This window comes from Hermetia illucens, chromosome 1 (assembly GCF_905115235.1).
Source record: "Hermetia illucens chromosome 1, iHerIll2.2.curated.20191125, whole genome shotgun sequence".
NCBI lineage: Eukaryota > Metazoa > Arthropoda > Insecta > Diptera > Stratiomyidae > Hermetia > Hermetia illucens.
Genome location: NC_051849.1, coordinates 149,161,296 through 149,286,802, shown reverse-complemented (window position 1 = coordinate 149,286,802; position 125,507 = coordinate 149,161,296). Strand labels below are relative to the sequence as shown.

The 125,507-nt window shown below is 39.9% G+C and overlaps 2 protein-coding genes across 5 annotated transcripts; one reads left to right on the top strand and one right to left on the bottom strand.

The window, feature by feature from the left end:
- Window positions 1-8,588: 8,588 nt before the first annotated feature.
- Window positions 8,589-10,606, bottom strand: LOC119661516 (EF-hand domain-containing family member B-like). Its single transcript, XM_038070892.1, has 4 exons — window positions 10,415-10,606; window positions 9,894-10,363; window positions 9,646-9,831; window positions 8,589-9,547 (listed from the first exon to the last, which is right to left on the bottom strand). Exons 1-4 carry the CDS (start codon window positions 10,460-10,462, stop codon window positions 8,695-8,697), a joined length of 1,557 nt encoding a protein of 518 aa, XP_037926820.1. The 5' UTR covers window positions 10,463-10,606; the 3' UTR covers window positions 8,589-8,694.
- Window positions 10,607-19,212: 8,606 nt separating this feature from the next.
- Window positions 19,213-115,633, top strand: LOC119652983 (E3 ubiquitin-protein ligase Ufd4). 4 transcript variants are annotated; one of them, XM_038057415.1, is made up of 12 exons: window positions 19,213-19,522; window positions 34,375-34,451; window positions 76,898-77,037; window positions 83,895-84,991; window positions 85,072-85,622; window positions 87,183-87,429; window positions 94,627-94,851; window positions 100,459-100,494; window positions 103,587-106,802; window positions 106,890-107,128; window positions 107,330-109,413; window positions 114,055-115,633. In XM_038057415.1, exons 3-12 carry the CDS (start codon window positions 76,898-76,900, stop codon window positions 114,335-114,337), a joined length of 8,118 nt encoding a protein of 2,705 aa, XP_037913343.1. In that variant the 5' UTR covers window positions 19,213-19,522; window positions 34,375-34,451; the 3' UTR covers window positions 114,338-115,633. The 4 variants fall into 4 exon arrangements, with proteins under 4 accessions (XP_037913343.1, XP_037913335.1, XP_037913356.1 ...); XM_038057421.1 differs by lacking the exons at window positions 19,213-19,522; window positions 34,375-34,451 and adding exons at window positions 55,976-55,981; window positions 58,938-58,939; XM_038057407.1 differs by lacking the exons at window positions 19,213-19,522; window positions 34,375-34,451 and adding an exon at window positions 48,823-49,224.
- Window positions 115,634-125,507: the final 9,874 nt, after the last annotated feature.

The following is a 125,507-nucleotide window of genomic DNA, read 5'->3' as shown; positions in this document are numbered from 1 at the left end:
ACGTCGTTGTCATGTTATGGCTGCAGTGCAGTATTTTCGGGATGCTATGGAGTTGCAAGTGATCAAAGTTCTTGCAGCATTCTGAGATATGTTTTCAGCATGTGTCTTTAGTATATGTGCGTTTTAAGTAACGGCGGAATGAAGACCGCTTTTGGCCGTCTCCATGCCTTTGGTATATGCCAAGGCTATACTGCACCTTACCATCCTTATTAACGATACTAAGATGATTTCTAGGCCTTTCTGAAGTAGTAATGAGAAACTCTCATCTACTCCGATTCCAAGGTATCCCACTGAACATCTTATTGTAGGTTCCGAACATACCTCTTTTGCTAGTTTCAGGTTAGTCTCGAGTATGAGGTAATGCCGATTCAAGAACGCTTAGGTCTCTAGGATGTGAAGTTTTTGGGTTTCACACTGAGTTTGCTCGACATGAAAAAAATTTACAAATTCCATGAAACTGTACTGAATGCAACTTTTTTATTTTAACAACCACTTTTTTCTGCCACACTTTGTTGAAGGCTTGCACCACGTCGAAAAACCTGGCTGAGCAATTCGTTCTATCCTCCAGTGCACTCCTTATCTTAGAGACGATCCTATGAGCTTTTATTGTATTTCTCTCAAAAGCCAACCTAGCCATTTTATTCACACTAAATTAATGTTATTGTTTGAAGCTAATAGCTATTCGAACACCTTTGAAAGGATGGATAGCAGACCTATGAACGTATAAGATGCAACCTGCGTTTAATTTTTCCCAGATTTAGGAATCATTGTCATTTCTGAAATCGTCCAAGCCGAGGCGAGACGTAGAATTACGTTAAATACGTAGGCTACTTAGGTGATTGCGATTCCCGGAAGTTCCTTCAACATTTTCCCTGTGATGAGGTGATGCTCTGGAGTTTTCTTTTGATCCGTTTAATCTTTAAGGACTCGTGCAACTTGTTTGGCTCAAAATGAGTAGCTTGGCGTAACAATAGATACGTTTGGAATCTGCAGTAAATGAGGGAGGAATACCTCTTTTTAAGGTTTCTGCTTTCTAACATCACTTCTTGTCCAGTTTCCGTCTTCTGATCTCAGTGGTGATTTGCATTGAACAAGTCTATTTATCTTTTTAATAGTTTTCCACTAGAAAAGGGCAACTATATCTGTGTAATTCATTTTTTAATTTGGAGATCTGTACGCCTAGCGTTATCCTCTCAACTTACTTTTTATTTGGACCAGCTTCTATGCGGTGTATTATTTTTTGGGTGATTGGTGAGACTTGTTCCGGAGGTAGAATACTGAGTAGTCACGTCATTATTCGGCTGAATTTCAGCAGAACTTGGTCAATTTTATCTTTGATTTGTAGATTTCCTTTGGAAATTCAGCCGGTTCGTTGATTTGGCTATTAAGTTCCCAAGTTCCATAATGACAGACGAGTAGTCTAAAAATTGTTCATAACACGGTAGCTGCTAGCCAGTAATCTAGAAGAATCAAAGTCTAATGTAGTGTTTTACCCTAGCGCGCCTCACAACTGGCTTCGTTTGGAAGTGATCAGTATGGATTCCCAATAAAAGTACCTAGCATGAAAGCCCCAGCAACAAGAAATCTGATCCGGCGTTAAAAAATTCTTAGAATGTTTGAGAGGTCAACTTAAGCTTGAAAGAAGCAGAAACAGTAGAGTAAGTGGTCAGCTCTACTAATCGAATAAAAGGTGCCTGGTCTCTCACTACTCTGCTAAAGGATAATGCTTAATGCGGAATCTGGCAAGTATTCCAGACACAACATGTGTTTCTCCTTCTGTTACTTGGTGTTGTAGAGCAATACCCGTAAATTTGAAAATTATTATTAGGACCCGTAAAATTTGCATCCTGTTTTGCTTTGAGACCAAATGCTGGTTCATTAATTGAGATTATGGGATTACCATAACTCATGCCTTGCCAGCTATATCTTTGGAGCCTTACAGCGCAATCAACTTGCTGGAAGTGGTATTTTTCTGGGCGCAATGATGCCGTTTCTGATGCGGTTTTGCTTAATTTCAATATAGAGGCACCTTCTGCAGTTAACCGTGTGTGATCCGCCGCAATTGCTACAGTGTTTATCATCAGTGTCTACTCTATACTTCTTAGAATTAGCTGTTGCATGCTAGTCCCCACAAATAGCCTAAACACTTATTAAATTGCAAAATGATTTTTTATCTGAGTGAAATTATGCGGTGTTTCCAACGATTAATTAATTTAAATAATAAAAACTTTTTGTTTCTTTTTCGTTGGTGTGGATCATGGTGGTCAAATATTTCACGCGACTGGAGGGTCGAACATTATGGATTCCCGGTAAAGAGCAAAATAATTATATTTCACTAGAAACTGGGTTGGTGATTGGCTCAAGTTCGAAAGGCATGATGAGCCTGTAGCGTGGGGCATGAATCCGCCGGCTCAGACTGGAATCAGGAATTCCTCACGATTATCCAGGGTTGAAAGGACAAAAAGCCGAACTTGAAGTGAAATTCATGCTTGCTTTCCCCAAAATTCAATAATTGATCTAACTTTGTTAAAGTACCTCTATTCCAGACCACCGATAGAACTCCAAGCCTACAAAAACCCAAAGGGGAAATGCTATTAGCAGACTTGGATAGGATTTTTATCAAATAGGTCTGGCAGGTGATTGAACACTACATCCACAGTGACCAGCAGGTCATCATTCTCGACATTAGAAACGAAGAGGGCGACGGTGGAATGCGCGCCAAATGTAAGGGGGTCGCTTGCAACTTCCGAGGAGAAGACGCTCCCGGCCGCTTTAGAAGCAGGTCTCGACCCGGAGAGAAGAGCGCTGGAAAAGGTAAGTTAAATATATCAACGGTTAACTGAAGCATGCGAATATAGAATGCCGCGACATTTCCACCACAACTGAAAACCAAACTACTGGTAAAACCAGAAAATCTCGCTGTTGAGATCGTGTCTGCAAGCGAGGCGAAGTAGCCTTAAGAAGCTCATATAGAAAAATAAGCGGAATTGCTACAGGCAGCTATACCTTGAAGCAAATAGAAACCCGTGGGGCGCAGCCTACAAGGCTGTAGATAAAAAAATTCGTAGGCAGAAACCCCAGGCAACGTGCCCGCAATTCTTGTTCAAAAGAATTGCAATTCTTTTCCCACGGCAGGAGGAAAGTGGACCCAACCAATGGTTCAACAGGACGTCCTCTTGGCCCCAGGGATGACGGAGTAGGAACGATCAGAGATCTATGGACAAACTGGAGATATTTGAACAACACTACGAATGGAATGTTTTCGGGCCAGTGGGAAAGGGAGAGGTTGTTTGGATTTCGGCGAGCGTTCCACTGTCAGTGCAAAGCAATATTCATGGACAATTTTGCCGCAAGCGGACAGATTATAGAATTAAACAAGTCGGGAAACTGCAAGCTAGACGCTTCAGGTACGAAAGGTTATTTGTATTTCTTTTATAAAGAGATTTCAGTGTGCATTTGTCTCATCAGCATGTAGCACGTAAAATATGCATATAATATGTGAAAATAGCCACTTTCGAGTGATATTGACATTCGTAGTCTTGAATTTGCAGAGGGGCGACAATTTTGACCTAGTATAACTTTGTTAGTAATAGTGCGATTTTCACCAAATTTTGCAGGATCATGCTCTATGCTCTAACCTACATTTCTGCAAAATTTTGTAATTCTAGGGTGAACTTAAGGGGGGTCTTCTTTTCAATTACTAAAAATTATAGTAATGTACTATTATTAACTTTATTTGAACAGATATCGGTATGGGGGGTATTTCGAAGCCTAAGCACCATATAGTGGCAGCCCTCTGATTTTTTTTCAGATTTTTCGGTTGGGTAGTTTCTGAGAATGGTTTCGTTAAAAAAATGATCACTTTCAGCCTCCCATACTCCGCATCTTTTCAACAAAAGTCAAAACTAAGACTGGCTTCGAGAAGTACTAACCGAGACCTTTAATTTGATACCCCACATGACTATATTTGATGAAAAAAAAATTTACACCCCCCTTTTGCATGTATGGGGATCCCCCCTTAAATTCATCGTAAAAGGATGTAGCCCACTATATGCGTGGGCGTTCATAGTTCCCACCTTTCTACCAAATTTGGTGTCAATCGCTGTAACCGTCTCCGAGAAAAATGCGTGTGACGGACAGACAGACAGACAGAGAGACAGACAGACAGACAGACAGACGGACAGACAGACAGACAGTAAACCGATTTTAATAAGGTTTTGTTTTACAAACAAAACCTTAAAAAGATGTTCACCTCTGCTGCTATTGTATTTTGTGTCATGCCCCTGTATTTCGCGTAATGTGACTGCCAATATTGTAAATACATTGCAAAAAATCGTTTTAGAAGAAGGGAAGTTGAAGAGCGCGCATCTAAACACGTAGAAGACGATATAATGAAAAGAACAAAACATTTGTTCCCACGTAATACAAACAATACCAGGAAGACAAAGAAAATGAACTTAACCGAGTGCATGAATCACATGCGAAGGAAGTGTAATAGGAGTTGTTGTCTTACTGGAAAACCGAAGGTGGAATTTTGCAACAAATTATAGGACAGCACATTGAAGTCTACTTCGGTTTCATCTGCTAGTCAATAAATACCAAGCTATTCACCCTGGTCGTTTTGGAACCTAAATTTAACTGATTCCCGCCACCAAGCTCGACCGTGGCATGTATAGTATGTGGCGAATTTTAAGCTCCACATTGGATTACCGATAAAACCCAAACAAGTATATTTACTTTTTCCAAACCACAGAACTGAATACTAAAAGTCTAAGTTTTTTTCAGCACGTCATCTTCTCGGTTATTTTCTGCGTATCCTCTAACAGTGAACCTGTCCGCCCGTGCATGTGAGAACATGTTCTTCCAATGTTGTGACGCTTTTCAACACGCTTTTCTGTGAATTGCGGATGACGTCGCGTTGTTTTCGAGCTGCCAACTTCCACAGCGGGTGGTCCCACTTTATGTCCAACTTAGTATGTTACCATAATATGGTGGACTGCATTCACTTTGCTCTTGCGATTTTACGGGAATTTTGACCTATTTCACAAAGTGACGATAGGGAGCGTAACGTTACCAGTTCAACTCTTCGGTCATTTTGCCATTCATCAAAAGGTGATATTGGCAAACATTAACTTCCTCATGGTGTCTGTTGAATAATACTTAAAAATACCTATTTAACTAAAAAATACAGCTAAAATACAGATACTTATCGCAGGGTTGGTAAAATCCATGCCGCTATACCGAATACGCCGCTACACCCGTGATTCACGCCCGGATTCGCGAGGGTTAAACGAAGCCCTCAAGGTAGTTATCGGAACCCATAATCTCATGGAGGATATGCTGAGGTCAGAAGCTATCATAATTGAAGCGTGGTGAACGGAACTATATCTGCAATAAATGAAAAACTCCAGGAACTAGATCGAGCCAAAAAAAAAACGACGTAGCGTGATTTAATTGTGCTGTTGTAGACAAGAGCTCTTTTCGCGAAATAATATTTTACGGCGGTCCCGCGATGTGGATGGAGAAGTCGGGGTAGTTTCAATGGGTGAGAATCCCACGCACTAAAGCCTGGCGCAGCAGCGTCTTTTTAAGATTTCCAACTCCAATCAAGAAAACAAGAGAGGGTATCTATAACGAAGTTTTCCCTAACGTAGTTGCATAGGTGACCTATAGGAGCGGCAACTTAATTTTCGCTAAACCCATTTTATGATTGGCACCAGCTGGAAATGAATGAAAACATCAATGCCTAGAACGGGTATCCCTAGTTGCATAACTAGCCTAATCGAAAATTATCTCTCCAAAATTATAAGTGGCACCCGTCGGAGACGAGTAAATATGAGTTATTGCTTGTTAACGCTCATAGTATGCAGTACCGATGAATCTCTTTGTAAGTGAAGCGTATTGTCCATATAAAAAATGACGGCTATGTCCACCAGAATACCAGAGAGTGTCGGCGGGCCCTCACACTGATTCCTCGCATTTAGCAGTGGATTCAGCAATAATATGGCGAAATGAACTATCACCTGACAATTCCTGGCAGGGCATTTTAGTTGGAGGAAGTATCTATACCGGGGCAGGTTTGATGATTCTCCCTTCCGTCCTGACTGTGGTTATGCGCCTAAAGACCCGGAGGTCCTTATGTTTTACTGTTACTTCTACTGATTTTACTTGTCAAAGGAAAACTGACGTGCAATGAACTCCGCAGTTATAATGAAATCTCAGGCGGATCTTGGTAGGGCGGAGGGTGCAAGGAAAGTGCCGGGTAATGCTTTGCAGCTGTTTCGCCTGAAAGGAAGGTAGAGTGAGTAGGATTCATTTTTATGAAGGAAAGTTCCATACTTTACTGCAGAGAAAAAAATACAAAAACTGACTTTCATAAGGCTTTGCTTCCGCAAAACCCTTAAAATCCATTGCTCTTAAATTTTCCCCTAAAGAGAAAGGACAGAATGAGGTTCCCGAGACTATCTTTCTCACCTCCAACTCAACAGTTTTATAAATCCTTCCTCTAGTTGGTAATAAATGAATATAGTATATGTATATCTCATCAGCCTCAATATCGACCGTTTATATGAACTAGCTGTCTCTCGACGGTGGAAGAGATATCCTGCTGATCGGACAGTAAAAGAGGTTGATGACAGCCATCAAAATTGCTCTTTGGCTGGCTGCTACACAGATGCGTCGGCTGGGTCCTGAAGAGGCATCACAAGACCTAGCTGAATGCGAAATCGTGAAAGTGGATCGATTAGTAGAAGGAATTAAGGTTCTATTCTTCGTTGCGAGTGATGCCGTGCGTGATACCGATAATGTGCAGTACCGACGAATCTCTTGGCAAGTGAAGCGTATTGTCCATATAAGAAATGACGGCTATGTCCACCAGAATACCAGAGAGTGTCGGCGGACCCTCACACTGATTCCTCGCATTTAGCAGTAGATTCAGCAATAATATAGCGAAATGAACTATTCCCTGACAATTACCGTAACAAAGAGGGAATTTGTGATTGCGGTGGTAAGGGAAGCAAACGCTCCTGCTGATAACCATAATGAACTGCGTACCGCATCACCAAAGGAGTCGCCTGTGATCGCAAGTCTCTCAAAAGCCCTGTGAGGAACGTAAACAGTCCACTTCTCTTATCAATGACGGGCAGCTGAGGAAGAGAATAGAACACTTCACCACAGTTCTTAACCATATCATATTCAGTGAGGTTCCACCTCTGGTGGATGAAGTGGTTAGTTATCATGACATACTAATCTGGACTAACAGAGGGAAAATCATTTCGGCCATTAATGCACTCAAACAAATAAAAAGCCGCCGGGCTTGATGTTCTCCTCGCAAAGCTGCTTCTGCAGATCTACTACTTCCACCCGTACAGAAATTTTGGAAATCAGAGACCTTTCCCAGAGACCGGAGGAAATTGATGATCGTTAAGATTCGATAGAAGAACACCCATTTTGAGTGCAACAATTAGAGGGGTATCTACATGCTCCCTGGCCTCACAACGATAATAGATAAAATAATTCCGGAACAGATCAAGGAATATCTCGAACTCTTGATGGACAAAGAACATTTTGGAACAGTGTGCATACTTGGTTCTTTGGATTTTGACTGCGCCAACTGGCGATGTATCTGGTGTGCTCCAAGCAGGAGGGGCGTTCAGGAGAAACTAATAGCTATTATCAGAATGACTTATGATAATGCGAACTGTCACGTACTACACCGAAGTAAAATTTCAGACGAATTTAAGATCCAAAACGAAGTCCGACAAAGTAGTCTTCTCAAAGAAATCATTTCTTCTTGCTATCGGTTCTTCATGGAGCCTTGTTCCAAGGGACTACGACATCTTTTCTCAAAGACCTCAATTACAGTGATGATATCTTGCTCTCTCTCTCTCACCAAGCCATGGACCTGAACCAAATGGTTCTGGATTAGAAAAGGAAGCAAGTAGAATTGGGCTGTAGATAAATGCCGACAAAACCGAGGTTCTCAATTTGACGGTGCTTCACACTCGCCCTATCTGCATTAATTTGTTTATCTAGAAAGAGATGTTTCTGCCGTTGGTCTCTGGTTGCCGTTCGACGCAATAACAGATCCGTCGTTACTGCCTTGTCTAAAATCTAAAAATGCATTTATCTCAGATCAAGTTAAGACTGCTCTGTGCTATTGTTCTTTCTATGTTGCTATGTTACTACATGAGAGTGGAACATAGAAAGTGACTCAGAAGCTTCAAACCTTCGTGAACACCTGTCTGCGGCCTGTTTTCGGGGTACGCTGGCATGATGTTATTTCGAACGAAGAACTTGGTCGGCGAACAAACCAGTTACTCACGAACGAGTTGATCAGAAGGGGGAAGTGGCAATGGATAGATTATACATTAAGGAGGGGTGACAATTCGAATTGTACGATAGCGCAATGATTGAAGCACTATGCCCCACTAAGGGATGAATGGTAGCCATTAGATCTTATCAGAGAGTTGCATCAGTTACCCTTTTAATCACTACTGCACGCTCTAAACTCCATCGCTTTTAAGCTTCCTCCTACTTCTAGGGATATTTTCTTGAAGACTGCTTATGAATTCGTTATTGTTGCTAAACTAAGTATTTTACCGTATTTCACTATCAGTAAAAAATATACAATCATAATTTTACAAATAGAGTGTCCCAAAAGGAAAGCATACTCCATTGAACTTCCAAACAGCTTTACCTTGTTTCCATCCCCCTACGTTTTAGCACAGAACGAAAAGCATCGACTGATACCATTTCGTCTTTACTTGTCCAATTATTCCTCGCCTCCAACCATAATTCTTCGAAGTTGCTTTCCTCTTGCAGATCATATCCAATATTGGAAAATATTCTCCTAATTTCTTCTTTGGTTCTGGGCAAAAAATACTCACGATGGCTCACTCCAAAGGCAGTGGGCGTACTTTGCCACAACATAGTCCGGACACTCGTCTCTTCAGTTAAGCTGTCCATATCGGCCCGGATAGTCCCTAGACCAACTTTTGGTAAAGTTCTTTCCACAGATTGTGATGGCATTCCAGCCGGTTCAACTTTACAAGCTGGGTCATCGAAGTACACGTCCCGTGAAAAATTCCGATAGGTCGTGAGAGTAGGAGCATCTGCCACAAACACATCATCCAACCTGCCAATATCCGGGACTGAATGCCGACAGTCCAAGAGGTTCATAAACTGCTTGAACTGAACTTTGTCATTTTCGTGGAGCATTTTAAAATGATGCAGGAGAAGTCTGATCTTGTCCTCTTCAACTTCGAGGAAATGGTCTTTCATGATACATAGACAGGCTTTCAGGTCCAGCAGTCCTGTGAACTGAGAATCCATTTCTTCGGCTTCCAAACGCATATCTTCCATGTCATATCCCATTCGCTTCTTCAGGCAATGACGAACGCGGTTCAAATAGGCTATGCTTTCGTGAATTCTGGTTTTTGTATCGTAGGGATCACGGTTGTAAATCAACTCCTCGCCGGAGTAACGGTCGGATTTAGTGGACACCCCAAAGATGTAATCTGCTGGAAGCTTCTTGAGTATTTGATGCCTGGATAAAGAAAATCAAAGGTAAAACTTTAAGAACTAAGGAAGTATCTACTATTGTTATAACATCCCTGCAGGCATAGAATTTTCATGCATACTTACGGCTGTAACGGTTTTCCTAGTTTGCTTCTAACTCTATCCAAAAATTCACGTTGTCGAATGTTGGAAATGCACAAGTAGTCTGGAAACAAAGGGTCATTCAGGGCCCTTTTCACAAGTTTTCCCCCAGCTTCCACTTTCGTTTTATTGCCAAAAGTAAGTTTGGGATCAAAGGATGGTGACTGATATCTAAGACAGAAACATTAATAATTAAAGATTGATCTCATATTTAACCACCATTGTTTCATCACTTCCTGTTAATCCTTTCAGCCGGGAAATAATGCTTGTGTGAGAGGAGGTATTTATCGTGACCCTCTTCATGTTCATAGATGACTTGAAATGATGTCTTATTCGGCAAAACAAGATCATAGAGGGGTACGCCAACCTCAGTGGTGCGCCCAAATGTCGTAGTCTCATTACTGATGTCCTCTGGCTTCGAAGAACAGTCGCGACTTTTCCCCAAAGGACGCTCCTTCAGGGATTTGTATTTTGCTTCGTAGACTTTATCATAGAACTCCTGAAATTTGGTTTTCTCTGGTGGGCAGATGCAATCCTCGATTCCTTCGTAAGTCGAAGGCTTTCGTGGCAGATCCCTGGCATGTATTTCAGCTTCTTTGAATTGATTCTTATTTTTTTGAAACAGATTTTCTACATAATCCTCCACCAAGTATTGATGGGATAAGTCCGAAACAGTTTCTCCCAACTGATTGGCAGCTCCCGCCTATGATAGGATTTATTAAAAAATATTGCAAATCTCAAAAATACAAGTTACCGAGCAGATCAACGGATTCCTATCTACAAATTTGCCTTTATTGGCCATTTGAAACGTGGTTTGAACATGAAATGAAGTTTCCCAATTTCGTTGGCAGTTTTTGATGGCTCCTGAAAATACAAAATTATTTGCCAAAAATTTGACTGCGGGGAAGTAGCCAATTCAAACCCAAAAGATTCATTGGATTTCTTTTAAAAAGCCAATGGATCGACTTTCTCAAATCATTTACAAAGGTATATTATCGTACTTGCGTGCAAATAGGGACTTGGGGGTCACCACGCCGGAAACAAGAAGGTTTTCGAAATATCAAAGAGCAATTTGAATTCCAAACTGAATTATTGAGAGACAGACACCGATGCTCGCGAAAGGGCCCAGATACAATTTTTATCCCACAAACACTCAGTTATTGCCCTGTGAGATTATACTTACCATAAGAATACACACAAGATAAAAATTTGTGGGCTATAGCAACTGGAAAATTTCGGAACTTTACTGCTACAGAAAAGCCAACAACGCCTCGGGTAGGGACTGATCTTACATTGAAGATCTTTGTCTATCGAAAACCGACTATGATTTGTTTCTGGATTGTGCGTACACTCCTCGACAACGGTAGCGATGGCCCTCAGAATCCTCAATTTCTCCAACAAAAGCGGAAATTCCAACGATATAAGCTAGACATTCTGAGTCTAGGCGAAGTGTGATGCTGGGAATTTGGAGGGCTCTCCTCTCCCTTTTGCTGCAAAGGTGACATTGTGATCGTGATGGATGATCTAAATGACAAGTTGAGGTATGACAAAGCCTTGCCCGGATATGTGATGGGGAACGTTCTTGGCGACCATAATGATAATTGTTGAAGGTTTATGGATTTCTCCAACTTCCACCGACTCGACATTTGTAGCGCACAGAGCCTGTTATAAGGTCAGTTAGGTTTCAATTGACCGACACCGTACGAGCAAGATTGACCACATTGCATTCTCCAAAGCTTAATGAACATAGAGCAGGGTGGTTTTCGCAATGAGTCGTCCTGCATTCATCATATCAACACCCTACGGATCATTTTGGAGCAGTGCGTGAAGTTTTGACCTTCGTTTCACCTGCTCGAACGATTTCAAGTCAGCTTTCGATAGCATCTACAGGGAATTTATATGGAATGCTCTAGGTAGGATGGACAATTCGAAGAATTTCTGTTATCAGAGCGGCAAATGATGGCGCAGAATCTCATATACTATAACGAGATAAAATCTCAGAGGAACTTGAGGTCTAAGGCGGAGAGTTCACCAAAGTTGCATCTTATTACCGATATTATTCTTCTTATTATCGGTGACGCTCTTAATGTTGCTTTGTCCGGGGAACCTGAAGGAGTTTGGTTGACGATGACATCTTTCCTCAAACGCTTCGACTAAGTTCATTACATCTGAAGTGGCTGTCGATAGGTCAGACACTAAAGAAGGGAAATAAATACATCACCGGCTATGCCATGCAATAGAACCCACTCTCCCAAGATTGTCGAAGAGTTGGTCGTAGGTAGAGGAAAACCGCAAACAATGACGCGTAGGTGTCGTTAACGTGCTATACCCCACCAACGGCTGAATGACAAACGATATTTATTTCCGTCATTCTGTTTTTCGTCGTTCCGTTCTGGCAAAGCCAAAAAAAAAGTATCTTTTAATTTTTTATTTATTTTTTTTTTCTTCAATTTGTCGCCATCTGCGTAGCGAATCCTAAATATGCAACGTAACAAAGATTCACAGTCATAATGTTCAGAGAAACAGGTGATTTCCATACTCCATCAGTAAAGTCCTTTAACCATAGGAAGAAAATCAATTTGCTGGTAGTAAAGAAGGATATAACCCAGACTGCCATACTCAAAGGACTTAATGAAAGAGCGAATTGTAAATTCAGAGTCCAGGATCCCTTAATATCACAGGGAGCATCTGGCAGGTCATCAGTACATATATTACCACAGAAGACCCCAACAACGATATAATAATAATAATCGTTGGCGCAACAATCCACATTGGATCAGGGCCTTGAAGTGTGTTAGAGCACTTTATTCAAGACCGTAACGGTACACTACAGTACATTGTAGGAGACAATGTGGTCAGCATTGCGCTCGCCCGAGATTATTACCCTGATTTGACTCAGGTACTCATTCACAGCTGAGGCGACTGGTATCCGACGTCAAATCACGATACAAATCCCACTGCCACCAGCGATATTTGAACCGCGACCAAGCGACTATCCGGACAACAACGATATAATAACTCGAAAAATGGAAAGCTCCAGTTGCATCGTTCAAGATAATCATTAAGGTCCTTCTAGCCCTGATGAGCTCTACCGAACATTGCACACATAGCAGTTAACAGCTCAGCCAATAGAATGTTCCTAAAATTTATTTCTTGCCTTACAATCGAATCAGTCAACATCGACACTGAGCCTGACAATGAAATAGAGAATTCCTGAAAAGGAAAATGTCCTGGCTGCCACTTTCCACCAAGTCCAATTCTCAGCGTTCAAGGGAATCAATTCACACTGATCATCTGCTGCAAGACCAACTAGTTTAGTTTAATTTGGTAGTTTTCCAATAAAAGCCCAAGCACCTCGAAAAGCGTCTACCAACTCTATAATTCAACAATCTCTCGAATTTCTCAACAAGTTAGGTTGAATGAGGATCTTTACCCACAGTCGATAAGAGCATCGAGAAATCAAGCATAGGGCAAAGGCAAACTACTCACGGTCGAAGTAGATGCACGATCTAAAGCCATAAATTTCATATCAATAATAGATTCGGTGACATCCCGGTGGGGACATGTGCACAAGAAGAAATCGAGAAAAGATACCTCGGAGGACATTTCGAATGGAAAACCAACCAAGATTCCTGAATGAATCTTAGATATGATGGAGAACAAAAGCTGCCGCCTATTGAGGAGGAAAAGCTGGGCGACCTTGACCCGGATCTCGTAAGGCTGAAGGCGAACATCAATCATACGAGAGGGCTACATTGGAAGAAGGCGACGATACCCTGACATTGGGGAAGAGCTCCCAATATTAATGGATACGGAACATCTATATTTATTGCAAGACCAACAATGACAACATTGGTACAGTTCTGGACCTAAAACCCTGAGTCTTCCGAGTATATTCATGGTTTGCAAGGAAAAAGTGTGTCTGTAATTTGAGATTCCTCTGGAAAGAAAACCAAAAGTTTGCATCATTCTTAACCATGAATTAAAATATATACATATATATTTCAGAGTTCCAGGCCAGAAGTCTCGTAATTATCCAAAATCCATTGAAATCCGGCGGGAGAATTCAAGAGGCAGTCTCGGCATAAAGCTACCTCCCAGGAGTCACCCAGAGCCCACGGGAACTAATCTTTAGACTGGTGAAATACTGCGGGAAGAGGGCGCTACAATTCCTTCTCAGCTGCGATACCAACACATATCGTCTAGAGGTGACAATGATATCCGGAACAAACTAGAACTGAAGATATTGATGGAAGGACTCAACAGAGTCGTCATTGGTGCATATGAGGCTACAAAAGTATTCTGACGACGTACAGCAACTTTCAAGAAATTCTGTGAAAGGACTGAAAAGGCCAAGTAGCATCCAGACTATACAAGCCTAGGGCCAACGATGAGATCCTTTGAAAAAAGGAAGTTGCAACATACACCTAGAATAAAATGAACAGGGTACATCTGCTTCTCAAAACTCCATTCCCGTGGTCTTATCTAACGGCGAAGATAATAACATTCGATTTGACACCTTAATAAGAGCCAGAAGAAGAAAAAATGGAAACTGGAAATCAGCAAAAGAGGTATCTACGGAAACTAGAGCAAGATGAGCATTGGGAACTTATAAACCACTGAAATCACTCGAAGAACCCAAGGTTGACCACACTCATCGCTTATATAATATATACACTCCGAGTAGAGCTAACAAATGCTGAAATATGGGTCCGGCGTTACCCTTTTCGCGCGAACTCGATGCCTCGAGTTCGAACGTTTCACTGCAATGAAGTAGGATTTTTCTCTTCTTCTAACAGTGGGCAAACTCTCTATACATCGTGCCCAAGACTGGTAGCAGTTGGCTCCGGAACGGTACTCGCTACGGATAATAGAGTGCAAATCTCGGTCGCTCCCAAGGACGTCTGCAAAACGGGCGTCATCACGCCCTTGGGCCAGTTAATGTTTATGGGTATGCCAATGAGCATGAAGAATGCAGCTCAAACACTGCGGCGGCCTTTAAATCATCTCCTCAGGAAACTGGACTTCGTCCACGGGTGCCAAGATCACATCCTGGATTGCACCGGAAATTGCGACCAACGTTGACGTCACCTCGAGGAGGTCCTCGCACTCCTACAAGCAGCCCGGCTTCTGGAACTAATACCAAATCTGCTACTCAGAAGTCATATTCGCTGAATACCACATCAACAGGAAACGTTCCCGTCCACCTAAGCCCAAAATCCAGAGAATCTCGGACTTTCCGAAACCCATAGACTCTTCGCAGCTAAGACGTTTTCTTGGCATCACGAATTACTAATGTCGCTGGTTTTTTCTCCACGAAGCTGTCGGAGGCTGAACAACGATATTCCACCTTCAACCGTGAGCTTCCCGTCGTTTTTACTGCAGCTAAGTTACAAAAGGCAACTCGACATTCTCGACCAACTTAACTTGGGAGCCATAAGGTTGTGGCAGATGCTATATCCACGACTTTCAGTTTCCGAGTTGCCAACCAGCCACAAACGAGCGACAAGCAACTGCCGCCAGCTCTCGTTTAAAGCCTCGCCAGTTCGAGCTAGAGCCGTTCTCGAAGGCTCAATCACCTCAGCACCCACTGTCTGATAATCCGTAGTCTTCGAATCTACAGCAGGATCCGTCCGCTCTTCGGCACCACCAACCCAACATCAAGGCCTCTAAGAAGAGTGTCGTCTTTTCAGTATGGACTTGGGAATGTATTTTTTTTTTTTTTTTTTGTGCAGTATGGTAGGTGAATGCATTTACGCATAGCGTGTTTGACCCCCGCTAGGGTACGCCGTCTTACCACCAACTAAATACCTTCCTGTCATTAGGGGGCTAGTCTCGAACCGTTTAAAACGTTAGTTCATGCTAGCCCTCCCGCTCTTCCGCTTTGGCATCCTTCAAGTCAGAGAATCCCTTTCATCAATCAATCTTCTTCGCAACAAGAAGAACTCGAACATAATGCGCAACACGACTCCATTTTTCTGTGCTAGCCAACATCCCTCTGACAAGGATGTCTAAGGAAAATCCCCTTGTGTCTGCATAAAGTTGCTGACAACACCCATCCCACCTTTCACAAGAAAAAAATGTGTATTTGGGGTCCATTGCAGAACACGTGCCTTCCGAATCTTGTGCAGGTAAGACTTGAAACCTCCTTGCCCACTTAGAAGTTGGGTAAGGAAATAGTCAATCTCACCATGGTGTCGGGTCAGCCATCTGCCACTTGGCTCATTGTGCCAATATAGTTGCCACTCGGTAAGTTTCAGCTTATCTTTGAGTCGAACATCAAACCAAGCTACTTAATCGTTAGCTCGGACTCGATTATTGTGTTACCAATCGATATGGGAGGCAGGTCGAGATCTTCTTTTTAATCAAGATGACAACTTCAGTTTTCTCCCGCGTAAGGCTGAAATCATGAGCAGTTACCCATTTGCTTACCTAACGCATCATATTGCCAAGTCTGCGTTGCACCTGTTCAACAGTACGTTCGGCAACAAGTGCCACAAGGCCGCTTGCATAATCGACCAGGCGCGACTCTTCTGACATATCGACTCTTAACAGGCTATCGTGGGAAGAGGTCCGGCGCTAGGATGGATCCGTCTGCTACTCCCGACGGGGTTTTCATCCTCCTCTGGCCCTCTAGCGTCTCATAGAACAGGGAGCGATCTCTCAGATAATCTCTCAATATCCGTAAGAGATAGCTCGGTACATGGAATGAGTTTTCTAATGTGCCTAGGATATTTGTCCATCTTACGGAATTGAAGGCATTTCTGGAATTGATCGTTACGACAAGCACTATCCGTCGAGATCGACGACTATGTACCTCGGCTCGACAAACCGCATCTACGACCTCCATGACAGCATCCACCGTGGATCTCCCTGCTCTGACCTCGAACTGCCTTGGAGATAAGACCTCTACAGCGCCGAGTTTTCGAGCACTTTTCGGACCGTGTCAAGCATACGGCAGCTCAGGGTTTCCTTTGCCTTTGCTGATTAGCGCAAGCCTCGCCACCTTCCTGCCACAAGGAAAACTGCGCTGGCGGAACACCAGCTTGTAAACTTCGGCAGGGATATCATCAGGACCTAGCAACTTCTTATTTTTTCATGGTAAGAACTGCTTCTTCAAGCTCTTCCGTCCGGGGCTAGTCCGGTGTTTAAAACTACAAGCCCGGTTCTCGTCGCCATTTCCAGGATCTTTTCCCCCTGGAATCTGGATCATGTGTACCCAATTCAAGGACCCTAACATTGAAGTCACCTCCTATCAGGTTTCGCTCCTCCTCCTCCGGCGTCTTAAAGGGGGTCGAGCCTGTGTCAAAAGTCCGACATTGTCTCGTTTGGTGTTAGGTAAACGCCAAAAAACATTATCCCCACATACCAAATCCAGATAAAGCCATTCGCTCCACCCTGGGCAAGAAAGCGAAGTCAAATACCATCCCAAACCCAGATAGCAGCGGTACTCGTTGAGTCGAAATGCCATGAGACCGGATCCTTCTCCCGTTATTGCCTGCTGATTGGCGCTAGATCATCTTTTACCTCCGCAGCGAATTGTGCTAGCAACTGGTAACCGGTTCCACTCAGATGCATGTTAATTTGTAGGATGCGGATCATGCTAATCGCATCTTAGCCCTTTCCAGACTCGCCCCGAAATGTATGCAATGCTTTTACCGAAACTATCCTTGCAGAGGAAGCAATTCTCGCTTTCGTTGAAGGTCTTGGTGACCTAAGTGACCGCATTAATGGTATGCTGTCCTCCTGCCAGGTCCCTGGCAAGTTACAGACGTATATCCATAGTCCAGACACCTGTACTACTTGGCGGGGGTTACCCGCATTCGTACCCTGCATACTACCCATCCAATTTTCGATTTTCCCGCTGTCAAGAAGTTTCCTCGCGTGTTCCTCGGCGACTTCCACCAGAGTGAGTTTTTAGCCTGGAGCATTCACAGAAGTGATACCTATCCGCACATTGGTTACCACTGGACATTCACCCTTTATGGCCTCCTCCAATTCGACCACTTCTATGAGGCAGTCAAAAGCTCGAATTTCTAGAGAGCACATAGACTCTTGGCTAGAAACGTAAGCCTTCTCCCCCAGTAGCCCCTTGACCGCGCAAAACGTACATTTGCTAATGGGTTCGTTTACTCATCTTTTCTGTTAGTGGTTTTCTATTCGTTGCCTCCTTTTCTTTGGACAGACGAGTTTCTGATAATAATAATTGTTGGCGCAACAATCCAATTGGATCAGGGCCTTGAAGTTTATTAGACCACTTCATTCAAGACCGTAACGGTACACAAGAGGATTAAAGGATTATAGCAAACAGTGTGGTCAGTATTGTGCTCGCCCGAGATTGTTACCCTGATTTGACTCAGATACTTATTCACAGCGTTGTTTCCTTTTGTCCTTCTTTGCCTTCTTGTTTGGGTCCTGCAAACTAATTGAGTAAAGTCTCCTTCAGTGGCGTCATCCTTTTTTCCGCTTTTTCTGTCTGCGATCTGTTTAGCGCGGGAAAGTGCGGCGGATTCTGCTTTTCGCGCATCTTCCCTTGCCTGCAGCAGGAAATGCGGTGCAGTATTTCCTCCAGTTCCATCAAACCGTACTTGACCCTTTTAATGACGTCCTTCTAAAGAAACGTTATCGACAAAATACATTTCAGCACTGTCCCGTATTTCCCGATGAAGCTACTTGACAAGGACGGTCGACTGCACTTCCACTCGGTCCGTGTTCGAATCCACCTGCTCAGCTCTAGCAATTTCGACGGAGCTTTTTTCCGGAACAGGAACACCGCAGAATACTGGAGTTGCCTGATCCTGAAGCCTAACCTACGTTTAGTTGTTCCCGGAACTCAAAAACGGATCAGCGCTTTGCGAAAGAGCTCAACCGGTTGACGCGTAAATGCTTATACCTAAAAATAAGACTTTTCGTTCTGCATGTTAATATAAAGTGTCCGGATGGCTCAAGTGATCAGACCGCTAGACTGTCGTAGCGGAAGATCGTGGTTCAAATCTAACTGATGCCAGAGGGATTTGTTATCGTAATCAGATATCGAATACTCGACTCGACTCAGCTGCGAATGAGTGCCTGAGTCCAATCAGGGTAATAATCTCGGGCGAGCGCAATGCTACCCACATCCCATACCTAAAACTCTTTGGGAACTCACCCCATTAATAAGGGTTTAGAATTCACCTGCGTGGACCTCTTGATATTGTTCTGGCGGTTCAATCAGACCTATGGCGTATATTTTCTTCGGAAATATAACATTGCATCGCATTCTTATTTGAATCCAACAGAAAGTAATCATTATGTATTCTATTTTCTGCTATCCCTCCTTTTGTTTATTTAGAATTAAAGTAGCAATATTAAAATCAAATTTCATTCATGATTCGAATGGTTTCAAATGATTTCCACAATCGTAATAAAATTCAAAGAGTTCATATTAGGAATTAAACGTATTCATTTGAATTTTCGCTTTACACCACTCCATTGCCATCTTCTGTCCGGAGTCGTCAACGACAAACGTCAAGCGTGAATTCGCCCGGCGAATCCAATTCCAGTTCAGTGACCGTGTGAACGTATGGTGTGGAAAATACGTGAATTTTCAGTCGATTCGTGGTCCGTGGTTGATTTCGTTTGTGTCTTCGTTTCTCTTAGTGGATAAAACAGTTAAAACCCTACAAAAGCAGAAGTTTCATGCAAGTGAAAACCCTGAATGCCCGGGCGCCATAATCTCGCTGGAAATTGTGCAAGATTCCGTGGAACCTGTCCGAGAAAATTGTTTTCGCGGCGTGAGGAAAAGTTTCGTGTCGACTGTGTGCCTCGTTCGGGCGAGAAAAAGTGCAGCAAGTTCTCATGTGGATATGTAACTAAATAAAAGGTAAACGAGTCGCAGTTTCAGCTGGGAGGCCCACGGGCCGCAAATTAGTGTTTTCAGTGTGGAGGCCCAGCAATGGCCCATTCAGTTGCGCACCAAGTGGAATTGGAAGAAACAAAGTGCAATGAATTGAGCCACGATCCGGTTTTGAGAGCCCCTTCGCGCCTCGAGCGCTGCTCTATTTTGCATTTTCTCGTTGTCATCGCCCGTCGCCGTGATGTCGGACAACAGTTAGTTCGCATTTGGGCCATTTGCGCGGAGCCGCGGCAACTTGTCTGCCGTTCGAGCGCTGTCGCGTTGCGAGCTCAAGGCTCGAATAGTAAATCAATAATGGCCGCACGACAAGTTCGCTGGCTTAACGGCGCCCCCGACCCGTACGGACTTGGCAAACGGTTCGGTTCGGGAAGTCACCACCTGACCGCTAGCTGGACATCCTGTTCCTGGCAAAGGTGGAGGCTTGCCCTGCCTGCCAGCCAGTTCGTGTGAGATCGCTGCCTCCAAGATGGAAGCGCTGCCTCGATTCCATTGCTCTTTGTGAGTGGCTCCGTGCACCATGTGATCCGTCAGTTTTCACAAGTTTCTCTTCCGTTCCCGTGGATTTAGTTTTAGTTTCGCAATGAACAGTTTTTCTTTGCTTAATTGATTTTTCGCTGCTTCCTCCCTTAGCCACCCACTCGGGTGCGAGGGAGGCGCTCAATCGATGAGGTATCTACGGAACGAAGTTGTGGGACAGGTTCGAAACGCTCCCAACTTCCAAGGCCAAAGTGGAGGTGAAGGTCCTTTGCGGTGAGTGCATCGTCGACTGGCTGGTTGCCCCCGTTCAAGGGTTAGGCGTCAAAGTTGTGTCAGCCCCACACACGTCGTTCGGATGTTTTCCATTTGCGAGTGCTGGCGAAATGCTCTGCGGTGAATCATTGGCGAAATTGTTTATGTTTTGTTTCGGGTCGACTTTATCGTGTGTGTTTTCAGCGAGCAAATGGACCAATCCGACAAAGAACGCCTATCACTGCCGTGCATGTCTGGCGTAGAGGAAAATTTCGCAAGAGACCGACCAGTGAAGCGAGATTCGGACGAAGATAACGAAATCATGGAACGGATGAATGGGAATTCGCAAAACAGATGAAATTGCTGTGGAAAAACGTATGAATCAAAAGATTTTAGGTTGGCTGCCATCATGCGATTAGGCGGCTATGAATGTCGTTTCGATAGCAATAGATGTCGTTTGGAAAATTCAATACCACTGGGACAAAGCAGTCTCTTCACACGCGAAGGGCATCAGCATGCCCAACGCTAGCAAACCGAAAAGGCACACAACTATCGAACAAACATTTCAAGTCATTAGTAATGAATGCAACGAAAGTTGCCCAGTCTCCATGCCAGCTAAGTGCGGCAACGATATCAGTTGAGGCCGTCATGCATTTTTCCTGTCGATTGACAATTACTTGAGAAGTTGTTAAATACCACGGAAACCCCTAAAGGAGTCGCTTTATTCGAAAGGTTTCTGTTGAAATGATACTACAAAGCAGGTCGGAATTATGGCTCACCTGTTGCTCTCAAAGTTAGTCAAATTGGAAGAGAAGAACCATTTCATCGCTCGATATTACTCGCTGCTAACGAACTGTTCTTTGTGCCTCCAAAGGTGACGGCAACGACACCCAGCTCAGCGAAACAGCATCAAATCGCTCCGTGACTATGCCTGGACCTTTCGAAAATTGAGCTGTTGTTGACATATTATCAAACAAGCAGTTTCTGTTCTTTTAATTTGGGAGAAATTGACTACAAATACCAACAAGGGTCGAGTGCCCCTGCCCTGCTGTATCTGAATATAAAAATTTTTTACATAAAATGATGCTCGTTCTTAACAAACTATGAGAGCCACAAACACCTAAGAATTTCAGATGAGATGCAGGACATCAGAGCTATGGAAGAAAAGTTGAACAACTCCAGCGACGTGCTATCTTGCAACATAACGTGCAAAGCATCATCATCATCAACGGCGCAACAACCGGTATCCGGACTAGGCCTACCTTAATTAGGAACTCTAGACATCCCGGTTTTGCGCCGAGGTCCACCAATTCGATATCCCTAAAAGCTGTCTAGCGTCCTGGCCTACGCCACCGCTCCATCTTATCCAGGGTTTGCCTCGTCTTCTTTTTCTACCATAGATATTGCCTTTATAGACTTTCCGAGCTGGATTATCCTCATCCATACGGATTAAGTGACCCGCCCACCGTAACCAATTGAGCCGGGTTTCATCCACAACCATCATCATGGTAACACTCATAGATTTCGTCGTTAAGTAGACTACGGAATCGTCCATCCTCATGTAGGGGGCCAAAAATTCTTCGGAGGATTCTTCTCGTACGCGGCCAAGAGTTCGCAATTTTTCTTGCTAAGAACCCCAGTTTCCGAGGAATACATGAGGACTGGCAAGATCATAGTCTTGTACAGTAAAAGCTTTGACCCTATGGTGCGACGTTTCGAGCGGAACAGTCTTTGTAAGCTGAAATAGGCTCTGTTGACTGACAACAGCCGTGCGTGGATTTCATCATCGTAGCTGTTATCGGTTGTGATTTTCGACCCTAGATAGGAGAAATTGTCAACGGTCTCAAAGTTGTATTCTCCTATCCTTATTCTTCCCGTTTGACCCGTGCGGTTTGATGTTGTTGGTTGCTTGGTTTTTGGTGCTGACGTTGCCACCATATACTTTGTCTTGCCTTCATTGATGTGCAGCCCAAGATCTCGCGCCGCCTGTTCGATCTGGATGAAGGCAGTTTGTACATCTCGGGTGGTTCTTCCCTTGATGTCGATATCGTCAGCATAGGCCAGTAGTTGGGTGGACTTAAAAAGGATCGTACCTCTTTCATTTACCTTAGTATCACGGATCACTTTCTCGAGGGCCAGGTTAAAGAAGGCTCATGATAGGGCATCCCCTTGTCGTAGACCGTTGTTATCTGGCCTCGCACATTGGTCAGGGTCAGCCTAGTCAGTCTTATTAGTTTCGTCGGGATACCGAATTCTCTCATGGCCGTGTACAGTTTTACCCTGGCTATGCTATCATAGGCGACTTTAAAGTCGATGAATAGATGGTGCAACTGTTCCATATTCTAATCTGTTGCTGATTTGCCTGGCGTGAAGCCTCTTTGGTATGGGCCAATGATGTTGTGGGCGTATGGGGCTATCCGGCCTAGCAAGATAGCGGAGAATATCTTATAGATGGTACTCGGCAACGTGATTGCTCTATAATTGCTGCACCGTGTGTTATCTCCCTTTTTATGTATGAGACAGATAATGCTTCGTTGCCAATCGTCAGACATTGATTCGCTCTCCCACACCTTGAGCCCAAATTGATGAACCACTTGGTGAAATTGGTTGCCTCCATTTTTAACCAATTCAGCTGTAATTCCGTCGGCTCCTGGCGACTTATGATTTTTTAGCCGATGATTTGCACTGGACGGCTGTTTCTCCTATACTTGGTGGTTGCAGTATTTGCCCGTCGTCTTCAGTTGGCGGGACCTCCAGCTCGCCGATGTTCTGGTAGTTCAGTAGCTCATCAAAGTACTCAACCCATCACTCCAATATGCACATTCTGTCGGAAATCAGATTTCCCTCTTTGTCTCGGCAGGATGAGCATCGAGGTGTATAAGGCTTCATTCTGCTGACTTGTTGGTACAACTTCCGCGCATGTTGCGGTTGCTCCCTGTACGTTTCGAGTTCGCAGACCTGTTGGTTCTCCCAGGCTTCCTTTTCCGTCTGTGAAGTCGCTTCTCCGCTCGACGGAGTTCGTGATAAGCCTTTGCGCGTGCCCGCGTTCTTTGAGAACATTACTCGATATGCGGCATTCTTCCGGTCCGTTGCTGCAAAGCATAGTTAGCTATAATTTGAGGCCACCAAATTTACAATTTAAACAACTTCGACATAGTGTCCCTGCAAGAAACCTACGACATTCACTTTCCAAGGTTATAACAGGATCTATTTAGTGTGCAGATTGAGAGATAATAGATATGGCGGCCTTTCGCAACGTAATAACCTTTAGAAAACTCAATTTTGACACTGAACATGAAAAACTAATTACAGAAACACTAAATATTAAACCCAACATCATTGTACCGTCGATTTATTTCAAATTTCACAGAAATAGAAGGTAACTATGGCAAAAGATCTGTACCCCTAGATACAGCACCATATGCCACCTATTGTCATGCGGACTTCAACAGCACAAGCGACCATCCGCTCCATGGAATGATAAGATACTTTGCTCTTGCTTTGTAAACTGGCTGTTCGAAGAAATCAATTCACACTTTCTACGCGCACTTAATTGGACTTGGAGGGCCCTCCAACCACCACAAGAATTGAGGACGGTCAAGATGATTCCAATACCTAGAAACCTCATTGACCTGAACAACACCATAAACTTCAGATCTATCTCCCTAATAAACACTTTCACCAAAATGATTAACGGTATAGTATCCGGATACCTGAGTGGCCAGAGCACAAGGCTATCATACGGAAGGTCGCGGTTCAAATCTCACTCGTGGTAATAGGATTTGTATCGTGATTTGACGTTGGATACCAGTCGACTCAGTTGTGAATCAGGGTAATAATTTTGGGCGAACGCAATGCTGACCACATTGCCTGGTCCGAAATGAAGTGCACTAACACACTTCAAGGCATTATTATAATATTATCCGAGTTATCACAATCTCGGCGCATGTCGGATTTTACCTAGCACTAAGTACCAAGCGTTTAGGCTCGGACGATCCTACTTACTTAAAAACTAAAGGGGCGCTTGTCGTGGTGGCCGGGGGTAGGTTAATGGGAGAATCCGTCGAGAACTCCCCGCAACATCGAGCACGTATGCAGAATGATGTACTTCTGCATGGTTTGAACCAGACTGTGCGAAAGTCCCAGGACACCAAGGGAAGCCGTGAGGGATTTAAGTACAGTAACTGTAGCTGACAATATTATGGGAATTACAACCACCCGCTCGAGACACCAAATTTCTTTGATTTCCCGAGCCAATGGCTCATAGTTCACCTTCTTCTCCACGTATTTCCGTTCAATGTTGCTATTATGGGGGATAGCACCAAGTGCCGATCAGGTATGTGGAACGCTATCAAAAGCCTTGGCATAATCGATATAGCAACTAAAGAGGTTTCTTTGGCCTCTAGTTGCTTGTCCTACAACTACCGAGTGGATAATGAGTTGCTCTTTGCAACCCCTTGACCCAACTCGGCAGCCCTTCTGCTCCTCGGACAGAATGTTGGTCTCGACGTGCGCATTGATCCTTCCACTAATAATGGACGTGATGAATTTGTAGAGGGTTTGTAAGCAAGTAATCGGTCTTGTGTCCGTTTTAGAGATAAGGTCGGTAATCCCCGCAGTGAGGAAGGGTGGAAATTCCTCCGGCCGACTCATGACCTCATTTATACCGCGTGCCAACCGACTGTGTACGCTGATAAATTTCTTATACCAGAAATTCTGCATCCGATCCAAACCTGGGCCCCTCCAGTTCTTCGAGCTGTTTATGGCTCGCCGAACTTCCTCTTCGGTAACATTAGCAAAATTCATGCCAGGCGTATTGGCATGGCGGGTGTCTTCGGCGGTGATCTACTCAGCATGCTCTTTCGCTTCCGTCACCGAGAACTGTATTGTATGGGCGCTCTGTTGGGATTCGTTGAGAGATCTGAAAAAGCTCCGCTGCTTCCTCACGTATGTTGCATTCTTGACACGCCTGGAATGACTTTCGCCATACCGTCGTAACCGACTGCATATGATAGAAAGTTTCTGCTTTAGTATGTCCAGAATTTCAACTACGGGCGTCTCACTGGGGATGGCATAGTTCCAGTAAACCTTCTGCACTTTATTTCTCACCCGTCTGCTGGCATTGCCAGTGCTGATCTGAATCAGTCTAGCAATGTTCTGTCTTAGTGAGTCCTGCCAACGTTCCAGACGAATTTTCCATGGTGGATCTCTTTGGTCACTCAAACCAATAACACGAAAGCGAATCTTCTGACCGTGCAATCTGATAGCTGTAACTGCGCCACAATACACAAGTGATTGTAGTTGCAGCAGCGACATATCAGCACTCAGCCGAGATGCAATCTCATCATTGATTTGAGATAGAATTCCCGGAGTTGCTGGGGATAGCTTCCTCAGTGAGTAATCTGCAAGACTGCAAAGTTCCTGCACTTTCCTCACCTACCCCCTGAGACGCTGCGGTGTACAGTCATTCAGACTGAAGCTATCCATCCTCCCTCCTTTCACAACCGGGCTTAGGACCGGCTACGGTGGAGTTATTATTATTATTATGGTAAAGGAAACACTGTCCTTTTTCCAGGAAACAAAAAACGTTGCGGAGCATTGCTATGCGGACAGAAAAGGAAATCGACCATGACGTGCTTAAACGATTTGCTGCTGAAAATATCTGTAGCAAAGAGTAAGGCAAAGTCTTGAAAATGGTGTCTTTTGATATCAGCAAAGGGTAAGAAAAAGTAAACATACTCCTTGCCGAAACTATGAGAGAAAACAACGTACTCGAGGACTCTTCGCTTTCTGGAATACAGGGAACTGGCTTACCCAAAGGAAGTGTTTTAAGCCCGATACCTTTCAATCTGTACACAAACTCGCTTCACTCATCTACCAATACGCAGATGACTTTATCATCCTAGCCTACTACAAAACAGGTTGGCCTTTCTGTGAACAAATGTAACACCCTGAAACTTCCAGTTAACAGAGATAAGTCTAGCGTTATTGCATTTAGGAGAAATAATAGCAAACCATGTAAAATGTTGGTACATCATCCCCACTAAAACAGGTACCGGAGATAACATTTCTGAGCAGGACAATTACGGATTCCCTATTTCTGAGAGATCACATCAATAATACAATCATGAAGGCGAAATTGGCTTTGAGGATAGTAAACTTTGCCATAAGTTTCTCATGGGGATTAAAGCCTGATAGAGCCGTAAAACTTTTTAGGACCATTGTGAGACCAATGCTTGATTATGCTGCTGCCTCCAACCTCTTGACGTCCAAATACATGGACAACAGAACAGCCACGATTGTGGCGTCTCAGTTGAAAATATGCTTAGGTTGAAAAAAGTCTTCATCGCATCATGGGGAGCGAACGTCCTCATAAATTCATTGATTGGCCATTAGTTATTGGAACAGTTATTTGTTTTCCCATATTTTTCAGTTTGCTCATAAATTTTCACGTTATACTTTCTTTCTCTCAAAGTAGATGGTTGGCGTTAGTAATTTGACATCATCCTATTCACTGACATCCACTTAAATGTGCTTATTAAATAAATTTCCGCTGATCAATCAATAGTTTTGAAGAGAGCATTAGTTCTCCTATCATCACCTTTAAATTATGCTCCCAATTTAATACAAATAAATTACGTGTCTTCCAACTTATGAGGATCCTCCCACGTTCCATGTCAGGCATTCAAATATTTATCAAAAAAATATGTCGTCTCTAGGTCGCCAAGAATGGCTTATCCCACTTTTTCTAATCTCTTCAACTAATTAAAAATGTAGTTAATTAGCATGAGCGCAATCCACATCGCCTGCCGCCAATTAACGTTCCTTGCGGTTACACCGAAACACTATCTTATCATTGTCCCAGTACTAATGGAAGCCATGAGTTTGTCCGTTATCTCTGTAGTATAATAAAATGAGTAAGCAGAGAAATTGGCATGCAAACTAATCAAGCTCACAGAATAATGATTGGCATGATGAACTCATGCATGCTATATATCAAATAATCATCCTACCTAATCGGTAACAGGAGCAATTGACAAATATCGATTTTCAATATCCAAATAAAAAGGTCAGTCATTGAATATATTAGAGATATCTTTGTTATCGCGTCTACTCATATTACATTGGGTTTTGAGGAAAACACATAAAACGTGGGCTAATGCGCCACAAGGATGCCATTTTTTGACAACGTAAAGTATCTGGTGAGTAAACGTTACTGGCCACTTCATATCGTGCATTGCCCTCCTTACGCATTAAGGTCCCTAACTAGGCCAAGTCATGGGGATAGCTTTTTGTCTTTGGGTCATGTGTCTGCTTTTCGACTTATTGACCCTAAATCCTACTTCACCTGGTGCTGGCTCCTTGGTATACCTCCTTTGTTCGGAATATCGATCGGGGCACAATATGCACGTCGGTTGCTTACACGGCCAATTTTGTAAATTATATAAATATACTTCTGATGTGTCCTTCCTGATGACCTACTCGCCATTACATTGAAAAACAGTCGTAGGTGGTTCAAATGATGATCCGATGCCGCATTGATTTAGCATTTAGACTTTCGGTGTTGTTGCCTCGGGTTCGAATTCCCCTTTGTGCTTGTCCCGTTGCTGTAAGCTTGTAGGCTCCTCACTTGCATAACATTCATGGAGCTGACGTACAGTTTCAATGAAATGATTCCCACTGCAATCATATTATATCTCATTTGAACGCATAGAGGTTTCCGATATTGAGATATCTACTAAAAGATTTGAATCCCGACTAGAGTGCAAGCTGACCGAGAAGAGGAGGTAGTAAGGGATCGAACAAGGATGTGATACTGGAATCGGATAAATCTAGCGAAAAGGTGTCCGGCGACTTTCGCGGAGTAGATGCTGAATTAACAGCTCTGGAGCAAATAATCGAAAATGTTAATTCTGTGCAATACAAGGTAACCTCTGCCTCTTGAAAGCAGGTCAGTCTGTTCGTATCGATGATACAAACCAAAGTGTACAATGTATAGAAAATTTTCTGTTGAACACACAATGTCACGGACATCAAACAATAATTAACAAAATAAATTGGTGGGCCGGGAGACGGAGCCACACTGAGTGTCATATGCCCGACTCGTTCATGAATCTGTACTAACCTTATAGAGCAGATTGGAAGAAGCAATTTAGGAGATCCACTTGGATGCTTGTCTGAGCCATCTCATCCAGTTCTTCATGAGGGAGTTTAATATGAAACTGATGCATAAATGTGGTAAAACATTGATATAAACAGATTTGTTGAAGCCCAAACTCACTTCATGAATAAAGCGGCTATGTCCAAGTGGACGCTGAATATATGAGTGCCTCTCAACAGAATTTTTAAATTAGGGGAATGCGACTAAAAGGGATAGATATCGGTGAATTAGCAACATGCAAATTTGGAAAATTTACTGCTACCGAGACGTCAACAACGACTCGGAATGGGACTGATCCCACGACGAACTTTGGATATCGAAAAAGGATCATGATCGGCTTCTGAAATGTGCGCAAACTCCTCCCTTTCTCCGACTTAAGTGAAAATTTCAACGATATATAGTAAGGTGGACATTCTGGGGTTAAGCGGAGTAAGATGGTTCTGAAAAGTGCTCTTCTCTTTCTTGTGGCAATATGCTTTTGTACTCTGGAAAGCCAAGTAGTGACAGACGCGAATCCGGTGTCAGATTGTTTCTGTCAGCTACCGCAAGGCGAGCTCTCTTGGCTTGGGAGCTTCTTACTCTGTCTATCACAGTGTGTAGTGCTATGCACCGCCGGCGACTTCCGATGTAATGAGCAATGATGCTTTTAATTCAGATGTTCCCGCCTGATAATATCGACGAGCATTGTGTCGACTATTTTCTAGGATTTTGCCAGCCACGTCCCGAATGTAGGCCGTGGGATCGTTAAAGCGGATTGATGAACGGAAGGGATTGAAGACTATTTACCACTGGCAGCGAACACAATCGTGGTACACTGAACTTCCGATATCATGCGATATCTCGCAAAAGTGTCAAAAGGAAATTTGTTATTGTGCTGGTCAGGGAAGCGAGTTATAAAAATTTATACTGCATTACGAAAGAACTTGCGTGTGTTCGCAAATCTTTCAATAGTCCTGTGAGTTAACGGACAACTCCTCATCCGGGATGACGAGTAGCTGAAGGAATAGATTTGAGGAGCGTTTCTGATGAATTTCTGTCTCGTGTGTATGAAATGACTAGTGACACGCGGATACGAACTGTTCCTCCAAACAAAAAAGAAATCATCTCGGTCATCAATGCATTCAAGCATATAGTTGCTAGGCAGAAATGTCAATGGATAGGTCACATATTGTACATGCACATTGCATTGCTCCCTATGCCATACAGTAGAATTCCCAAGGTGGCCGACGTGTGGGTCGCTTCACGAACAGTTGGCGCAGAAGAGTAAAGAAGGAGTGCTGGTCTCGGGAAGTCCTGGGGAAGTGAAAGCGCATTTCAGGCGGCTGTGTACGATGACGTGTAGGTGTGATTGACGCGCTATATCCCACCAAGAGGTGAATAGTAACCATATTATTCAAAGGTGTAGTCTCCTACCTTTATGGTTTCCGTTTGACTAGGTCTATTTGGTGTTGTTACTTTCAATTTTGGTGCTTAATATCGCTAGCATAGGCCTCAGTTGGGTGGGCTTGAATAGGATAGTACCTCTGGTATTTAAATCTACATCGCGGATCACTTTTTTCGAGACCACATTAAAAAAGTAGACAAGTCGGGAAACCGAAAGCTAGACGCTTCAGATATGAAAGGTTTTGTGTATTTCTTTTATAAAGGGATTTGAGTGTGCATTTGTCCCATTAGCATGTAGCACGTAAAATATGCATATATTATGTTAAAATATCCACTTTCAAATGATATTGACATTGATAGTCTTGAATTTGCAGAAGAGCGACAGTTTTGACCTAGTATAACTTTGTTATTAATAGTGCGATTTTCACCAAATTTGGCAGGATCATACTCTATGTTGTAGCCTAAATTGCTGCAAAATTTTGTGATTCTAGGGTGAACTTAAGGGGGATTTTCCTGTCAATTACTGAAAATTATAGTAATGTACTATTATTAACTTTATTTGAACAGGTATCGGTATCGAGGGAATCTCGGAGCCTAGGCACCAATAATGTCAAGTCCCCTGACTTTTTTTTCAGATTTTTCGGTTGAGTAATTTCTGAGAATATGTTCGTTAAAAAAATGATCAATTTCAACCCCCCGCACTCCCCACCTTTTTAACAAATGTTAAAAAATAGTTATCGTTCCGATGCTTGTAGTTCTTCTAAGTAAAACTAGGTAGCTTTCTCCTACTACAATATATGTTAATAGTTAGTAAATACTTATTTCGAGAGCTACTTACTCTCTTCCTCAGTACTTAAGCTACTGGTTTGATACCCCATATGACTAAATTTGTTGAAAAAAAATGTACACTCCCCTTTTGCATGTATGAGGACCTCCCCTTAAATTCGACATAAAAGGATGTAACTCACTATATGCGTGAGCGTTCACAGCACCCACCTTTCTACCAAATTTGGTTCCAATCGCTACAATCGTCTCCGATAAAAATGCGTGTGACGGACAGACAGACAGACAGCAAACCGATTTTAATAAGGTTTTGCGTTTACAGTTGAAGTTAGTACCCTATCTGTATTAACATAGGCGGCCCTAAAGTCGATGAAAATATGGTCCAACTGATGCTCATATTCGAATCGTTTTTGCATCGATTGTTCCAGAAAGAAAATCTGAACTGTTGCTGATTTTCCTTGAGAGAAGCCTTTTAGCTATAAGCCGATGATCTTCTGAACCTTTAAGGCTATATAGCCAAGAAGATATCAAAAAAATATCTTATATATGGTACTCAGCAACGTCATACCGCTATAATTTCTGCACTGAGTGATGCTATTCTTTTTTGCCTTGCATAGCATAAGTTTATGAACCGCTTGGTGCATTTCACCGCTCCCCTATTTAACCAAATATGTTGTAATTCTATCGGCTATATGCAGCACTTCGCGGCATAATTCTTCGTTAATTGAATTTTTAGATAGCACATCACCAATATCCTCAAATAGTGTTGTGTCATGATAAACTTGGCTTATACGGAGTGGCTTTAGTGTTTTGAATAAAACACTCTTTATTTCCCATTCCGCACTTATGCCGGGTTATTTTCGCGATTCTATTTTCTTTAACGGTCCACTCCATTGCTAAACAAAGAAAACCAGAAAAGCAATACACTAGTGTAAATATCACTAGACCTTACTGACATTAACCTAACCGCCAAAATCTGAGCGCTGTAAAATATTAACGAATTTAAGGATATATTTATGGATATACTTGATGATGAGATTATTTGTCCGTGATCTTCAGTCTGCGGCACCTACAACTCGTCGGAATTTTGTTTATTGAACAGTGCATCAGGATACGCATCCTCATGCAATCTCAAATTCAATTCCCCTTTTTATTTCTGCAGGATAAGCATCGACAAATACATGCCTTCATCCTGTTGACTTCGCAAAACTTTCTCGTCTGTGGTTTTCGAGTTCACAGACTTGCTAGTTTTCCCAGACTTTCTTTTTCTATTATTTGAAATAATTAAGATTTGTTTTTGCTGTTCGCTAGTACTTTCTTTCTTCCCTCATCAGTGCTACAAGACTCGTAGTGCTAGCTTGGAATTACTATCAAAGTAGTAGCTCCAGCTTTTTTGCGACTGGGGCCAAATATGTTTGTGAACATACCAATGATAACGTTCTTTAGGTAGCTATGAAAGTCATTTGTTTATATTACAACTGTGGCTATTAAGGCATCCATTTCCCCCTTTAAAGTGTTACGGAGCGCATAAGGTCGTAAGTTAATAATTATACGCGACGTTTCAAATTGGAAAACAATATCGACGAATATTTCTCTTTAACTATAAACAGAGGCGGATGAATCTGCATCAGATAGATTTTGACACATATGAAAATGCAAACTCTTCTTTTTCTAACCATATACGGCTGCCGTTGTCTGTCAACCACATCTACGCGCCGTATTTGTCGGTTTGCTAAAATATACTTCAACTCTCTCCAGGTCTTTTGGATAAGCCTACACTCCTCTAGTGTTGTATTTCTAAGTGACGGCTGACTACTTCGGGAAAGTGACAACTTGACTTGCGCCAGAAAAAGGAGCACTTTTCGTGGCGGTCAAATGCTCATAAATATTCTCCAGTGAGCTATTAAATATGTCTGCCGTCCAATCAACAAGATAGTTTTCCCACTAATGAACGACAGCCGGGTTCCAAAAATAAACCGTGCTGAGCACATGGTGTCAAAGCTCGCCAACCCGGTGAGCAGTTGCATAAGCGAAAACAATCGGCCATCAAGTCATAACGTGAATGCGAACCGCACATCCAAAAGAGAACTTCTAAATCGACTGCTGATCGTGGTGCAGTCGATCTATGATCTGATCAGATGTAGATTGCCGGTCAGTTGAAACCCAACTGTCTTTATCACAGATTCTGCTAGTGAAGCAGTGTGCTGTCAATAATAATAAAGATCCAAAAAAGCCGAAAATCTCCCATGATTGTGATGTTTCCTCCTTCCAGATTAGAAATTTTCAACCAGCCCTTTACAAATATTTTATGATCGCTCTGAAGTCTCTTACCGATATCGTGATTACATACGTTGCTGTCTTTATATATATAGATGTATGCTTGTCATTTACCCCTTAGTGTGGTATAGCGCCTCAATCACACTTACGCGCCATCGTTCGGGATTCGCTGAAATGCAGTTCCATTCGCCCCTGTAGTATTCCGCACCAAGTGCGCTTCGGACATCTCCCTCATCAGCCATCTTGGGAGTGGGTTGCACAGCAGTTCCACCTTCCGATAACATGCGTTTGCGTGACAAGCCTTTGTCCCGACCAATGCTTCACTGACCGGTTTTCATGAAGGCTTGGAGCTTTCGTGATCCCTTTCACACCCTTCACATTTAACAACACAGAACACTTCATAGAACAGTTTCAATTTGATTTCGGTTTAGAGATAAATGCATTTGCAGTTTTCAGACAAAACAACGGAAGCCGATGCAGCGCTGGTAATTCGTCCGCCAACATCTAGTTATTTGTCACCATCGGCAGAAACCACACTTCCTAGATATACTCATTGATCGACCCCTTCGATGCTCTGCCCAATAATGCAAATAGGGAGAGTACGATGGCCCGTCGGACTGAGAACCTTAATTTTGATGGTGTTTATCTTCAGTTCAGCTCTACTTACCTCTCTTTCAAAATCCGAGCCATTTGGTCAAGTGTTGGTCGGCGATAGAGCATATGGGCGTCATAAGCGTATCAAGGTATTTGAGGAAAGATGTCATACTCCATTGAACTCCTCCACGTTCTCCGGATAAAGCAGCATGAAGAACGTCATCGAAAAGAAAAACAAATAATATCGGTGACAAGATGCAACCACGGCGAAGTCCGCTTTGGACCTTAAATTTCTGTGAGATTTTAACTTTGGTGCAGCACGTGACATTTTGCGCTATCATATAATACAATAATAGTTATTAGTTTCTCCGGAATGCCCTTCCTGTCTAGAGGGAGAGCAGAAATCAGCCTCCTCTCTGTCGATCAAGTTTTCGAGATGTTCTTTGCTGCATTGATGAACTCAGCGTCAATAATCGGCTCTTATGTCAAGTGTCAAAGAAAGTTGCCACATACAATTGATTATTTCAAATCTGTGATGCTTCAAAGTCAATAACGAGATGGAATAAACCCACCAGGCTGGATGTAATTTGATTTACGGCAAGATCACGACTGTAAAGGATTACATTCCATACAAATAAAAATGAAACTAAATAATTATCAGGCCAACTATAAAATAATTAAAAATTAATTTCAAGTGTCGGCTCAAAATATTCTATGCAAACGACCCGCAATCCTAAAGGCACTAGCACCCTATATTTGGCTGATTTCGATTTTTGGTTCGACAATGTCATCATTTCCAGTAGATTATGGTCATGTTTTTTTCAATTCTATTCTATCTTGTAAAGATGGTATTAAATTTACATTTTAACTAACACAATTTTTTTCTTTCTAGGAAGTTTCTGAAACATCTTCAAAGCGTAATTTGTGTCGCAAGCGCAAATTTTAACGCCAACTCTGTAATCTTGTAAAGTGAGTATCAGCAAAACTGTCCAACGGGTGAAATTTAACTCTTGACTCTGTCGATAGCTCCCTACTTTTAATTAGCCTTCACGTGTTCTGATATGGATCTCGATTTTTGTAAACATATTCCAACGTGCTTCCAGATATTATCTGAGCAAACCACATTAAACTACAAAGAAATATCATTTTTTTCGAAGCGTTCAACAATTTTTCGGCCCTGAATTTCACAATTGTAATGGGACACTATTAGTGTTTAGTCTCTTACGTTTTGTAAACAAGTGACGCCAATCATTCAACTTAGCAATTAAAATCAAAGCAGAAATATAAATACGTCTGTCTGTACACGTATTATAATGGCACATTATATTGAAATTTCTCCTACCCAATTTCACCTGCTTCCTCTTCACTTCTGTGCAGTTCCCTCCTCTCTTTGTTCATGAAGCAATTGCTCTGTGGCTGCTTAATGTTTTGTTTATCGTTACGACATTTGTGACTTTCTGTGACACGAACATTCCTCCCAGTAGGTACCCAGTCGTACTCTACCGGCACAGTTTTCATTTTATCAATACAAAAAACGATAGTAATTATAATGAAAGCTGTGCTGTACTGTCGCAAACATGGGTACGACGATACATATGTAGATAGCAAGTTTCAGGTTGCCCAAGGTCGCGAGAAGCAAATAGAAATGTCTGATCATGCAATTTCTGGCAAGGGGAGTTGTATTGTTTAACGTTTCATGCTGATATTAAGTGCAGATTAACGATTAGACTACTCGAAACTAAATTAAAATCGAAATAATTGCTTGGAAGATCGCAATTTTATCAGAAATAAGCAGATAAATGAGCATAAGAAGAAAAAACAACGGAATCGAGTATGAACCTGAATCTGAAAGAGTAGTCAACTCAATCACTGGAACATATCAATGGTCATATGAAAGTGGCCTACAGAAGTTCTTCCGGATGTCATCCACCATCACCATTTCAGCAGAAAATGTAATCAATGTAAGATGTTCCCAGATATTGTTATTTTGCCTCAAAAGTTTGAGTGTCGATATGCACAAATGAAGGCTAGTTCTCTGTTTGAAAAACTTTTGTCTTTTACCCAAAATGCGCAGTCTGCGCACCACGAATGAGGGAGACACTTTCTCCCCAATTTCAGAAATATTAGGTTGGGGAAAAAGTAATGTCGTATTTGTGGTCGAAATTTGACGCTTTATTTAACATACTTAGAATTATCCGGTTTAAGTCAAATATGCGGCGTTTTGTTCGCAAACTTGTTGTCATTTAGAAGGCAACTTCATTATCCCCCCTTATGAAACCCCCGCCCCTCCTTATTTGCAAAAAACTCAGCCAGTTTTCGCAAACCTCTTTTGAGGCCAACTTAGTAGCACCAAGAGCGTTTTGCATGGACCGGAAGAGATGGTAATCACTTGGTGCTAGGTCCGGACTATACAGTGGGTGCGATTGGACATCCCATACGAGCTCCCGTAGCTTCTGGCGGGTCATCAAAGATGTGTGAGGCCGAGCGTTGTCCTGGTGGAACACAACATCATTCCTATTGACCATTTCTGGCCGCTTCTGGTCAATCGCCTGCTTCAAACGGTCGAGTTGCTCACAGTAAGGACCGAATTCAGAGTCTGGCCATAGTTGAGCAGCTCATAGTGGATGATTCCCTTCCAATCCCACCAAACACACAGCAAAACCTTCCTGGCCGGCAATCCGGGCTTGACGATGGTTTGGGCCGGCTCGCCGTGCTTCGACCACGATCTTCTTCGCTTGAGGTTGTCATACGTGATCCACTTTTCATCACCATCCGCTTCAAAAATGGGTTGAATTCGTTCCGTTTTAGCAGTGCATCGCAGGCGTTGATTCGATCCAAGAGATTTTTTTGCGTCAAATCGTGTGGCACCTGCACATCCAGCTTTTTTTGGAATCCAATCTACTGCAAATGGTTCCAAACGGCTTTATGGTCTATACCCAGTTCCTGGCCAATCAAGCGAATGCTCACATGCCGGTCTACTTGGATGATTTCGACGATTTTATCGGTTTCTACGACGATCGGCCTACCAGTACGGGGTGTATTTTCGACACCCACTACACCAGAACGAAATCGATCGAACCAACGTTGTGTTGTGCGAATCGTTGCAGTATCGGACCCATAAACTTCACAAATTTTTTTGGCCGCCTTAGTTGCATTTTTACCTCTCAGGTAGTAAAAATGTAAAATACGACGAATTTCTTCCTTGGTGGACTCCATCTTTGACGCGCTAAAACTTGAGACTAAAACGTACGATCATAAAACTGTCAAAGACGCACTTGTAGCCCAGATTGTGGTCTTTAAATCGCCGTATAGTATGACCCGATGCGATAAGTACAACACAAGATAGGCTTAAGTGTCCCCATCTATTGACAAAATACGACATTACTTTTTCCCCAACCTAATATTTCAAAGAGATTACCCTTGAGGAAACCAGAGACACAATTCTAATGTCATAAGAAGGAGTTGGATCTAATCTTATCACTTTTTACGGGTTGCTGAGTGAATACTGAAAAGCAACAACAACGTATGTACGGTATCAAGCAGCATAGCCAGGATTTATTACTTCCAAAACGACTTGTTCAACTCGATTCCAGGGGTCTGCTTAATCAGGTCTAAATCAATACCACCCGACCATTCGAAATGATAGCTCTTTTCTTCTTCTTTTTCTTCAGCCTTTGTCCCGTTCACAAGCGGGGTCGGCTCGTCGTGATCGGCTTCGTCATTTGGCTCTATCGAATGCCTGATCTGGGTGCAATCTCGAGGCTTTCAAATCCCCATCCAGCGTATCAAGCCACCGTTGCTTAGGTCTGCCTTTTGGTCGTTTACCATCGACTTCGATGTTCAGACCAATCTTTGCAAGTGAATTCTCGTTTGCACGAATTGCGTGACCATACCATCGAAGACGCCTCTCTCGCAACTTTTCCACGATCGGTGCAACCCCATAACGATCGCGGAGGGATTAACAAATCAATCTTTTGGATATAGACGAAAGAGAAAGCTTCAATCATCCTGCAAGATATTATATCTTTCTTTTTTGACTTTCAGTTCAATTGTCTTGAATTTTCCAGGTTGAAGTTTATGACTTCAGCAGCATTTACTATTTTTAAAAGGCGATAATAACTCTTCATTAGTCGGGAAAGTTAACTTCAATTGGTCTTACATTTCCGCGCCGCTCCTAGTTCATGCATCAAGTCAAGTCAAATTTTTCTTTTTAGTTTTTTGCCTGACTATTCCTAAGTAAAGGTAGATCGGCATCTCCTTAATATTAACAATAGTAAGCAGTTTCCTGAGGTCAAGGAAACGAATTTACTGCCTCGTTTCAAAGGCGTAAACATTCGTTGATCTTCTTCGCATATTAACTAGGTAGGCTTGGGCTAAAAACTATTTATAGCTATTGTCGAAAAGTCTTAAAAAAACTCACCCAGTGCATATTTAAAATGGAATTCACATTTATCTTATCTAGGACTGCCTTAGTAAGGTGTCCCGGACAACCCGGTTTTATATTAAGGACCACCAATTCGATCCCTCATAGTCGTTTGCCGTCCTGGTCTAGGCTACCACGTCTTTCTTTACTATGGATATTGCTCTTATAGACTTTAGGATTGAATCATCCTAACCCCGCCCAACGCAGCCTGTTGAGCCGGATTTTATCCACGACCAGACGATCGTGATATGACTTGAAAAACCCTCCATTTTATTTAACGCGATAATTGTGAATATTGGAGAACGAATGAGTAACCTTCCTTGACGTGAATTTTTTCGTTTTTGAGTATGAACGAAGCCGCTATTTCATATCTTCTAAATTTAACTTTCATAGATCCAGAGATATTCATGGAATTTGCAGAAAGTTTTTTATTTATGACTTTAATTCGAAATTGGCGCAGACTTTATAACAAATAAACTCACAAACACATCAGTTCAATATCATAGAATATAGTCACAACAAGCACACACGATTCCCTGCTTCAATTGTAAACTAAATGGTGGATTAAATGGCAAATCATTGAACGAGAAGTTCAATAGTCCAGTAGCTAACTGATTGCGTCATTGGTCTTCCGGATAAGAGAGTGTAACGTTGTTTTCATTTATAATAAATAAATATTGTTGACTATTGAACCATGACTGGTGGTTTCGATAAGAAACGTTGTAAAGGAGATTGGTTGGCGAAATTTGCATTACATGACACATCGACGAGAACTGAATTTTAATTATCATCAACAATATCTGAATTGCTGCAAACTAATATTATAGATTCAAAATCTCCTTCATTAAATAGATGCCGGGATAAGGGCAGTAAGAAGGACTTCTATATTGAAGTTAAAATGGAAGGCAGATTTGACTGTTTTTCCGAGGAAGGTGCTGAATTCTACTCCAACCCCAACCTGAGGGGCCAATTTTCACAGCTACAACTTCAGTTTTCTGTTAAAAAAGAACTCGCAACGATCAATAGGATTTGGTAGCAGACTCAATGGTGTTGGTTCAGCAAGCGCTTCTCAAGTTTACTGCTCCACCATAGTTGCTAATCTGCTCTTTCACGCTGGAAACTATACCACCTGAACGCATCTAGCTCTCAAAATACTATTCATACCGATGTCTCCTTAAGTAAAGTAACAATAAAATAGAACCATATTTTGGAAATTATCTAGAAGTCTCCATTAATTTTATCATCATATTTGTCATAGCCTGGAATCTAATACTGGAAATCATCATCATGAATTTCGACTTCTGATTTACTTTTGTATTCGGGATATCGGGGGGAAAATGACATATCGGGTGTTAAGTGCAAACGATTTCATTAATTCCAGGACAAGAAGATTGGGTTATTTGGCAAGGCTCTTAATCTACATGAGGCCTCCCTTTTTTTTAAGGTTTTGTGTGTGTGTGTGTTTTTTTTTTTTTTTTTTAGTAGGAGATGGAAATCTTCAAGACTCTGGCCTGGCCACGCCAGAGTGTGGGATTTTTACCCACTAAAACCACTCCCTTGTGAAAGGGATCAACCTGTAAGTCCAACGACCCTTTTCTGACTGGTCCCATCGCTGTTACCATCTGCTTATGGATCTCTCCCTTTCGGCTTTTTTCACCTGCAATAAGGGAGAGATGGACCTGGTGTTATAAATGCTCATCATTTCGGTTGCCAGGATGTCAATCGGCATCATTCCCGAGATGACGAACGCTGCATCGTCTGAGACGGTCCTGAAGGCAGAACACACCCTTAAGGCTGTTCTTCTGTAAACCATACTCAGTTTACATGCATTGCCTAAAACCTGCAGCGCGTTTCCCCAAATAGGGACTGCATACAACATACTAGAACTCACCACCCTGGCTATGAGCAGCCTGCAAGTATGCCGTGGTCGTCCTTGCATCATCCTTGCGAGAGCCATACTCGTGGTGGATGCTTTTTTGCAAGCATGCTGCATGTGCTGCTTAAAATTGAGTTATCCGTCTACCATCACCCCCAAGTATTTGATGGCCGGCTTGGAAGTCATGATCCGATTCCCGATTCTAATGGAGGCGTAATTTCTTTGCGGCGCTTTGTTATGAGGACCGCTTCCGTCTTTTCCTCAGCAAGTGCTAGTCCAGCACTCTCTAACCAAGCCTTAACAACACTGATTGCTTCGCGCCACCACCATGGCCTTCTCCGAAATCGGAAGGTTAAGAACATCATTATACATGATGTTCCACAATAGTGGGCCCTGTGGGACACCCGCGAAGACAACATACTCCTTGGGTCCATCATCCGTATTATACCAGAGTGTTCGCTCATGCAAATAGCTATCTATAATAGCGGCGAGGTAGGGGAGAACACCAATTGTCGCCAGCGACTTTCGTATAAAGTTCCAATTGACCGAGTTGAATGCATTCGTCACATCCAGGGTGACCGCCACACAATATTTGCTGATACAACCCCTTCCGTGAATTGCATTTTCGACCGAACCAGTAACCATTTTGGTGGCATCAATGGTTGATCTGGCTTTACGGAACCCCCGTCCAGACTCGGGGCTTTGCTGTCGCGTATTCGACTGCAGATCTCCAGCAGCTCGTCCGTGGTGACTGGTGGAATCGGCGTCACATTCAAGGTACGCTGAAAAGTGTTAGTACCCCGGTCTTGTTGGGGCAGAACTACATCTAACTGGGCAAATGCTTCTAATAAGCACCGCCCCCTTGCGTTAGTCTCTTTGCTGCCCCACTCGATAGCTCACGAATTAAAGTCACCGGCTATCACCTTTGGACCTCGTCCTCTTGCGTCGTGAACAAGATCGTCTAACAGTTCTTCAAATTCAGGAAGTGTGAGGCTCGGTGGAGCGTAGCAGCTGTATACGAATATACCGTCTTTTTTTTGCCCACACAAAGCGACTAGCCACCTGACGCATGCTATATTGTATGGCTTGACGACCGCACGCCCATATCGCCGCTCCACCAGTTGAATCTGTGACCCATAGACCACCGTGGAGATTGCTGTACGGTTCACTAATGATAGCCACCTTCATCGCGGATTCGTAAGTGGTCTGCGCAAGCAAATCTTGTGCGACCCTGCAATGATTAAGGTTTATTTGTATTAACCTAATTTTTTCACTGCAGTTAACGCCTTCCTAAATTCCGGGCATTTACCACTTCCGGCAATATGTCGGTTATCCCATCCCTTCTTTCCTTCGCACAAAATGCATTTGGGGTCTCTATTGCACTCCTTGGCAATATGTCCTTTCTCTCCACACCTCCGAAATCGATCGGACCGATCGACAAACATTAAGCATTTGAAGCACCTCTTTCAAGAAATCTGTTCCCTTAGCCGGCAAACAACCCATCCAATTCGAACCTTCCCCACGGCCAACAACTTCTGCGCTGACTCCACTGGCCGTCGTATTGTGGCCGTTTGAGCACCACCATACGCTTTCCAACTTGAAATGTTCCTTCAAGGCAGTGCAGATCTCTTCTATGGATGTTACCTCATCGAGATCCTTGCGCTGGATATAGATCTCATGTTTTTGGGAACGAACCGCGACATTCGCCCCAAGTGAGTTTAAAACTTGGTTACGAAAGCCGTCAGTTTTCCTCACGCTGGATTTTTTCAGCTCAAACATGAGATCTCCTTTCTGGGTCCTCCGGATTTTGCTGACATTTCAGCGTAGGTCTTTTGGGTGGGGGACAGAATTCACTTTCTTCGGTATCTCCCCATACATTAGATGTCCTCTGCTGGAGATTACAATTGCCTCCGGGCGAATTCGCATCTTTGGTTTCTTGTCTCTTTTCTTGTTCACGACCTTAGTCCAACCGCCGCTCTTATTTTCTTTCGGTTTCGCTTCGCTAGCCGACGTTCCTACTTTGGGCACTTTGAGCCCTTCTGAACTTTTAGTTTTTTTTCTTTTTGGTGCCTGTTGTTTCCCCAAAGCTTCGCCTTCTATGTCTCGCAGTCGCTTATTTGAGCGAAGATCGATGACCTTGTGCTTTGGTGTCACTTGGGTCGGCTGTGACACTGTTGGGGCTGGGATGCTTTAGGTTTTCTTACTTCTTCCTGGGACCTACTGTAAAGCACCCTGATGGCCCGCACCATGTTCTTAATGCCTTGGTGCACGTTGCGCTTGTCCTTGATGAATTCGGACAGCTCAACTATTTTAGTCCCAAGCTGCATAAAAGGTAGTTTTTCTGGGTCAGGGCTCTGTTCTCGGTGAGTCTTGGCCAGATTACTCTTTTTACTGACTCCTTCGCCTTTTTCAATTACTGAGCTCCCATGGACTTTCTCTTTTGCCGGTTATGGTATTGGAGGCGATCGTAAAATTGATGAGCTTCTCCTGGATGGATCCATTTGCTGCTGCTGGAGTACCTCTTTATCAAATCCGATGGATGTCGAAATCGCCTTTTTTGGCCAGCTATCTCCTTTTAGCCCATCATTATTTGCCTTTGCAAATGGTGTTCTTGGCAGAGTTGTGCTTCGTTTGAACACCTTCTTCTCCAAATTTAAAACACTTGTAGTATTAGATGCAACGGTGGCCAAGTTGTCCAATCCGCCAGCTGGGGTCGCGCCTGATGGGAGATCTGGGGTCTGTCTATCTGTCCGCCACACGGATTTTTCTCGGAGACGGTTATAGCGATTAACACCAAATTTGGTAGAAAAGTGGAAACTGCGAACGCTCATACAGTGAATTACATCCTGATGTAGGCTATAATGTAGAGCATGATCTTACCAAGTTTGGTGGAAATCGCACTATTAGTAACAACGTTATAATACGTCAAAGTTGCTGCTTCTTTGAAAATTGAAGACTATGAATGTCAATATCACCCTAAAGTGGATACTCTCACATAATATATAGATGTATTACGTGCTACGTACTAAGAAATACACAAAAATCTTTCGTACCTGAAGCTTCCAGCTTCCGGTTTCCCGACTTGTTTTTAATTAGACTTAGAGCCATTTTGAATAAATTAAACCAGTCGAATACTATGAATAGAGCAACAGCTCCTTCATTCTTTCTAGAGTTAAGGCCAATAAAAAATAAACACAAATTTATAAGAAAATGCCTTTTGCTAAAGGAAAATTTTATTCATATCTCAACCATAAATTTCATGGTTTACCCGAAAGGTAAATAAAACGAATTGCGTCAAAGCGCAACAAAGTGCCTATTAAATACTTTCTCCACACTTGATTTGTACAGTTTGTACAGCCATCAAAAAGCGGAAATGCTCGGTAAATATTGCAGCTACTCTTGAAAATAATTATAAAATGTTATATCAAAATAATAAATCAATTGTATTCAATTCCACAGTCCATAATGAATACATGGATTAAATCAAATTATATTCGAAAGCCATCTTGATCTAGACATGTTTCCAGCTATTCAATATTAGATCGGCAAACTGCACATTGAATTTGTTTATTCAACAGATCAAAAGTTGAATGTTATCTAACAACAATAAGCATCCAACATAGCCAACTCAGGCACGACGAAACCAGTATTGCATCTCTCCGAATGCGGCCCCGTATTTTGTAATTGAGAGTGAATTAATTTCTCAAACGAAAAATCTATTGCGCTGCTGAAATATCTGATGATAATGAGCAGCAAAGGTTAAGTATATTTTAGTTAAAAGTAATTCAGTTTCCAAATTCAATTATCAGCTATCAGATGGGGACTAGTGTTACTTGTATCTCAACTCAAAAGAGTCTCAGAAAAGTACCAGATGATCAATGGGCAGGTCGATTTCTTGGGCCGATTTCAAAAGATTTTCAGTGGCAGAGAGCAACAGTGAAATACATCATTGGAACAGCAAACTAATGTTGGTATTATTATGATAAATTCACTCTACACAACTACCATTGAGGGAGGGAACGTTTCTGCTATGGCTGCTGCCTTTTAGTTTTACAAGTACTCGGTATCTTGCGGAACACACCGCACTCAACTCACTCACGTGTGGTATTTATATCTGGCCAGAAGGCATACATATCATTTTATTGACTAAACTTCGCTCTCAAGTGGTTTTTGGCATTGTTAGTTCCACTCACCATAAAATAATGCAATAATTTAACAGTGAACCCAATGAATATTCATTCAACAAATTATTTTCTATTTTTCGTTATTTGTTCCAGTCAATCAATTCACTGAATAAAGAAAAAGCTCATTTATTTTCAAATTATTTGGTCGATGTCTTTCTAAAAACTGCATGGAGTTTCCTTTAAATATTCAATTAGGTGTTCTCACATTTTCCATCCTCTCCACAAGTTTTTTTGGAGTTTGAATTCAATGCGGACTCTTTATGATTTAGTATTCTCCCGCATTTGCTATTGATTTAACAAAAAAATCTAGGATTGTGTTTTTTTTGGTAGTGTATTGTGTAGTATTGTAGTATTGTGACGAATAAAAATTCACCTCTTAAGTGGTCCTGACAACGTAAGTCCCATTTCCTACCCATCCGCATCCCCAACTAGATCCATTTTCGATATATTGAAGTGACAATTTGTCCACGACCAAGGTATCTCGCATGGCAGTCGCTTTAAAATCCCAAATCAGAGTTTCCATCTTGGCTTTCCCTTCCCTTGGTATTTCAATCTCGAAGTTCATATCAGCATGAAAGGATCTTCTGGTGCCAAAGCATTTTAGTTACCAAAAAATCAACGAGATAGGGACGTTGCTATTTTAGCCCTTGAACCACCGCACTGTTCGAAAATCACTTTAATCTTTATATCCTAGGCAATTTGTTGATTCCAGCTCAGCCATTAAAGAGTGCCGTCCTCTCGTAAATGCGATCAAACACGGATGTCTAAGGGACTCATCTGATGTGGTATTTGTCACGAAAGGTTCTTTTTTGAAACGCCTCTTGCCATGAAAGGAACTTATCTAAGGTGATCCTTGTCATGATGCCTCAATAGAGGCTATCTGCTACCATGGAAATCGATGTGGCGCTCTGGAATAATATGCTCCAGGAAAATTCCCGGTCATCTTGTCGTACTTTCATGGGAGTTTTGGTTACGCCTATATTGCGGTCACAGTCCCTTCTAACTTCCATTTGGGGAGTTGTGGTTTACAACTCTTGAAGGCCGTTCTCTCCCAATCGAATCAGGTACGAAGGTGTTACATTCGCCAATGACATGACCTCCATATGACATATTTTGACTTAATAATACCACCTTGCGTGCCATGTTATATCGTCTCCCATGTAGGCAAAGACACTTTTGAAACCTTTGAAATCATATCGAGCACTATGGTTACCATAATGGAACATTCTACAAAAAAGCCAATAGTTCTATGGTGGATTCTGAATAATCGTTTCTGAAAAAAATCTGGAAAATGTTTGAAATAAACTATCACAAACTAAGAAAAAGAGAAGACCTTAAATGAAAGGTTATCCAATTTTCGATCTTGAACCAGACAAAAATCCGTTAAGATGCGATTATAGGGGACATAATTACAAATAACTTCTTAAAGATTCTGAAAGTAGTACGTCCAAACAACATCTCCAAATTGTAACGCATGTCACACAGTCAGTTGTGCCATTATACAAGGCTTCAGCAATACTTGGACACAAGAAAAAAATCATACTTGTCGCCAGTTTAGATTGAAAAAAAAATATTGAATTATTAAGCAAATTCATCGCCTAATCTAACAAAAGAACAGAAGAAAGTGATATTTGACCACTTGTCTAAATATCGCCCAGACATTGGCATTTTTTCAAAGTGAAACGATTATTTATTGTGAATGCTCATACAATGCTGAAATGCTTCTTACCGATGCAACATTTATTGGCTATCGCAACGGCAATTTTTTCTATGAATCCTTAGATAGTTTATTTTAGGGAACACTGGAGTATCTTAAGGTATTGCTGGGCCCTCCGTTAGACCTATTATACGCGGTATATCATTTTACCAATGGTCACCTATTTACTTCTACATCTACTAATCCAACAACTTATATTCGGCATTTGCTCTATTTTACTTTTCATCGTAACCAAAATACTACGAAAACAGCCGACGTGCAGCGTGTATGAAGTAAATGCTATACCAACGAGAACTGTATGAAATTAGCGAAAAAGCGACCTCAACGACATGTTTAAATGTTAAATGCTAAATGAATGTTAAATGTTAAATGAATCCGTTTGCCGTATGCGAGGGAGCATTATCATAAAGGAAAATTCACTTGTGTTGCCTATTTCCGTAATCTGGTTGTTTTCAAGCGCTGCACTAGGCTTTACCAGGTTATAATAGACCACGCTCTTCCGGTTCAGAAGGGCCGAGTAATCGGCATGATATAAACGAAAATCCAAAAACTGTTTCCGTATACTTTACTAAAATAATTTATTAAAAAGCAAATATGCTTATTTCGCCGAGTACTTGCCGCCTTCTTCAGTGCTCTTGTTTAACAATCGGCGTAATTCAACAACCGTTTTCTTCAAATAACAACAAAAAATTAATATTGTTTACAAATGCTCCTTATTTGGTGTAAAATACGATATATTAAACATAACAAACTGAATTACAACCTGCAAACACTGTTTCAATTTATCACGTATACGTCTTTAACATTTCCTTACAAAATATACCACACACTGCCATCTGTTTTCACAAATTTGCATTTCATAGTTGTACACCTGGGAATACCACAAAGGTTTACCATCTTAAAGTTTAATATCACGTTACCATCACCGAGTGCGACCCAAACATCGTAACATCATCACTTATCAAAAAGTAACGTCATCATCACTTCTCTACTGGTGGTGATGCATCACCCAGTAGAAAAGTAATGGTGATGTTACTTTTTGAAAAGTAATGTTTATCTCTTATTTTGTAGAAAGTTCTTTTCTTTATCCATTACCTTCGTGGCGCTGGTAACATCGGCTGCTGAATGTGTGATATAACATAGTTACGTTTAGGGTACTGAACTGGCTCATCAATTTATATTTCTTCTCCTATACTTTATACTTCCTTACCCAACTACTAAGTGGGCATGGAGATTTTCAGTCCTACCTGCATAAGATTAGGCACGATCTGCTGATTGTGTGCTCTGCAATGGAGTGGTGGACGACGCCAAACACACCTTTGTCTTTTGTGAAAGATGGGACGACTTTCGTCAGCAACTTTATGCAGACACAGAAGAGTTCTCTCCAGACAACATTATCAGAGAGATGCTGATAAACTCGTGTTATGCGCTATGTTCGAGCTTTTCTTGTTGCGAAAAAGATTGAGCACGACCGCGAACGGACCGGATGGCAAATGGTTGCCTGATCTAACAACGCCCTTCCCCCTTTCCCTTCCCGTTGGTGAAAGTAATTCCCTGATTTGAAAGCTATGGAAGCCGGGAGAACCGGAGGACTAGCCCGAAGTAATGTGTCAAACGGTTGCAGGCTAGTTATCTAATGACAGGGAGGTGATTAGTTGGTAGTCTGACGGCGTACTGTTGCGGGAGTCCAACAATTTCTGCATAAATGCATCCCCCTACCCCAGTTCAAAAAAAATGATATCACATATAAACGATTGTTGATGAATACAGCACTAGGTTCACACTAATTATACAGCTTGATCTTGTCTCTGTTCATATATTCGTCTCAAATACACCAATTGTAGCGATCTCCCATTAAAGTTTCGTTGGTTTTGAGTAGCTCATACTCAAAATTGGAAACAGTTAATACCACCAAATGCGCAATGTTAATGCATCATACTTACCTCAGAGCAACGGTCCGCCGGTTTGTCATATTTGTTGGGAGAAAAATAATCACCCCACAACAAAAAGAAATCTGCTGATAGCCAGAGAACAAAAAGCGTGGAACCGCACTTCATTAAAAGTTCGATTCCAGGCCCGAGAAATCTTCCTGCATTTTCATCAAATATAGTTGTTAATGCGATTTATATAAATCTGTAATGTGTCAGGTATACGTCGATCCTACTGGAAAACACAATAGCATGCATTGTCTGGTTGGAGACCAACCACAACTCCTAATTGTCGAAGCAGGTCTAATTTGATTTTTTGACAATCAAAGGAGCCCCGCTTGATGACAGACCGCATCAATTGCAGGGAAGCGGTCCTCCAGGTTTTTAATAACGCAACTTTTTTAAATAATGACTAACGCTCTCACTCAGGGCAAAAACAACGCATCAGACGCTGCCCCGCCTCTGGTCAAAAAACAACTTTTGGCTGCCCCTATTTATTCATTCAACATCAAATAGGTACGAATTATAATGAGCGAAAATCATTTGGTTCAGGCCTGGACTGATCGAAGCAACAAATTAATCTCTGAGGTTTGGGCAAGAATCCTGAGTCAACATCAACTTGATGACGAACTGCTCCAGTTTGGGAAAACTGTCTCCCACGTTTTTAACGCATGGACTCTTCTTGGGCCAAAATTACTCGTTTTCTACAGAAAGAAAACGATCGGTGACTGTTTTTCTAGTGATATGACTGCAACATTTCGCTCAAATTAATTTGTTATTTCCAGAACAAATTCTCATGCACTCCGTCCCAAGACTCTTTGTGAAGCGTGCACAGAGTCCCAACCAAATTTATCTGTCCGAATCCCCGCTGTGCCAACTGTACATATCTCTTGAAGTTAATTCAAGTCAGGTTGTGCTTTGTCTTCGCCTTCGCCTCTTTAGTGAACCTTCATGTGTTTGACTTTCTTGCCAACAAACAAACAGTCCAAGCATTTCGTGCACGGTTCACTTTTTTCTCTTGAAAATAAAATAACAAGAAAAAAAATAAAAACAAAATTAGAATAGCGCGATTTTCTTAAATCACCGCCACAACTCAACAACTTTCAAAAGAGCCATGTTACAGTGAGCGCTCTCGAAATTAGTCTTAAACTCGCAATTTCCACGCTCCAATCTTAAGATTTTCGTCAAAAGTTGGAAAGAGTGTGGGTAGTTGGTTTTCGACTCGCCCCGCGTAACCAGTGAATTTCTTACCATTGAAGCGTGATTTCTTCTTGGATGATCCTTTCTCGTGGTGGTGGTGGTGGTTAAAAGTGTCAAGGTGGATTTATCAGTGATTATCCCGAAGAATACTAGGTGATACGGCAAACGCGATGACATAAACAAAATATTGAAGTGACCTAATAGGAGTAGTGGAGGTCAACACTCTGTACTCATTCATCAATGATGCAGGTCGCTGAAAGTTAATATGCTTAACAAAAAAGTCGATGTGACAATCGTTGTGCGGTTATTCTCTTTTTTCCACTGTTGCTAGTCATTATAAGCCAGCAGTAACGCCATAACAGTGCATCGGCAGCCAGGCGAAGACCAGACCACAAAGAAACGAGAATGGATGAGGTGAGGACGCGAAAAGAGACAAGACTTTGTAAAAAGTCGTAAAGTCGTTCGACTTGGGTTTAACAATGCACTTTCCATGCCTAATGGTTTGGCAACTAACTGTTTCGTATGTGCTTTTAAAGTTTCGTGCTCTATTCGAACACTCTTGTGCACAGGCCAAACTACCAGCTGTATCTAGTATCTATGAAAAACAATCCCATACTCCCAAAGTATGCTAGATAGTGAGTCACAGTCGTGGCTAATGTGGCTTGGAAGAAGGCGGGGGTGATTTATTTATTAATTAACTCATTTTCCATTAAAGAGACTTGGGTTCAGTTGCACTCTAATAAAAACTGCCAGCCTGGTTGAGTTGTTTACTTTTTTCACTACGTGTTAGTGATCCAAGTAGGAATTGAATAATCAGTATTCACACCAGTGTTTCTATTCTTCACTAGATAGTGAGGCTTCAGTACACCTGCAAAGTCACCCAGGTTTTATTATTACTTACAGAAATATATTCTCAGCTACCTGACAAGGAAGTTTATACATAAAATCTCAATGAACACAAAGAACAGAGCTAAGCGAAGTATCTTGAGCTAATTTGTTACATAATCTGCAAACGAAAAAAAAAACAAATAGGTTTTTGAAAAAAAACAGAAATTCTCTTCCTTATTTCAGTCATTTTCCGCAAATGCGTAAATTATAGCGCTCCCAGCACAATAATGTTTACACTAATCAAGCAATCACAGCGTATTCCATTCGTAACAAATCTAAAATTCCAACTTAAAAAATAACAAATCCAATATATTGACTTTAAACTCATTTGAAATGAACTCAAATTCTAATCTAATTTCTCCATTCAAACATTTATGAGCATAAGAATAACACGCAAGAAAACGTGCTTAAATGAGAAACATCTTTTTTTCTGACCACGCGCCGACTCGCCCCCACAAAATCCATTAATAACTGCGACGATACTGCGTGTAAGACGGACAATGTGTCCTTCAACTCATCTGTTTTCAGCTCGACCAGCTGATGTATCTGCTCGTATGTCGTGTTTATAAATAATACAAATTTGGTTCGATATGTTAAAGAGAACATCAAAACAGCGAAATCATCTTTTATTGGCCTTTGTCCGAAGGCTTAACAAGAAGCAAAAATAATTTAATTTGCGCGTCACTTTCGCTGAACCTAGGTAAAATGTTCATCTTTGTCGGTTCGATGAATTTTTCTAAATGTTTTCTTCCCAAAAATACACATGTGACAAGTTCATTGCTTTGCAAAAAATATTTTCTTTTTAAAAATGAAAAGTTTTTGACATTGGTCTGACTGTTATGGGAAGATTCAAAACTAAATACTTTCGTGGTGTGAAATATTAAAAAAAAATTGTTAGTTATGGTGATTTTGGCGTTGAACTTCTGGGTTGTCTGAAGTATATAAAGAAAAGAAATCGGGAAAACCTGTTATATTTGTGAATATATCAATATTTCAAGAACCAGTTGCTCTCTTCCCCAGTGCTCATTGTAGGAAGGGAGCAACTGGTTCCCGAAATATCGATATGTAGATAAGCCGGATTTGTCTCTTAAACAAGCCCGGAAGCTGGAAGCAGTTGTAAAAGGTTTTGTGTACTTCTTATAATAGAATTTTTGAGAGGGCGTTTGCTCCATTAGTTACCTAGCTCGTAACATATATGCTATTCATTATATTCAGTTTACTGTGGTAATGACATTCAAAGTCTTAGATTGCTGTGCACAAAAAACACAATTTTGGTCTCTTGAATGAATGCTCTAAACTATATATTATTGCAACTTTATCATTCTAGAGGGAATTAAGGGGGGAGGTTCAGTCAATGACTAAAAAGTAGAATAATATACTATTATTATTTCGGAGCTTAGACACAGTACAAGATTTTTCGGGTAGCTTCTGAGAATGGATCTGTGAAAGAATCGATCATTTTTCGGTTCTCGCACTTCCCTTTTTGTATCAAATGTCAGTTCTGGAAAGTTCTCACCAAGATCATTTATTTGCTATTCCATATGATTAAATTCCATACAAAACAAATCGGGAAGCCGGAAGCTCAGCGCTTCCGGTATGAAAGGTTTTGTGTATTTCCATTATAAAGAGATTTGAGTGTGCATTTGTCTCATTAGCATGTAGCACGTAAAATATGCATATATTATGTGAAAATTTCCATTTCTATGCTGTAGCCTACATGGTGTGGTTCTAGAGTGAACTTAAGGGCGGTTTTCCTGTCAATTACTAAAAATTATAGTAATGTACTATTATTAACTTCATTTTAACAGGTATCGGTATGGAAGGTATTTCGGAGCCTAGGCACCATATAGTGACAGCCCCCTGATTTTTTTCAGATTTTTCGGTTGAGTAGTTTCTGATAATGGGTGCGTTAAAAAATTACCACTTTCAACCTCCCGCACTCCCCAGCTTTTCATCAAATGCCAAAACTAAGCCCGGTTTCGAAAAGTACTAACCGAGACCTTTAATTTAATACCCCACATGACTATATTTGATGAAAAAAAATGTACACCTCCCCTTAAATTCGACATAAAAGGATGTAACTCACTATATGCGTGAGCGTTCACAGTTCCCGCCTTTCTACCAACTTTGGTGCCGATCGCTATAACCGTCTCCGAGAAAAATGCGTGTGACGGACAGACAGACAGACAGTAAACGGATTTTAATAAAGTTTTGTGTTTACACAAAACCTTAAAAATGTACGCCCTCCTTTTTGGATGTGTGGGGACCCCCCTTTAACTCAACGTAGGACAATGTTATACGAGTAGGGCCCATACACTGTCAAACAAATTACACCACAGAGCGATGCGCAAAGTTACGTTGTGCAATTGCATTTCCTATACACTTTGGAAAATTTTGTTAAAAAATGAAAAGTTGGGAATGGTACAAGTAGCATATTACTCTCTTGTTATCGCGTGCGCCCAAGATAATGGCAATGTTACCAGAAAACAGAGGATTTGGTTGAAAGAATGGTTAAAAATCGATCAAAAATTACATTCACCTTTCCCTTTCAATTAAAACAATTCTTTAAGGATGAATGCAAATACTTTCGAAACTCTTTTGTAAGTGGCATCTCCGCATATATATAAACAAATCACACAAATAAGAGATGCGATATCTCCTCAGGAAAGTTTTCCGATGGCTGGTATCTACACTTATATACGAAGCTTTAAAATTTGAAACAGTGAAACACAAGAAAATTTATAGTAAAGGCTCAATTTTCAACCCCATCCCCAGAGAGGGTGAGCAGTTAATGGAGGGAAGAAGTAAAGGGGCAGCCCCCTTGCACATCGCGACGATGATTACCCTACCAATAAGCTCATGTATGATACGCAAATAGCCCCTTTCAGGGCTCGGTAACTTTTTAACGGGTAGTGACCACTATGGATTTTGTAACAATAGTGTTCTTATTTCTACATACGCTCTTTCTCCTCTCCCTCTTCCGGTTGGAGTTTTCAAACCGACCTTTACCATGATATCAAATAACCCCCATTTGAATCACCTTACCTTTTTATGGGGGGTGCCTTGATTTTCAACTGAATTTAAGAGAGCGGATACTCTTCTTGTCCCTTCATACTCTCCTTCACCTCTGTGGAAGGAATAGAGTTCGAAATTAAGCCCTAACGTTTTGACATAAAATATAGCCTCACTTTGGAGATCCGTGGCGATAAAGGGGAAAGAAAGGGAGTGGAGTGACCGCCACAATTTTTTTAGTGGGGTTAGGAAAAGAGGACCTTTCTCTTTCTTCTACATATTCTCCCCATCCCTTCCCGCTCACAAAATAGAGTTGGAAATTCAAACTTGATCATGATATTAATATTAATAACTTTCCAAAGAGGGTGACGGCCACAAATTTCAGCTGGTTTGAAGATTGGGAATCTCCTTCCACCTCCATAAATTTTCCTGTCATACGCGTTGCGCAGAAAATTTCAAACATATTTGAAACTCGTCAATCATTTGCACAACGCATGCTGTTGCGCAATTTAACCCTTTTACTCTTTCTTTCCACCTTCCCACCAGATTTTGTATCAATAGGAGTAACCGTTTCTGAGGAAAGTGAAATTTTTTTCAACTAATAGTAAAGAATCTGCTAGTTTTATTTGCAAAAACAAAATATTTCGTTACTATAGACTTGTTCCAAATTAAACAGAACTCAATAAATCAAAGTCTTATTTCGGCAAAACGCATTTTACACAAAGTAGTTTCTTTGATGATGTACAGCCATTTCTTCCGTCAAAAACATGACATACAAATATTTTAAATTATTTGTAGGGGTATTCTTATGAACACCAATCTAAATCTCTTCTACAGACTCCACGTCCTACATCGATCCAGAAGTTTTCAAAAAATATGTACTCAGTATAGTTATGTCAGTACTTCGAAAATTTATTACAGCAAAACTATAATAGATACGTGGGCTGGCGCAGAATCCTGCTGAAAGCACCAATCTTTACCCTCGAACAAGCTTTCATTCAGACGCTCAACTACGGTCTCGAAATCTATTCATATACCGCTGAGTTGGTCTACGTTTCTCGCATTAACCAAACCTCACCGTTACGCTGTTCACGAACAACTACCTGTGGCGATCTGAAATTTAAGTGGGGATAAGAGGGGATCCTATTTGCGATTTACTGACAACTTACAGCTATACTGTGTATAATAGTAAATGAGCTGGTTGAAACATTTCTCCCTCTTATTTGTTGGTAGTTCTAAAATTTTGTCCTGCTATCTTGTCTTTTGGTTGTTTTCCAAGTGAATTTTCTTCAGCGCGAATTACGTGATCATTTCATCGAAGACGCCTCCCCCGCCAAAAATTCTGTTTTATTCAGATTCATGCTCAAGCCGTGCTGCATAAGGCAATTATTCAGCTTGCACTTATTGCAAGGTTGCTGAAAATTTGGAGTTTTGTTATGAGACGCTAGGAAAACATCAACTGTAAAGAGCCATTAGATGTCCTGTGTAACAGTGTCTAGAAAAAAACAAGCCGGGAAACCGGAAGCTAGACGCTTCAGGTATGAAAGGTTTTGTGTATTTCTTTTATAAAGAGATTTGAGTGTCCATTTGTCCCATTAGTGGATAGCCGGATAGCTGAGTGGTTAGAGCACAAGGCTGTCGTGCGGAAGGTCGCGGTTCAAATCTCACTGGTGACAGTGGAATTTGTATCGTGATTTGACGTCGGATACCAGTCGACTCAGCTGTGAATGAGTACCTGAGTCAAATCAGGGTAATAATCTCGGGCGAGCGCAATGCTGACCACATTGCCTCCTACAGTATACGGTAGTGTACCGTTACGGTCTTGAATGAAGTGCTCTAACACACTTCAAGGCCTAGATCCAATATGGATTGTTGCGCCAACGATTATTATTATTATTATTTGTCCCATTAGTACGTAGCACGTAATATATGCAGGTTATGTGAGAATACCCACTTTCAACTGATATTGACATTCAAAGTCTTGAATTTGCACAGAAGCAGCAGCTTTAACCTAGTATAACTTTGTTATAGTAATAGTGCGATTTTCACGAAATTTGGTAGAATCATGCTCTCAGGCCTCTACCGAACTATGGAGTACGGTACCCGAGTTGCACAGCGCAACTTCACGCTTGAGCCCCGAAGGGCTCTGTCCGCAATGTGGACATAAGAAAAGCGGGCCAAGAATGCATGCCCCAGATATTAATTTGGAGAGCTATTCCGGTTCTCATGGTACCAGGTAACTGTTGGGAGTAAGTTGCTCCCCATTTAGTCCGACCCGACAAAAGACCCTTCAATCCTTAAACAAAATATAGCTTCACATTGTATTTTGGTGCCATCATAGTAGAGTTAAATTTGCCAACTCCGCCCCTGGTGGTGGGGAAAGGCGGCATGTAGAAGAAAGAGAATGGCCCCTCCATTGTTAAATCCACTAACAGAAGGCGATCGCCCTTCGCTTGAAAACTTACCGCGTGCCAAAAGGGGAGGGGGACATTTTCACATCATCGTTGAGCCTATTTTTAAGGCAATTATCGCCGCACTTTGTATGATGTTGGAGAGAGATTTCGCCTTTTCTCCCTCCACCCCCAAAACGCACCCGCGCCATAAGTTTTTTATTATACTTTTCGCTCCCTACTCTTTTTACTACATTCGTTACGTTATGCCATGAAACTGAGCGGGTGACAGTCGAAATACTTCAGAGAGTCTGGAAAGAAGGAACCTTCTTTCTGCTATATACCGATTATACAACTTTATCATGGAGGTTTGAAAAAAAAAACTTTGAGCCGGTATTAGTTTTTCAGGCAGAGGTGATCACCCTTCTCCTTTCATATCCTGGCGTAGTGATGGGGTTAAAAACTCAACCGTTGTCACTTTCACTTAAAATACCTACCATGCGCTCGGTCGTGATTCTTACCCTGATTTGATTCCGGTACTCATTCACACTGACATACCATCACAATACAAGCAATGGAATTTGAATCGCGACCTTCCCCTACGCCAGCTTAGGGCTCAAACCACTAAGCCATCCAGATTCGATTTTTTTGAGGGTTCGTATACACTATGCAAAATCCGTATTCGTACACCATCATTTTAAGCAATAATTTCGAAAGTGCCTGTAAAATACTAGACGAAAGTCAAATAAAATTGAGCAATTATTACAAGGAATAACATTGTTTATTGAAAACAGTAATATACAAACTTAAAAAATATTTCAAATATAAAAAAACAACATTTCATATTCTGATCCAAACAAAATCCGTATTGTAATATTGTAGTATTGTAATATAATTGGATTAAAAAGTGTAACACCATTTTATTTTTAGCGATTTATTAGGTGCTCTTTCTGTTTTTTATTGCCTTTAAGCCTATTTGGCATAGATTAAACTTATTTTTTTGTTAAATTCTGTACGCAAAGCGATTTTAAGGTGTTTTGTGTTCCTTATGTTATAATACAATATTTTAATTTTTTCTTAAAAATAGACCATACATTTTCTATGGGATTAGTGTCGGGACTTTCTGGAAGCGCATTCAAGCGTATTTGACAATTATAAAGCACTCAAAGGCGCGTATTAAGTGCAGTATGTTTTGGATCATTATCCTGCTGAAATATGTATAATACTTTCTGTGGATGTTCAAATTTTGGGCAATCTCGTGCAAATTAGCTTTCAAAATTTGAATGTATTGTTTGGCATCCATTATACCATCGACAAAGTGTAAATTGCCGACACCAGAGCAGCAAAACTATAACGGAATCCCCGCTATGAAAGTCGGTATAAGGTTTCTAGTGAAGAGCATTGTATTCCTTTCACGCCATATTCGCACACATGTCAGATATTTTCACATTCAATTTACTCTCGTCTGAAAAAATTATTTGCGAAATTTACTCTTTTTTCTATTGACGTTACTAATAAATGGTTTGCGAGCAGCAATGCCACTGCGCAAGTCAAGTCACCGCAAGTAACTCCGAACACTCTGGGGAGTTAATTTTATTCTGAATTGATCGTCGATAAGTGCCGCTAATTTCACTCCACTGACAGTGTTATCCTGTACAATTATACGTCGAATAAAGGATTGTTGTCGCCTTGTTAAAACCAGTCTGTTTCGGTTTCGTATTGTCTTTTGGATTCTGCCGGTCGACTTCTATGAAAAAATTTTCCTATTTCCCTGAAGGATTTGCCGTCCTTATGCAATTGCACCACTAATTTTCGCCCACTGTTAAGCAGCTCACCAGATTTGCTACCCATTATAATTCTTCTTTTTAAAAAAAGGCTTTTTTTAACTATGCTTTGCTCGAAATTGCTTGTCACACTTTACTTGAAGTTAACAACTGAAATTTTACAGGGTGGCACAACAAGTATTGTACTAAAAGCATATTTTAACAGATCGACAGAGTACGAATACGAATTTTGTTCTGACTTGAACAAGAAATTCCATTCCTGTTAATACAATAGTTTGAGGCAGCGGACGAACTAGCCAAGAAGGGAGCAGGGACGCCTTTACACGAACCAGAACCCTCCTGTGGAATCGGAGACAGTTTCATGGCTATGAATCTAAGAAATGAAGAGGAACGGTTGAGGAAATTATACTGGGTGGCCCTCCAGGGATGGAGCAGTCCAGGGTGCAGTCCAGGATTGCTTAAACATCATCAAAAAGAACCTCGGAATCATAATGGGAATTCTTACTGGTCATTGTCGGCTGAACTATCACCTAGGGAAGCTAGGGATATCTACGGATACTGCCTGTAGGTTTTGTGAGGAGGAGGACGAAACCTCTATACACGTCCTGGGACAGTGTCCGGCACTTGTGCAAAGTAGGTCGGGGCATCTGGGAGAACACTTAATACCAGATGCAAAGCTGAAAGATCTGGAAGTAGGGAACATATTAAAGTTCCTAACTGTTATAGGCCTGCTTGATCAATAGGTACACTATAACCAGTAAAAGGGGCACAATAGTTTTTGAAGGACGCGGTCCCTTAACAGAATAATAATAATACAATAGTGATCGCAGCTAATATTTCGCATTGTTAAACAATTGCAGACACTGGAAGCAATCAAATTTCGAATAATATCCAAAAAATTCGTAAAATGTGTAGTGTACGAATACGGATTTTGCATAGTGTAAATGTTTATAAAATGAAACTTGTAGGCGTTTTGATTGATTTTCTTTCTAATGAACAACAGCCTCATTCAGTGAAGAAGAGCTTCTTCATTTACTCTTGAAATTACTGATGTAATATGCAGCAAATCTACCGTAATTAATAGCTTTCAACTGGAATACACCAGGAAGTAATTCATCTTAATTTTGGCCACGAAAAAGATACAAGCGTTTTAACATAATTGACGAATTTCATAAGAGCGTAACTGTTTAAAAAACGTTTAAGAAACGAAACAGATCTTTTCATGGCTTACTCAATGAATTTCGCTTCCAATTCAGTCACCTAAACACAAAATCACCTCACCTTTCCGCTTAATAATGGTCTAACAACAAAAAAGCAGTTCATAAGAAATCGATTTCCTTTCATCTAATTACTACAAAAGAACAGTTTTTCAGCGCAATCAATTCTGGGAAAAATCGTTGAAACGCGGACTATTCTCAATCTTATGTACAAATTGACACGATTGACATTTGAATACTTAAAGCTCAGCAGCGAGGCTACGTATTTGATGTTATAACACGCCATTATTGCGCGTTGCGCAACATACAGTCGGCATGCCGTCTACATACGCTGCGTACATTCAAGCACACAACAGACAAAAGATACAACTACATGCTCTCGGAGTTAGCTCGTGCGTAGACTTAATATCATAAGTGAAGCTGCAGAAAAATAGTTAATATCATTATTATTGTATTAGAAAGGAAGGCACTTCGGAGTAAAAACTATGAAGTGGCATTCATCCCGAATTGGGGGGAAATATAATTTCTTCTCTTTTATGGGTCATAGATATAACAGTTTTAATTATAAGATTCAAAACTTCCTGCAAGATCGCAACCTGAAAGTGACTACAACAGATTTACACAAATTCAAAAAGTCATTTCGCTTTTTTCTTCCATTTTCCGCAGGTATTGTTATTTGTTCATCTGTTGGCCTAATTCTCCAATCAACCTCTGCATTTTATTGCTACTCTAAATGGAAATCCACCGACTTATTCTCATCTTTCACATTCAGATACTTTCTCAGTTGTGCACCACTTAATACGTTCTTTTCTGCTTTGTCCAAAATAAGTTCAAAGAAGTTCAGCTAAAACAAAAACAGTTCACCAAAATGTGGGTTATATCTTCTCACGCAAATCAGTTTTTCATGGAAAAGTTGAAGCCAATCCACTTTGACATGGACGTTTTGACTTCCATCGTAATTGTTATGTACATTTCAATGCAACTAATTTGAATGGGTCATGATCTAGTTGTTGAATTGTTGACAGAATAAGAAACATTTTTAGAAAGGAAAATTGTGTTCACCTGTCATAATTGTTTGGAATTGGTTTAGCGGGTCTTTGGTATTGGTGGAATTCTTCTCCTGCTTTCATTACCAGTTACCGAGAATACAAATTTTGTGGTATTTTTGGGGATAAAATTCAGGCCCAGGCTGGTGCTGGCCCAACTATCTTTTTATTTAAACAAAATCTCTATTGCGAGTCGGAGAGAATCGTTACTCTTTACAGATCTGAGGACATCCTTTCATACTTAAATCCGTAATTTTAAATGCACATATTTATCAATGATTGGAGTAGGAGCAATTACCCACTGTATACAACGAGTACTTATATCCTTGCTGTTTTCAAGCAATTACATCCTTAATAAAATTGGTTAACCACTTTTATCACATTCACTCCCAAATTTACTTGACTTCATCGCATGAAATGAATAATTTTCAAAATCTACCTCGGGAGTTTTCATAAATCCATCATTCACATTGAAAAGGTAAACCACAAATTTATGAGAAAATTTCACATATCATCATATGTCCGCCACCATGTAAAATATAAGACACGTGACAGGTTATTTACAGATAGAATAACGTAGATATGGCAGACTTTAGTTGCCAAGAACAGCTGCCAATCGATAATATCGAATTGAGAATTTTCAATGCAAATGAAGTTTTCATGCAGAGCGATTATGCAAGCAGCAAATTGTTGAGTTTTTGCCATATGTAGTTAGTTATGTTGCTCTTTCCTAAGATTCATAGCGGACAATTTTTATTGCCAATTTCATTAAAATGTTTGGACATTATTAGGAAGGAAACAGGCATTGAATTGGTACTTGGCCAACGATACTCGCGGAAAGGATAGCAAAAAAAAAGATGTGTACTTCAAACAAAGGAATCGCAAACGCAATGGCACGGATTGTTAATGAAAAATATTTCCTGGTTCAATCCTGATTGGAAGGCCAGGTCATCTGTCGTCTACAGCTGCTTGGGTACAATGAGCGCAGTTTCTATCATTCATCGCCTCCATCTCGATCGAATAGTCGCACTGTGTATTTCAATAGCGGTCCTGTTACATTCTTGAAGCACACTGAGTAAGTTCAACTTTAACGCTTGTTTTCCAGCATGTATCGAAGATTTAAAACAACTTCAAGTTGAAGACTCACTGCAATCTGATGAACCAAGTTTATCGTTTGGTACGAAAGATTGTGTGACTCATGCTTCACATTTTCCAGTCTAGTCCTTACTAGCGAAGGATCCCAGTATGCGGTGGGCTACTCGATACAAGAGAAAATCGTTTTATTTTAATAAGAAACCATTAACCACGTCTCGTATAGGGTATCATCTAAAGGATTTAAGGGGGTCATCCCGTGTGAAGGCCGTTTTTTTGCCTTTTTTTGAAAAATTATTTTGGAGGACTGGATAAAGATAAAAACGTGATTTTTTCACCATATGTTTATTGATATCTCTAGTATATATGATAAATTTTTCTGCTTGATATCGTAGCTAGTTTTTGGAATACGTGACAATTTATGCACCCATGTCCAAAAAAAGGTGTTTTTCTGCTGCCACGCTGGAGGGCGCTGTGTTCATCTGAGGAAAAAAAACTAAACGGCATTTTAATGTAGACAAAATTCTACGGTCCGCAAACTAGGATAATTAAAAAATATTAAAAGGTAAATTTTTGGTGGGCTTTTAAACTTAATTTTTTGGATTTTGGTGTTTTTTTACGACTTTTTTTATGAATAAAAAAAAACGACCGGTCCGATTGCAATTATCCTAGTTTGCGGACCGTAGAAATATGTATTGAAGAAATCGTGAAAATTTCAAAGAATTTGGTTGGATAGATTTTGAGCTATGGTGGCAGCCGATTTTCAATATGCAGTTTCGAGAAAAACGCATTTGAAAATTTAAATGTGATTATCAATAGTAAAATTTTAGCTCACCATTAATCTGCTATACCTGGTCCATAGAGAGCACCCTCCATTTCTTCAAAAAAGTCTTGTAAGCCCGATTGCTGCCCTCTGGTTTCAATCCTGGCTCTTTTAGCGAGGTCAGTCGAGCGTCTTTCGAACCGCCAAATTCGCGCTTCATTATGGCGGTCGACATAAACCTGACATATATGACCAACTTGACATCCCATTGTCACTAGGATTTTGAGAATGCCAATGAATCCTCCATTGAAAATAATTACAGCCAGAAAACTGGCTGTTTCATCGACCTTGGCTCCAGAATGAAGGGTGTTTAGGAGCGAATGTCAAGATCAATGCATTTAACGACTCATTGTTATTCTGGGTCTCTGCTCCAAAACATCTGTTCAAGAGATCATCTCGTGACAAATCTTCGTAGATTGGTTTGATGACTGTTTGAACTTCTTCAGTCAAAGGTGCCTTCTCGTAGTGGAAACTATCCAGTTCTCCTCTAGCTTCCGCTTTGCGTCATTTGCACCAAATGTCCTCGTCTGCTGGAAAATTTTGATGCTGAGAATTTTCGTCTGTAGAACATTTATGGAAGAAAGTTACCCAAATTTCTTGCTTCATTCCTTCTATCGAATTTGCGTGTCCACGAATAGCTAGCCCAAAAAATGTAGTGAAGCCGTTAATAACCTTATCAGTAAGTTTTCCAGCCCCTTTTCCCCCAATGCCTTTGTGATTCTTCTTTGCATTTCTAAGCCGCGTTCCCATTCTTTTCTCGACATGTCCTATGCATTCCTTTTTTACTACCACATATATCTCATCATTTACAGAAATTTGTAGAAATAAAAGAGAAAACTCCAGCAAAATCCAATATACAAAGCTTGTCGCAATTGGAACATCCATGTTCAGGCTTGCTAAAAGTTTCTTTGCTGATGTTGATGCGAAGTCCTTTTTCTTCTCTGATAAGTATCGATTCCTATGAAATACTCGTTCTCTAGTGCGAGCATGACGTTGAACGTTGAAGCGATCTCCCTTCGTACGATCCATTTAAAAAAATCACTGAACACACAAACAGCACAATACTTACAACCAAATATAACTGAGTATAGCTTCAAAGCTTTTCAGTGCTCACTCTAGACTGGATTATCCTTTTTATTCCAAACAGCAAATAAGTTTAGACAATTGATTGGTTTTCCATCTTTTTATATTTATTCCTGTGTCCGAATTTATAAGGCTCAGGTAAAAAACTAACAGGTAAAAAAAGATTCGATGCTCTTTCTCATCGAGTACTCTAGCCGCGGCTGCAAACTCCTTGCCTGTTTAACACTGTAATTTCTGAACGACTGGGAATTGCGGAAAATCCCTTTGCCCACATATTCTCCACTATATATAGATAGAATTCATGCAAAAAAAAAATCGATTTCTCCAACCCGACACACGGGATGACCCCCTTAATGAATAACGTGCTAATGTTACAATGCACACGTACCAAAAAAAGTTAATTTTAATTACTATTGGCACGTTTACACCGATCAAACTCCGATCTCGTTGACCCGGGTTCGAATGTCGGTCGTCATGGATGTTTTTGTTCGTCTTTGTGCTGTCTCGCTGCCGTAGGTATATCACTGGCACATCTATGTGTAATGATCATGGAACTGAACCACAATCTCATTGGACCTGAAGCTTCGAACGGAAAATGTTAGACAGCTTTCGGACCACTGTGCGCCGATTTTGGAAAAGTTTTTCATCAACGAATCGAAATAGATTTATAGCCCATGGTGGCTCTGGATGTTGACGAGAACATTTCCGTGATTTACAGAATGACAGGCAATTTATGATATTAAAAAATATGGCAAAAAGGTAATAAATAGTAGTGAGCGCACCTAGGTTGAAACAAAAAGAAAACCTCACCTCTCCTGTTATTATTTATTTTGTCATATTCACATATATCGTATAATCTGACTATTAATATTGTTAATAATAACCGTCGACGCAACATTTCAATTGGATCTGTACTTCTAAATGTGTTTGAACACTTCTTTCAAGACCTCAACGTTACACTGTAGGAGATAATATGGTCAGCATTGCACTCGCGCGTAATTATTACCCTGATTTCACTCACAGCTCAGTCGACTGGTATCCGACATCCAATCAAGATACAAACCCCTCTGTTACCAAGCACCACATGACAGCCTAACGCTCCAACCACTGACACACCAATATTGTTAGTCCATGTTTTGAGGTAGGAAAGTTGACGAGCACACATCTAAATATGTATGAGACGATACAATGAAAACATTTACTCATACTAATAGCATAACACAAGCAAGATAAAAAATGAACCTAATCGAGTGCAACAAAAGGACTGTAGTACTAAGGAAGAAAAATTAGCAGATAGCATTTAAAATCAACCAACTTCGAACTTCAATTTTAATGCTATGTACGCAATTACAATTGTAAAGCAACAATGCATCGAATTCAAAAGGTATTGGGAGGTATTGGGAGAAAATTCGTTCGTGGTTTCCAGAATACCTTTCTGAAATCATTTTTGGAGAAGATGTGCTGTGTATGGGCCTGAAGATCGAGCCAATGCTACAGATGTTCAATCAGGTTAAGGTTTGCCGATTGGGAGGTCATATAGAATCGACATTAGACATCATATGGTAACCATTCTCGTGCCGAGAAGTGCACTTGGGATTGTTGTCCTACTGGAAGAAAAACGGTTGTTCTATGCCTAAGTTGGCTCTAGTCAATAAATACCAATTTATTCGCTCTGGTCGCTTTGAAGCTGCAACTGATTCCTGCCATCCTGCTTAAAAATATTGACTTACCAACAAAACGCAGATTTTACTTTTGCCGGAGTCGAAGATTTAATAGCGAATAAGCTCGCGTTATTTTTCGTTTCGAATTTCACAGTGGATCGTTTCACTTTATCATCGAATCCACTACCGTGTTTTTGCGATTTTCCGAAAATTTTGAACTATTTCACGAAGTGTTCAACTTTCCGATCGTTTTGTCATTCAGCAAAACGTGATATTGCCAAATATTAACTTTGTTTCAGTTTCCGTTGAAAAGTATCGATTTAACTAAAAAAATATTGAAAAATTAAAAAAGGACTGAGGTACTGATGAACTTCAAAAGAGACACTGATGGCAGGGAACAATTTGCAGAAGTACTTTGGTGTATTACAGCCCGAATCCAGAGGTACGAGGCGGGAGAAAAGCAATGATTCCCTTCATACTTGCAATAAAATCAGAAATATTTTTATGTTCACAGCCTAACAGCTCGTTTGACTGTCGACAGGACGCATCAACGCAAACATGTACCAATTTGCATCTCGTTTCCGTCTGGCCGGATCGTTTTTCAGTCCAAACTGACAGGTTAGACGCACCTCATCCTCGTTCTGGCCGGACAACCGAACCATTTCTCAAACCTGTCATAACCGAATACTAAAAATGTGTCAAAGATCATGGGTAAGGAACGGTAAACCCCCACAAGCGTTTCCGATGGTATATTCCAGCATGAGGTACTTGCAGTTGATCACATACTTGATTCTTGACTCTGAACACTCTCTGACACTGAAGGATCGGCCATATTCGGTTGAAATGGAATTGCGTTAATTGATCGATGGAAAAGTTTTTCGTTCCCATCGCAACCATGGTCGATCAACAGTTTTGATCCATCCATATTTTCGTAAACGAGATTGCACCTTCTGACTCTTGCTTAACATAGTTTAGTCTGCAGAATTTTCTAATGGAGTTATATTGCTTTCGTAGGCATATCGTGAAAATTACTTAATTCAGTCTTTCAAGCGGGAACCACAAAAGTACTTCATCGAGGGCTTCAGGAGCCTTTTTGAAAAAAGAGAACACATTGACAATAAAAGTATGGCATATTTGATTATAATTGAAATTTACTAAAACACATCGCAGACTTTTTTCCAAGTACCGTATTGTAGATTTATTAGTAATCATCAGAAACTTATCAGTTATCTGCTTGTTCGGCCTGAGTTTCAAAAATTTTGGTTCGATTCTATTTTGCCAATCATAGAGTTCAATCTTCTCTCATAAAATTCACAATTCTTTCATGCAGATACTACGCTTTCGGCAGTAATTAGACCGAGTTGTTGAAGCTTTAAATCAAATATTTGAAAAGTATTGAACCAAAACAGGAGACATTCATCAAAACCATTTTGGTACTATACCCGACATACTATGAACAAAGCCTGTTAAAAGTTCAACCATTTTGGACATTCATTTCTTTGTTGACAGTGATTTCTGTGAATCATTGTTAGTACGTCAAAATAGCTAATGATGCGTCCTGGTTTAGTTCTTACATATCTGTCATCATTTTCCACCATGAAAGCATTGATAGCTAAATTTGAAGGTGGTCATTTAAATTTGGCTTACGAATAGGGTACTACCGCAAACTGTAAAGACCATAGATAATTTAAAAAGTTCGTCAAATAGAACTGGACAAGATTATAAACATTTTTTTAGAAATTAAAACTCAACACCATCTCCGTCGCTAGTAGTAGTTTTTTTTTTCCGCGTGTATCGCTATTTCGGGATAAACTTGTTGCCTTCGGTGAGAATACACCGGGAAGAACAAGTTTCATATAAGATCTATTTTCCCCTATTCTATATATATCAATCAAGATAACGTTCTGTGCCTATTTAACTAAAAAAATATGACCGAATGAAATCCTATCAACTACTTCGACTCCGATCCTCGTGCCCATCCTTTTCAAAACTCAGTGATATTATCATTTGACTAAATATTACAGCTATGAGTGCGCCCTGTATTATAATATCTGAATCAGTTTCTTCGTATTTTTTTGTTAACTGCTGAATCCCACTTCCGCGAAACGATTATTTCGATAAAAAAATACTCATACCATAGCTTATGTAACGTTCAGTGAACTGTGTCAAAAACTGATAATAGATATTTTACTTTTCTCATGCATTACTGAAATGATAAACTTTCCTCCATAAGGCCAGTCTAGTATCTAATCTAATCTATCCCACAGGGACGCATAATTGCAGAGTGCTGGAGCGTAATATTCGTCAGTATTATCATCAGACGAAACTCATTTTCCACTACAAGTAACTTGATATTTGGCATAGTTTTAAAGTCATTGGTAAAAACTAAAGTGCGTGGAAATCCACAATACGCAGTTTGGATTTATCAAAACCTAAATTGATTTTTATCAACTAATCTTGCAAAAAATGCAGTCGAGATAATCTACGAAAGATACGGCTATTGACGATGTTGTTATACTTTACACTTTAACTTGATAAAACAAACCTATTCATCATGATGACTAATTCAGTTCGTAATATAGTTCCAACTTTCTCTCTCAAATATGTTTCTATGTATTAATCTTATTCTCGTGCAAACATTTAAAGATTCTGCAAATATTATCACGATTCGATCCATTCAGGTAAGCTATTAAGGGGATTAAGGAATTAAGGGCTTGAATTCCCGGCCAGATGTCAGATGTTTGTGATCGTCTAAAGGGAATAGTACAAGGCCCCTAAGAGTGCCATGCGCTGGAAGTAAGGTTCCTTGCTTTTGAAGAAAAAACTCAAAAGTATGAGGTTAGATATTGTCTTCTATTGCGTTAAGTCTAAAATTGATAGACAAGTAGCTTATTCCAAACTACAATTTTATTTTATTATGTAAATATATATTTCGGGAACAATTTACTCCCTTCAGCAGTACAAAGCTATTGAAAACAATTGCGATTCTACGATTCTATTTATATTAAAAATTAAATTATTAACCTAATTATCTATTAATTACCGCGGCAAGTCTTATTAATTTTGAGAAGCAATTACCGGAATTGTTCGGTTTGTATACCGCAATAGTTGAAGATTTTCGCGTTGAATGGTATGGGCTTCCTCGACTATGTACGCTGCCACTGATGATCTTATGCACGACCATAAACCAAACCATATTTCGAATAAGTTGCACTAAGTTAAAGGTGTTTTAATTTAATGTTTTCTGATTTTGTCAACCCCTGAAAACATCATTCAAGTCGGAATACTGGAAGCTGTTTGCTTCGGGAATAAGAGTTTTGTGTTCATCTTTGTTAGAAACTTTCTGCGTACATTTTTGCAGTCGTATATGGCTAAAAACCCGAAATATTCCTTCATATTTTTTTTCAAACTACAAAACATACGTACATATTACAGACGTAAATATTATGCTCACCGTTAAAAACAAACATTGCCTATTACCGCATATTGTATTCTGTATGCATGTACATAAGTTGATCGTACACCTAGTACAAACATATTTCTCTAAATTCCGCACTACCCCAAAGCATGCTTCATTAGCATATATGTACATATAAACACATACGTATATCTGAGTAATATAGTAGAAATGATTGAAAACTTAAAATAAAATGTTTCTCCGCGCCCCCAATTCATACGTGTTAAAGTTTGTTGTTGTATTGATGAATTGATGTTATGATGACGTCATACACGTTTTAGAATGCACGGAATCATAATAAGATAAGATGTAAGTTTCACCTTCTGTAACTTTGTTAATAATAGTTGGATTTCCTTCAAACTGCAAAGTTATGCCTTACGTTATTTCTTATATTTCTGCCAAATTTAAGCATGGACTTACAAGGCATTTCCGGCTAAATTTCTAAAATATGGAAAAATACTATTAACTTTATTTGTGCAGATATGGGAACGGAATTTATTTTGAAACCTAGATTTCGTTTAGATGCACCACTGTGATTTTTTCAGATTTTTCGGTCGAGTAGGTTCTGAGAACGAGACCTGTTACACTTTTTCGAGGTCATATTTTGAGCCCTCACTCCCCTCGCGTGAAACACGATATCAAATCTGTTTCGAAAAGTACTAATCAAATCCTTTCATTTGATACCCGACATGACTATATTCTGTAAAAACAAGTCGGGAAACTGGAAGTTAGACCTTTCAGGTATGAAAGGTTTTGTGTATTTCTTTTTTATAGAAATTTGATTGTGCATTTGTCTCATTAGTAAGTAGCTCGTAATATATACATATACCCACTTTCAAGTGATATTGACATTCAAAGTCTTGAATTTGCCCTGAAGCGACAGTTTTGACCTATTATAACTTTGTTAGTAATAGTTCGATTTTCACAAAATTTGATAGAATCATGCTCTATGATATAGCCCACATTATTTTGTGATTCTAGGGTGAACCTAATTATTAAAAATTATATTAATGTACTATTATTAACTTTATTAACCTGAACAGATGTCGGTATGGAGGGTATTTCGGAGCCTAGGCACCATATAGTGGCAGCCTCCTGATTTTTTTCAGATTTTTCGGTTGGGTAGGTTCTGAGAATGGATTCGTTAAAAAAATGATCACTTTGTACCCCCTGCACTCCCCACCTTTCCAACAAATGTCAAAACTAAGACCGGCTTCGAAAGATACTAACCTTCAATTTGATACCCCACATGACTATATTTGATGAAAAAAAAATTTACATCCCCCTTTTGCATGTATGGGGACCTCCCCTTAAATTCGACGTAAAAGGATGCAATTCACTATATGCGTGAGCGTTCACAGTTCCCATCTTTGTACGAAATTTTGTGTCAATCGCTACAACCGTTTCCGAGAAAAATGCTTGTGACGGACAGACAGTAAACCGATTTTAATAAAGTTTTGTGTTTACACATAGCCTTAAAAAGTGCACCCCGCCTTCGGATGCATGAGGAAGCCCCCCTTAAACTCAACACAAAATTACGCCACTCGCTACATGTAAAGGGACACAGACAATACGTTTTCACCAAAATTCTTGACAATCGGTCTAGTCGTTTCCGAATAAATTGAGTGTGACAGGCAGACATAAAACCTTAAATATAATCATATCTTTAATTAATCAACTCTTTCTATTGCAAGTCAACAATTTACTATTTTAAATTCGTGTACAATTAGAGGTCGACAATAGGAAATTCGTAACCGCATAGTTTAACTAAACATGCTCAAAAAATTGCGTTCATTCAACTTCTACATACCATACACTTGTAAGTAACAAAACGCTGTGGAAAATTGAAATTTATATCAGGCATATTTCATTCGCACACATGCATTTAAAATACAAATAAGCAAAGCTGAAATTGATTTAAGTTACTTGAAGCGAAATAGAAAAAAATAAATTCCCAAATTCCCCATTGAAATGACTGGGCGTACAGAGCAAACAAATTATAAATATTCGTGAAAATTTCTCAGAAAACTGAAAACCCAAATCATACTCTGTTAAGAATACTGAAGTCCTTGTCGACCCTAAGCCTATTGTGCCAGGAACCTTCCACGTACTTCGGCTCAACGGCCCGATCACGGCCGCATGACGATACCTAAGGACGTTCATTTTGTTGAGTTTCCAATCGATAGAGGCTCAATTATTACACTTTCTGGGAAATATATTATATTTGTGTACATATTAGAATAACTTCTTGAGAAAATTGTGCTTTTGAACAATGCCTACCAGGCATATTAAATTTTAACAGCAAATGTAATCTACGCCAACGTAGAAAACTAAATATTTCCCTAAACAATTCATCATTTAATTTTTCTCCAATTTCGATACTTAATAAAACTATTTCTCTTCCCGACAGTTAACATTTCAATTTTCTATTATTATTATTTTGGTAAATTTTCCCCTAGTTCTACAAATAGATCTCATATTTTCAGGGATTAAAATAATGGACATTTATATGGCATAAAAAAATAAATCTTTTAATGAAGTCATTAATATTATTTTGAGGATAGAAAGAGGATTTCTAGTTGGCTCCACGTGCTATAAACAAATTGGGTTGGGTTGTTGGCCGTTGTTCAAAAAAATTACTAGGAAGTGAGTTGCGTAGTTTACGGAACTGCTGCCTGGGTTCATGCATTATTCATTTTATTATACGAAAATTGTCATTGTTTATAATCTTACATTCGCACGAAGTGTGATAATGTGTGAAAATTAGTACGCTTACATTTTATCGTGATTAATGATAATAACACAAATAACATTTTCCTTGGCTTCAATCATGCATTGTGCGTTGTACAGAAAAGTGTTGATTGCTTAGTGTGTTGGAACTTTCAATGGTATAATTGTAATATATTTCTCTTGTTGCGTATTATCACGATTGGCATTTCATTACAAATTTATTGGATTAAGTCTGAATAGTAATTCGCAAGAAAATCCACGTGTAGAATAGTCAACGTTTGGGTTGAAGCGAGAGAAAGACCTTCGTCGTGGTTTTCCAACGAGAAAGGAGGCCCTAGTTCTTTCTGTAAACTTACCACACCTTGCAATGCAATCATGATTCAATATTGAGCCAACTTGATTTTCTTTTGCGTTTAACACGGCTCAATATTTCCAGGTTAACTAGTGCCAAACCAAACTAACCCCAAGGTATTTCTTGCTATTTGGTTATACTCAAAAAATCACCTGTCCATCACTGTGACCTTCACATGAAAAAGATGTGTAGGCACGTAAAAAACTCACTTTTCCTAAGTTTAGAGCATTCAGAAGTCTCTCTTTATTTTTAATTTTATTTGATTTTCAATCAGATTGCCCTTTGGTTTGATAATTATCATACTTAATGCTGTGGAAGCGATAAACCTACAGCAGCGAGACAGCATGAAAACGAAAACAAATATTCATGACCTACCGGGATTCGGTCGGAATTGACTCCTCGAAGTTGTCTTTTTGTTATAAAATCCTTTGTAATTTTCCAGAAGAATCGTCTAGGTGTTCCTAAATTTTTAATTAATAATCTTCACAAAAGGAGTTTTTATTGTCTTTCAGAAGTAGTATATTTTTGGGACGTATCTGCAGCTGAAAACCAGATGCTGAGTCCACGTACTTTGAAGATTTCAGCTAAACTCAAGCAATTTTTACCAATTTTTTTTCGAATGCAAGGGGTATCATCCAAGAGATGACCTTCATGGGATCGGGACGGGTTTGCTTTTAGTAAATGCCATTTCTCATCAAAGTCTCAATTATATTTGTCACACGGTTTCATTTAGCTTGCCAATTGAAGGAGGAAACTTTTGGTTGTTTTGAAATGAAAAAAGTGATTTTCAAGCAATGATTAAAAACTTAAATTTCAAAAGCTGACTGCGAAATAGGTTAAAACTGAGTGGGACAAAGTTCATAACACATCTGCCCATCCGTTTACAATTGGATAAAGAAATTTAAACATGGCCGTCCAAAGGTGACCATTGTTCGGAACACTCTCGAAATCGTTGATGAAATCCAAAATATGGTTTCAAAAATATGGTAAGACGGGTGCGCCACTGTTGTTCTCACTATAGAATAAATGTGATAGTCTCTGATACTGTTTCATGCACTTTCGCAATCGATACATTACTGTCGATAAGCCGCGGATACGCTATTACACTGAAGAGACAAATAACAATAAAACAGTGAGTTTCAAAAGGGAAACGCTCACTGAAGAGAGCATGGACGGTATCGATTAACAAGGTTATGGTCACAGTTTTCTGGGATGGGATGTACGCGGAATGCATCAATACCGATTGCCTTGGAAACATAGAAGCAACAACTGGACGTTGCGGTATTATACGTTTTTATTGCAGCATTTAAGCAAAGAAATCAAGAATAAAGAAAAGATCCTCTTTCATCAGAACAATGCAGAGGTGCATACCTGGTATTCTGACCTTCATTGTCACTTCTGACAATAGCAGTGCCAATGAACTTAGCCATCAGCAAGTCAATTGGCAAACGACACCGTCTTCTTAAAGCTATATGTAGTCTAAACCATCCTCTCTTATATCCCAAAAGTAGTTGATGAATGGAAACTTCTCCAATGATTGGGATTGACTCATCGATATTATCTCAAGAGAATTAATATCCAATAACAATTTTGCTTATTGACGACGCTATCGAACAGAACATGGTGATTATCAGAGAGGCTGATCTTGCGAGAATTTGTACCAAAGTTCTTTCAGAAAATATGCCACGGCGTAGATACCAGCAAATCGGCTGATTGCAGCCGTCTTCTATTATCCGCACTTATTACAAAGTGAATAATTAGGTTTGAATTTTCTCACTAAATTGCAGACAGAAACTGGGCTTAACGCAAGTAATGTGGTCCCAACTGGCCGTGAATAATATGTAGATTGTATCTATAGTTATTTTGAAAGTGTGTATCTCTATCTCCATAATGAAAAGATTCCAATGAGTAAATATGCTGCAACTGTCAAAATAGTATATATATGAATAATAATAATCATTAGCTCAATAATCCATATTCGATCAGGGCCATGAAGGGTCTTGGAGTAGCTCATTCAAGACCGTAACGGTACACTACAGGATTACAGTACCCTGTAGGAGACAATGTGATCAGCATTACCCTGATTTGACTCAGATATTCAATCGTTTTATATATGCTGAAAGTAGATATCATTAATGGTTAGTGTCCTCTTGAATCGTATATCAAAATTTTAGTTTTCTTGCTCATTTATTTTTAGGACAGCTTTCTTCACATCTTTAGCACTCACTCCCAGGCAATTGTTATTATATATTCATCTCACCCGAATAGGGACTATCATGAATAATTTGTATTGAAGCGTACTAAATGAATTTTAGAATATAATATAGAGTTTTTATTGGAAGTGATATAATTTTAGAATCAGCCTACAGTCTTCTTCCTACGGCGGCAAAGCACAAGGTTGGTGTTGCTTTTAGAGTTGCAATAGTTTATTTCTTCGAAGTTCTTCCTTCATTTTGAAAAAAAAAAAACATATTGTTGAGATCGAGAAGCATGCCAGTTCTCTGTAAGATTTTCATTTCCGTGGTTTTTGCTCATTTCAATATTTCAAGTGAATTTGCTAAAAACTTCATATCCATAATGAAAGTTTAGATCCAGCCTTTACTGGGGTAGTGTAAGAACCAAGTTTGAAACCGTAGTCCAATTGAAAGTTGCTATATTGTTATATCCATGCCAAAATAGCACATAATATAGGAATTCCAGAAAGGTCAACGAAACATCTGACTCAACGCTATTCTATTGTCGTACTTTTTAAGGTTTTGTGTAAAACAAAACACAAGACCTTATTAGATCAATTCAATATCTGTCTGTCTGATACATTCGATTTACTCGGAAACGCTGAAGCTATTGGAACGAAATTTGTCGAGATTGTGGCATCATTTTGCGATGGATTTAAGCCTGACCTGGTTGACCCCAAGCAATAACAAAAGAAGAGGACACGCTTAATATAGTGATGTCGAAACATAGCCGGCCCTGTTTTCGTTCATCAAATCACTGCTGTATAAAATAAAACGCTTGGAAAACCGGTATCAGTAAATATGATTAAAAGGCGTTTACTGTCCAGTGGATTACGTAGTTGCGTAGCCGTCAAAACGCCGAAATCAACGTCCAAATATAAGCAACGATGACTAGAATGGTATAAAGCACACACTACAATCGAGCAATGTAAAAAAAATCGTCTTAGACGAATGAATCGAAGTTCAAAATATTTGAGTCCAATGGTCGCTCATAAGGAGAAAGGGTGTTTAGACACCTAAAGTGTGCCGACCAGAACGAATACTGAGACAAGTCGGATGACCGGATGCTGGCGCTTCGGGTATAAAGGCTTTGTGTTCATCTTATATTAAAAACTTTCTCCGCACATTTTTCCATTCGTATTTGACTAAAAACCCAAAATATTCCTTCATATTTTTTCAAACTACAAGAAATATGTACATGTATGGGGAACCTGCCTTAAACTTAACACAAAATGACGCCACTTGCTGTATATAAAGAAAACAACAGACCACATGCTCTCACCAATTTTCGTGACAATCGGTTCAGCCGTTTCCGAATAAATTGTGTGTGACAGACAGACATCCGCAAGATTCTAATAAGGTTTTATTTCACATAAAACCTCAAAAATTAGGGTATTTGAAAATTTTGCAAGTGCATGCCATACCCTCTGGACTCTACATCATTGATCAAAATTTTGTTTGCCATCAAAATGATGATCCGAATCACTTCTCTAAACCTTCTTCAAGATTTCCTAAATGGAAAAGAAAAGGTAAGCATCTTATAAATTATGAAATGCCAAAATCACCAGAACTGTCCATTGACCTTGTTTGGAATGGGCTCCACTAAAAAGTTAAGAGTCAATCTCCATCTAGTGTAGCGCCACTCTAGGCCTTATTACAAAGCGACTGGAAAAAGTTGCAGAAAAATTATTTCCAGAAATTCATAAAAACAATGCCCAAAATTTGTGGTTAGGTGATCAAACATGAAGGTCATTTCGATAGAGCAAAAATTTAATTGAAAAAAAAATTATTAAACAAGATATTATGTTCGTATGTAATTAAGCATTATTATCCTGTGAACTGACATTTAAAAAAAAAATATGTAATTAAAAAGAAAAGAAAAAATGTTGATTGACGGTTTCGTCCAGGGCAGAGGCAACTCATCAGACGCTGCCTCATCTCTGCCCTAGGAGCAGCGTGACCGAAAATGGCGACAGGTGGTAGTCCGCATCCACTTGATGGCGGACCGGACCAATTGGGAAGCAACTTACTTCCTCTCTTATGGTCCACAGACTCCTCTTTTTGGGTTAAACACCGAAGCTCAAAAGAAAAGAAAAAAATCTTGACTGACAACCGTGGACCTCAAGAGAAGGAAGTAAGTTGCTTCCCAATTGGTCCGGTCCGTCTTCAAATGAATGCGGACTCAGAACTCCCAGCATCCTTGGTGGCTTGGTTTTAGGGAAAAGACGCCACAATTCCCTCATTACTTTTTAATCTAGATCTTCAAAAAGAAAATAACGACGAATACCAAATTTTTGATAATGAGGCCATACATTTTAGTTGTATTAATATTACCTTAAGCTCACCAAATAAACACAAGGATTAATTTTACAAATAAACAGTTCTAAATGTAAAGAACTGCCGTGTGTGTATGATTCAATCCTAATAGTCAAAATCGAAGCTAATTGTACAGTAACCCAAACATTCAGTGCAACGACTTATCTTACCTTGAGGTCGTGGATGTTTATAGATGTCCTACTAATCCAGTTATACATAAATCTATTCTCTAAATAAGACCCCTTAGATTAGATAGAAATGCAATCTACATTTTAACTTCCTTATCAAGAAAGATACAGTCAAATCTAGAAGCGAAATAACGGTGGAGCAATCTAACTATTCATTACCATGTCGTCTGAGATTAAACGAAAATATCTTGACATGCACACTAAGTCAGAAGGTTTTTCTCGCTCTTAGGCTAGTATATCTATGAATGTGACTGGTGCTAGCTTGCTATCTCTAGAAAACTTCCGTCAATTTACATTTTTGGTGGAGTGCCAAGAAATCGTTTTAGAGCTCAGAGAAAAAATTAAGAAGGTGATGTGTTGGCGAACATCATTAAATGTTCGATGTTTTTTGTGCTTGTTTTCGCCTCCATTTCGTTCTTCGCTGACTTTCTGATTCTTTTCTTTTAACCGCTTTAGCTTGTAAGCATGAGCAATCATGCCAACTTGGGAGTATGAGAGATTTGTTTAGGCTCAACGGTGGATTTTTCAGATATATGCCTTTAGATAGAATGGAATAATTTCTTAAAAAATGATTATGGGGATGCAGACACTCGGAACAACTATGGTTGCAGCGCTTATTGTGTACTACAGCCGGGGCATTAGAGTCAATCTTCCAACACTTTCCCAATTGTACCATCAGCTTTTTGCGCGCCTATTATATATATATCGCTTATTTTTGATAATAACAAATACGAAATCTGTGGAGGGTGCTTAATCTTCAAGATATTATATTTTAAAAATAAATCAGTTAATATTTGCCAGCATGCCATACTCAGACAACTTCCGCTAGCAAATAAAAATAAGCATCCAACTGTGTAAAGTGGGCTTTCCAAAGGTTATTGGCTTCCGTTGTATTTTAAATTGTATATTATTCCGGTCGGTGACTTGATGGTTGACAAATTTCTTAGAACAACGCTTTGTAAAAATATCTTCGCAGTACTTTCGAAAAATTTCTTTTATCGTCATGACATGTGGATATTGTCGCAGTAACATACACCACTTTTGTAGCCTTAATAGAACCAATCTTTTACTCTTTCTCTATTTAGCAGATCATGTTCTGAGAAGCACGCATCTCATCAGTCTATTAATAACCAGCCAAATCCTGATTAACTTGAAAAATATATTCAAAACACTTCGTTGAATCAATATTTGGGTTACGCACTTCACCGACAGACAGTGGAAACAAACTATTCATTTCCCGCTGTGTAGGCGAAGAACTGAATAATTTATTTAGAAATTATGATTTTATTTCTTTTGAGATTTGTTTTTGCGAATTCAAGAGCTTCTACGCAATCTTCCCTGGGTATAATAGCAGCACACTGCAAAATATACGTTGACAGGAAATTTAGTATTTTCTTAACAAAATGCAATTCAGTCGAAGATCTTTCAATGCTGGGTTTCTTCGCTTCTCATCCTATGAAAAATGTTGGAAAATATCTGACTGCGAATCCGCTAATCCTAAAGCTTACCTGAAAACGTCCATTTTTAGTATCTTATCCTACGCTCTAGTTATCATCAAAGCAACCGCTGATTCTGCCGTCTCTGAAAACAACCGTCATAAACTACATCCCCTTTACTGATTGTAAACGTCTAATTCAATTGAAAGTAAAACACATCATGTAATTAAAATTCAAAATTTCTGTCCTGACATTTTTTTTCTCTCGCTTTATTCTCTATCTGTATTAGTGATAAATACAAATACATTACATATGTGAATAAACACGATCTGAAAAATTTGACCACCACAAAAAAAAACCTTTCACTTTTCACTTCAGATGGGAGACGTTGATCCGGAAACGCTTCTAGAATGGCTCTCGATGGGACAAGGAGACGAACGGGACATGCAGCTAATTGCTCTAGAGCAATTGTGCATGCTCTTATTGATGTCTGATAATGTGGACAGGTGTTTTGAAATGTAAGTATTATTGGATTTTATGGTTTATAATCGTTAATTATTGTTTCATCATAACATAAAATTGAAGAATGAAAAATTTGAAATAATTACATTGCTGACTTAAGTTACAACTATTTAACTGAAACCAGTGGGATTTAGAATACTGACCAGCAATCGCAACAACTTTATCGACCCAGGTGATCATTCCATCAATCCGTGATTTGGTTTTAAATAATACGCCTGAATAACCTTGGTAACCACACTACCCATTCTTCTAAATCATGGAGACAACTTCACCGGTGGCAGAGAATATGTATTCATACGAGACGGGTTCAATAATTCGTCAGAGTGGAGATAAGGGAAAGCGGCCCTAATATACGTACATATATCTGTAAAATAAGCGAAATAGATTTCCTTCTGTGAAGTTCTTTTTCATTGTCGGGAACAACTGCTCGGTGTTAAATCTATATAGAAGGTGAACCCGAAGCAATACACCTTTGGTTCACCTTTCCCGTTTTCTTTAGGAGGATTCGGAACCCGCAATGAGTTTGGCGATGTTATGGTCGACTGTGACCCTGTACTTGTCAATACATGGTTTATCAAACGATTATCTAATCTTCCTACATTTCATTATAGTGAAAATAGTAAGACGAAAATCCATTATATCACAAGACGCCGGAATGTTGTAACCGACACTGACTGCAAATCCCCGCCAAAAGCAGCGTGAGCAGCACCCTAGCTCGCCGCGAATTATGTGGTCTCGATTTTGTGAGAAAAAAGAAAAACTGATCTTTACATGATTGCCAAGCATTACGAATGTCGATGAATGGTAGAATCAAGTTAAAAACACGATCCACAAAGCAACCTATGCAAACCTTGTGGTCACTATGCCTGGTGAGCGATTCATCAATCGATATATTTGGCTTTAGGATGACAATCTCCAAATGAAGGTCCGTGGAAATAAATACCTCTACTATAAGTTTCTCGACAGAAAAACGTTGACCGATTAATAAATTCACAAGGATACCATCCGAAAAGCACAGAAAGCGCTGTTACAAACGGTTCAATATATAACTACTTTGTTAAACTGCTTCACGCATCAGCTCAACTTGGATGAATTGGCGTTCTTTGTAATCAACGCATCAACGAACATTTCAAATTCAAAATTTTCCCGTAGTGTCGTCCGCCCTTCTCAATTCATAAAATTTGGATACGTGAAACGGCTCTTTCTTTGCTAAGTGGGTTCGTCGCTCTTTCAATTTTACTGCAAATCGACTCAGTAGCTAGTTGTACGCTATATAGTATAAATATCTCCTTCCTTCAAAAAATTCGTAAGAATAATTCTTTCCGGATCTCACTTCGGTCGAAGGGGCCGTTTTCACTTCTTTCGAACATATTGTTCTCTGAGGTCTTGAAGGACTGTCAACTTCATCAAATTTGTCATAATCAGATCCAAGTATTTTTTTGAACTTATTTGCTGTTTACCATAAACGACCGTGGAACCCAGCCGGTGAATCTCTCATTCCTAATTGTCACGTCAAAAAAAAAACATATTTAAGTCTCTCACGAATCAATTTCATGTTGTTGATGGCAATGCGAACTTCCATTAGGAACGACAGTAACACCAAAATTGAGTACATGAGTCTTGTCTTACTCATGGATTCAAAAGGCGCGATTTATGGGTAGAAATGGGCCATATATTTTTCATATTGCTAGATTCTCGATTGTCACAAATATTTTAAACATTGAGCCCGTGGTTCGAAACTACAGAGGCAAAACACTGGTAATTTGAAAACGAAGCCAAACTGTTACCGGACATGACCTTTCGGACTAGACTTTCGAGGTTAGACAATTAAGTAATAAGACTGATTCCATAAAAACATTATTCTACAACTCTGCCATCCCCTTCAAAGTAGCCCCCTTGGGCAGCGATTTCAGCGCGTTCTCCACTCTTCGTAACATTTCTGGAATGCTTCGATTGCGATGTCCGTGAGTACCCTCGTCACGGCCGCTTGGATGTTCGTAATTGACCCAAAATGGGTTCCTTCGACCAGCGATTTTGTTCTAGGGAACAAAAAATAGCCATAGGATGACATATCGGGCGAATAAGGCGGCTGTTGTAACATGGCATCCCTTTAGAGTCTAAATACTGGGACACGCTGAGCGCAGTGTGACACAGCGCGTTGTCGTGATGGAGGGTCCAGTTACGAGCGATGTCTGGGCGCAACCTGTTGACTCGTTTTCGCAATCTTTCAGGTACTTGGCGATAGTAGACTTAATTTACGGTTTGCCCCGATGGAACAAATTCCGCGGCCATCAAAAAGTAATAATCATCGTTTTCACCTTCGACTTGCTCATGCGAGCTTTTTTTTGGGCGGGAGCATGCAGAGGCAACCATTGTGAGCTTTGGCGTTTGGTTTCCGGGTCGTATTGGAAAAACCAGCTCTCATCGCCCGTAATAACTCGATGAAGCAGCGTGGGATCGTTTTCGACTTGTTCCAAACAGTTTTCTGCGACGATCATTCGATGCTGCTTTTGCTCCTCAGAAAGGTTCTTTGGAACAATCTTCGCACACAATTTTTTCATCCCGAAATCAGATATTAAAATTTGTCTATTTCAGAGTTCATATCCAGTTGCGAGGCCAACTTTCGAACTGCTAAACGCCGATGTTCACGGATTAGGGCGCACAAACGCCGCACATTCGCGTAGGTCCGCACCTCGACTGGTCTCCCACTTCCATGCTTTCAGGCCCCTCCTTAAACTTTTTAGGTTATCCAAACACCTGTGCACGACTAGGAGTACTATCCCCATGCACTTTTACAATTTTAGCACCCAATTTGGCGCAAAATTTTATCGTGACGCGTTGCTCTAGATTTTCTTTCTCCATTTTCGTGACGAGCTCCATCAACACACGTCTACTCAACACGACATAGCAGGCGAACTAAACAAGCTAGGGCGATGGTTAGCAAGGCCCCTGAATTGGAGTAAAGGATGCGCTTTGGGAGTTGTAATGTCAATTTTGTAAGTGCGTTCCGTGAGTAGCTTTCTCTTTCCGCATATAAATCTCTGCTGGACTAAAGTTACATACATTTTCATTTTCTGCTTCTCAAATTATAAAGAGGCAATTTATTATCTGCCATGACAATAGCCTGACATAGATTGTTAAGGGATTGTTTTTAATAGGAAAACTGATGAAGAGAATACATCTGGTTTACCCCACTGTATAACATCGAACATATATTCAAAGATGGGAAGAGCGAAGGTATTCATTGTGATGATTTTATTTTTTCCGAACTCAGGATAAAATCCAAACGTCGCATCCAAAATTATATCTGCAATGGCATTGGTTACCTAAATCAACTTTAGTTTTGGATCTTTGGCCTAGCCTCTGGGAGGATCTTAAAATATTTTGTGAATGCGACGTAGAATGTGGTTAAAGCCTCCTTATAAATTAGGTGGACATTCCCAATTAGTAGTTCTCCTGACTGATCCTTTACTGATGGGGTATTCGAGTTGCTCTTTTGATTAATCCAGTTAATTAATGACTCCACACCGAGTTCAAGTGAATCTTTATAAAAGATTTGTTGCCTAGTTGGAAGGACAATTCGAGTATTTTTCTCTATCACTCGATATTGGTTGACACCGATCTTTTCAAGTTCATAACTTGGTTCCGCGAAAGCGACTATAAACGCATCATGGAGTCGATATGGACACGGTAATATGCGCAGACGACAAATTGATTGCTCTTACGACGCCTAGATCTTCCTTTCCTGTAATTTGATTGCATCACTGCGAAAACTAAAGAGCCATTCTAGTATGTTGTAAAGAGCTCACTACCATGTTGGCTGTGCCCCTATTGTCTCTAGAGTACCCTCGACAGTAATTAAAGGAATTTCTTCTATTCGTTTCTACTAGTAATGGAGGAGCAAAGCTCTAATATCGCAATGTTTCACGGCTACCTGCACAGGTATGGAAGGTAACTGCAATTCGTCCGATAAGCGCATCGATTCCAAAGAAAAAAGAGTGCTACAATGGGGAGTATTCTACTTGTCCGCGGCTATTTATTTACAAGAATAATTTGCAATATGGGTAGCTGGCACAATGAGTCATAACCCAAGATGCGCGCCTATTCGCAACTCAGATCGGCATTGATTATTATCGTTGCATTCTCTTTTTGGCTTAGACTCTCAGCATTGATTTCCTTTACATTCGCTCGGTTATTTCCTATGATTCCTTGCTGTTTGCAATTCCATTTTATTTTTGATCGCTATAATAATAATGTTTCGAGATAACATTGAGATGAGAAATTTTTTGCGAAGCTTGACATTCAAATTTATAATTAATTTTGTGTATAAAACGATGACCAAGAAAAATAGCGCATTCGATCAGCACGAACCGACCCGTTACTAACAGGACAAAAGCTAAAGAAGAAGGCCTTGAGAACGGCCCATCAGGGCATCATCAATTTGGAGGCCAGGATGCGGGCGCCACATGTTGCTGTCTATCTAAATTTCAAATTACGCTGTGGTCCTATTAGAGCACGAGTCACAATAGTCTGATCATACACAGGACATAGAGGGGTTGATTGACAGCTCATGGTATTCTGTATGCATTCTCTCAAAGCAGGTTCGCGGCTTTACGTTTAGGAAGAGGGTACGGGTGGCTCAAGTAGTTAGAGCGCTGGGCTGTCGTAGCAGAAGTTGGCGGTTCAAATCTCACTAGTGGCAGAGGGATTTATTATCGTGACTGGATGTCGGATGCCAGTCGACTCAGCTATGAATGAGTACCTGGGGCAAATCAGGGTGATAATCTCAGGCGAGCGCAATACTGACCACATTGCCTTCTACAGTGTATTGTAGTGTACCGTTACGGTATTGAATGAGCTGCAAGGCCGTAATCCAATATGAATTGTTGCGCCAACGATTATTATTATTATTAAGAGTTTATCTACACACTCGAGTACCGCGGCTCAGGGAGCGTGGGGAAGAAAATTTCCTGGTCTGTTCATGAACCTTAAAATTAGGCTCTAGGATATCGGTTATTTAAAAGAAAACACGACCTGAGTTATAACCAATTACTTTTGTTGGTACTTGTTCTCAGAATGGCTTTGTATAATATGAATAATTTTCCAATAAGTAAACTGCTCATTAGCACACAAGAAGAGCATTTGCGAAAATTATAGATATAATATTTGCTCTACTATGTAAGCATATCTGTCTTCAAATAATTTGGTTAACACTTTACTGCGCAAATCGTGCTTCTACCTTATATGATTAACAACCCTTATGTTCCGGGTTGTCTACCGATTCAACTGTGGTTGCGTCTAAAGTCGTTAACAATGCAATAGTTAATTCATATTTTCAGCTGTATCAAATAGAATTGAATTGAATTATCTCTCAACACCTCTATCAAGAGTCATTTCCCACAATGAAGTTTTAGCAGGTTACATGGTGTATGTCTTTCTATCATTTAATATATTTAGCTTTCTATTAAGTTTGTGCACAAGTTGCTTCTTTTTTTTTTTAAAAAAGTAAAATTTTTAAAAAAATATATTCCCATTTGTAAGGTTTGCTGGAACCTTACTAAAATCGGTCCAATGTCTGTCTGTCACACGCACTTTTCTCAGAAACGGCTATATCAATTGACACAAAATTCGATGAGAAAGTAGAAACTATGAAAACCCACCCACACATTCAGTAAGTTACATTACTACATTGACTTCAAAGGGAGGTCCTCATGCATGTAAAAGGGGGGTGTAAAATTCTTTTCAAACGAATATAGTGATCTTCGGTATCAAATGAAAGGTATCGATTAGTGCTTTTCAAAGCCAGTCTTAATTTTGGCAGAGACATTTAGTTTAGCTTATCCTAGAGTCATAAAGTCATTGCAGTAATGTATACTATATGTATACTATGAAGCATAATATGCTCAAGTTAGATCAAAATCGCACTATTATTGATAAAGTAGTAGCTCAAAATTGTCTTTTCCGTGTAATTTACTGCAACCCAAAGTACTAAATCTCAATATTACACTAAAGTGAGTAGTTAGACATGGTAAATATACATATACCTACATACAAATGGGATATTCGTGCACTCAAATATACTCACAGAAGAAACAAACAAAACCTTCCATAGCTGAAGCGCCGTTTCTTTGCCGATAATTTACATACTAGGAGGTGTTTGAAAGCAGCAAAAACGGTGTTTAGAGCGTTTCCATTGAAAAAATTCGTTTCTGTCAAATGATTATCCAAAAAGCAAAACAAGTAAAAATCTGATGGGCCAGGGTCAGGGAAGTATACGAATTGGACCAACTGGTGCAAATGTAATTATGCAATATTTTCTGAGGGTGTTCAACAGTGTGAGTATTCACCTTGGGTGGACGTTTTTCCTTCAACGCTGCCTCGAGGCACTCTAGCTGGACAGAGCATACTTCCGCTGTGCTGCGTGAGTAATCCATCGAACATATATACGACATTTCAGAACCATGTTAGCTTCTTACTATGTCTGTACAAGCAGATCTCGAAGCACGTGACATTCCTATGGGACACCATCACTCACAATTCGCCGAAATGCTTTTCAACTCTCATTACTACTCGAGACGCTTTCACCCTTCCTCCAGTGTTCTTCGCCATGTGTTCCTTGACGACTTGGAATTCCACTAGATATCGTAGCCCGCAATGGGGTTGCCAACCTTGATGCGTGACCTATCCACTGCCACTTTCGCCTTTTAATCAACATGCCCCCGAGTAACACCTGTGCATCTATCTATAAATTGTAGCACTATTTACAAAATAAATAACGTAAACTAAACACTCGATTTTCCATCTAAACTGAGTTTGATTTTCGCTAATTTCAAAACAAATTTATTTCTTTCAGATGCCCACCCCGTACTTTTCTTCCAGCCCTTTGTAAAATTTTTCTGGATGAATTGGCACCGGAAAATGTTCTCGAGGTCACTGCACGTGCCATCACATATTACCTTGATGTTTCAGCCGAATGTACACGCCGCATTGTTGCCATTGATGGAGCAATAAAAGCGATATGCAATCGTCTCGTTGTCGCCGATTTATCGAGCCGAACTAGCCGTGATTTAGCCGAACAATGCATAAAAGTTCTGGAGTTGATTTGTACACGTGAAGCAGGAGCAGTTTTCGAAGGAGGCGGTTTAAACTGCGTTCTTTCTTTTATACGAGATTGTGGATCGCAAGTACACAAGGATACGTTACATTCATCGATGGCAGTAGTTTCAAGACTATGCACGAAAGTCGAACCGAACAGTCCTTGCATTCAAAATTGTGTTGAAAGTTTAAGCACTTTATTGCAACATGAAGATCCCTTGGTAGCAGATGGTGCATTGAAATGTTTCGCTTCAGTAGCCGATCGTTTTACTCGAAAAGGAGTGGATCCGGCTCCTTTAGCCGAATACGGACTTGTAAACGAGCTTTTGAAACGGCTAGGAAATGCAGCAGGAGGGGCTCAAACCGGATCAGGTTCCTCCTCTAGCAATAATGATAACACGAATGCTGTAACGCCAAAAACACAGCCGACAGATGCTAATAGATCTTCACAATCAATCTCAACGACAATTTCCCTATTGTCGACTCTTTGTCGTGGATCTCCTTCAATTACTCATGATCTGCTACGATCAAAACTCACCGAATCTATGGAGCGCGCTCTTAAAGGAGATGAGAGATGCGTACTAGATTGTATGCGATTATCTGATCTTCTACTATTACTTCTATTCGAAGGACGCCAAGCCTTAAGTCGAGTAAACGGCGCCGGACAGCAAGGACAGTTGGCTCCACGTGTACGCCGTACAGATTCAAATGCTGAAAGAACACATCGCCAACTCATCGACTGCATTCGCAGTAAAGATACAGAAGCACTTACCGAGGCTATTGAATCGGGAGGAATAGATGTTAACTGCATGGATGATGTAGGACAGACATTGTTAAACTGGGCTTCAGCTTTTGGTAAGTAGAAACCAAGTTCGTAAATATCACATATTTTCAATCGAAACGAAAAGTTTTTAAAAATCAATATCGCATTACAGGTACATTGGAAATGGTTGAATACCTTTGCGAGAAAGGCGCCGATGTGAACAAAGGGCAGCGTAGCTCATCATTACATTATGCAGCATGTTTCGGTCGACCAGGTATTGCCAAGGTTCTTTTAAAACATGGCGCGTATCCAGATTTGCGTGATGAAGACGGCAAAACACCTCTCGATAAGGCCCGTGAACGAATCGACGAGGGACATCGCGAGGTTGCTGCGATTCTACAATCACCAGGGGAATGGATGTCTGCTGGCCGTGCAGACTTAAAATCTGACCAAGAAGATGCATCGAATGAACCACGCGGTGACCCCGAAATGGCACCGATATATTTGAAAATATTCTTACCAGTGTTCTGTCGAACATTTCAAGGAACAATGCTGAGTAGTGTGCGCCGCGCCAGTTTGGGTTTAATCAAGAAAATGGTGCAATATGCACAACCAGCTCTCTTGAAAGAGCTGTGCGAGTCGCAACCTCCAAATGTGGGAAACGGAGAACAAAACTTGGGAACATTACTCGTTGAGGTGGTTGCGAGCGTTTTAGATAATGAGGTAAATTGAATCCGTTGAAATGTCAAATTGACAGTTTAGCAAGATAAACAATTGACAGAATATGTGCCCAAAAAAAATTGATTTGTATTGAAATTGGCTATGAAAAGTAGGGTATAGACACCAATCTTTAATCTTTGTCGTTACCACTAATTTAATGTTGATATTAATTTAGATTAGTTACAGTTGGCCCGCAGGCAATCCCGCTGTTCATACCAGCTACACTGCTAGCATGTCTCCAAGCGATATGTCTTACAATAGTATCTCCTCTACAACACAAAGTCTTGCCAAGCAACTACCAAAAGGCGGTACATTTGCCCAATCGATAAGACAACAGCAACGTATTATCGTAACAAATCGTTACATTTTACCGCCGCCTATTCCGTCTACATCAAATTCTAAATTGGCGGTAAAACTATTGTCGTTATCGGTGCTTAAGTTGCAATTATGTTTTGCATTTTCTTTGTTTGCTACTAACTTTTATTCTGTTACGTTTTCGGTTATGCAATTCATAAAGGTTTTTATCGTAAAAAAAAAATTTACAACGATGATAATCGAAAAATACAAAGGTCGTGACTACAACAACTATGTTGAGGTAAAATATTGCAAAAAGGCAGACAACAAGTCGCTTTTTACTTTGAACTATGTCTGGAGAAGTTCAAATATTTATTTGGCTGCACCGGTGATGATAGTTTCCCCAAAAATTGAACAATGACTTGAGAGTGGAAATTATTGTTTCCCCTTTGTTTATGACTCATTGAAATAGGGGGTGCTCTCTCGCTTTGGCAAAATTTTTAGGTGTGGAATCATATAGTTAAGCAAAAACTCTGTACGCTGTTCGATCTAGTTTTAGATATTGCCTTTTTAAACGAACCAAATATTTTCGGATAAGCAATGCTATTCAGTAGATATAATACATTTTGCCATTAAAAAACGGCTCAAACTTCAGTGAAAGCCTACACAGTCATCTTTTCGATGAGCTCAAAAATGCTTATGTAACTACGCTCTTCAGATTCAGTTCAATATTCATAAACGTAATATGACAATATGATACTACCTTTGCTATTGGTTTTTCTAATTTAGAAACAGCTCAAGATGTATCACGAATTTAACCAGTTAGCGTCTTGAAAAAACTGATTTGATTTGAATCGAATTTAATTGAATTTCACTTCTTCTGTTCTCATATGACTAGTTTTACACCATCTCCAGGTTGATGGCACCAACGGGGAAACGTTTTTATAATATCTAACGAATTAAATTCAAATTTCAAAATTGGCAGTTAATCGTCATTGAAATCATGCAGAACGTGATTCTAACAAAACTTTGTGTTGTAACTTTACAATGCAATATTAGGACAAGTAAACATTTTGATTGTGTCGAATGTTGCATATCCTGTCAATATTTTATCTATCTAATATGACTACTGTATAGTATTCTCTCATTAAGTTGTTTAACAAGCGCATGGTATTGGAATGAACATTAAATTTGTTGTTAGTTTGTTGCTAGACGTTACCACAGACCCGCTTTACCTTAATCTAATCGCAAATTTCCTTTTTTTATTAGGACGATGAGGATGGACATTTAGTTGTTTTGACAATAATTGAAGAGCTCATGTCAAAAACCCAAGATGAATTCTTGGATCAATTTGCACGACTTGGCGTCTTTTCTAAAGTTCAAGCACTAATGGGACCAGAAAATGAGAGCTCTATTGAAAGTATAAAACAATCTTCGCAAGTATGCAGTATAAACACAAGCAGTGCAGCCGGATCGTCCACAGGTGATGATATATCTGTGAAATCTCAGTCGAAAGGTGAGCATGACATATTAGTAGCTAGATTTTAGATTGCCAATTTAGACAAGATTATTTTGGGACAAAAATATTTAAAAATCTTATCGTCTCAGATAAGTAAAGGGAAGTGCGATAAATACACTTACCAATGACTTTGTTCTTATCGAAAATGATCAGTTTTCCTTTTTCTGTTAACTTTTTGAGTGGTGTATAAAATGAAAATTTGTCAATGCGTACTTGTCGGCCGGCTTTGGCGGCCCCACGTTCACAAAACTAACGATGATTAATGATTGATTGTTTCTATTTTTTACCAATGATCTTCCCTTATTCATATGCTTCTGACTCAAATAATCGAACTTCTCAATGAAAGCAATAGTCGTAACGATACTATTTATACATCTTTTCATTCAATAATAATTTACTGCTACTGATAATTATTTGTTAGCAGGGAGTTCCCCATAAGGTAGTTGTGACTTTGTTGAGGGACTCAACTAGTGTGTTTGCCTAAAAAGGGTAGTTCTTCGGATTTAAAAAAAAATAAAATTTTGGTTCAAAATTTGATGGTTTTTGGCATGGCAAAATTACATTTTTCATCCGATCATGGATTGTCATTGTATGGAAAAACATATACCAAATACGCTACAAAAAACCAAATCAATCGGGCGATATGTTATCGAGTTAGAATTGCAGCAAATTTGAAAAAGGTAATTTTGAGAAAAACGCAATTAAAGATAAAAGTATTGATTTCATTGGTGATAAATATAATATACTATATAATATGAACAATATGCTAAAAATCCCTCGTATTATTGTTACTCATACATATCTGTGTATGTAGTCTCTAATACCCGAGCCATAAGTTAGGGACGGCCCCTCAGTTAGCGCACATTTATAACCGACGAGCAGCTGCTCTTAGACGGCTGTAACTTAAAAACTATTTGAGATACGATCTAAAAAATTTTATTTTATTTTTGAAGGTATAAAATATTAAAAAATGAAGAAAAAAATTCGATTTTATGAAAATTTCACACTAATTGTGCTCCTTAACAAGCTTCGGTAGGTTTACCAAGATTTAGTTCTGTGTTTCGCTCCAATAACATACGTTATTGGATATCCATTACTCTTTTCTCTTATAAAGAAAAGTGAATATTTTCAGCTATGTTTATTATTCCATAATATTTTGAAGGTATTGTGGAATAATAAACAAAGAAAGCTTTAAATGTTCACTTTTTTCACTTGTGCTTCTTTTGTATTTTTTGTCGAATGATTCATCTCTTCTTCATTTCACATCCTGTTTTGCCCGTCACTTTCCCATTTGTAAATACTGCTTTTGAGATATGTACGCGGGTAATTTTCTGGGTCCTGGCTCTTTCCCCGTTTCTTATGAAGTTCTGATTGGCTACAACAAATCATAAACTAATTTTCTCTTAAAAAGACAGTAGTTGGAACCATTTAACATTTCTCCCGCTGAAAATTTATTTTTCTATTCATAATGAATAACTTACGCCGTGTATCCAGTATTCACTATTTAAACTTTTCAAAAACTTCATCCTCCACCAATGTTCTCAAACTTTTTCTGCTTTTGTTATTACGCATTAGGAAGACTTTTTACGTTTTGAAATACCCCCTTGATCTCAGCATTAAAAAGGGATTTTGGTGTTTTAGTATAAGCTCAAAATCTACATCGCAAAATGGGTAAAATATTACATCAACAACGTTCAATATATAAGGGGAATGACAAAAGTTCAGTAAATTTTAAAACAAGTCGGAATACCGAAGGCTAGCACTTCGGGTATAAAGGTTTTGTGTTCATCTTATGTGAGAAACTTTCTACGCACATTTTTCCATTCGTATATACAGTATTTCCCGGTTAATTGAGCCAGCAAAATTTCACTAATTTCAACCCTCTTAAGCGGGGAACGCAATTACGGAAATCCCGGTTAATTGCGTACCTGACGCAATTATGGAAATCCTCGTTAATTGCGTGTCTAACGCAATAAACAACATTTTCAATAAGGTCACTGGATTTGAAGTAAACTCACTTCTTTACTACCTGTGTTTTATTTTATTTTATGAAAAAAATTAACATAAACAAAAAGGAAAGAAATCCAATAACAAATCATTAATTTTAAACTAAAAAATTTAAAAACTCAAAGACATAAAAATTCATATTAAATAAAGGAACTCAAAAATCACAGAAATGGATATGAAGATTTAATAAAATAAAGGAGAATGCGTCAAAAATTTCATTCTGAGGAAGGAGTTTCTTTAAAATAATCAGTAATTTTTTTCAAATAGTTTTTATAAACATATTCCTCAATGTTTTCCAGCTCCTGTATGAACTCATTTTGAGGCAATAAAAACTTTCGGACGGTTGTTAGGGAATTTAGCACATTCGGAAGACTAGGAATTTCATCCTCTGCATCACTATCGGAGTAGTCTTCATTGTCTTCCTTTTCCAATGAAATTTCTTTAACTATCTCTTCATCTGTAAGTTGTCCACAGCACACCAAATTGTCGTCACAACGGATGTAGTTGTCGAATTCATCCCCTGATAAGTCACTGATGGTTTCAGCGATATCCTCCTGCTCATTTTCTGCAGATGGTGCTGCGTCACATTCGGAAATGAATTTAGCCTGAAAGTATAATACTTAGCTAATTCAAACGCACAACTTACTGAAATTATTTACCTTTTGGAAACACCTTGTTATAGACAATGGTCTGACTAACCACCAAGCATGTTTAATTATATGCAATGCATTAAAAATATTTATAGATTTCGCAAATTCTCCAATAGTCTTTCCACTTTCAATATCAGAAATCTGTTTTCGTATTATAATTTGCCTATAATACGCTTTAAAAGAGTGTATTATCCCTTGATCCAATGGTTGGATCAAGGAGGTAGTATTGGCCGGTAGATACTGAATATTAATGTTTTTCAGAATTTTTGTTGTTTTGTGAGATGCAGCATTATCCACGAACAGAATAACTTACGGTTTTGTTTGGCCATCTCCTCGTCTAGAGAGATTAGAATACTTTCCCAGATTTCCCTCGTCATCCACGCTTTTTGGTGGGGATAGTATTTAGGAGGCACAATTTTATTTTTTAAACAGCGTGGATTTTTCGGTTTACCTATGATAATTACTTTTTTATAATCACCGGTGGCATTACATATGAAAAGCAAAGTTAAACGATCTTTTGACGATTTAAATCCATTATTATGACTTTCTTTTCTGCTTAGGGTTGATACCGGTAAAGCTTTAAAAAACAGACCACTCTCGTCGGCGTTAAATATATCTGATGATTTGTAACCTTCAATCAAATTCGGGAAAAGTGTGTTGATGAAATTATTTGCACTTTCCGAATCGGCAGATGCAGCTCCTCCATGAATTTTTTTCAAGGATATTCCCTCACGTTTCTGCCAGCGCCACAGCCAGCCGGTAGTGGGATTAAAATCCTTGTTCAATGTCACAGCAAACTGTTTTGATTTTTCCAAAATCATATTTGTTGAAATGATTGCACCCGATGCTCTCATTTGATCAAACCAAATTGAAACAGCTCGGTCAACATCGTAACATGCACCATTTCTAATTCGCTTGCTTGACAGGTTATGCATTTTGAAGTTTTCTAAAATGTTCAGTAAATTTTAAAACAAGTCGGAATACCGAAGGCTAGCACTTCGGGTATAAAGGTTTTGTGTTCATCTTATGTGAGAAACTTTCTACGCACATATTTCCATTCGTATATATGTAGCTAAAAACCCAAAATATTCCTTCATATATTTTTTCAAACGTAGATATCATACTTACGGTAAACAAAAAGACATTGCCTATCACCGAATACTATATTCTATTTACTTGCATAAAAGTATACATATGTACATATAAAGTACGTATATTGAATGCCATTTGTTCAATGTACAAATATATCTATACGAATTAGGCACCACCCCAAAGCTTCATTTGCATATACAATATAAATACATATGTCTGTCTAGAGGATTTTATATCGATATATAAATGGTTAAAAAACTGCAACGAAATATTTCCCTGCGACCTCCCGTCGTGGTATTGACAAATTGATATGTAATGATGACGTCATACTCGTTTTAGAATGCACGAAATTCACACAAAATGTAAAAGTTTCATTTTCTATAACTTTGTAAACAATAAGTTATGCCCTATGTTATCCCTTATGCAAGTGCCAAATTTTGTGCTTCTAGCATGAATTTAAGGGAGGTATCCGGCTAAATCTTTAAAATTCGCTAATATATTATTATTAGCTTTATTTGTGCAGATATCGAAACGACGGGGTGTGCTTTGGGTTTTAGATACACCGCTGTGATTTTTCGGTTAAATATGTTCTGAGAACGACACCTGTTACACTTTTTGGTGCGGTATTTTTTGAAGCTTCTGAATTCTGACTGCATTTATAGTCTCCCCATTAGAACTAAAGACTCTTCCCTCACTTTTTTTAGAAATAACTTCGATACTTAAGAGCCTAATAAAATTATAGATCAGCGGAGTGAGCTGGCGCATTGTCATTTGAAGTCGAAGTTGAAGCTCCTTTCTTAGCTTGAAAACTTATGATAAGCACGTTTCGGTGTATCACTTCGCTGACTGACATCATTACATTTGTAGCTAGATCTCTGCATTCTGAAACAATTCTCTGAATGACTTACAAGGTGTCTTTAAACCATTAAAAATTTCTGATCACCGCAGCATATACTGTACAACTCAACTATACCAAAGCAAACTAGTATATCTGCTCTCTTCCCTTTCATGCTTTAATCTAACGAAGCACAGCGTTTCGCTTTGTATAATTGTTTAAAATTACATATCCGCATCATTCAGCAAGCATAACTCATGCATCGTTCCGACCAACGCTTGCTTTTATCGTGGATTTTGTCGACTGACACCCTAAAAATTTACATTTTCTCTCTATCTCTCTTTCAGAAGTTCGTATCATATTTATCGCAGCTAAAATCGGAACTTTATCCTAAAGTGCGAAAATACTTAATCTGACTCATATACAAATCATTGTCGACTTAAATTATGGCGTTCCAAGAGCGGCAAAATTCGTGGTAACTTTACCGCTCTACATTTTTCTGCGAAAACTAATCAATTGGGTTCCTAAAAGCAATCAGAATACATATATGCTATTTGGATCACATCTCCGCAATTCTCGGATCTTGTTAACATCAGTTCAGGTTAATTAAACCTGTACGCTTTCTGGTAGTCATTTGCGTTTGTCCCTTCGCCTCCAGTGTACCTTTCGTTCCTCTGCAGCTAGATCAATAGAAAATGAAAGGCATGCATTTGTTTCCAACAAAGTTGTTCCAGTTTCATGCTCCCCACTTATCAGAGCAATGTTATGGTCTTAAAATTTCACCAGCCTTGCGCCACACAAGAATGTCTCAAATAATTTAACATTAATTGGGGAAATCAAATTTCCTTTGTTTCGATATGAAAGTACTGAAAATATTTCTTCTTTAGCTTTTGCCCTCTTCGGCTCGGCTCGCCTTGATCGGCTTATCCATTTTGCTCGGTCAAAGACCCGATGGAGTTTCGAAACTTTTAAATCACCACCCAGCACATTATGGTCTTTCCCCGACTTCGATGTTTAGATCAATCTTAACAACTGAGTTCTCGTCAACGCAAATTACATGACCATACCATCGAAGACGCCTCTCTTTAAAGTTTTCTATGATCGGTGAAATTGGAATATTTCAATAGCTGTGTGCTGGCCTGAAGTATTCGGTAGATATTCACTCGTTATCAATTCGCATCAATCGAGGCTTCTAGATCATATGCATAGGTTATGCAAGTCATTTTGTATTCAATTGTGTCAATAGATTCTTTGAGAACTGCCTTCGAGTCCGCATCTCGGGACCTTACAGCAGTTAGATGTCCGAATTTATTCTTACTGTGCACTTTTTCGAATCTAATCTAGAAGAATTTAATTTCGATATCAATATATCAAATTCAAATTTTGTCAGTATCATTATATCCCGCACCAGGCTATTCATAGAAGATCCTCCGACTTTCATAACTATTATCAGAGGACAATTTACCGCTTATCCATTCGTTCTTTTTAGTACTTTTTGAATGATTAGCTAATCGTTCCGATGGTGATGGTGCTGAGAAGAGATTCGCTGAAGTTCCTCTTTTCTCATTTATCAGTAAAGATTTCGCTCTTAAAACCCAATTTCCACTTTCTTGAAAACAACGCTTCCTTTTTCTTTATTTTGGAAGAACTTTGTATTATTTTCCACGGTTTCCTTCTGCTGTTAATTGAGCACTTTTGGCAATGTACGGTATCCTTTCATTAACTATTAATTTGCGGAAAAAAGTCGGCCTCCCACGTCCTTATTATTTTCTCTGTTTATGTTTGTTTTTTATATACCAAGGTGCATCAGAATTATACGTAGTATCCTGGATTAAACTCCCCGTAGCAACTCGATATTCGGTCTGAATTCGGTAAGATCAGATTGGTATTATCACAGCTTTGTAGAGCAGGCTTTTGTAATTCAGACTTAGCCTAGAAGTTTATTTCGAAGCCAACCCATCCTTTTCGTTTTCATTTGCAGTGATTTTTTGTGAATAGGTTTCCACCACGTTAGTCGTACATCCAAGCGCCGATCCAGAACTTTACGAGCACCTCATTCTGTTGAGAGATTATTACACTTTTGACTGAGTCCTTAGCCCAGTTTTGCCGTTTCAGGCTGAGGGCAAGGTGTGACAATAATTGGTTCCGTTCACGTGTATTATCCATTCTCTAAGCCACTTTTCAATTCATCATATCACAAACGTTGAGGCTGTCAAATAATTAATTAGTTGGTACATCTGAAGTGTAGATGAGGTTGAGAGTCGGTCCTAGGACGCTGTCTCGAAAAATTCTAGCTCCTGGTTACTCTTTTGTAGAGTGTATATCATCAATATAGTCTCTTTGTTATTTTTATTTATTCCTACCACATTTGATTTTCAATGAGACTGTGTTTCAGTTTCATTATCGGAGAGCTGAATAACAACAGCTAATATCTCGTTGGATTTTAACAGGGCTTTGTTCACTTCGCAAAGGTCGATTAATTTGTAGATGAGGATCATCCATTACTTCCAGATATCATATTATATATTACAGTAAAGAATATCAATAAATACTTTCTCAATTTTCCACTTAAGCTATATATTCAATATAAACTCTTCTACTCTTCCACAGGTAACGACGACGCTCTTGAGGATGCAAAAGAAATTTTGCCCGGTAAAGCGTATCATTGGCGCGAATGGAGTATTTGTCGTGGACGTGATTGCCTCTACGTTTGGTCCGATTCAGCAGCATTGGAACTATCAAACGGTTCTAATGGTTGGTTCCGGTTCATACTAGATGGAAAATTGGCGACAATGTATTCGAGCGGTAGTCCAGAAAATGGAAACGATAGTTCAGGTTAGTTTTTTCAGTAACCAATACAAAGGGGGTGGACAAATAAATATTCGTTATTATCGATTCTTGTTTAGTGTTAAAACGGCTTCAGGGTATGATTTCTTTATTTCTTCGTAATACTTTCGGCAATGCTTTATCTTTTTTGTTTAGCGATTGGCACTTGAATGTTTTGGAGGCATGTATTTGCTTTAAGTCATTAACCCAATTCTATTATGAAGGGAAATAGCTTTAAAGTTTATTAACCAAATTATTTCTAAATTTTGTACGTTTTTTTCCTTTGAGATTATTGTTATAAAAATATCAAATGAGAGAATGTTAAAGAAGTTAGCTGGGAGAACGGCGCAATTATGAGTAAGAATTTTCTAATTTAGTTTCATTAATAACCAAGCGCATTCATCAGTGTATCATATATTAGAGCCGAGTAAAGTCGCTTAGAAAAAAGTCATTTGTATGACATAAATATTTTATTACATTAAACATTTTCCATTCCGAAAAGTAGCATGTTCTTGCTGTTAGAATCAGTCTTCGTATATAAATTCGAATATATGCTAGTGTGGTTGGAAATCCCAATGGATTTCCTGGATAGCATAACTTCATTCGTCTTCTCCTTAGCCTCTTTATCCAATCTTATTTCATCCTTCCATCGATTGCAATAAATTTCGTGATTTTCACTGAGAGCTGTGCCATGCGATTAAATCCAATACAGAGGGATTGCCCTTGAGCTACATGTTGCAGACCAGTGGAGATTTGCAAATTCCTCCGAAAGTCCTAAGGGGAGCTGGAGCATACTGCCAGAAACCACCACCATGACGTGTATTGGTGGTTGATACAATACAGAATAATACTGAAGATCCACTCGTGATCAGCGGAAAAAAACATACAACCGGTAAATCAGATTTATATATGTTTCATTAAGAAATGACGAATCCAATTTGTTGGACCTCGGCGCGAAACAGGGAAGTGTGGAGTTCCTTACTAAGGTAGGTTTAAATCGGATTCCGGTTGTTTGTAGCTGGCTGGTGGCAGTGAGATTTGTATCGTGATTTGACGTCGGATACCAGTTGACTCAGCTATGAATGAGTACCTGAGTCAAATCACATTGCCTCCTACAGTGTACCGTTACGGTCTTGAATGAAGTGCTCTAACACACTTCAAGGCCCTGATCCAATATGGATTGTTGCGCCAACGATTATTATTAACCAAGGGTGGGTTATACATTTGCACATATTTAACATAAACCTCTACGTAATACCCAATTTTTAGAAGTTCTATCACTCTAGACTACAACATGAACTTTTTCTTTTCTTTCAACGTTCTAGTCTAAATACATTTGTACTGAAGATAATCTAAATAGCTGAGGGGTAAAAATTATAAGAAAATGGGTACCAAATAGACTTTGGAATAGTTTACTTTTGTTTGTTCCATTACTACCCAACAATATTTTTCGAGGGAATGGAATCACTTTATTGAACGAATCTGTAGCTTAAGTTTATTTCGTTCACTAGCTGGAAATCCATATGGTTAAAAAAATTGATTCAAAACAATTACAGAGTGTGACATGACTATGTAAATACTCATATTCGATTGAGAATGAATCAGGTGCTCTAACTGATGATAATTAGCAGATTTATTAGAAGCGAAGGGCTTTAATGGTGTTAAAGAACTTGGCTCGTAATTTGCCTTTACATTGTAAAAAAACACTAAACGAATTTAACACTTTAATTATGCAGCCTTCAGAAAATATTTGCTCAAATGTGCGACAACTTTTGTCCCCAGGACGTGTAACCCAGGACGTCATATTAGGCATGCGTGGTAAACAAATTCCTTACAAGATTCATTGGCAATATTATTATATTTGGTTGTTGCACATGAAATGGCCGATTTGGTACTAAAATTTGAAACGACTGTAAAGCTTACAAAAATTTATTAAATTAATCAGTTTGGAAGAAATCCAATTTTCGGGTGTTGATAAACTCGTCGACGGCAATTTTGATGGCCTCTTCATTCCTTAATTGTTATTCCGCCAAAAAATGATCTAAATGCTTAAAAAAAATGGTAGTCGGTTGGCGAAAGGTCCGGTGAATATGGAGTATGAGGCATAGTCTCATGCTGCAATTCGTTCAACTTTTGAACCGTTGTTCTGCATACGTGAGGTCGTGCATTGTCGTGAATACTCAATTTTTGGTGCATTTCTTCGAGTTGGGCACAGTATATCTGTGCATTTATCGTTTCTCCAGGTGTCAAAAAAGAATAGTAAATAACTCCAGCTGTAGACCACCGCACTCACCATTACCTTCTTCGGATGGAGGCTCGGTTTCGGCATATGTTTCGGTGGCTCATCAGCATCTAACCATTGTGCTGATCGGCAACAATTGTCGTATAACATCCACTTTTCATCACATGTCACTATTATGTGCGAAGAGGGATCGCTTCTATTGCGGGAGAGTAAAAAATTGCAAATTTCCATTCGAAGCGCCATGTTTTGCTCCGTAATGGCATGCGGAACCCATTTGTCGATCTTTTTCACCTTTTCACGTTGTTGCAAGTGCGGGAAACTGTCGAATGTGTGTCACAGACTGGCGTGTTTCGGATTCGACTAGCAAACGCAGCTCGTCGTTGTCAATAGATAGTCTTGGATGTCCACGTGGCTCATTTTGAAGGTTTACGTCGCCTGAATTTTTCGAAGCACCGCCGTGTCGTTCTTTCGCTTACCGTATCAACTGCAAATGCGTTGTCAATGTTCCTGGTCACCTCCGCTTCTTTGTGACCGAGTTTGAACTCATACAGAAAAAGTACACATTCTTGGCTCTTTTCCATCCTTTTTTTCCTTTTTATTCAATGTTATCACAACGGTGGTCAAAACTGAAATGACTCCGTGATTAAATGTAGGAGTATTTATACTTCATTATCCGACACCTACAGCGCCAACTGGTGGTAGTTTGATACAGCAAAATTGCTACTAACTTCGCTTGATTGCCAAATCGGCCATTTCATGTGCAACAACCTAATATATATACCCTCTCAATGCGCTTTCACCACTCGCGCGCTGTTGCGCCGATTTGATGCCACAAACTTCCTAAGAACATCACGTCTGTGATAAGAGCAAGGAGCAGAACCAAGACGACTCAGATCTTCAGAGACAGCTCATAGCATACATCAAGTAAAAGCATCTCTTCCACCTTATAACTAGAGATCTCTCTGAGGTCCTCAAAGAATGCTTTACTTAGTGTCCATAACCTGGCTCTAGTTAGAGCTGAGCAGTCATAAGAGAGGGTTTCTCCTCCTTCCCCGCAACTTTGGCAATGTGAATTGAAAGGTATGCCGAGTGTGGCGCCAAAGTCCCCTGTAGGCCGGTAATCTTATATATGCGGGCCAAATCCTCCTTGACTTGGGGCTGATGGTGAGCTTTCCGCCATTTGTGGTCCGCAATTGCTAAATCGAGCGAAGAATCTCCACCCGTAATAGTCGCCAGCGGGACACAGACTGTGCCCACCGAATGATTGACAAGAGCAGAGCCCCGTCTGGCAAGGCCCTCAACCCGCTCATTCCCAGTTATATTTCCATGACCGGGAACCCAGAGGAGGATGATCTTGACCGTTCCACCAGGAGTATCCAGCGCGTTTCGGCACTACCCCACCAGCCTGGAGATGTCGCTGTTGAGTCCAGTCGCTTGGCCATCGGTCGGAATGACTATGTACTTCTGACTGACTAGTACTTCCGCTTGGAAGACACTGGTGAATCCTGAGAGACCGTACGATTCAATTACACAGTGCGTATCAAAGATAGCTCCCACATCGATTCCACATACCATCTTTGGTCCGTCGGTGAAACATACTGTGGCAGCACGCCACTGGTCTTCCACTCTGCCCTAGTTAGGAAGTCCTCAGCAAAGTTTCTCGTGAAGTTAGGCTTGTGTGTAACGTCCGTGGGGAATTTCCAGAGTTCCCAAGGTACTTCGTTTAGGATGTTATTATAGCCGTAGAGATTCGCTCTCCAGGATCTGGACTCACGCAGTGTGACAACACTGCACGCTAGAGCGTATTTAATTTGGTTGGTTGTCTAGGGGGAGCAGGGGTAGGATTACATTGAAAGCATCTCCCAGTAGCACCTGCACACGCAGTTTATTGAAACTTTTCCTTCAACACCAGCTTCAAACATCACTAGAATTCGGAAGATGATCTCAATTATGGTTCGGATGTAGAGGTCACTAACCTTATGTCCAGTATGTGGCTTTGATTCAACACTTGTCTAAACCAAATTCCATCTAAATATCACCGCTGAACAACTGAACTACACAAAACAGACTTCCAAAAATGGTCATCAGTACCAGCATTCAGCTTGATGTCATCTAAGTACATCAAGTTGGTCAGCTCGCCCTTAGCATGTGTGTCATATTTATTTGCAAAATCCTCTAACATGATTCTGTAGCCATGGAGCGAAAGTCAGCGCTATATGTACAATGCCTAAATGAATCCGCCTGGAAAATACTTCTACGTATGCGGATGGGCTCTGGTGTGTTGTTGCACTCATCAGTGCAATGAGAGGGCAGTATGCCATCATTCCATATGTGTCGCCAAAAACTTTACTTACTATATGCGGGACACTGTTAAAAGTCTTAGCTAAATCGATATATGTAGCAACTAAATAAATTTCTTTCACCTCTACTTGTTTGTACTACAACTAACGAGTCGATGATGAGCTGTTCTTTGCAATCCATCCTGACTCGACCGCCCTCCAACTGTTGGGATGTTGTTGGTTTCGAGGTGAGCGCTGCACCTTCCACTAAATACTTGATGATATGAATTGATAAAGTAATGAATTTTGTGTCTAACCTTTTCGAAGAAGAGGAGGGTAATCACTACAGTGAGGAAGGATGGAAATTCCTTCAGCCGACTAATGACGTGGTTCATTCTATGGGCCAATAGATGCCATGCACTTATCAGAAATTTTGCATCATCAGATCAGAGCCCCCCTAGATCTTCATGCTGTTCATAGTTCATCGAACCTCCTCTTCAGTAACATCTGCAGAATTAATATCCGGGATAGTGGCATGACATCTGCTTCCGGCGGAACCACTTAAAAGGTTGGGCTTAGGACTCCACATCAATTCTTAATTCAATGATGTTGGTTGTGGGCTTTTTAACAGCATTGTTGGATGTAAAACTTTCATACTGCGCCTTGTGATCTGAAAATGGCATTCTCAGAGCAATTGCGAAAATGGTAATTAACAACTTCATGGTCATGCCTAACACAAAGTCATTAAACAGTTGTCTGCTATTCACCAAATTAAAATTGTAATCCACCAAACCATAGCCATAACTTTCTAACATTCGCCCCATTTGTGCTTTCCACATCTAACGAATGTAACATATAACAATAAATCTTATTCGGTATGTCTAATCTTAAAAGACGGAAATCTCAACGGAATATTTTTAAATTCTATATAATTTTTGGTTTTTTTTTCTCCTGATTTCCAAGAGATAAAAATTTTCCTTGTGCTATTTTCTTTTGATGAAAATCAAAAGAAAATAAAACAACAGTCATTATTAATTAATCCTCTATCATAAACACATCTTCGTGTGTTTTTTTATTTAAATTTTCTGTTTGTAGGAAAGGGGCGTGGCATGGATTCTGTATCTAGTGAAGGTGAGAGAGTTTAATATTACATCAATTTTTAAATGTTTCTTTTTCTGTTTGTACATAGAAAATGAAATCACATCAATTCGATACGATTAACATTGTAGTCACAGATATAATTTTGGAAATTGAAATTATAAAATATTTTTCTGTGTATTATATTTGCCAATATATATTATTCAGTAAGTTTAGCGAATATTTTATGAGTGCCTTTTATTCAATTCATGTAAATTATATGAATGGTTACGTTATATTATAGTTTCTTGTAATACGTTACCAGCATCGAATTGTAAATTATAGCTAAGCATGGTATCATTATGTAGGCTTCATGAACCGAGTAGAATCGACCACATAAATAAGATTCCATGGTGTTCTAGCAACTAGCAGATGGGCTGAAATTTAGTCTTAGAACTAAATCTACAAATAATATTCTTCGGTGTCGAAAAAAGGAACTCCCGCTGTTGAACTTAAGTTTCTAGTTTCTCAAAGCAATTGCAAATTATATAATATTAGATTGAAACGCTCTCAGACTTCGACTTATGATGAACATTTCCACTGAAAATCAAATGTGTCTTTGTTAAATCGGAAAAATTGTCCAACTTCTTTCAAGGTCCTGGTCTTTTTCCGGAAAATATATATATACAACATTAAAAGAAATTCATACTGCATTGTAAAATGTTATTTATACACAAATTTTGGGAAACCTTGAAAGTAGTATCTTTTCATGCGAACATTGCTCGTCAGGAGACGTTCCTCGTAGTTCCATCTGTCAGGACAATTTAAAAACAACAGAACTTCTTAGAAGAATGGCATTCCACCTTGTTACATTCATATTAACCATTGATAATTGTTTTTCCACAAAAGCGCCTTGTCGATGCAAGTTCTACATATCACAAAGAGTTTGAACTTTTCTTCTTCAGGTTGCTACTCATCGCAAGTTTGATCCTATTGAACTAGAACGATTTTCAGATATATATTCCTCTGTACATAGTCATAGAGCCCGCCAAAGCAAACACGACACAACGATAGGGTGGTCTTGCGCACATTTGTGAATACCACTATAATTTAATACCCATAACTTGTTTGTTTTTCGTTTTTACTTTGACTATTGCAAGTTGGGTGACCAATCCCTTGAAAAAGTAGTTGAATGTCTTATTTCAGGCCTTGAGCGTTTGCTTCAAATCATACAGCATGAAGAACCATTTCGCATTCCCTACGAAACCTAAGAGGTCCCATCAAAAAACTATCTTCTTCTTCAGACTTTCCATGTGAGAAAGTATTATTAACGATCAATTGGTTATGAGTTGATACTCGACGATCTCTGCCAGTACGGTTTTGAGATTGGTATGTCCGTTTAACCTCAAACAGGCACCTCTTGTATTTGATGAATCCGCCTATCCCTTATCCGCTTTCAATCCTGGCCTTTTCCCTTACTTTATCACTGTACTTCTCATACATTAGTGGAATATAATCGATCAATGACTCTGCATTCAATTCGTAGATGAAACCATCAAATTTCCGAGGCAACTGTGGTTTTTCCATCTTCACGCTTGACATGGAACCTCAGTTCCTCTGCTTTCACCTTGGTGTTTTGTTTTGCTCATCTTCGTTTAAAGCAGTATATGTAATTTATTCGTATCGCTCCGGCATTTTGCTGAGCCATGTATGGTACAATGGATTTCACCTGGATTCCTTTCTCCTCATATAAGGCTCCTGCATTCGTTGGAAATCTTACATCAATTTTATGCAGAGTTGAAGTGCGCTGTTATCAGAGCTTCAAAAATTTTGAGGTACTGGAATGTTTCATTTCCTTTCAAAAAGTGGGAGACTAAAGTGGGCATAGTCGCCGGTAAAAGTAAGCAGATGTCCCTTGCCATCATGAAATCTGACATTTTTCGGCTCAAATCTTTGTGAACGTATTGCTGATTGTGCGAAAGTGTCGGATGAGCGTTCAAATAGAAATACTTTTTTTTCTCTGATATTAGGTTCGCTTATGCACTAATTTCCTCTAATAATGGAATTCATAAAAAAAGATTGTCGTTCCACTGTTCTAACTTTTTCAACCACAATGGTTTCCTAGCCCAGGTCCTTCTCCCCTTATGCAAATGTTGTTGAACCCGTTGCATCTCTCTTTGACCAAATCTCTTCTTCCCGGATCAAAATTCCTGGATAGTGCGCAACAAATAAACAATGTCCGTTTTAGTTCTCGAATTCTTTGGCGCGATTGAGTTTTGAAGGCTGATTTACAATTACTTTCGTCTTTAAATATTTTCAATGAAGTCCAGATGTAAGCAATCAGTCTTGGGCTTCTGCTCCTTGGCATCTACGCAACTTTATACACTCCTCATCGCCTTCTCCCGCGTTTTTCTCCCTCAGACGCCTCTCGGTCCTGAATATTAGGTGTGCTAACGACGCACGATGCATTAATATTTGAAAGTCAAATCCAGTTGGGTCTGATCGCACCTCAGTAAAAATCTGTTGTTGGTGTAATTTTGGGCCTCGATTCCACTTTTTCTGACAGTACATAAACTCTAGGCTCATAACCTCTTGAACTTTGAATGGACTCATCGCTGCCTTCAGAATCATAGTCGTCAATAATCTTCTTCCCCAACTCGTCTGTCCTTTCGTTGGAATTTCATTTTTTCTAATGTTTCCATCTATGTGGAAGGTAATCGGTGTGATATGCCATTCTATGCTCTTTTTTTCTTTATGACTCATAAAGGCGAAACATCCGAAACCTCGTAAATATCTCTTAAAAAGCTTTATGCCTATCAGAATATAGTAATTTCGTTAATTTGATCTTAATACTTCATACAATGAACAATGGCTGGGCTTGTGTGTTAATCATAATACGCATCATGAGCCTGGCTCCCTACCATTAATAACCTGTACCTGTTTTTTTAGGTAGAGGCCAATTGTTGAAGTTGTGGTATCTAAATGAGAGGAGCTGAAAATACATTCAAATCCTCCTATTGAAACCAAATATCCACTATCGGAAACTTATTTATGTTACCTAGTACTTGTACAAAATTCTCATGCACTTTTGGACAACTTCAGAAGAAAAATCATTTCTAAAACTTAAACTCATGCTATCATTACAGAAAATCGTGGAGAATTCCTTGAAAAATTGCAACGAGCCCGCGCAGCAGTTCGGCAAGGCGTAGCTTCACAACCAATTTTAAGTGCAGTCAGTCTTCAACGCTTGGTCGTTGGAAATTGGGTTCTGCAATGCCAGAAAGATAATCAACTTCACATACACAACACGGAAGGTCATCAAGTTACTATTCTCCAAGATGATTTGCCAGGCTTCATTTTCGAAAGCAACCGAGGCACCAAACATACGTTCACCGCCGAAACCACTCTGGGACCGGACTTTGCATCCGGCTGGTCGGCTAGTAAGAAAAAGAAAATCAAGACTAAAACAGAAGTTCAGAAAAATCAAGTTAAGAACATGGCCAGAGACTTGTACAATCGATATTTCAAAGCGGCTCAGGCAGTGCCAAGAGGAGCCGTTGCAAAACTTTCAGCTATTGTTAAACAAATCGAAGAAGCTTTAGAAGAACAATCTGCCGGAGCATTTGGAAATGTGCCGTCAAATAAATGGCAAGAAAAATTGCGCAATGCTCTCAACGAACTAGCGAATCTACTACACGCCGATGGCGTCGTCAGTGCCTACGAAATGCATAGTTCCGGACTTGTTCAGGCGCTGGTCGCTGTACTTTCTAAAAATTACTGGGACAGTGGATTACCAAGAAACAAAGTTAATAAACTACAAAAGCAAAGGATCTCAATCTTCAAGCAAACTATCATGAACAGTTGCTTGGGAGAAGATAGCATCAATATTTGTGACTCTAAAAATACGGCTGGAATTCTTGTTTTGAAACTAGTCGCAGTATTAGAAAGTATTGAAAAACTTCCAGTGTTTATGTATGATGCGCCTGGTACCGGATATGGTCTACAAATTCTAACCAAGCGGCTTCGCTTTAGATTGGAACGTGCCCCTTGTGAAAGTACTCTATTTGATAGAACCGGCCGAACATTGAAAATGGAACCCCTCGCGACGGTAGGACAACTTTCTAAATATTTACTGAAAATGGTCGCTAAACAATGGTACGATATGGATCGATCAACATTTCTCTATTTGAAAAAATTGAAAGAATCCAAATCTGGTATTGTTTTCAAACATCAACATGATTTCGATGAGAATGGCCTAATATACTTCATTGGAACGAACGGGAAAACCACTGAATGGGTTAACCCGGCCCAATATAATCTAGTTCAAGTGACTAGTTCTGAGGGTAAGCAGCTCCCCTATGGGAAATTGGAAGATATCCTTTCACGTGATACGATTAGTGTTAATTGCCATACAAAAGACAATAAGAAGGCATGGTTTGCAGTCGACTTAGGTGTTTACATAGTTCCTAATGCTTATACTCTGCGTCACGCTCGCGGATACGGACGTAGTGCCCTTCGGAATTGGATGTTACAGGCATCCAAGGACGGTGTAACGTGGCAAACCCTCGTTACTCATACAGATGATAAAAGCCTTGCTGAGCCGGGCAGTACGAACACATGGCCCATTGTTTGCTCGCCCGATGAAAATCAAGGTTTCCGTCATATTAGAATTCAGCAAAATGGTCGGAATGCATCAGGGCAAACTCATTATCTAAGCTTGAGTGGTTTCGAAATTTATGGCCGGGTCGTTTCAGTTTGCGAAGAAATGGGTAAAGGCGCTAAGGAGGCAGAAGCCAGAATTCGTCGTGAGCGCCGCCAAATCCGCGCGCAACTTAAACATATAACCACCGGAGCTCGAGTTGTCCGAGGCGTCGATTGGCGCTGGGAAGATCAAGATAGCAACGGCGGCGAAGGAACGGTAACAGGTGAAATCCACAATGGCTGGATTGACGTGAAATGGGATCATGGAGTTCGAAACTCCTACCGCATGGGAGCTGAAGGAAAATACGATCTGAAATTAGCAAATTGTGATAATTTATCTGTATTAGAAGGAGGCAATTCAATTGCCCCGTTGTCAAGCACAAAGAAATTGGAGAAATCTAGCGTGTTAACTAGTCGTAAGTCGAGCTCGACCCCATCTTTGCCAGAAGCTACAGAACTTAACAGAAACTCGGTCGCTACATCTGAACAGGCTGCCTCTGCAGACAATTTAGCCTGGAAACAAACAGTTGAAGCTATTGCCGAGAGTGTTCTGTCTTCTGCAAAGTCAGATATCGTAGGAAGTAATTTGGAATCCAAGGAAGGCCCCGTTGGAGTGACTACTACCTTGAGAGAACGCGAAAATCATACGGATCTGTCAGCTATAAACAATTCAATGCAGGGAATTAACGCCACCGTTTCAGATCTGGCTACCATAACTGAGAACTTGGCTCTTAATGACGGCGTCAAAAGCAATACAGCCAGTGGCAGCAGCAACCAACTGATGCGGCAGCAAAGCTACCCCGATGACAATAAGACATCGAACATAGAAGCAAATAACAAAATGAATGCTAGCAATTCAGTCAACAGCATCAGCAAAAGCTTATTAGTCAACTTGCGAGCCAGTTCGGGATCTCGGGTTTCGCAATTTTCCTCGGAGGCTATGGAAGTTTTCGATAAAATGCGTGAAGGTGTTGATATGATTCGTAACAACACAAACAACATACTCTCCTCCGACATACTTTCAATGCCCTCTGGAAATCTACCACCAGCACCGACCGTAAAAATTGCTCTCCCAAAATCTCGCGAACCTCTCACCCAAAGTGGAAGCGTCGCCAATTCACGCAGCAAATCTACTGAAGAAACTGGTTTCCACTACAAGAAACATTTTGTTGAGAAACATCTTCAAATCGCTGCCAGCGATGAATGCTCTACAAAAGAAAACAATAAAAATACAACTTCGCAACAACAACAAATGGATGCGAGCTGCGGTAATCAACAATCGTCGGGCAATCAACAGAATGTCTCTTCGACAGCTGCGGTATCGGTTTCGAATGCAATGAGCGTTAGTGTTCCAAATCTGACAACCACAACGAGCGGAGATCATACGAACCAGGCAGAGACCGCCACTCCGACAGGATTATTAGAAACATTTGCAGCCTTGGCACGTCGTCGTCCATCGCAAGGAAGCAACTTGCAGAATAATCAAGTGATCAATAACGGAAATGCGAATGATCGTAATAATCAGAGCTCATCCACCGGATTCTTCCCTCGCGGACCAAACTCAGTTACGAGTCTTGTAAAACTGGCTCTGTCAAGCAATTTTCATTCAGGGCTGCTGAGTGCAGCGCAAAGCTATCCAAGCTTATCATCAAACAATGCAGGTTGGTAGTCGACATAATATTTGTTGTTCACGTAGCAGAAGGCAATTGGTTCATACTAAAGCTTGAAATATTTCACCCTGCTTGCAGGAAACAACTCCAGTACACCCGGTCAAGCTACCGGTGCATCCGCTGCAAACCAATCCTCAATTAACCCAGCATTGACAATGAGTCTGACATCCACATCAAGTGATAGTGAACAGGTGTCCCTCGAGGACTTCTTAGAAAGTTGCCGAGCACCCGCCTTACTTGGAGACCTGGATGATGATGAGGACATGGACGAGGATAACGACGATGAAGAAAACGAAGATGAATATGAAGAAGTTGGGGTAAGTTCAATACAGCTTTACAGAACTCAGCTAGTTTCTGGAATACATAGGCGATAATGTCAAATTGATGGCGGAAAGAGAGCCAATAAAAATCATTTCCTCATCTTTCTGAAATCTCTGTGCTGTTTTTTTCTCGTCGTTACCTAAAATATAGCGGAACATTTTTTAATCTCTCTGACATTCGATTCTTTTTCATTCCAGAATACACTGTTACAAGTCATGGTCTCACGAAATCTACTAACATTCATGGATGATGAAACATTTGAAAATCGTCTCGCCACCGTCGGAAAGCGAAAGTCTTGGGACGATGAGTTTGTCTTGAAACGGCAATTTTCTGCATTAATTCCGGCATTTGATCCACGTCCAGGCCGTACAAATGTTAACCAAACATCTGATTTGGAAATTCCACCGCCAGGATCAAATACAGATTCAGGAAAAATATGTGATTCAGCACCGATCTCACAACCTACACTGTCACTTACATTGAAAGGACCTAGTATTGGTGGAATAGCTGATATCGAAATCGATTTGAAGAATTCGGATTGGACGATATTCCGTTCTGTACAGGAACTCATTCAACAAACAAATCTAACGAAACAGGATAAATTCCGCAAGATATGGGAGCCCACATACACAATCATTTATAAGGAATCCAATGAAATTGGAAGTGGCGAAGATGGCCCAACTACACCAGTTGCATCGTCAAAGAGTGGAGCTTCAACGTTGTCGCCGAATTCCCCAATGAAAACAGGAGGAAGTTTGACTAAAGAGAATATGAACTGTAGCGTCGACGATGTCTTGCAGTTACTTAGTCAATTAAGCACTCTGAATCAGAAGCAAAAGCGTTCAGAGGATTTAGATATAGATTCCTCGCAGTATTTACTTTCAGATATATTTATGAGTAAAAAGATAACTAATAAGTTATTGCAACAAATTCAGGATCCCTTGGTCCTTTCTAGTAACAGCTTGCCAAATTGGTGTGAAGATTTGAATCAAACTTGCCCATTCCTATTTCCATTTGAAACGCGTCAGCTTTACTTCAACTGCACTGCCTTCGGTGCATCACGCTCCATTGTTTGGCTGCAATCTCAACGTGATGTGACATTAGAACGACAGCGAATGCCCGGATTGAGCCCACGTCGTGATGAACAACACGAATTCCGTGTTGGAAGACTTAAGCATGAACGTGTGAAGGTTCCTCGTAATGAACAGCTGCTGGATTGGGCCATGCAAGTTATGAAAATTCATTGCAGCCGTAAATCCGTGCTGGAAGTAGAATTCATAGGAGAAGAGGGCACTGGATTGGGCCCGACTTTAGAATTTTATGCCTTAGTCGCAGCTGAACTTCAACGCGCCGACTTGGGAATGTGGCTTTATGAAGACGACCGTCACATGAACAACGAAGAAATCGATTTGGGTGAAGGAGGAAAGCCCCCAGGTTACTATGTTCGACGTCCATCCGGCCTATTCCCCGCTCCTCTGCCTCAGGAATCAGAGATTTGCGAGAAAGTTTCGAAATACTTTTGGTTCCTGGGCGTTTTCATCGCAAAGGTGCTCCAGGATGGTCGCTTGGTAGACTTACCACTGTCAAATTCTTTCCTTCAGCTACTTTGCCACAACAAGGTCCTGTCGAAAATCAATCGAATTCAGACATTGAAAACTTCAGATGATTTGATGGCGTCTAGCTTGATATCAGAGGATTCTGAATGGGCCGACTCATGCTCGAAATTACTTGGCACTGAATTCCCGGAGACATGCTGGTATGATGGCGTTTTATCGCAAGATAATCTCGCAGAAATTGATCCTATTCGCGCTGAATTCATAAAAGAACTTCAAGAGGTTGTTGCCCAGAAGCAAGCGATCGAACAAAATGATTCCATTTTCAATGATCAGAAGCTAGAAATGATCAATAACTTAAAAGTTCATACGAAATCTGGGGAAGTTAGTCTCGACGATCTCGCTTTGAATTTCACATATCTACCGAGTTCCAAAGTGTATGGTTATTCGTATGCAGAATTAATTCCAAACGGAGCAGCAGTTGATGTTACAATTCACAATTTGGAAGAATATTGTGAACAACAAGTTAATTTCTGCCTACAAGACGGCATTGCAAAACAATTAGAGGCGTTTCATCGTGGCTTCTGTCAGGTATTCCCGCTGACAAAGCTAGCAGCATTCAGTCCAGATGAAGCTCGTATGATGATCTGTGGTGAACAACATCCGGAATGGACGCGCGAGGATTTAATAAACTATACGGAACCGAAATTAGGATATTCGAAAGACAGGTGAGCTTGAGTTAAGATTTTATCATTTTCCTATTCGTTGAAACGTTCGTTATGGAACAAGGTTGGAGCTTATTGGATTGGGTGGAGTCTTCCCACAGTATGATTAAAAGCAGATTTGATTCGAATAATTCTAATATCGGTTAGATTTCAAAATAAAAGGTGTTGCAAATGGGATGACTTTTAGAGAAGATATCTAGCAATCCACACTGGCTCTATTTGCAAGAGTGGATTCGAAAAAAGAACACACCTTAGAGACTGATGCAATGCGTCAATCTTTATTTCTGACGGTTTCAATAATCTCAAGCAGTAGAGCCTGTTTTTTGCGGATTTTAAAAGAAAGGCATATGTCATCTACTCGAATTACAATTATTTTTTCATTCAAGTTGGAAACGTACTCCTGAGTAAATTCGTGCATCGAACTCGCACTTTACTGGATTTATCCCTAAACCGAAGTCTTGCAGTCTATTGTAAGCATTTTTAACTGATCTCGAATTCTGTTCTATAGGTGAGGACTCAATGAAAATATCATCTAAGTACGGGGAAGCTGATTTCTCACAGAACTGATTCAAATAGTCGTGGAAACGTTTGATTAACATTTCGTAAGCAGTGCTATTACTGTGGTTTTCTGAATTTCTCCTATTGCGAGTGGTTCGTGGTGATAAGCTATGCATCATTTGATTTAAAAAGTATCAATGACGATTCGATCCGACGGAAATTAGTCTCATTTTCATTAGTCTCGTCGCCATTTCTTTTTTTTCTTCGGCCTTTGTCCCATTCTGAAGCGGGTTCGCCTCGTTTTGATCAATTGTACCATTTTTTCGATGAAAGGCCTGATCCATATCAAAACATCGTTGATTCGGCCGATCTGCTCGTTTTCCATCAACATTGATGCTCATCATCGAAGAAGATCTCGCAGTTTGTCGACAATCGACACAACCTTATATAGATCACGTATACCTCCACTTCGGATGTGATCATGACGTGTTACGCTACTGATCCAGCGTCACATTTTCGTCTCCATTACCGCGAAGTTCCGTCTATTGTCTTTTGTAGTCGCCTCCTATCGCATTAACGACGAAAGGGAACCTAGATTTTAATTTCAACTTATTGAGACCGAAAAACTTCTTGGAAACAACACATTACATCGCTTTTCAATTTTGATCGGTTCATTGTCTGTCACATATACTTTCCTTGTAAACCGTTTCATCTCGAAAGTTTGGTGAAAAATAAAAATTATAGTGTTCTAAATTGGTTTTCTCTGCGAAGATTTTCTGCACACTTAAACTCTATTCATATGATCAAGCAAATAGCGTGTCCAGCACTGCATAGCACAGGCGAAAATATTCGTACAAACTAGCACTGCAACTTTCAAACAGAAATGGGAAATACTATGGGAGTATTCATACGATCAAGCGGCAGGCGTTTCGGAATCAGCACGGAGTGTGTCAGTCACTACATAGTAGAAGCCAAGAGAACTCGCCTCCCGCCTTGAATTTTTGCGATGGAAGAAAATCATTGAGTATGTGTGGCGTGCCACGTATCCCAGTGTGACTTTGTGTAATTATTTCGTTCTTGCATCAATGCTGGTGCTGGATCCAGAGCGCTTGCTGCTGGATCGTATGAATACTCTCATAGTGAATGTATGGAACAATTCTTTTGTGAAATGTGCAGCGTTGGGCACGTTAACTATTGTTTGTAAAATCCGAATTTATTTTCTTCTCATGTGAAATTTTTTGGTAACATGCTGATAAATTTTTTATTCCTCATTTTATAGTATGCATATACCCTCCGTTGGAATCTACTTTTTGTAATATTTATAACCCTTTTTAAGGTTTTGTGTAAACACAAAACCTTATTAAAATCGGTTTACTGTCTATCTGACTGTCCATCACACGCATTTTTCTCGAAAACGGTTGTAGCGATTGACACCAAATTCGGTAAAAAGGTGGGAACTGTGAACGCCCACGCATATAGTGAGTTACATCCTTTTACGTTGAATTTAAAGGGGGGTCCCCATACATGCAAAGGGGGGTGTACATTTTTTTCTCATCAAATATAGTCATGTGAGGTATCAAATTACAAAGTACTTTTCGAAGCCGGTCTTACTTTTGACATTTGTTGGAAAGGTGGGGAGTGCGGGGAGTTGAAAGTGATCATTTCTTTAACGAACCCATTCTCAGAAACTTCCCAACTGAAAGTCTGAAAAAAATCAGGAAGCTGCCACTATATGGTGCCTAGGGTCCGAAATACCCTCCGTGTCGATACCTGTTCAAATAAAGTTAATAATAGTACATTACTATAATTTTTAGTAATTGACAGGAAAACCCCTCTTAAGTTCACCCTAGAATCATCAAATTTTGCAGCAATGCTACAGCATAGACCATGATCCTGGCGAAAATCGCACTATGACTAACAAAGTTATACTGGGTCAAACTATCGCTTCTGTGGAAATGCAAGACAATGAATGTCAATATCACTTGAAAGAGGATGTTTTCACATAATATATGCATATATTACGTGCTACATACTAATGGGACAAATGCACACTCAAATCTCTTTATAAAAGAAATACACAAAACCTTTCATATCTGAAGCGTCTAGCTTCCGGCGTCCCGACTTGTTTTCAATTGAACTGAAGCCTTTCGTTAGATTTGTCATTTTATTTTCTGGTTAAACTTTTTTCTGAGAGACAAACTAGGGGAGTTTTTAATTTATAGTCATCAGCTGCCAACTGCAGCAGCACCAGCTATCACTGTCAATTGATCATTACTGGCTAGAACACCTGGAAAAGTTTCCCCTTCGCGTGCGACGAAAGCTTTTAGGCATTTTCTTCCAAAAAAAAACAGTTTCATCTGCGTTAAATATAGTTTCACTAGTATTTCTTACTTAATTGTCTTGAGTTTTTCTGGATAGTAAGACGCATTTTCTTTATTGGTGCTTGCCGGCTCTGTTGAAGATCTTTTCTTGTTTGATTAAAGACCAATTCTTTCTTCGTTTGGGTGATGCGACGGCAAAAAGCCAAATCGCGCTACCTGAATTTACGTGGAAAGAGGTGCCGTGATATATAAGCAGTACGCCAGCCAGGTTTGTTATCAAATGGAAAGCTATTATTTTCCTTTTTGAATAAGATTAACTTTGTGGAAGAGTTGAGTGAGAGCACACATAAGATGAGTCATTAAAAAGTGCACTCTTGAAATGAGCTGAAACGCTAATGTGCCAAATGAAGTGACCACCACTCGAAACACCACTTTGATAGATTGGAAAAGTGTAAACCACATGGGCTTGGTGCCCGTGACACAATGTCAGTTGGATTCCGACTGACCAACAACGAATATCTAATCAGTCAAGATCAGCAATCAATTGAGGAATTATCTTCTGAATGAGGGTAACAAAAGTTGTGTTGGCATCGACCTTGAGATGAACCATCAATTGATGGTTGCTCAAAAGGGAACAAAACGTCGAGCCCCCAATGCAATACGGGTGATAAAAGCTTAAGTAACCCGCCCGAAAATATTGTTGAACACTGTGCCATCATTAAAGTCTCTTTGTTTCTTGCGCAGGGGAAATCGACCACTTCCCAAAAAATGGTTACAAGATCTGGCTGAGTGCGGAAACGTGGAAACAGATAGATGAACGTAAGGAGCTGAGAGCTCTATTATTGGTTGCGAGCGGAGCTGAGCCCGACGCGTAGAAAAGTACACATTCAGAAGTTCAACGAAGTATGCACCGTGAGAGAAGGAACTCCATCATTGCACTTTTAAATAAAAGCGAGATTTTCACTGCCAACAGCGTACTCAAACGAAAAGAGACAGTCTTAGTGTCTCCATGCGGAGCTCTTTCGTACAACTTCTTCAGTTTCTGAAGAGTTGTTACTTCCTCTCATTCATAAATGAAATCGTTGCCAGTGATTGAAAGGAGGGAATGATTGTCGTTTTAAATGCGACGACTGGAGGGGTACTTGCCTGCTTCGTACTCTCACGAAGATATTAGCTAAAATCGTCCTGGAACGCATCAAGGAACAATTCTAAAGTTTGATCGACAGGGATCAGGCTGGTTTCAAGTCTAGATCCTCCTGTAGAGACTGCATCAACACCCTCCGGTTCATTGTGGAGTTTAGATCATTGGTCCACCTGCTCTTCACCGATTTCGATTTGCTTTACACAGGTACGAGGAAGCGGAAATGGCAGAGGATATATCATACATGAACGAATAGGAGCAATCCCATTTGCTGTAATTCGCGCATGGCACATAAAGTAAAGCACTCTCCACGTCTTTTTCAAACACAGTCCCGGTCATCTGATTGTGAGAGAGAACAGCCCCACTGGTCAAATGTTCAATACAACTGTCCTGATGCAGAATAACTGTCTTAGAGTTTACATTGTGGATCATTTTGAGTTGACAACTTATTTCAAACGTCATTGAATCACGGCTCCGTGCTGTGGTAAGAGCAATAAAACGGTCATCTCTAATCGTACATTGCGATCAGCCACTAACTTCTCTTTCATCGAAACTTCACATGGCCCGAAATCGCTATAATATTTATATCTCTTTAATATCTCGCAAGGAGCGCATAGATCTATGCATTTCAAACCCACCTTTAGACAATTTTCATTTAAAAAAAATTTTTTTTTTCCATTTCAGCCCCGGATTTATTCGATTCGTCAACGTTTTAATGAGTATGACCGGTGCCGAACGTAAAGCATTCTTACAATTCACAACTGGTTGTAGTAGCCTACCACCTGGTGGTCTGGCCAATTTGCATCCACGGTTGACTGTCGTGCGTAAAGTTGATGCTGGTGAAGGTAGCTATCCGTCTGTCAATACTTGCGTCCACTATCTAAAACTGCCCGATTATCCAACGGAGGAGATCATGAAGGAGCGATTGTTAACCGCTACTAAAGAAAAAGGATTCCATTTAAATTAGATTTAATTACGATTCATTCATTCATTTCATTTTTTGTGTTATTTCTGCTTTTTTTAAACCACAATATTATTACAATATATAATAAACTCTAAATAAAACGATAAATTTAGTACCTATCTCTATCTAGTTATATACTGCTATTAATAATCATACATGAACATGTCTAAGTAACGAATATAGAAACTAGAGAAACTGAATGAAGAACGAAACGAAATCAACATTTGAAGTACACGCCACTAATGCATCTTCAACATTAAATATATAAATAGAGTATTTTCAAATATATCACTGAAAAAAGAATACAGAAGTTTGTAAATAGTTTTAATTTGCTATCCAAAAGAAATCGGGGTGGAAGTGGAACCTCCCGACTCCTAAGAAATACTTGAAATCACCACTAGAATGGAAATTGTAAAGTTTTTACAAAGCTCCCCGTTGAACGTGTTGGCATCGAAAAAGATCCAATCTCCGAGAAAAGTTCTGTGAAGCAGGCGCACTCCTAAATGTATTCGTCGCTGAGTAGAGAAGCTTTTAACTTTCTTTGTTATTAAAAAGAGAAATATTTAAACAATAATAGACGTATCGTGTGCACGCAAATCAAAAAACAAATTTATAAAGCTAACATACATAAACTAAATCTAAGATTTATATACAGAGGAACTCCCCAGAAAATGCAATGCACTGTGCGATGTTTTGTATATTGTCAGCAACAACAGAGTGGAACCATTGGCAGCCGAGATCGCTGTACCTATCCGTAGATAGATACCGACCCATGCGTCGTGTTTTTTTTAAAACGTTCACCTTCAAATCGAGTTGTTCTTTTCAAGATGTTTCGCGTTATTTTTAAAAATCAAAATCCATTTAGTCACCCTCCTAACATTTTGGATTTGAGAGTCGTGATCTAGTAGTTAACTTCTCAATAGTAATGACTTAAGTAATTTTGATAAAATTTTCGATATTTTAGGTTCTAATTCTTTACTTTTATGGTTATATTTGCGTTTTTGCTTTGACCTCTTCTTTTCTTCATTTTGAGTATTTTGTGTGGAGCTTCGCGCTAGCTATGCTACGATATTGTTAGATCGCAAAGGAAATTATATTGTTGTGAAGAGGTTTATGATGATGAATTATTTACAATTATGGGAATTCAAACTTATTTAAAACACATACACACACCTTACTTTATTTGATTATCATATTAAACGAGAATTCAATATATATGTGAGATATTTTTGTTTTTGTTTTTAAGAATGTTGAGATAATGATGATGAAAACTAATAAAATCGTATATGACTAAATTAATGAACATTTTTCTACGATTTATCAGGGTTGGTGAAGAGGATAGGCTAAATTTTTAGCTTAAATATCAGAGTAGCAGTCATTAATTCACCATTTCCGGCAGCATGGTAGTTACTTTTCAATATGAACAAAATGTGCGCATGGAGCAAACATTTCAGCTTGAGTTTTATGGTACATATTATGTTTTTTTAAAAACAGATCCTGGGAGAAGCAGGCTGGTCTGAAATATACGCGTATCCCAGAAATAATAAACACACTTGAGCTTCTTTCAGTAAACATAGCATACATTTTTTTAAAAGGTGGAAATCCTCAAAAAACCAACCCCAGGGGTCATGTGCCCTGATGGTATAGGATTTGTACCCAGTAAAACCACCTTTCACCAAGCTACGAGTCATTTCCCCATCCATCAGCTTTCTCTGCATATTTTCGTTTTCCCATTTATAAACAAGTCGGAATACCGGAAGCTCGCGCTTCGGGTATAAAGGTTTTGTGTTCATCTTATGTGGGAAACTTCAACGCACATTTTTCTGTCCGTATATAGCTACAAATCCAACATAATCCTTAATATTTTTCCAAACTACGAGATATACGTACATATTACAGCCATAGATATCACGCTCACCCTCAACAAACAAACCGCCTATTACCGAATACTGTACACATATATGCACGTATATAAATTGATCGTACCCATATTTCCGATTTACTTCTTATATCTATTTGAATTAGGCACTACCCGCAAAGTTCATTAGCACGCATATATTATATACCTACATACACACATGTCTGGCTGACAAATAACTAAAAAACTAAAACAAAATAATTCTCTGCGACCCAATTCATAAGAACTCATTTTGTTGTGGTATTGACGAATTGATATGTGATGATGACGTCATGCAGGTTGTAGAGTGCACGAAATTCACAAAAAATTGTAAAGTTTCACCCCCTATAACTTTGTTAATAATTGTTGGAGTTTCTTCAAACTTGACCAAAGTGTACATTATGTTCTTCATTACACGCATGCCAAATTTTGTACTTCTGGGATCAACATAAGGGGGGGGGGGGTGCCGGGTAAATTTCTAAAATGTGGAAATATGCTATTATTAACTTTATTTGTGCAGATATCGGAACCGGACATATTTTGAGGCCTAGATTTCGTAGAGATGCACCACTGTGATTTTTTTCAGATTTTTCGGTTGGATAGGTTCTGAGAACGAGACCTGTTACACTTTTTGTGGGTCATATTTTGAACCCTCACTCCCCCATGTTTTATCTAATATCAAATATTGAACCAGATTCGAAAAGTACTGATCGAGACCTTTGATTTGATACCCTGCACGGCTACATTCTGTGAAAAAAAATTTGCACCCTCCATTCACATGTATGGGGAGCCCCCCCTTAAACTTAACACAAAATGGCGCTACTTACTGCATGTAAAGGGATCACCAGATTACATACTCTCACCAATCGGTCTAGTCGTTTCCGAATAAATCGGGTGCGACAGACAGACACCGTCTCGATTCTAATAAGGTTTTGTTTCACACAAAACCTTAAAAATGACCCTGTGGTCAACCCCAGCACCTTGTTTGGTTTGTTGTGGAACTGGCTGTTCTTTAAAAGTTTAAGTCATTACACAGTTTACATTTTATGATAGTAAAGCATTTGACTCTTTTCAGTCGTCCCATCAGATTTGTGACATCTTTCAATTTTAGAGCTTCGTTATTCTCTTGGAAGCCTTCTAACTAACCATTTGTATTCACAAGTCCCTATGCAGAGCCCCATTTCGAATGTCCAAGGGAATGTCTACTATGATTCCAGCACTTTGTTTTGAAAAGCTTGTACGACTTGGCACAGCCCCAGAGCTGAATGGCGCACGTCAATATGAACTTTAGTATCTGCCTGTAAATAAATAACTTGTTGCCGACGTTGAGCTTAGAATTTCTCCCCAAAAGCAAGTACATCTATCTGTATTTGGCATTTAACTCTTCCTTCTTTTTTGAGGATGTATTTTCTAGCTGAGCTTAGCATAGCGTGCCATACTTAAATATTTAAGTTCATTCGCCTGTGACACCTCTGCCCGTTCGCGATGACTTTGGCTAGATTCACTTTCTTGTTAACGAAGTTGATATGTATAAGTCGATTTGGGTCAATTTCTTTCCATTTCCATTTCTTGGTCCGTAGTTTTTTATAACTATTGTGACTTCTTCAATACTTTTGTCCGTAAGGGTAGCATATCATCCATAACTGCCGTTATTTCGACTGCGTTACTTGAAGATATATCATTGGTATACGAAAGAAATACTGCTCTGCGGAGAGAGAAAAAATGACTCAAACACGACTACTTTTTTCTATCGCATTTTCAAGCAGATTCATCATCCTGCATTGTGGAATGATTTTGCTATGCTACTTAATTCCTTTCAAATAACTTGGCGGATAAGTGTAGCGATATTGGCCGATATGAGTCGATTTTACTTGCCGTAGAAAACAATGACATCAGGTGTTTTTGTCAGGTCAGTCGGTCAGCATGTAGGCTGAACGCTGAGTGGAAATTCCACTATTCTGCTCTGGATATTAGCCTGGATCCTCAGAAGCCACTAGTCTAGTTTTTCTTTTTCACTCTAAATCCGGCAGAGAGTATATAATAATTGGTCCTTAGCAAGGTGTTATTTGTTCAACTCGCTCTTTAAGCCAACCAACAGGTTCACGGCGGAGATTAGCTGGTCAGGTTGACTTATTTGCCTTTGAAATGTACTTTTGGTCATTATCCTGCTGAGAAGCTGGAATTCAATGTTGATCATTATATTTTTCATAATAGCCTTTGTTTCTGTCCTTTTATCATTTATGTAGAAAGTAGAACCTATATCAATTTAAGAGAAGCAACTTACACCATTATCAAAGGAACTTTTCTTTCTATGCGCCCGGGGAGACAACCATCTCGCTATCTAGTTTTTCTTGTCCTACCAAGTGTCTCCTTGTGTAGTGCAAATTTTATTGTATTTTGAGCAAAATGTAATAACCTATCTTACAATTTGAGGCTGAACGACTCCGTAGCCTACATAACGACGAAATCGATGAGCGATACTACGACCATCTGGTTGTGGATAAAATCGGGCTCAACAGGTTGCGGTGGGCGTACCACCTAACCTGTATGGATGAGGATGATCCAGCCCGGAAAGTCTATAACGGCAATATCTATGGTAGAAAAAGAGGACGAGGCAGACTCTGCCTGAGATGGAGGGATGGCGTAGGTCACGACACCAGACAGCTTTTAGAACCTTTAGGGATATCGAATTGGTGGACCTCGGCGCAAAACCGGGATGTCTGGAGTTCCTTATCAAGGCAGGCCTAGACCGGTTACCGGTTGTTGCGCCGTTGATGATCAGCGCAATGCTGAGCACATTGCCTCCTATAGGGTACTGTAATCCTGTAGTATACCGTTACGGTCTTGAATGAAGTGCTCTAACACACTTCGAGGCCCTGGTCCAATATACAGACTCCCAGTCTTATTTTCACTAATGACGGAAATCACTTCTATGGTTCAATATAACAAAACTCACTCAAAGACCGTTTTTGAAAAAAGGCTATACTTTTTAAATTTCAAGCAAATTCAAACGTACTAAAAACCCGGTCCATGTTGTGTGACGTCACAACTCGAGCCAAGAAACTTCAGTAGCCCCGCAACTGGCAGTTACTCATAAAAATATAAAACTGTCAATATTAATTTCTTGCGTGAAATGTCAAGGAGAACAATGAAATATTGTTTCATGCCTTGCTGCACAAATAACTCCATAAAACTTTTTTGGCTGTTCCAAAAGGAAATTTTCAAAAGAAGTGGATCGCCATCGTCCGACGGAATCAGGTTTAAATTGTGAGGATCATTTCAATGTGAGTTAACATTTTTTAAACTTTAACTCCAATGTTAATTGCTAATATACGATTGCGTTAGAATTTTGCGTCACTTTTGTTCAAATCCAAATCAAGTCACAGGAAAAGAGATACCGCAGAATAATCAAGGTCCGCATCCCGCTCAGTGCAATCCATTTTTTTGCGGTCTATGAATCTTTCAGAAACGTACGTTTAACGTACCATTACTGCCGAAACGTAAAGTAACTTGAAGGATTTTCACGCAACAATTTTTCATTTTCCTGTTAAAAACTGATTGGTTACTTGAAAAGTAGCAAGTAACAAACACTAAATCCCATGCCTTCATGTAGATAAGATTCGAATTGCTCGCTCAATAACGTTACCGCATTTTCCTTTCCGCCTTTTGTGAGAATTCAATTTTTAAACCATTATAATTAACAAATGAGCGTTTCGAATTGATTTTTTTTAACGAATATGGTAATTTGGTAGGTGAAACTACTATTTCGGTGTAAAAGACATATAGTCATTTTCTAACGCGAGGAGTCTATTGGATTGTTGCGCCAACGATTATTATTATCTCGCTGCTCCACCGTAGTTGTGCATAGACTTTTGAGTTTTCATTGCCGCATATGTATATTGCTTTTTGTTGCAGCCGTGAAAAATGCAATAACTGCTTGTAGCCAGCATCAAATCGATGTTTGAAGAGGGAATACTGTATAGTCCTGGAATAGACAATTCCATGTAAATAAACAAGTTAATTTTTAAAATTCAAAACACAAACCCAGAACTACTAGTTTATTCAACGCCAATTTTTTACCACTTCTTTATTATGATAATAGCTGAACGGAGAGTTTTCAATTCGTTTAAAAAGTATTTTTTTGAATAAACATTACATCTAAAAAAGAAAACATTTTGATAAAACCGCGGTCATTTTATTAGTAGTTCATATTTTGACAAATCCTTCGTTCACCAGAATAATACGATACTCTAACGACTCTAACGACGATCATCGAGATATCGTATCCACCGCAAACTATTCCCAAAAAAAGTAATTTTGAAAAACAGCTGTAGGTGCGCCATTTTTAATTTTTTTTTTAATAAAAAATATTTACAAGTACCTGACAATCGATGCTTCTAACTACTTTTTACCATAATAAACATTTAATAAGTTGTCGAAAGAAAATCGAGAAAATGCCGTCACATCACCCATTGCAACTGTATACAACCCCTTAAGGCTTAAGGAATTGAAAGCTCTCCTACGTGCTGCGTTCGGAGGCGAACGTGAGCTTCACTATCGTGCTCCTTGACAAGAGGAAATTTGTCATTCAGTTAAAGACGTTAACGATAAGCTCCTCATCCGCGATGACGAGCAAATTAACATGTGAAAAGAGAACTTCACTGCAATTGTTATGTGTTAAACGTGTAGCGAAGTTTCACCTTTCGTAGATAAAATAGCTACATATCGTCATATGGAGATGTAGGCTACTCCCCCAAAAAGAAACGAAATCATTTCGGAGCCACGAAACCATGAGACCAATAATAATAATAATCATTGGCGCAACAATCCATGTTGGATCAGGGGCCTTGAAGTGTGTTAGAGCACTTCATTCAAGACCGAAACGGTACACTACAGGATAGCCTGTAGGAGGCAATGTGGTCAGCATTGCGCTCGCCCGAGATTATTACCCTGATTTGACTCAGGTACTCATTCACAGCTGAGTCAACTGGTGTCCGACGTCAAATCACGATACAAATCCCACCGCCACCAGCGAGATTTGAACCGCGACCTTCCGTACGACAGCCTTGCGCTCTAACCACTCAGCTATCCGGAGTACCAGTGAGACCAATAGTCTGATATAAAACGATATCTGAGCGCACTGTCTACTATTGTATCTAGTGAATATTCGCTGCAGAAAGCAGTCAAAATGATCAATAGACCAAAGCTCAGGGGTCCCCGTTAAGAACTATTACAGAGACTTGGGCTAAAAGCAATGAGGACAAAACCAGAGCATTCGCATCTTACCTGGAAGAAATAATATATTCAAACCAATCGACCGCCACATGCCATCTGAACTTCCCAAATTCTCAGTTAGGACCAACCTGAGCCATCTGCAGGCATCGTTAAAAGAAATTTAAAGTATCATTAAAGAAGTCAACCCCACAAAGGCTCCAGGGTATGATTTAATCACTTCTTTCATGTTGAAAAAGCTACCAATGAAACTCCTCAAATTGCTATGCTATATCTTGAATACATTGTTGAGAATCAGATATTTCCCAAATTGTTGGAAGAATGCAATCCAAAAACCTGGATGTCATTCAAATCAAATCTTCCCACAGAATCAAAAGTATTCGAAAAACGACTACTTCAGAAGCTATTGTCATTCCTAGCAGACAGCAACGTGATACCTGATCACCAATTCGAATTTAGGAAACAGCAGAACACAATAGAGCAAGTCCACCGTATTGTATCAGAAATAAACAATACTCTCGAAGGAAGAAGATATTGTCCAGCAATATAACTACATGTGGCTCAAGCATTCAACAAGGTTTGGCACGCAGGTCTTATTAATAAATTCAAGCAACTACTCTCTGTTTCCATAATCTATTAATATCATATTAAATGAAACGCAGGCTCCAGGTGAAATATTATATAAGGATATTTTCAATGAACAACATAAGATTAGAGCAGGAGGGAAGTGAACTCGGTCCTGTATTGTACCTTATCTACATGGCAGATTATCCCGTTAGCGATCAAACCACCACTGATGATACCACAATTTGAAGTTCACAGGCAGATTTAAAACTCACTCCTTTGTACTTGGAACTGCATCTAAAGGAAGTAGAAAAATGGCTTCAGATGTTGGAGATAAAAGTTAACAAGTCGAAGTGCATGCAATGTGTGCACTTGGAGAAAAGGAAATTATCCGCAAGTGAAGATCAATAACATTGCAAATGGAGGCGACCAATAACTCGAATTTAAATTCAAACTTTTTGGGGATCACCATCATCATCAACGGCGCAACAACCGGTATCCGGTCTAGGCCCGCCTTAAGAACTCCAGACATCCCCGTTTTGCGCCGAGGTCCACCAATTCGATATCCCTAAAAGCTCTAAAAGCAAAGTCTCCGAGGAATACATGAGGACTGGCAATATCATTGTCTTGTACAGTAAGAGTTTTGACCCTATGGTGACGTTTCGAGCGGAACAGTTTTTGGAAGCTAAAATTGGCTCTGTTGGCTGCCGACAACCGTGTGCGGATTTCATCGTCGTAGCTGTTATCGGTTGTGATTTTCGACCCTAGATAGGACAAATTATCAACGGTGTCCAAGTTGTAGTCTCCTATCTTCATTCTCCCTGTTTGACCAGTGCGGTTTGATTTTGCCGGTTGGTTGGTTTTTGGTGCTGACCTTACCACCATATACTTTGCCTTGCCTTAATTGATGTTCAGCCCAAGATCTCCCACCGTCTGCTCGATCTGGATGAAGGCAGTTTGTACGTCTCGGGCCGTTCTTCCCATGATGTCGATGTGGTCAGCATAGGCCAGTAGTTGGGTGAACTTAAAGAGGATCGTACCTCTTGCATTTACCTCAGTATTACGGATCACTTTCTCGAGGGCCAGGTTAAAGAGGACGCATGATAGGGCATCCCCTTGTCATAGACAGTTGTTGATATCAAATGGTCTTGAGAGTGATCCTGCTGCTTTTCTCTGGCCTCGCACATTGGTCAGGGTCAGTCTTATCAATTTCGTCGGGATACCGAATTCTCTCATGGCCGTGTACAGTTTTACCCTGGCTATACTATCATAAGCGACTTTAAAGTCGATGAATAGGTGGTGCAACTCGTGTCCATATTCCAACAGTTTCTCCATCGCTTGCCGCAGAGAGAAAATCTGATCTGTTGCTGATTTGCCTGGAGTGAAGCCTCTTGTGGTATAGGCCAATAATATTCTGTGCGTATGGGGCTATCTGGCCTAGTAAGATAGTGGAGAATATCTCCCACACCTTGAGGATAAGTTGATGAACCACTTAGTGTAATTGGTTGCCTCCATATTTAACCAATTCGGCTGTAATTCCATCGGTTCCTGGCGACTTTTTTTAAGCCGATAAATTTCACAGACTCTTTCTTCTATACTTGGTGGTGGCAGTATTTGTCCGTCGTCTTCAGTTGGCAGGACCTCCAACTCGCCGATGTTCTGGTTGTTCAGTAGTTCACCAAAGTACTCAACTCATCGCTCCAATATGCCCATGCTGTCGGAAATCAGATTTCCCTCCAAAGAGGAGGAGCAGGATGGTGCGGTTGCTTCCTGTACTTTTCGAGTTCACAGACATCCAATCCGAGGCTCCTGTTGTGGCTTCGTAACAAGTTGTTTTCCATGTAGGGTTGTCTGCCCTACCCAACCCCCAATCGGGAGGACCAGTTTGTACAATTTGTCCCGTTTTTAGGCGCGGGAGACTCGCCTTCATCCTTCTCCGTCTACAACTTTTCGTTAAGAAAGAGCTCCCAGCGGTGACCACGTGGAGGTGGAGATAGGGTTTGGTAGTAGAGCCGTTGGTGTCGGTTTAGCAGACGTTTCCCAGGTTTTATGCTCTATCGTGGGTACCAATCCCCGTTTCGCCCTGACACCTATACTACCCTTTGATGGATGATGCTTCACAATAAATCTCCACTCTTTCTGAACTGTAAATAATTGATCTATAAATGGGTGCTTAAGCCTGTGTGGGCTTATGGGATTCAACTAAGAGGCTCTGCCAACCCATCCAAGGTTAATCGGCTCCAGCGGTCTTAGTCTAAAATTCTGAGATGTATATCTGGTGCTCCATGGTATTTCCGCAACGTTCACCTGGAAGAAATGAACACTTAGCAAGACTAAAATGTCAACCTAGCATAATGGCTAAGAGAACTTTGTCTCATCGAAAATTCAAGCGGTTGAAAAGAGCTGACCCTCGGGACTTCGGAGAGGTGTATACACTAGCATTAGTTTGAAAACTTTGCTTTTTTTTAAAACAATTGAATTAATATTAATCACCACTCTCTAAAAATGTGCTCTTTATTTGTATGGAAAAATGAAATCTATTTGAAGTTTCTAATGTATGGCTGGGAATCAAATAATAGATATTTATTAAAAGAAAACAAGTCGGAAACCCGAAGCTCGCCGCTTCAGGTATGAAACGTCTTGCTTGTTTCTTATGTAAGTATATTTTTAATGTATGTATATGTATATTTAGCACCTACTACTCACTTTAATGTGATATTGATATTTAGTATTTTGGGTTGCAGTAAATTTACACGGAAAAGACAACTTTGAGATACTGTTCCTTTGATAACTTGGGGATATCATGCTTCATACTATAATCTATATTACCGCAAATTTTTATAACTCTGGGTAAACTTAATGGGGGCTTGTAGTCAATTAGCCAGAAGTACAATAATTAGTATTATCAACTTAAGTTGAGTGGACATCGATATGGAAAGTATTTTGATTCCTGTATAGAGGCAGTTTCCTGATTTTTTCAGATTTTTCGGTTGGGTATTTTCTGAGAATGGGTCCGCTAAAGAAATCATTACTTTTGATCCCCCGCACTCCCCACCTTTCCAACAAATGGCAAAACTTGATGTGGACTCGAAAATACTAATCGAGGCCTTTACACGCTCCTCGTGCGTGTATGAGGGCCCTACTCCTTATAGTAAAGTAGAAAGATGTTACTTACCGCATGTGTGGGAGTTCACTATATAGCCGTTTCTAAAAAAGTGCGTGTGACACGGTCGTGGTTTTCGACTCTGGATAGGAGAAATTTTGGGCGCTTTTAAAGTTGTAGTCTCTTCTCTTTGTTGTTTTCAATTGGCCATTGTATGTTGTTCTTTTTGGGACTAACCTTGCCACCATGTACTTCGCCTTGCCTTTATTAATATGCAACCCAAGATCTCGCGTCGCCTGCTCGATCTGGAGGAAGGCAGTTTGTAATATCGGGACGTTTTTCCCCATTATTTCGTGTCTTTAGTATAAGCCAGTAGG

What these genes read in the sequence shown, in the direction of transcription:
- LOC119661516 (XM_038070892.1), bottom strand. Translation starts at nt 10,462, where the DNA reads ATGGCCAATAAAGGCAAATTTGTAGATAGGAATCCGTTGATCTGCTCG. An exon ending in GGAATCCGTTGATCTGCTCG is followed by an intron (nt 10,364 to 10,414) that starts GTAACTTGTATT and finishes ATCCTATCATAG; the next exon opens with GCGGGAGCTGCCAATCAGTT. An exon ending in GCTGAAAGGATTAACAGGAA is followed by an intron (nt 9,832 to 9,893) that starts GTGATGAAACAA and finishes TTTCTGTCTTAG; the next exon opens with ATATCAGTCACCATCCTTTG.
- LOC119652983 (XM_038057407.1), top strand. An exon ending in CGAGCGTTTTAGATAATGAG is followed by an intron (nt 85,623 to 87,182) that starts GTAAATTGAATC and finishes TTTTTTTATTAG; the next exon opens with GACGATGAGGATGGACATTT. An exon ending in AAATGGAAACGATAGTTCAG is followed by an intron (nt 94,852 to 100,458) that starts GTTAGTTTTTTC and finishes TTCTGTTTGTAG; the next exon opens with GAAAGGGGCGTGGCATGGAT.